Here is a 122,223-nt window from a genome sequence, read left to right on the forward strand (position 1 = left end):
GAGAGGTTGAGAGATACCGTCTAGATATAGTCGGGCTCACCTCCACACATAGCCTGGACTCTGAAACTCAGTCCTTAGAGAGGGGTTGGACTCTCTACCACTCTGAAGTTGCTCATGGTTGGTAGAAACATACTTTAGGATAATTTATTAGGTTCTTAAAATGTAAAAACTAGACAGTGGTTTCATAGATGATGTTTTGAAAACAAGACAAAAAGTTTTTCCTCTTTATTATTCTTATTGGATGTTTTTTTTCCTCGACATGATTGAAAACTTCCTCACAGCTTTGCTCTGAGGCAGACAGCCATCAGGTCAGGTGACGGTTTCTTCATCTACAGAATTGTCGGTGGTTAATGTTTTGAAAAATAACTTCATTTTGTTCAGATCTGATCCTGACCCACATTTCCTTTTGGGTGTCTTTGCATCAATGTAAATAAACAGAGGAGAGGTCGCTCAAATGTTAAGATTTCTCTTTTTATTGAGTCCCACACTGCAGCAGGAGTCGTCTAAGTATTTCTCATCAAACATTTTTCTGCCTTTTAAATGTTGGATTGTCTAAGTCTATAGATCCACTCACCACAACAAGACGCAGACCGAGAGAACACAGAGAACAAGACAATAAGAAAAAAATGAAAATAAGTTAAATTAAAATAAATGCTGTTGGAGTAGACTGAAGGTTTTCTGTAAGTCTACTTAAAGCATCTGGATCAGCTGAGTGACGTTTGTCACTTTATGAGATTCTGTGTTACTGTAGCTTTTCTGAATCCTGTCCTTATATAGTATGAACTCAACAAAAGAAAAGAACAAATTAAATACGGAAAAACGTCAATGTGTTAACATGAAAATAATAAAGATATTAATGTGAAGACATCTTGAAAACCTTTAAATCGAATTACTGGAAATAACAAATGACCACTGCATTTATTCATGGTTTATTTTATTTAAATATAAAGTCTCTTTAGTATTTACGGATAAAAACAGATAACAGGTTCTCCCAGTTTACAGCCCAACACAAATCAAATGAGTGTAGACGCTAAAGCCCACTATGAACTACATCAGCGGTCACTCCAACTGATCCAGAGACTGACGTGGAGCTGACATTTGCTATTGTTGTATTGTAAACGTGTTATGATAAATGTGGCGGTGGTGGTACCCCCCCCCCCCCCCCACATACACACACCACAAAGATGCACACTAGTCTTTGAATAGCTTTATTCTTTCCTAGTACATCTGTACAATCCACAAAGCAGCCGAGGACTAACAAAATCTCAACTGTACACAGCAGACGCCTTGGGGCACTCCTGCTTACAGCCACTTAAATAACCGGGCAGACGTCGTGGGGCCACACGACACCCGACAGCATCAGCTGGAGGACAGACATGGGGGCGGGGGGCTCAAGCCGAAGCAAAACTCAGTTCCCTTTAGAGCACTTTGTCATAGAAAAGTTCAGTCAGTGGTTTATTTACAAAGAAGGGGTAGGGCTTATCACAAGGTGGGTGTGGCTCTGGGTTTAGGGCTGGAGGTGAGACAAAAGACCCCAGTGGCGGTCAAAGCGAGGAGCTGATCTCCAATGTTTTTTCAGTAAAAGTTCAGCTGCCCTGAAACAGGTCCATGGATGCCCCTCCCCTAACCAGAGACGGGTCAGAAAGCTGCCCTCCTGCCCCCATCAGCAGGAACCATTTGAATGGGGGCATCAACGGTGTGATGAGTGTGAACTTCAACCCCACATGGAGGGCAAATAACTATCTGATGAGTTGGAAAGAAAATGAAGCACTGTAGAGAACGGAAGGCAAAGACACGCTGCAGAGACGGAGCGAGACAAGGACAGGATCGGGATTGATATGACAGATGAAAACTACAACTACTAGAATGCATTTATTGTGAGGAATGAAGACCTGACTAATGTGAAAAGTCCCAGATCCAGACGTCTGGATGAAAATGAGATTGTCATGTTTGCAGATGATGCCGTCTTCTGACTTTAAACATCCGTGTCTTGACTGAATGGATACAGATGCTGCCAACGGAGCTAAAACCAGAGGAACAACACTAAAGTGTGCAAACCAGAGTCAAAGCTGGGAAAGGATGGAGGGGCAGAAGGAAAGGACTCTGGGATATTTTGGTTCATGATTCCTTCTGCAGATCAAAAGCCACACTTCAATTCATACAAACTAGGTGCGGTTAGGTTCCTCTCGGATTCTGGTAAATGAAATGCCTCTGACAGACATGATCCCTTAAAGCTGTTTTCTTCTACTATCACCTGTGCAGGTGGCGTTTGTGGCCCCGCCCTCTGCTGGATACCCTGAGGTTGCACAATGTAGTAATGACTGAAGTCCTTCATCTGCCTAAAAGTCACAACAGCAGGTCATTGTGGTTCTGATCAGCCTGCTCATTGATGGGTCCAAGTGTGACACCCCCCCACCCCCAGGCCTGTCTGTGCTGTCCTTCCTCTGAAGATGTGCATCAGACCCGTTCAGGGCAGCAGAACTTCCACCCAACAGCCAAGTTTCAGCTCAGAACCAACCTGGCCCACTACAGCCAGTACAGTCAGGGCTGAGGGGGGAGGGTCACAGTGTGCAAAGGCCCAGAGCAAACATGAGCGCAGGACGGGGGCTAAAAAAATATTTGACCATCCTTTATTATGTTACAATAGAGTTTTTTGTAAAAACGACCTCGTCCCTTTTTCTTAGTGTTTGTGAACAACAAGGGAGAGCGGCCTCGGCAGGTTCTGCCCGAAAACAAAGTTTAATTTCTTTTCCAAAGAATAAGTGGGGAGGGGGGAGAAAACAAAAAAACAAAAAACAAAGAGACAATCCTCTCAGACCCAGTGGTAGTGGGGTCGGGTCCTCAGGACAGCCTGGACCCTCTCTGGTGACCACTGGAAGCAGCGGGAGGAGTGTGTGGAACTGGAACCACATCCCGGTTCAGAACCCGTCCACCCAAACAGCCAGGCCGCGCTCCGCCAACGTCCGGTTCACGGAGACCACCTGCAGGACACGCACAGCATCAGACGGGGGTCTGCATAAGACCTACACAACACAGAACCAGGGGAGCCGGGCTCATCCAGGAGTGTTCCTCCGTGTACCTGGACGAGCCAAAACTAGCTTTACCATGTCCGTCAGACGGCCTGCTGTGTGAGAAGAATGGCTCCTGTAATCCTCTGCATCCCAGAACCTCTGCCGAACGTCACAGACGGCAGGGTTCTGTCTCATTCTCCTTCTAAAGGAGGATCTTTCCTGTGTGACGTGACCCAGAAGTGTGTCCCTTTTGCTGACGCCATTACCTCCTTTAGAGCAAACGCCGTGCCCCTTCTCCAAAAGGAGAAAGTAAAGTCCGCTTCCAGGAGTCTTTCTGGTCACAACACTGAACACCGATGAGACAGAAGAATTGTAGACATGCAGACATACAAGCACACATGCTGTAGTCTTCATCGTATGTCTGGATGCAGTTAAGTGCTTCCTGGTCTAGAAGCTGTCAAAGAACCCCTTTACAATCAGGAGTCACTGATAACAGTTGTGTTCTGACTGTCTCACCTCCTGTACCTTACAGCCTGAAAACTATGGGAACTGTTACAGCTGGACTGAACTGACTGGTGAGGTTATTTTATACACTTTATATGGTCCAGGATGCCATATTTCCATGTTGCAGCTTTAAATAGTCCATCGGTCTCCATCGATAACGTATAGAGAGCTCATCTATCCACTGTCGCCCTGCATATAGCTGTGGGAAAGTCCCATTCTGCACACGGACCGGAAGACCTTCTTCAGGATCTCTGCTGACATTTACCGCTGGAGGCCAAAGGTCAGGAAACAGGACAATGTTTGCCTGACAATAAGTGGCAGCGGAGGGGATTTGGATGCAGCTGCTGCAAACTCTCCTCGTCAGACTGATGTCGCTTTTCTCCTCAACCTTAAAATATCTTCAGTCATTCAGACTCAAATTTAGCCTGGTGCTACAGGCCACCAGAGCATTGGTCCTGTGAGGACGGAGGCAGGAGCTAGGCGTGTGTGCACAGCCACACATGGCTCTCTGCCTCTATGGGAGGGCTCTCAGCATCACCTCAAGGAGCCATACCTCTTCTCCAAGCATGTTCCACAGGTGGACCAGCGGCAGCCCCGTGTTGTTGTCATAGTTGGATACCTTCACACAGAGCAGAGGATCGGGCCGTTACATGAAGCCGGTCTGGTGAGGCTTCAGTCGGGCGCTTGTCTCACCTGTGCCAGCAGGGCCACACCTCTGGTGATTTCCTCAAAGGCCGACGTGGCCTCTGAGGAGAAACGGTCCTCCCCTGATGGAGAAGATCACAAACGTTACACAGCTGGTGGTTCCACGAGAAAACAAGCTGCCTGCTGGGAAAACCACCAGCAGACGGCGAGGCTGAGGCAGCCAAAGAAAATGCCACCACTTCTTTGAAAAAGGATCGAATATGAACGTCCCGACTCCAATTCAGAGATTTGACTGAAGAAAAAAGTTAAAGTGACCAGCAAGGTACCTGGGAGAGGGGCGATGTTGTCCAGCAGCACCTCTGCACCTTGAAATGGTAGAGTCACAAAGTCGGATCTAAAGATAAGAAACACCACAGAGGTAGAGGTTAATGAGGGTCAGACTCTTTTGGACTTCACCTGCACACAATCACAAGAAGCAATGACACACTGAATGATGGAAGAACAAAAGGGGAACGTAATGCACAGTTCTGTCCCAAAACGCCATCCGTGCTGCTCTGTAGAGGACAGCTGAAGACCCAGTCCCATAACCTAACGTTGGCATTTTTCTCATTGATAAAGAAAATTCATCCTAAAAGTGCTTTTCTGACCATCTCTTCCGATGGTTGATGAAAAAGCCTTGTAGTAGAAAACATGCTCTCACAAAACTGAAGGGGGCGGGGTCGCTCTGTGCAAACCCAGAGGAATATCTAATGAACTCATACTGCTCTGCAGAAACTAAGTCCAAGAAAACGTTTATTATGGCTAAAAACGGCATAACCATAACTAAAGAGCACTATACGCTTTGAGATGGATTAAAGGTGAACGGAGTGGGATTCCTACAGCCTGTATATATGGCTGTTTTGGGAAACAGAACAGAATCATTTACCATAATTTAGGATTTTACCTTTACCTCATGTTTGCCTTTTTTAAAGGACATTTAAGGATTACACACATACACCCACAGTAGCACACTCTGTTTATGTCCATAAAGGTGCTCATGCATCCTGCTGACCACGTCTTAAAGTTGAGTCGGGGCAGCTGGACCTCAAGTCCAAGTGTGAACGGACCAGCCTCCTGGCCTGACAAAGGCCGGGGAACTGACCGCTTCACCTGCAGTCTGTCACTAGATGAACCTGAACCTGCTGACTCCATCAAGGTCCAGACCAGATGCTAGAGAGCAGAGGACCGCCCACAAACGGCCCGGTGGCACTCGCCTGATCTGCCGTAGAGCATCGATCTTGACTCGGTCGTAGCCTCCGTAGTCCACGTATCTGATCTCCACCTCGTTGGTCTCCTTGTAGAAGGTGATGACCTGAGCTCTCCACCAGGCTCCTTCGCCTGCAGGAGCTGCACAGATGACACCGACTGCAGGAGAGAGGAGAGCAGGTGAGCTGCCACAGGCACACTAGAGGAGGTCCGGATGCTGGGACAGGAACCCACCTTCAGCAGGGGACGGCAGCGCCGGCGTGCCGGGCTGCGAGTAGCACAGAAACATCTGCTGGTCCAGGCTCCTCAGGGCGTGGTAGGTGGGGTGGGTGTGCTGCTGGACAAAGATGTGGCCCGCTGACACGATGTTGACCACGATCACCTCCACCGTCACGCCGCTGGGCAGAAGCAGCTGTAGAGACGAGCACACAGGACAGGCCTCAACATCCCTCTTCAGCGTCCCAGACTGCCAGCGCAGAGCTCGTCCTTACCCAGGACGTCATGGGGAGCGAGGGCAGCGTGAGCGGTGGTGGAGGGGGCGCGTACAAGTTGGTCAGGTCCAGGTCTTTGAACTTTTTGCCGATAAGTGAGAGGGCTTTGTCCACCTGCTGCTGCTCACCTGGAGAGAAGTGAAGGGGTCAGAGGCTCATGGGGAGTCCAGGTGTGTCCCTGTAACACTGCCTCACCCTCAATGTGACAGATCTGGAAGTCTTGTGTGTACGGCAGGGTGGAGATGTAGATCTTTGCACCAGAGCTCTGCTTCAGGTAGCTTACGTATCTCCCCTGCTTTCCGATCAGCCGCCCCACAAAACGCTGGAAGAGAAAGTTGGCGAGGTCAGGACGCCGCTCCGTCTGCAGCCTTTAACGCCCGGAGGTTCTACTCACATTTGGCACTTCGATCTCCCAGATGACGAGTCCTGAGCTGGAGGAGGCGGCGCCGCTCGCCTGGCCCTCTGCAGCCCCCATGGTGCAGCCGCTGTCCACAGAGTCCATGCTGTTGACGTCAGAACCTGGACACAGAGACGCAGGAGAACATGCAGGCTGTCCTTCAGATCCCATCCTGAGTTTGTTTGAAACTTCAACTCTTAAGCTCTAGTTCTGCTGGTCTCATGAGTGGGAAGTTACAGGAGGACAGGTGAGACAAACGTGATCATCACCACGGCAACTGTCAGGGCAGCAGTTCCAGAGCCACAAACGCAGTCTGCTATTAGGAATCCAGGCAGAACTGGGCTCAAACGGAAGTTCTGAAGGGACGTTTCAGATCAAATGTCTGTCTCTTCATTGCCGACTCTGCAAATCGTTTGAAATCTCCCTTTTCTCCTGGACCCCACCCTTCTATGTCTTCTCTCAGACTGCATACCCCATCCCTTCTTTTGGGGTTTAACCCTGACCCGGGTCAGCACAGGTGAGCCTGGGTCATGCTGCTGTAACCTATTTGGTTACTACCTCTGGGGTAGTTTAGCCTCTGCTACCCCATGCACCACCTGCGCTACACCTGCCCTATGGATCCTCTGTTGCTCTCCCCAACATGACTTAAAATTACCCATCAGCCCCCAGCCACAGCAGGGCCGAGCCCTCCCCTCACCTCCGGACTGGTCCGTGTCTGCCTCACAGGTGATGTGTGCTCCGTTTTTGAGGCCGAGCCCATTCAGCCTCTTGATGGCGCTGTCCTCGGTGCTGCTGTCAGGCTGGGACGAGCCGCCGTCCTCTGACAGGTGGCTCACCTGGACGGCCTCGGCCGGTCTGTCGAAGGCGCTGCTCTGCAACTCCTCGCTGCTGACGCCGTCCTCAGAGTGGCATGTGCTGCAGGCGGAGTCCTCCGCCAGCGCCACTCCCTCTCCGCCTTTCTCTTTGGTGTTTAAAGGGGGAGGGGCTTGGTGGGAGGGTGAAGACCAGCCGTCGCTACGGACCTCATCTGTCCGAGGAATACTGGCCCCACCAGCGCCCCATCCTGCTGTTGAGGAGCAGCCATTGTGGAGCTGCTCCTCTGCTACGCCTCCTGGCGACGAGCTCGTCAGGACTTGACAGTGAAGTGACACCCCCGCCTCCTCCTCCTGTAGGCGTGGCTCCTCGCCGGTCCGGCCGCGGTCCGGCTCCCTGCAGCTGGAGACCCCGAGGACCTCCTGAGTGGCTGCAGAGATGACCTCGGTTATAAGTCCAGCTGCCAGGAGCTCCAGCTCCTCCGCGCCTCCCTGGAGGGCGTTTTCTGCTGAAAAGGTGGGGCACGTGGGCGTGCTGGTCAGGATGTGTTGATGTAAATTCTGCACAGATGGGGGGGGCGTCTCCAGAGGGTCAGCCTCTGACGGGGTGCCCCCGGAGCCTTTGGGGGGGGTGTGCGGGCAGATGAACTCGTGTTGCGAATGGACAAAACCCTGATGCTTCGCAACTTCACCCTCTGGCTCTGGTCGCTCCGCGTCAGTCAGAGGCGCCGCTGTGCACGAGATGCTGACATCACAAGCCTGGGGGGGCAGGTAGGCCCCCCCGGAGGCTCCTGAAGCGACTCCTGAGTCTTCATCTGGACGTCTCTCCAACGAAGCAAACAGGGAGCCCCCCTCTGGCTCCGTGTGCTCCTTCAACAGTCGCTCTGAGAACTCCTGATCTTCATGAGAAGCCAGAGGAGAGTCTGGGGCCTCAAACTCCCCCAGGCCTGTTCTGCAGGGGGGCGGCGAAGCATCTTCACAACCTAGGTCCAGTGAAGGTGCTGTTTTAGAGTCCTGGGAGCCCCCCTCATGCTGTGAGCTCAAGTCATTGACCCCTGCAGGTCTGAGGGTGGGGCAGTCTGCTTCCTGTGGGCAGTGCACAGTGCCTTTTTCAACCAAACCATTGCTGCCTTCAGCCTGACATGCTTTAAGGCTCACAGGGGTGGGAGGGGCCTCTGACGCGCCCTGGCCGACCAGCCGCTCTTTCTTCCGGGAGGTGAACCACCACCAGCCGATCAGAACCAGGACCCCAGGCAGCGTGTAGGGAACCACAGAGCGAAACCTCAGAGGCATTTCCTCGGTAGTCCGACAGCTGAAAGACAGAGAGACCCCCCCATCAGGAGAGCAAAGACACAAACGACCGCCATGCAGACGACGATCATGCAGACAACCACGCAGACGACCACCACGACAATCACAACCAAGCTGACGACAACCACGCAGAGGACAATCACGTAGCTAACAGACAATCAAGCTAACATTGGCAGTGCTGCAGTAAATGGAGATCTATCAGTTCTGATCCAAATTCCAGCTCAGACTAGAAAAACAAAGACGTTCATGGATCTATTGGTCTGCAGGTGGATGATCAGAATGGGGGAAGCCACAGAGAAGGTAGACTATGGCCCCGCCCACCGTATTTTCTACGTTACAAATACGCTTTTTTTTCTCAACTGCTCCCGATTATCAACAACTGGAATAGAAAAATACTAAGGAATGTCGTTTTTAATCTTTAATCATGTCCATCACGAGAAAAGGCTCCCAGAAGACGTTAAAAACACAGAAATGGTTTCCATCGGAGTCTGTAACAAGCTTCATTCTAACCGCTATCGGATGACAATTACGACTTTTGATTGACTTGTCCTCCCAGTGCGCTCTGGTCTCAGAGAGACTAGAGGGGAGGGGGCTTAGCTGGTCCAGTGGAGGCCCGTCCGGCCTCTGAGAAAGCCCACTCCGCCTGGAGGAGCTTCAGGGTGGAGCGGTTCAAGCCGGACTCGGACCCCCAAGGCCTTACATGAGTTCTGGGGCCTCACTAGACCACCACCCTGTGATCCAGTGTAGCTCGGTCCGGATCCGTCATGTTGGTTCAGTGACAGTCTGTAAGATCATGCAAAATCCTCCATCTGCTTTAAACTATCCAGTTCCAGGTTCTCCTCCGTGAACATCTACAGATGACCAAGTGAAGGAATCTGAATCCAGCCTCAACCTTCCAGCTGCGTTCAATGAGTGTTGTTTGCCCCCAAGTTAGCGCTGGACTGCAACAGGAGCTGCAGAAACATGGACAGCGCTCTAAAACCGGGTTAAGTTAGATTATTTATCCGTTTTACGACCAGCAGCCTTTGCAAGCCCATAAACATTCCCGATAAACTCCCACATCAGCTCCCTTCACCGTCAGCACGCTGGAAAAAGCACGGGGGCTGAACACCTCCTGCTGCGTTCAGGTGCAGCTCGGACAGAAGCGTAAAATGGTGGTGCGGCACAGGTTCACCTTGAACAAGGGTACGGCACACGACCGAAGCCCAGCCCGCCGTCACACCAACGTCTAGCTGCACTCCTCGTGACCTTCACACGAACACGCGCCGTGACTTCAGAGCCCCGCGTGGAGGCGTGGCCGAGCTCTGTCCTCGAACTACAATCTCATCATAGCGACCCGAACAGCCGAAGCGAAGGAGGCCGAGCCGTCCGTGAACGTTCCTCGTGCAGCAAATGCAGGTCACCAAGTGAGCAGCACGTGCAAATTAAAAAAAAAAAAAATACAAGCACGCGGGACTGTCCGTTTGACGGTCAGCTACTGAACTCGAACCACGAACCACACATCATCCTCTCACAGTTAAATCCCGCCGCCGCGCCAAGCTCGGCTGTCCGACACGGAGTCTAACTGCGGACACGGAGCCGCTGCTCGTGCTGCGTTCACGGACATGCGCGCCTGCTGGGTCAGTAGTCCTCCCTGCAGCTGCCAGTCGGGACAAAAATAAAACACTAGTGACCACATGTCCCGTCACTCGCCGTGCTGAACACCAGACCCACGGAGCCCGGGCCACAGCCGGCTCGCGACAGGCAGCCGGTGTCCGCCGCGGTGCACAGGCCCTGACCGGTTTAGCACTCACAGCTCGGCACCTGGTGAGAGGGGTTACCTGCTCGCTCCGGAGAACTAATATGACGTCACAGCGCACCTGAGAATTAAAATCTGCACGTGCTCTCAGCGGCATCCCCTCTGCACCGGGGTGACTGCTCCGTTACGTCATCGTGACCTCGTGTGGGGGCAGCTCCGACCCTCGCGGACCCCCGGGTCTGGAAGGAGCCCCTCACGGCCGGGAGCACGTGCGTGCGTCACGCACAGTCAGAGGACGTCTTCTGAGTGCGCCGCGCGGGCCTCAGTCCTTCAGGCTAGCATGCTAACGGTCCTAGCACCGAAGCCCCGAGCCTGCGCCCGCGCACCGAGACCGGACCGGGTTCGGTCCAGGTGCAAACGGGCTCAGTGCTCGATGGGTCCGAGCCGTAACGGGACTCGAAAAACAGCGCCTGCACTTTCAGTAACACAACAGGGACAAAGGCTAGCTCGCTGCAGCTCCGCCGGTGCAGCGAGCGGGCACGCGGGTCAATGACACGGGAGCGCCGCTGTCAAGCCGGAGTCCGCGCGCACTCCGGAGGGACGGACGGACGCCGGTGGTGCCCATGACCGCAGCACTGCCCCGCAGCCAGGACGCAAGCTGGAGCCGGACTCGGAGTGGACCAGAGTCCGACTCTGCGGATGATGAGAAGCTCTGGCCGCAGCTCCGCGCGCGTCCGTACTCACCGTTAGACAGGAGCGTCAGAGCCGCCACGGTGACGGCGGAGCGGATGGCAGAGCTATGTAGACGGTCCGAGTGCCGCTCTCCTCCCCACGTGCTGCACGACCTGCACCAGTCTGAAAACATCGACCAAACAGCTGGTTAAATCTCGCGATACTAGACAACGGAGTCTCACGAGAAGCGAGGGTACAGTCATTCGAGCCCGTGTCAAACACGCACGCGCATGTGTAAAGCTGCTCTTCCTGGGATTTCTGTCTATGGAAGCATTTCTGTAGCATAAATACAAATAAAAGTCAATGCCAGAAATACTTTTTCATTTTAACAATGTAACTGCATCAAATGACTCAAATGTAAAATTAAAGATCAATCCTTGAAACTTATTTTTCATTTTCTACTTCAACTGTGACAAAATTTAAGCGAAAATGCAAAGATGGGATTGCATTTTTGTTTTCACATCCAGCGTGCAAAAAGTGTAACATCATTCAATTGCAGTTAGCATTTCCATGAGGGAGGGAGACACAGACATGTCTCTGAGCGGAGCAGCCAGGCTTGTAGCTTCATGTTAGCGGCAGGGGAGGGTGCTTTGTTACTCTGTGCGCTCCTGATTGTTTACACTGTTTCTCAGTTCTGCGCAGCAGCATTTCTGCGTTCTGTGGCCCTGAGCTTCGGACCGCAGCTGGACGCCCCGTGGGTCAAAGCTTCCCCCGGACTAGCTTCATCTTTGGACGGCGATACCGTATCAAAGCACCCTTAAGCTAGTTCGAAGCTCCGGACCACAAAAGGGGAAATGCTGCTACGCAGACTGACAAACCATGCAAACAACCACATGAATTTGGTTTCCAGTGGTGTCCAGACAAAATAAAGGCTGATGTAATTCCCACATATTTACATCCAAGATGTTAATTGCTGCATTACCCGCATAGAGTTCAAGTTCATCCACGGCTAAATGTTGTTAGCGCGTATTAGCCTAATGCTAACCCGTCTTCTGGGTCCTTGCACCCAAGAATAAAGCACTGACCACATGGATTTAAAAATTATGAGTGAGAAGGTCCTTAATAATAATCATAACACCAATAAGAAGATCCTCTCCTGATATTTTCCGCTGATCTTGCTGTTTGAGGACAGCTGCAGCCCCATAAACAGCGCTAGCACATATTTCGCAATGCTGAACTTTTGCCGTTTGCTGGTTGGACCAACAACGCACTGACGTCATCGCCCCGCCTCCTTCCTGGAAATGCTGACTGGAAATTAATAATGCAACACTTTTTGCGTGGTGCATGTGAAAATGAAAACCCATCTTTGGATTTTTTCTTTAATTATGTCACAGAATCAGCAGTGTTAAAGAAAAAACTGAAAAAGTATTTTGGAGGATTTAATTTTCGTCTTAGTTTTGTGTCATTTGATGCAGTGACATTTTGAAAATGAAAAAGTATTTCTGGTATTAAATTTTATTTTTAATTATACTACAGAAATGCTTCTGCCTGGTTTCTATTGCTCTATTCTAACTGTCAGCTGTAACTGCCTGCTGTTGAAACTAGGGGTGTGAACTGGCAAGAATCTGATGATCCGATACGTATCACGATATTGCAGCGGAACACTTTTTCTTTCTTTTTTATAAAAAACATGACTTAGAAAAACTCTACCTGAATTTTAATACGTCTTCCATTGTAATAAAATTGTCAAATTCCGTTTATTTAATGATGTTAAGCACTGCAACTGTATCTCATTTAGAAGTTGGTTTTACCCAAACAAATTCATGGAGCTTTTATTTTCGGAACTTTAAATATAGAAAGGGAACAGTCAGCATTGTCTGATTTCCACAAGAAAATATTTTTCCACACCACTCGCAGGGCTAGCAGCGGTGGGGCTGACAGAGGCGGGGCTATCGGTACGGTCCCTCTGACCATTACCGGGACATTCATACACATTCACATACCAGTGGAGACACACTGGAGGCAGGGGAGGAGGAATTGTCTTGCCCAAGGACACAATGACAGAAGACTGGGGAGAGTGGGGATCGAACCACTGACCCTTTGATCATTGGACGACCTACTGAGACACTGCCTCCTATTATCTCACTGTGCCTGATAACGAACACAAAATTAACACTCAAAACATCTGTAACATCTGTATAGAATGCCTGACATTCTCCCAATACCATGAACTCACCATCAGTGCTGACAAATATTTAAAAAACTGGAGGCCTAATTGTTGAAGGGAAAAAATGCATTTGAATCAACGACTGAGCAGGTAAACCATCATTATTGTTCTTGAAAACAAGCATTTTGCTCAGAAGGTAAACATCCATTTTGTTATTTGTGGGTTACAAACTGAAAGTGATTTCAGTTTTTAGGCCAGAAAGCCAACCACAGATAAAATCTGGATTATACATGGGGAGATCCTGACAGATTATTGGGATGATCGGTGAGGAGACATGACGGTCTTTGGGACTCTAATCTTGGATGTATTCATGGCTCCCAGATCCACTGACAAGCTGCAAGAGTTTAAATCTGCAAAGAATACAACAGTACTGATAGTACAGAAAGTAAAGTAACTTTTGATCTCCAGGGGCCTCATTTATAAAACTTTGCGTAGGATTTGTGTCAGAAGTGGCGTACGGATGAAACATAGGATGTGCGTACGCACAGAAATATTCGGAGTTATAAAACCGTGCGCACGCACATCCTACGCATCTTTCTCTTAATAAATCACAACCAATTCTAAATGCAGTGCAGCTTTTGCGGCTTCATGACACGCCCATAGTTGCCCATAAATAGTCCGTGAAACGCCCACAAATTAATATTCATTGATTGGGAAACCATGGCAAACACAGAGAGGAAATCAAAAAAACTTCACTCAATGTGAAGTAGAAGTTATCGTTGGCGAGGTGGAAAAGAGGAGAAAAGTGTTGTTTGGAGGGCACAGCGTGGGCATTACTAATGCCAAAAAGGCACTTGAGTGGCAAACGGTGGCAGACGCCGTAAATGCTGTAGCCTCACAACCTCGGACCGTGAGTGCTCCGGTAACGCCGGGCCCAAAAGCCCGCAGAGGTCCAACAGGACGGCTCGAGGGAGTCGGAACCGGCTCATAAGGGACTACTTTCTATTCTTGTCCTGTTAGACCTCAGTGCAGCCTTTGACACTATCGACCACGGTATTTTACTCCATAGACTAGAGCAGGACATAGGGATCAGAGGATCTGCTCTCCAGTGGTTTAAATCCTATCTTTCCGATAGGTATCAGTTCGTTCATGTAAATGGCCATTCCTCTCGGTGCACTCGAGTCAACTATGGAGTCCCACAGGGCTCAGTCTTGGGACCGATCCTGTTTACGCTTTATATGCTACCCCTAGGAAACATAATCAGGAAACACAGCATTAATTTTCATTGTTATGCCGACGATACGCAGTTGTTTTTATCCATGAAGCCTGACCAGAATGACCAGATAGAGAAACTGAACGCCTGCATCAGTGACATCAAGACCTGGATGACAATTAATTACCTCCTCTTGAACCCAGAAAAAACTGAGGTCATTATACTTGGTCCTAAAAACCTGAGAGATGCTCTGTCTGCTCAGATAGTCTCCCTGGATGGCATAAGTATAGCCCCTAATTCCACAGTTAGAAACCTTGGGGTTTTATTTGACCAGGATTAATCATTTAAGGCTCACAAATCTCAGGCGTGTAGAACTGCCTTTTTTCACCTGCGGAATATTAATAAGATCAGAAATCTACTTTCTAAGAGTGATGCTGAAAAACTCATCCATGCATTTGTTACGTCGAGGCTGGATTACTGTAACTCCTTGTTAGCAGCGTGTCCTAAGAGTTCCTTAAGAAGTCTCCAGCTTGTTCAGAACGCAGCAGCTAGATTGTTAGCTGGAACTAGCAGAAGAGATCACATCACTCCTGTGTTAGTTTCGCTCCATTGGCTCCCAGTTGATTCTAGAATTAAGTTCAAGATCCTCCTGTTAACCTATAAGGCCTTACATGGAATGGCCCCGTCCTATGTTAAGGACCTCATAGTCCCTTACCATCCAATGAGAACACTTCGCTCGCAAAACGCAGGACTGCTTGTGGTTCCTAGAATTAGTAAAAGTACGGTTGGAGGTAGAGCGTTTAGCCACCAAGCCCCTGTCTTATGGAATAAACTCCCAGCTCATGTAAGAGAGGCCGACTCAGTTTCTACATTCAAAGCTAGACTTAAAACATTCCTCTTTGGACAGGCTTATTGTCAGACTAGTTAGTATTCAGAGATTATTTAACTTAATGTTAATTTGTTTAAATTAAACTTAATAATAACTATTTCTTTTAAAAGGCTGCTAGAAGTTGAAGCTGGGGTAACTATGGTGCACTGGGGTTCTGTCCTCTTTCCTTTTTTACTTCTACCCTTCCTCTCCTCTATTCTTGATCATAATTTATCATTTAGTTCTCCATGCCTCTGTCTGGTGCAGTGCGATTCATGTATTGTCCCTCTTTTCCTCTCCCCTCCTGGGGAGTGGGAGTGCTTCCAGACTCCTGTTGGTTCATCCGTGCTCCAGTTCCTGACCGTTTACCTCGCCTTTGCTCCTGCTCCTACACCTGGCTGTGGATCCTGCCTCTGGCTCATCTCTGGCTCGTCTCTGCTCTGTGCCTGACCGAGTACCTCGTCTCTGCTCCTGCTCCTACACCTGGCTGTGGTTCCTGTCTCCGGCTCGACTCGCGCCTTTGACTGTCCCCACAACCACGGCTGGATGAAGCTCGTCTGCTGGACTTTATATATGTAGCTGTAGTTTTCGATTAGTTAATTCTTCTCTAAGAGTTCTCATAAATTGCCTGTCCGTCCTGGGGGAGGATCCCTCATTCATGTGGGCACCCCTGAATTTTCTTCGTTTTTTCCGGAATCCGGTTTTTTGGAGTTTTTCCTTACCGCGAAGGGGGGTCTAAGGGCAGTGATGCCAGTATAGCTTAGTCAGTTTGTTAGTTCATTTTAGTATTTTCCTATTGAACTCTTTGTATTCATGATCCTTCTGAGTTCATGTTTCACTTCGAAGCCCATCGAGACGACTGTTGTGATTTTGGGCTATACAAATAAAATTGAATTGAATTGAATAAGCCACTCATAAGCAAGTCTTCTTGCTGTCTAAAGATGCGTTCACTCCGAATTCTTCCATTTGCCACATCTTCTAAGAGCGCAAGATCAGCCATTGTGCGTCATTACGCATTGTGATGGGGCATTTTATTTCCCTCCATTTAATTACATCTGACAAGCTACAGATGTCGGTAATAATCCACGTGGAAATGGGAAATTGTTCAGCGCAAATGTAATTTCTTGTTGCTTTCTGAATGGTTGAGACATACGCCATACATTGTTTTATCAAAAATAAAACAAACTAAAGGCATATGCATGAATACCATAATTCTGTAGCTTATGAAGAAATGTTTTAATATGAAAACAACTTTCCCCAGTGGACAATTAATGCATCTCTCTATCTATCCATCTGTCTGTCTGTCTGCACCTATATCTGCTCCGCCAGACGGACACATTGACGAGAATATCAGTTTTGTACATTATTTCGTTCTGTTAACTATATTATTTATGAGGATGAATTGCACAACATGCCAATACTGCAGAACATATTTCACTTTTCTTTTTCCAAATAAGTGTTCATTTGAATTTCTGTTGTAATTTTCGTTTGATTTTTTTTATTTGTTTCACTGCTGATCGATCAAACGGGTGTTCGTGTAGCTGTTAATTGTAAGACTTGCTTTGTGAAGTCTTCATGTTATTTCTGAGAGGCAGTATTGTCATTTTCACTTTCACGTGTTTCTTCCATCTGCTGACGGCGTCGCCGTTTCTCATTTCACCCGTTTTTGTGCGTACGCCTGGGTCAGAGCTTGCGTGAAGGACCGCACATTTTCCCGTCAAGTTAGCTTTTTATAAATCTCAACTACTGAGTAGAGAGTGGCGTACGCTTTTTTTTGTGCGTACGGAACCTTTATAAATGAGGCCCCAGGTAGTAGAAACAGCTGGGGGTGGAGGGTGGGTGCTTCCTGTCATGATAAAGACCCCTTAGAACAGTTTTTTTCAACCAATGTGCCGTGGGAAATTGCCCTCATTCACTGATCTAAAAACATTTCGCATCTCCAGGATATCAGATCTGTTCATCCAAACAGGCCCTGATAAAACACTGAGTAGTTAGGAATATGAAAGATCATAAAATACTTTTTACTTTGTGTTTATTTTATTCTATTAAAGACATTTTGATAAGAATGACGGTACCACGATTCAGCTGCAGCTTCAGCTCTTTTTTCAGAAAAGTCCCGCCCCCTTTAACTGTCTCCACCAATCATTCTTGGAGGTTTAATCACATGTCATCAGTCTGACCAATCAGAAGTGGTTAAAGTCTTCACTTCCTTGTTCCGATTCTACACATAAAGTCGTTCAGTTCCAACAAAAATACCAGCTACAGCTCGTCTATAGCGGTGCAGCTTTCCACAGAACCGGTATCAGACCGTGGAACAAGTGAACAAAACAATGAAGCTCCGAAAACCGATCTCCAGCCGTATTATGCACTACATCTCCCATGATGCATTGGGTTAAAGTGCGTCTTAGCACACAATGAGCCTTTCTTTCACGTCTTGAAACAACAACGAACACACATCAACCAGTTTTTAAATCTTCTAACTTATTTCATCTTTTAGAAAAAACAGCTGCAACTTCCAGCTTTTTCTGCCACAATTATCACAAAAATGTATGTGAGATTGTGGAGGGACTGTAGATCAATACAGACTATGAGTTTCTCCTTTTTTTAAATTTTGGATGCTGGTGTGCTGCTGGATTTTTGTCAAGATTAAAGTGTGCCGTAGCTTCAAAAAAAGGTTGAAAAAACTGCCTTAGAAGTCCACCACTACATGTTCTTAAGAGAAGCTCAGTGCTGGTTCTGGTTAAGGGGCAAACAACAGGAACATCTACAGGCCGGTTTTGACCATCTTGGTTCTGGTCGTCCGTCATGCAGGACCTCCCGCCTCCACACAGGTCAACACAGACTCAGGCCGAGGGGCAAAACATTTTATTACCAACACTGGAATAGTTCCATTTTGTGTATTATTATACAGAAACTAAGGGCTTTACAAAACCAAAATGATACAATATCACAGCTATGTACAGTGTAGTAAATATACCATCTCAAATTGTACACAAAGTATTTACAGTCGTCACACACGGCATTAAAAACAAAACGGACCAGAACTCTACAGACGTTAGATTTTGCATAACATCAAATAAAACATGCCACATTTTACAAACCAGACGGTTCTTAAATTAGTGCAAGTGGACCGCCTGTCTCCAGGCGTCCCGCTGTCCAACATGGCGAGCCTTCAGGCGCTGAACGTCAGTGAAGCCGCGGCGAGGAACCGACTTTCTACAAGCCCAAACTCAAATCTATCAGACCTGTAGATTTCCACAAGCCAATCCCCATGCAGCATCCCAGCTGAGTGGGCGGAGCTGTGGCCAGAACTGACTTCCACGTCTCTGAAGAGTCCTCCGTACGTGCTCTGACCTCCGACCTCCACGAGACATCCTCTCGGTCGGCATACTCCTCTCTGATTGGTCGAGAAGCAGGAAGTGCTCTGTAGACCAAACCCAGTCATAGGTCCAGAACGCCATCAGCTGTGCACACCTGTGGGAGGGCCGGCGCTGTCAGGTGAAGAATGGAAGATACCTGAAGACCGCAGACAGTGAGGCTCCTGAGGACGGAGGCCAAGGTTGTCCATGACGTGGTGACAGTTCTGGCTGCGGGGGTGGGGGCAGTCAGAGCAAATGAGAGACGTGAACACTCTTCTCGCCATCAGCAGCAGGCGTGTTTTACTGCAGCAGGAGTGATGAGCGCAACCGTGACGAGGTGTGATGATGTCAATACTTCAGTCACAGCATGTGGGTTGAGGAATAAAAAGGAAGTTACAACAGGAATTTACAGACAAATACTGCAGGGGGCGCTGCCGTGAGCAGGCGGGGGCGCTGCCGTGAGCAGGCGGGGGCGCTGCCGTGAGCAGGCGGGGGCGCCGCCGTGCTCCTGCCCGATCTTCCCATAAAATGCACACGTGGAAGCCCCGACACACCCACGGGGCGTGGACGTCCATCTATGTACACAGCCAGCTGCTCGTTGCTGCTTCCTGAGCTCCGCCCACATGTCAAAGGTCAGCCTCTGTCTGCTGTTGATTGGCCACCTCCTGGGTTCTCCCATCAGCAGAAACATTTACAGCGCGGCCTCTACACGCGCCGCACTGTCCCAAACTAAAGACAGGAAAGGAAAAATCCCCAGCAGAGCCACTCGACTTCGTCCTCTGCCACGTTCCTCGGCATAAAAGTCCCACCGCCGCCGCTTTTTCCAGAGCAACGACCACGAGGAACCAGAAGATGAAGAGCAGAGAGAGCCACGTCTGCTGCCCTTCACACCATCTTCTTGATACTGGGCCTCTTGAAGCTGCCGGCGCTGCGCTGCTTTTGCACCTGACTTGCTGAGCCGTGGCGAGTGCGGCCCCCGCTTGAAAGGGCGGAGCTGGGGGACAGCTGGACGTTTTCTTTGTCCACACCTGCAGAACAGCACAACAGCCAAATATTACTATGAGGCCCACCAGGACCGGACTGCTGGACAGAAAAAAGTCCCCCCCCAAACCAGAGTCTCTTTGGACCTGGACTGCAGGGTCTGGACGGGTTTCCCGATGATGAAGCTCTGCTCCGTGCATGAGACCCTCCTTTGATAAGATGTAGAGCATTTGCAGCAGAAACATATCACAGTTTAGCGGAAGAAGCTCTAGTCACACCTCCAAAGCAGTCAAGCAGGCGCTTCCAGCAAGAAGTCTGTGCTTATGCACAATTAGGGCTTTAGTTTTCAAAACTTTTGCATTTCTTACTGTGGAAAACACAAGTTTCTGCACCTGTTTTTGGGCTCTACATACACAGTTCGTTTTATTTTCAGGGTCAAGGGTCAGTGCCTGTTTTTGGGCAACATTGCTACTGAGAGATGCCGTCTGCTGCAGCAACAAACTAGACTGAGTTCATGTTGGCGCAGCAGAAAAGGGAGGGGCCGCCGTTCTTATTTTCTCATGATGGGGGGGGGGGGGGGGGGGGGTCCATCACATTTACGTTAACTGGTTAAAAGTGAGAGCCCTAGCTGCTACTAGTGTGACTAGCAGAGGACTGAAGCATGGTTTCAGACCCGCGGGACAGAGCGGCTGCACCTGAAACCAAAGCACAGTTTAGCATCAGCAGATAAAAATAACCACAGCCAACAGTCTGCCCCGACTGCCCCGACAGCCCTGATCAATACCCCTGTTCTGTAGGGGTCCCTCAGCATTTCGGTGCAGGAATGCACAAGCCCGCTCTCCTACTTTGACCTCTGCAGAAACGTTTCTGTGTAGGCCTCACAGACAGAACCAAGGGTCCCTCTGTTCTGGATCACTGAAACAAACACTTTAAGACTGAGGAAACACCTGGTGAGTGTTGGGACGTGGCCAGTGAGGTCATGGAGTTGGACAGGTTGAGGTTGGCAGTGATGCTCAGTTGGCTCTGGCTGGAGGGGGGGTAGGGAGAGGTGGGCGTCCTCAGTTGCTCCTCCCCTCGCTCCTCATCCGCTGCCGGCAGGTAGCTGTCGATCAGCGCCTCCAGGAACTTGACGATCAGCTCGGCGTAGTCTGGGATTTGGGTTTGCTGCATTGGAGGGGCAGAGCAGCCGTTTCAGAACACAAACGGGTCTGCGGAACCACGTCAGCAGGGAACAGCTCTCACCTTGGAGAAGGGTCCAGCAAACCTCCAGAGTCCGTTAAAGCCAAAGCCTGGGGACACAAACGGGTGGGTCAGAGCTGAGTCAGCAGAAACCCGAGTCCAAACGGGCTCAGCAGTACACTCACTCTGTAAGTAAGAAGGCTGGTACTGGGGGGGCGACTCTTCATGGTAGACCACGCTCTGGACGATGCCATGGACGGGGTTCAGGAGGTTGGTGTCCTGGCACATGGTCAGCACAGTGTTGATTTTGGAGTCCAGCAAGTTGTATCTGAAGAACAGACAGACGGATGCAGTCCTCACATCTGCACACAGCTGGTTCACACTCAGCAGCACGCCACAAAACCTCGCGTGAACTGGAAGTCATGGCTTCGGGTGCTCAGTCCTGACGGGTCACACGCCTTTGAACTTTGAGACAGTCAGGTGCACATCACCTGAAGCAGGTGATGTGCAAAGGCAGAGTGTGGAGTGATGAGTGCCACACCAGCAACACACAGGCGGCTGTGTGAATGCAGTGAACCGTGGAAGCAGAGGAATCAGGAAAGTGACTCAAAGATTCAGTGTTCAGAGCAGAATCTGCAGCATCTGTTCGTTTGTTTGCAGCTGGAGGACTTCCTCATGTCCGTTACAAGTCTTTGGGTTTGTCATAACAACAATAAACTATTACTAGATTTAACGATTTATCAATAATTCAACTTCAATTCCTACGATCCAACCAGATCGGTCCGTCTTTGGCCTATACCATGTGATCAAGTCATGTGACCAACCAGTGTGCTAGAATGTTCTAAGAATGTTCCCTTTGGATTCTTTGGATGTGGAAAAACTAACCATGACTTCAAAACGGCACAAACCGTACGCACAAACCCTTAAATAGAATGCACCAATCCTTAAATAGTACACACCAGTCCTTACATAGTACACACCAATCCCTAAATCTTCCTCTTCTTTCTCTTTCGGCTTTTCCCATCAGGGGTCGCCACAGCGAACGAGTCGCATGGTAAACTTGGCAATGTTTTACGCCAGATGCCCTTCCTGACGCAACCCTCTCAAAGCAACCGGGCTTGGGACCGGTGTAGAAGTAGAGAAGGGAACAGGGAGCAGCCCGGATTTGAACCCTGGTTTCACGGATTAAAGGCGCCGCAAACCAGCACGAGCTAAACCGGCTCCACACACCAATCCCTAAATAGTATGCATAAAACCCTTAAATAGTACACACCAACCCTTAAATAATACACACCATTCCATAAATAGTATGCATAAACCCTTAAATAGTATGCAGAAACCCTAAGATAGCACGCACAAGCCCTTAAATAGTACACACCAATCCTTAAATTGTATTCACTAATCCTTAAATAGTACGCAAAAACCCTTAAATAGTATGCACTAATCCTTAAATAGTACGTCTAATCCCTCAAATAGTACGTCTAATCCCTCAAATAGTACGTCTAATCCCTCAGATAGTAAGCACAAACCCTCAAATAGTATGCACAAACACTTAAATAGCATGCAGTAATACTTTAATAGTACGCACCAATCCTCAAATAATTCGCACCAATCCTTACATAGAACATACAAACCCCTAAATAGTACGCACAATATTTTACACAATATTATGTGACAATATTTCACAGACCAGGTTTTAAGACGTTTCAAATAAATACACCAAAATTAATTCATAGAATATTCACAACAGAAATATATTTCATAAATATCATAACAGAAATTGTTTCTCTTTTGGCTTTTTCCCCATCAGGGGTTGCCACAGCGAACAAGTCGCATGGAAAACTTGGCACTGTTTTACGCCGGATGCCCTTCCTGACGCAACCTTCTCAAACCGGGCTTGGGACCGGCACAGAGGTAGAGAAGGGAACAGGGAGCAGCCTGGATTCGAACCTGGGTTTCACGGATGGAAGGTGCCGCAAACCAGCACGAGCTAAACCGGCTCCCAAATATCATAACAGAAATTAAGTTTTATTAAGAGCGCCGGTGTGGTTCTGAAAAAGCCTCCTTGTTCCTTTACTGTCATTGACATAATGACAAGAGTCCACAACACTGATCTCTAGCTGGTTCAGACCACCACAGCTCTCCTCATGGGGGCCTTTTTCAGTAGTGCTGTGCTAAAGAGAAGAACAGTACAAGATGCTTCATAGACTATGTGAAAACACCAAGAGCAGAGAGCAAAGACGGAGAAGAAATCAATAAAGAAGTTAGAAACTTTGGCTGATAACAATTCTCTGCATGTCTAGTGTTTCTATCAATTCTCTTCATGTCTAGTGTTTCTAGCGTTTCTATATACAAATACAATTATTTGTAAGTTTTGTTAAAAAAGGAAAAGGGGGGAGAAAATATCAAGTTTGGTTTTAACAAATCTGAGATCTTATTTTGGGCCGTATCGCCCTGTCCTACTATTACACATTGGAAGCAACACTGTCCAGCCATACCTGCCAGAAGTGGCGTGTCAGAGCACACATAGGGTGCTCCAGCTATCATTTAAGCAAAACAGCTTTGGTAACATTTTTGTGAAGGTGAGGCCCCTGATCAGGATGAAGGAGCGGCACGACTCACACAACTGGAAAGACCTTCGGGAAGACGACGCTGGCTTCAGCCAAGTACTCGTACAGAATCCGCTGGTCAAAGTCGTCGGTGCTGTACTTCACCTGGGTGGCCTTAAAAACAGAGCAAAGCCTCGATCAACATTTGCACACGTGTCATTGCCTTGAAAAGCACAGAGGTTGGCGGGTTCCCACCAGCACAGTGAGCAGCAGAGCCTGAATCTTTGGGTCCGTGAGAACTTCCTCGTCCAGCAGGACATTGGACTCTGACACAGACACTTTGCGAAGGTGAGAGTTTCCGATTCGTTGGGTCTCTGGAAAAGTAGCGAGGACAGATTTCATAAACAAACCAAGCTGGCATTCAGGTCAGGACACCTGGACCGGGTCAGGTCGTCTCACCTATGGCAAAGTCGTTCTCTGCCACACGCCTCATCTTGGGAGGGGTGGTCATTCCAGACTCCATCTCTGGTCTCTTTGGTGCCTTGAGGTCAGACATAAGGTGATCGAAGCTCTTCCTGGTGCCTGTCCAACACACAAACCAGCAACCGGGTCATCTGGAAGTTCTCCTCAGCTGAGGCTACCTGATGAATGAGGGAGGCCCTTACCCAGCAGCTTCTTGGTGTTCGCCTGGGATGGCTGGCCCATGTCCAGGCTCATGGATTTGCGTGTTCGTGGACTGATTTGACCAACTGTTGAGTACTGATGGGCTGAAAGGTAGCAGCGATCTGACACCTGAGGCGACGGCCACGGCTGAGGCTCGTGTAGAGTCCTGCCAAGTCACAAAGTCAAAGGCTGTTGTTGATAGTGACCCAACGTGGCGTTTGTTCACAACCAGCAGTTTCCTTTTAGATATTCAGAACATGAGTGTTCAAAGGTCCAACAGCAGCTCCTTTGGCTTCGATCTGCATGCCGTTCCCCAGCTCACCTGCAGGTGGCATCTGGGATATGACTGGAGTACGTGTCCATTGGCACTGGATCCATGGAGAGGTCTGAGATGAGCAGGGACTTTCGGTGCTTGAGGCTGCAGCGGCTCCTCACCTCCTCTGACACAGTGAGGAGAGCTGCACACAGAGAAGGAGGATGTGAGAGAACCGGAACCACAAGAGGTTCGGACACCAAGTCTGCGCAGCTGAGGCTGTTGCTCTGACTTTAAACCGTCAGTCTTTTTGGGTGCAACGTCCGTGCTCCGCAAATCCATGAGACAAAAGTGTTCCCTCCATAGACATGCAGGGTAGCACTCCACCACATGCTGCAGGAAATACTGTGCTAAACAAGCTAGCTACAGAAGACGATGCATTAGCCACTAAACCTGCAATGGAAGTTGCGGAAAGGTTATTGAAATGACCCCAAAAAAGAAGCTGACAGTCATGGCGCCACTCGCAAAAGAAAAAACATTTGACCAAAATACAATCCTGAATGAATAAAGTTTACCGTATTTTCATGACCATAGGGCGCACCAGGTTATAGGGCCCGGTCTCAGTTACGGGGGATTTTTCAGTCTTTGACACAAACAAAAGGCGCAGTGGGCGTTAAGGCGTGGGCACGTCCTGTTCAGGGCCTCCAGAGTGGGTTAATAAAAGAACCAGTCTCAGTTGTTTTAGAAGAAACCTTTGTTTTTACTGTTCCCCCTAACTGAGTAGCACAAAGCTGATTGCGACTCACAGACTCAGTTGCGCTTAGTGCCTGACCCCCCTCCTTGTTCCTCAGGGGGGAGCGCGGGACGCCGCTCTGCTTTACACACACGCTGGCGGAAAGACAGCTTAAGCACACACACAAACACTCACTGTGTGCTTAAAAAATGCAGCAGGAGCAAATCTGAGTTAGTTTTAAATTATTTTTTTTTAGTCACAAAACAGCATCTAAAAATCCATCAATCCGCACAGCTGATAGCTGCAGTTGAAACAGGGCTTCAGCCATTTTGTTAACAATGCTGTGGGGACCCGGGACTTAGCCCCGCCCATGGTCACTAAGACTCATGGGAAGTGTTGATTCCCACACCATGAGTTAGGGAGCTGTGAAGAGAAGTGGGGCTGATGTTGTTACGGATTTATTTATTGTGTGTTCAATGGAAATGGACTGTACTTCTGTAAACAAATGTGAGCAAATTACTCCTCTGGTTTTCCAGAAAGCCTGCCTCATCTCCTGCTGATCACCTGGATCAGGTGCGTTTAGCCAATAAGGAGCTTCAATGGCCGGTTGGTTGGAAAACATGCTGGACACCAGACTCTGGAATCTGACGCCCCTGGGCTAAAAATCCAGGAAAAGACCAATTGCGTCTCCTATCAGTAACTCTAAATGCGCTTTAAAAACCAGCAGACAGAGGAAGAAAGCATTCCCAAAAGTCGAGGGAGTGTTGCAGTTTTGGAAACGAGATAATCGGAGAAGCTACTGCCCAAAAGCTGCAGACTCTTCCTCCGTCGATGACATTGCAAGTCAGCGTATCGCCGACCCGGCAGCAGCCACTCAGCAGCAGCTGTGCTCTGCAGTGTGATGAATCCACTGATGTCAAAAATGCTGCTGGTCTATTGATGGAACAGCAGTTTGACCGTAGACATTCTATTTTGTGGAACGCTACCACCATGAACTACAACCCAGGACTTTTTCCACCGCTTACACAAAAGCCTTGCTGCCGTGGCAACGATCAACACAGTTTTAGCTCCTTCAACTGTACAGAGAGCTTTCAAGACAGGAGTGATCAAACAAACTGGTGAAGTGGGTCATGGATCAGTAAAGTTGGGTCATGAGGTCAAAGGGTTAGGAACTACATCTGCTGGACTGAAAGGTAACGCAGCTGCATACCGGCGAGGTAAGCCACGCTCTGGGTGTTGACCTCAAACTTGTCACACTTCAAGTGTTTGCTGATCAGAGACAACAGCGTGTGCAGGATCCGCACAGTCCTCGCCACGGTGGTGGGGGATGGGTGTCTGTAGCCTGCAGAGACCAGAAAAGAGAGGAAACAGCAGTGAAGGGCTGGAGCACTGCTCCCACCTGGAGACCACCACGCAGCCTTACCTTTGAGCAGGTGGCCCACCAGAGCAAAGTTGAAGTTGGCTCCAAAGTTAAGGCCCACAAAATGATCCATTTGCTTGCAGTGCCATTCCAGGGGGCACCGGATCTCCATGAACACCTCCTCTGGACTCTGAAGGAGCAAAGGAGAGCATGTTGGTGTGAAGCTCCTGTGTGTGCAGAGGCTGAACATGGAGTCCCACCTCTGCAGGAGCTCAGGGTCCTCTGAGAAACTCTGAACGGACCCAATGTTGACCCCGAACTAGGAGTGTGACGATAACCACATGTATTCATTTCCATTACAAGTTGCGTGCGTTCTTGAGTGCGGCACGCGGCCGCTTGGGTGTGTGTGTGTGTTAACTACGACATCGCGCCTCCTGCTGCTTTATTACCGCGGTGATCAAAAATGTACGGGGAGAAACTTTCCAAAAGCTTTGATAACCCAACACTCCAGAGTAATCACATGAGAGGCACTAGGCAGCAGTGGCGCTGATCTTCAAAGGGTCAGCGGTTCCATCCCCGCTCCCCCCAGCCAACCGTCGTTATGTCCTTGGGAAAGACACTTCCTCCTCCTGCCTCCGGTGCGGCTCCACTGGTGTGTGAATGTGCATGAATGTCCGGTGATGATCAGAGGGACCATAGGCAGCCACGCCTCTGTCAGTCTGCCCCAGGGCAGCTGTGCTACATCAGTGGTTACAAAGGTTGCACGATAATATCGGATACCGATAATTATCGGCCGATAGTGTACAGTAGGACGTCTTGCCGATAATTCCAATAAGAAAGTAATTTGCCGATAAAATGGACATAACTAAAAGCTTAACTGACGTCTCTTCCTCACTCACCACTCTGTATTTAGTTGTGCCAGCACTGTGCCTGCTCACCCCTCATATTAGGGCTGGGAATCACTGGGTACCTCAGAATACGATACAATTTGCGATACATTGCTCACTTGATTGCTCACTCTGTTCACATTGATAACGATACTATCACGATATGGCGATAATGTGATAATCAATATATATCGTCTCTAACAACTCACGATATATCAAACGATATATCAAACTTTAAGAAAGAAAAACTTGGAAAACTGTTTTTTGGAAAATATTTCCCATTTTATATATTTCGTTTTTCAACACAATGATAATAAACAACTTGTGTCCTATTTGGTGTAATGAATAACAGACTTTTGTGTAATATTGCTGAAATCAGTTATACTCTGTCTTTGACAAAAAATGACAATTTTCCTTTGGAAATATCTATAAAATTCAGTGTAAACAATAGTGAACATGAACAGCAGCCATTATTTAGTACAACATTGCTGTAAACAGGATCAAAAATGAATAAGCCAAGTAGCTGCAGGCACATTGGTATTAACTTTTAAAAAACAAAGCCATAGCCATTGCTCAATTAGAAAAATAACTGTAAATCAGATAATTCTAGTGTCTTTGTTAAAAATAAATGAACCATTTAGTGCAAATGTGGTGGAAACAAAAATCAAGTAGCTAGGAACTTTCCTTTAAGTTATTTATGAAATAAACTACTTTATCTCCTGGATAAAGGTATCCATGCCGGGCTGTGTCGGATTCAGGCCAGCAACAACCACGGCTTTCTCACACAACTCCGTTGATGCAGCTTCAGTGCTGCTGGCACGTCTTTTAACTTGCTGCTCTCACTATTCTCCTTGTTTTTCCCCTCCGCCATCTTTGTTTGAATGTGTATTCTTCTTTGTCCACCTGCGACAGCCAATCTCACAACGAGCGCCCCCTCCTTACCAAAGGATGATTAATATAATGTTTTACGGGGTCTTCAAACGTAAATAAAAGGTAGATACTTGATGAAGACGCATCAAGAATCAATAACGGGACTAAATATCACGATATATCACCATATCGATATTTTGGCACACCCCTAACTCCCATCCTGCAAGCTTCTGTAGCGTGTTAGTGACATCACCTCTCAGCGCCTGCTCTGTCTGCAACATGGCGCAGCTCTCACCCATGTGGGCTTATTTTACCGTGTCTGAGACCAACGACTCACTCGCTGATTGGTAAATTTGTTCAACAGAAGTGTCACAAAGAGGGAAAAAAGGTAGAGCTTTAACACCACAAATCTCACAAGCTATTGAAAAATTCACCACCGCCATGTGTGGAAAGAATATGAAGCTGCTGTCTAAGCGCTAGCGCTCATTCTGGAAAAAAAAATGGGGGGCCTGCATGGAAATATCTGTCAGCGTCCTGCACTAGCATTGATAGTTTTTTTTTCTTCTGCTGCAAATGTTGGATGAAAAAAATCAACATCTAACCTGTCAGAAAGCAGGGATGCTACTTGCTGTCAGGATAAATGTCCCGTTGATCCAACCACAGTTAAAAACAAGAAATGAAATGTCATTGTGGTGGTTTATTTCATTTTGTCATTCTGGTTTGTAAAATGCTTTTGAAAAGTTTATTTTCTATGAGCAACCACTTATTTTGCACATCAGTTAAAAACTTTATAGTTATTATTCTGCACTTCAGTTTCAATCAAAACAATATTTTTTGCACTTTAAGATTAAACTATTTCTTTTGCAGGTTATTATATCAGGCATTATTTAAAAATGTACTTGTTACATTGCTATTTCAGTTAAAGTCTGAGTATTTGTTCTGACCATTGAAATGCACTTTCTCTGTTCACAGATGTATGACAGACGGAAAAGGCTAATAAAGTGTTTGTACAATCTGTTCTATTTCTTTGCAGGTAAAACTAGTTCTGCAAATTTGTTTAATACATAAGAGCCATTTGCTGTTACTTTGTACACACTAATATTTTTTCTTAAGTATTTAAAATTGGTATCGACTACAACACTAAAAAGGAAAAAGCTGATCCAACTTAATTGAATCACTTCAATTGGGAACACGTAATTGAATTAAGTTTATTCAATTCAATTTAATGTGTTGATCCAACTTAATTTTTTATTTTGTTTATACAACATCAGTTGACACATTTACCAAATTTCTACCAATGGGCCTTGTACTTTCCACATCAAAGACATGAATGACCCAGCAATGTCTCGCTTTACAAGGCAGGAGCTCACGTGTCGTTAATGTTGGGATATACGGTGCTTTTCCGCACAAGGGGGTTGGTCATCATCCTCTCCCAAACTAACTCATGGTGCAGAAATGAATAAACATAACTGTTGGAATTACTAGTTCAAACAGAGTAAACAGCTAGACAACAAAACACATGGATAAAAACTCACACTCAAACCCCAATCTGTCCAGACAGGCAAAGAAAATGGTATCCCATGATTCCTTGCGCCTCCTTACGTTATGACGTCATGACGCGTTAACAGCTTCACACCAAAGTTACACCAACTTAATTGAATTAAGTTGATTGAAAGTAAAATAACGCAGACAACTACGTGTTATTTTTTAGTCGAATGAACTAAAAAAAAAAAGATTAATTTTCACCAAACCATATAATTAAGTTAGATCAATGTAAAAAAGTTTATCTTTCCAACTACAGCCCAAATACTCTTTTTAGAGTGAAGAGCCAGGAAAATTAAGGTATTGGTATCTGTTGTAAACAGTCCTCATCGTGCAGCACTAGTAGTTACTATCACCAAGTATGAATGATTAATGGACACATCGGAAGAACTTTGAGAGAAATCCATTATTATTATTATTTAGATGCAGCGTGATAGAGTGCAGCGCTGCTCTCTTCCTGCAGGGGACGCTGTTGCCCTGCTTCAAAGCTGATCTCAGTCTAATGCACATGAGCACAGGTGAGTGTCGGTACCTTGTCATTGAAGACGCGCATGGTGTCCAGAGTGTGCAGGTTCTGCTCCAAAAGAGCAGTTCCAGCAGAGTACAGGTTCACCTCATCCAGCTGCAGGACGGCCACAGCCACCCAGAACAGAGCTTTGTGCATGGGGGAGTCCTGCAAACACAGGACACACATTCAGGAAGGCAAGGAGGCAAGCAGTCACTGCTGACAGACCCAGTCACATCGGAACCAAACCCCGGCAGAACGCCTCACCCACTTCCCATGATCCTCCTCAACAACTGCAGTAGCCTGTTTTGACCAGGAGGTGGTGCTAGAGCACACAGGGCTTGTCCCATCCCAGTGTTAGGCAGTTTTATGAAAACCTGCAGCCTTTAGGAACTCTGTTTGCTGCTTCACTGCTCAGATATCCTGAAATCTGTTACAGTGCCTAGTGTTCTAACCGAAACCCTTCAAAATACACACACGCTGTCTTTTCTGTAGGAATATAAACACAGAAACCTAGAGTCCTAAAACACGTCTGCAGATGAACAGGAAGACGCCGCCACGTATTCTAAAACAACCACACCTTGTCTGCCTGGTTTTGGGTTTGGAATTGGACCAGCAAATCAGCATTTACTGGAATATGGGGATTAGAATCATGGATTAGAACAGAACCTATGTTGGCAGTAACCGTCCCGGTACAGCAGACTGACGTTTGGTGTGAAAGCTGAGTGACAGGAGAACTTTTGCATGTTAGGAGCAGCGTCTGATGGGTGCAGGTCTCACTAGTTTGACTGTTTGGAAGCTGGAGCAGGAAGTCTGCAGGAAGGTTCTGCAGTGGTTCTGCAGCGGCTCTCACCTTGCTGAGGAGCGGCTGCAGCTTGGTCAGAGCGATGACGGTGGCCTCAATCAGAACCTGGCTGTTGTAGTTGTCTGGACCCTTCAGGCAGCTCTCCAGACCCTGAGGGGGGAGGACAGAGCAGATTTAGGCCGCTGTGCGTCTGACCTGAACTGGATGTGTTTAAAGAGTGGCTGCTGGTTTACCAGGGGGAGACCAACAGTAATTAAGGGACTAGGATGGTTTTCGTCCACACTGAAGGGGAGATCCAATCCTTTGACATATTTCACATCCAAAAAACCTTAGCTGGGTTTCTGAAAACAATCTGATCATTTTCACATGATTTCCTACTCCTTTGTTCATAACAGCCCAAGTTCCCTCTAAAGAGGAGCGACTTTTATTACAGTAAGAAGTTTAGGAACAGGAAAAGAGGGGAGGACTCCAAAGGGGCCCCTAAAGTGGCCCCTCACCTCACTCTACCTCAAAGTCCTCTTCCATTGGAGGACTAAGAGGTTAAAAAAAGAGAAAAAGAAGAAGAATGATTCATGACTTCTTCCTCTTCCTTCTCTCTGGTAAATCTAAAATGAGTGAACGGGGTTCAGGTCATTGAAGGGAGACGAACGTTTCCTGTTTTATGACACACAAACTTTAATGATCCTTAAAAAGTGAAATGCACCTTTATTTAGGATTCAAAGGTGCAAACATGCCTGAGTGAAACAGTAGCAATGATCCAAAACCTCAGAGAAAATGTCAATTTGGAATTGAGGATGGTTATTGCCTTGGGGAAGAAGCCGTTTTTGAGTCTGTTTGTTTTGCTTCTGATGCCTCTGGTAGAAAGGTGCTACACACCTATTAGTGCAAACCAATTACAAGAAAAACTGAAATCAGAACGGAATTGACTTTTTGGGATCAAGTAAGTGTGGTATTGACCGCAGTCAAATGCTGCTTTCCAAACAGGGCTCCAGACTAACTTTTTTCACTAGGAGCATAGTGGCCCCTAACTGAAAAATTTAGGGGCGCAACCAGAAAATTTAGGGGCGCATACCGTAAATCAACATGCTAACCAAATCTACTAATTTCCACTGTATTACTAATAAATACTTTAATAATAGATGCAGAAATTACAATGTGCTGTTTCAAATTCAGTGTCACATTTTATTCTGCACTTTTGAAAATGCAACAACAAGGTAAACTGACAGCACCATCGCTGTCATGACAGTACAAATAAGTAAAGAAAATGGATGGAAATTTATCTTTGTGACACCAAATAGGTGCAGCCAAGATGCACAATAAGCGTGTTTGAGATCACCCAGGTGAACTCAACGCTGCGCATTTCACCTGGTGTGTGACCTATATTTTTGTTTTTGCTCCAACATCACCTGTCAATCATCACAAAGATATAGCGAGAAAGGGGTGAGAGCAAGGGGCAAACCTACCCGGACACAGCTGGAAACTAGAGACTACAAAACAATGCATTATGGGACATGTGTCCTGATGGTTTTTGTAGTGGAGTGATTAATTAAAATAATTTAAAATACCAATTCATTAAAAAAGGCTACATACATCACAAAACATTAAAATAATCATAAAATATATAATAACACAGATCATACTAAGGGGGAGAAGAATATTAAAACTAAATTGAATGTTAAGGACAACTCCAATTTCCTGTTCTCCTTCAGTCTTGCTGCAGATTCGCTTTCATCTCTCAGCCCCCCCGCCTGGTGTCCCCAACGATCCAGGCGAGGTGCCGGTTCATCTCAAACACGTCTATCGTTGCATTTTCCCCACGTATTTTCAGTGTGTCTAAAACTAATGTTGTTTTTGCCCGCACGTGTTTAAAGTTCAAGCCCCGTTAGCTGTCACGCATGTAGGTGTGGGACATTTATTCTCCTCAGCTGACCCGACTCCCGCGGGACGGGAGCGGTGTGCTGCCGTAACCCGTTTGATGCGCCGCCGTAACCAAAACCTAAACCTTCCTCCGGGTCTGTGTGGCCCAGAGAAAAGTTCAGCACGGACTGCATGTATGTAGAAAATTACGAGCGAATAAATACGTTCTAAAGGAAAGTAAGGAACTTCTTAATGTGGCCCGGGGAGGGAGGGGGCTGTCAGGTTTCCTGCTTTCAAGCCCTGTCATTGTCCCGCCCCCAAGAGTCATTTACCCCACTGTGATTAGTTGGTCAGCTCCGTGCACGACAATGAAAAAGTGTCATTCATACAAACTGGCGGGTTGCAGTTACATTAAACCTTCATATTAAGGCGGGGACCGCAAAATATCATCTTGGGGGCAGCAAATAGCCCGCCGGCCGCGAGTTTGAGACCCCTGCTGTACACTCTGGCACTGGTACACTAGCCGCAGGTCGGAAGAACGAATCAATAGTTCGCTTACCCATAGCTCAGACGCACATATCAGGTTGTGATATTTGTCTCAGTTTCCTTCCCACAGATGTTTACGCGCGCTCGATTATCTCTAGGCCCCGCCCCCTCCACGCATTTTAGCCACTCACAGTGGCTTTCCCTATTCTTCTCACACGCAGTGGCCGCCTCACACACAGGTATCACGCGAGAGTGTACGTGCTCGCGTTTCATGAGTATGTGCGCGAGTGTGTGTGTCTGCCTGCGTCCGTGTGGCTTGCGTCTCATTGATTATTTCATTGATCATTGACGTGCCCCTTCCACGTTTAATGTATAAAAAATACGAAGGGTGGGGGAGGCAAATTTACTGGTCGCACATGTGCGACTGGATGTAAAATTCAGTCGCACACTCTCAAATTTTGGTCGCAAAATGCGACCAATTGCTCGCAGTCTGGAGCCCTGCCAAACGTTTTTTTCATATTTGGATGGATGTGGCGCAGATGGAGGAAGCCTTCGTTTAGTCTGGGAACAAACTCCTATGCAAAATAAACATCACATTGCAGGAGAATATGGGTCGCTTCAGACTGTTAATGAATCATGTGATGCGCTACTCTCTCATTGGTTCGAGACCACACAGAGCGTGTGCGTCACGGATGGCGTCATGGGTGAGAACAGAAGCGACTCACCCGGTCTATGCTGAGCAGCGGGCTGGCTTTACTCAGGATCCGGATGATCTGCTTGATCTGGCTGTGGGTCACCCTCTTGCTGATGCAGCCAAACACCACCAGCGCTCGGGGCTGCAGGGACGGGTTGTACTGGAAGGCAAACCTGCCGTCCAAACACACACATTTGTAGACCTTTGGCATATGCACTGCAGAAACAGAAGATGAGGGAGAGGTTCGTACTTCTGAGCCAACTCTGTCCACTGGTCCAACCACTTGCAGGAAGGGATGTCCCGCATACAGGCCTGGAAGACATGGACACATCAGAAACCAGAGCAGTGGACACAGGAGACCAGGAAATGTCGACGTTTGGACAAACGGGTCACAATCGGCTGTTCTCTGATGCTTCATTCCTGGAAGAGCTGCTGTGTCTCCGGCTCTCAAACCAACAAAACACGTCAAATCTGACACATTGACCTCTGGTATGACCGCCCACGCCAGTGACATCACAACATGAGGGAGGGGTTACAGACCTCCATGATCTCCAACAGGGCCTCGGTGACCGTCTCCAGTGAGGACAGAGCAAACGTCTCTCTCTCGTAGGACCCCGGGGAAAAGGAGCGGTCTCTGTAGCTGGAGCGGAAGGCGATGACGGCGGCCGACTTGACTTTGCTGATCCCAAAGAGCAGGTAGAACTTGGGCAGCGAGAACTCGGTCAGGCTGAGCCTCAGGACCTGCTTCGTCTCCTCTGTGACCATCACAAGAGCAGAAAGCATCGTCAGACAGAAAAGTCTCCAACAAAGAATTGTGTTTGATGCACGGACAGACTTGGACATGAGGACCTGCTGAACGTGGTGTTGTTGAGTTTTATTGAATGTGTGTCTGTGCATTTGAACACAGACCTGGACACAATGCCCTTTTGTGACTGTGCTGCTTGTCCTTCAGCTTAAACTGACTCATTCCACGGACTGGGTGAATACTTGATTCTGATTGGCTGCTGGGTGTGCATTAAAAAGTGATAATCCACAGTGATAACCGCATGTCTAAAAAAAGAAGTTCTGGTCACATATCTTAAATGTTCTGTATCACCGCTACGGCTTCTTTAGAACAACCTTTATCTTCATCATCTGGACAAAAACAAGTGGTAAGAGAAGAACTTTCTCTCTGAATGATGCTTTATTGAACCATCGTGACCGTCAGCATAGATATCGCGTTGCTTTGTTGCTGCAGTCCAGGTCCGTGCCGGCTCATTCGGCGCCTTGTAGTGTTAGCGTGACACTACGCCGCACCCCCTAACAAATAGTCCACTTTTTGTGAAAAAAAAGATCCAAACAAAAAAAATAAATAACAAGAATAAAGGACTAAAAACTGGCTAAATACTTTTCTCTTTTGTAAGTGATCATGGTATAAGTAGGTGTAACCCTGGTGCTATCCTAGGCACTTTAACATTGGGAGTTGGGTCATCTAGATCCACTAGACAGTGCTCTGAACCTTTTTTCTTCAATGATTGTGATCTTCACTGGTGTCCATGGATGTCATGGTAGGAATAACACGTCAATGTGAGCATCGGGTCATCTGGACCCCATAGAATAGCACAAGGGTTAATGGCTGACGAAGTGTGCATTATTAGAATGAATGCATGCTGTGGAAGCCTGAACCGTCCAACGTTAATTCCTCATAATGAGCACTTCGTGGCCATTGAGCATTACTTCAAGCTGTAAAAGGCTGCCTGGCTGAGTCCTTACCACTGAAGTTGAGCTGTGAGCACGTGCAGAGGGAGTGGATGATGTTTATGACTAGGCCGTGAGTGGACGCCCTCAGGGACAGCGGCCCTGTGGCTACGAGCAGGGTCACCACGTGGAACAGGTATGGCAGGTGTGCTGCCACATCCAGAGAGTTGTTGAAGGACAGCATGAGCATGTAGCGTGCAAGGATGGCGATGTCGTCCCACATTAGGTGCTGCTCCAGGGTTGGCGTTGGCGACAGGCAGGTCTTGTCGATGATCTTACACATGCGCCCGATAACCTGTCCCGGGCAAGAGCACAGGAGCACAGTTTTAGAGCCAAGCGCTTGGCCCTGAAACACTGAATGATGGGGCCGTATAAACGAATAAGACCTGCATCTGTAAAAAAGGAGCTAAGCAAGAATACAAGCAGGCTGCTGTAGTAGGTCTCACCAGTTTCTCAGTTCAATAAAAGCCTCCAATAAAGGAAGGAAAAGGGTTTGAATACAGTTTTGTACTATAACCTCTGTAACAGATTTCAGGATATCTGAACAAAGAGAAATAATGCATTTTCAGAAGTACACTCCAGTATGACAGGAATTCTGATGTGGCCAACTGATAAGAGCACCTCAAAAGCCAAGAACGGCTACCTTCTTTTATTTCCCTATATTCTCGTGAAAACGACATCTACAATGTCGTTATCAAAAGAAAACACGTCCTTTTCCCAAGGACACGCAGTCCTTCCAGCCAGATCCTTCTGTAACCGTGTAGACGGCCTGACCCCGTCATCTGGTCACTAATGGATTGACACCAACAGCAGGACTGAACTGCAGCCGTCTGCGCAGCTGCAGCTGGGCAAACCTCCTCAAATGACGATTCTTCTGTTATTCGACTCTTTCTCTGGCAAACTGCTTTGTTTTGCTGCAGATTGCAGGCAAAGCTGTGTGGCTGTTGGGGTTTGCTGATGTTTGTGGTTCTGGAGCTCAGTGGACGAATCAGGCAGAGATGCTTGGTGGGCCTGGACTCTGTCATTCAACCTGTGGTCAGGGGTTTGGGCTTATAGGGTCCAGTTATGGGCGGAATAAGGGAAATGGGCGGGACAAATTCAATTTTTTCGTAAAACAACATCCACCATCTCTTTATCATGAGAATAAAAAAGGAAGGAAGGCCATTCTCGGCTTCCTCAGAGCACAGAGGACGCGGTTTGAATTTGGCTCCTGTGTCCCAACATGAGCATGGGCAGACATGTAGTGGTCAAATCCATTGGGATACCTTTATCCCCTTTCAGGCCATAATTTATTTCCAGGTGTGCTAAAATCCATTTCATTTATGTTTTGGCTTTGACATGGATGTTAAATTAAGGCACATTGGTTGAAGAAGTGGTTTGATGCATATCTGCGTCAACATGGCAAACAGTTAAAAACTGTAGAAATTGACAGGAAACTCAGGAAACATGATGGACGTCATTTTGGGATCAGCAGCAGGTGAGAAATATAACCTGGAGTGGAAAGATGGCATCATTTGCCGTCTGTTTTGATGAAGACGTTTGACCTTAACGCCTCATTGGCTGCTCATCTGAAGCCCCACCCATGAGCAAGCAGACCCCAGCAGGTGTAGGGCTGCTTTAGGGCCAGCTGCTGCGTGCCGTCGCTGCCACACCTGGACTGCAGTGCAGATGTCTGGTCAGTGAGAGGAGCACCTCTGAGGCTGAAATGCTGCGCGTCAGCAGCCTCCACAAAGACCTGCATTCATTGGGAGCTGCCATAATCGGAGCCAGGCCCTGGCTATTCTATTGTGCCAGCCTGTCTGAGTTGTGTTTGTTTCTCTGAGCAGCGGCTGGACTGGGACCAGCGCCTCAGATGATGGATGGTGAGTGGATGAGTCCGTCTCTTCAGAGTCTCTACGTCAGCCGCGATTCGTAGCTTTGGAGTGTTTTCCTGCACTAACACGTAAGTAAAGTTGACCATTTGTGCAGATTTATTCACATTAGTTTTAATCCTACAAGCCAGCTGAACCTGAAGAAAAGCCATGTTTTCCTTTGGTATCCAGTGTGTTTGTCTTTGTGGCTTTTCGTAAGTTTTTCAGAGAGCCTCTTGAGAGTTTAGAAGACGGTGTTTTGCGTCCCAGCTGATCCCATTGATGGTGACTCTGACCAGTTAGACGTGTCTTGAAGGAGCGAGTCTTCAGCTAAGCAACCAGACAGTCATAACTCAACACTCCAGTCTCTTTAGGAGAGCTTCCAGCCACAAGACTGCTGCTGAGGATCTGGAGATGGTTCTCCAGCAAATGTACACAGTCCTGATCCTATTAGTACTCCAGAGTGTGATGGTCTTGGGGGAACCACAAAAATCAGAGGAATTGGACCTACACTCAAATGTTCTGTAAAATCAGGGCTAACAGAGGACTGCAACATGTTTCCTATAGAACTGCAAAGAGGAATGCTTCATCAGAGGGCTGATGGGTCCAACAGGCCACCGATGGAAATGTGTAATGTACAGAATTAAAGATTTGACTTAAAACCAACAGCAGCGGTACGGATGTTTGGAAAGTTCTAGAAGACCGGGATGTTTGTCTTTAGCCAGTTGCAGTTACTTATGGTGTTCACAAGTCTGAACGTTGGCCTGTGGTTTTATCTATGACTTGATGGTATTCAGCGCTGTTACCTTCTTTGTTAAACACGGAACCAAAGAAAACGGAACACGTGTGTGTTGTGACAGGGTCATGTGTAAGTATGTCAGAGACCAAAGCGTGGTTAGCGTCTTGTGAGGTTTTTCTTTTTACTGACTGATCAGACCTGAGTGTTTCCAAGCAAAACAAACATCCCTGAGGGAAAAAGGCAGAGGGATTCAACAGAAAAAGAGTTTTAAGAAAAACAAAAGAATGAAAGGCCTTCAGACGGTCTGACCCACAGATGACCTTCAGCTTGGTCTTCCACTGTGGACAGCCTTACCTTGTTGGAGACTAGTTTGACATTGCCTGAGGCCAAAGCCACAGCAGTGTCAGCCATGACTTCTGCTTTGATGGAGCCCAGACCTCCGGTGGCACTGGTCTTAATGAAGCTGTCCAACACCACATCCAGCAGGTCCGTTATCTGAGGACAAGAGCAGACGATTGCAGGTCACACAAGCCCCACTGGTCTTGGTTGCATGTGTGGGTCTGGAGGACTCACCTGGCCCAGGCTTCCCCAGATCTTGGCCTGAATGGAGGGATACATCTGTTTCTCATTGATTGTCATGGTAATGAGCTTGTCGAGGATGGCAGTGACACGTTGGCGCTTGGCGTCATCGTTATGTTTGCAGAAGCGGACGAGGTTTAGCAGCCAGGGTGTCATGTACTCAAGGCAGAGGTGCTTCAGTTCAATACCTGTAGGAGGAATACATCTGAGTGCACAGCTCCAATGGACTTTTGGCTACACAAGTGCTGCTCGCAGGAATTCTAGGATCCTTATTGACTCACAACAGTCTTTTAAATGGTTATGAGGACACTGAAAACCATTTATCTTCCTTTTATTACGTTTTTATCAAGCGTCTCTCCCCTGCCACCAGTGCAATGGAAGACTAGCGTCTTTGAGGTGGTGCAGAAAACTTACTGGACTTGCTGAAGCCGGAGATGCACTCCTCCAGAAACTCAAGCGTCAGATGGGGCTCATTGGCTGCCAGAGTCTTGCTGATGGAGACGATGAAGAGGGTGTTGTTGGCTGGGATGCACAGGCCGGACGTCTCCAACAGCTGGCCCTCAATCTTCAGGTTGAAGGTGCAAGTCAGAGCGCACAGCAGATTGTAAGCTGCAGATCTGAGTGTGGGACACGTGACAGGTCAGAGAAGTGAAAAAAAAACCCACCAGGTCCTCAGGTTCATCCAGACTAAACCAAAACAAAGCCCTTCAATTTGAAGAAATAGGTCAATCAAAGAACAGAGTTCATTCATGTGTTGAATCTCCACATGTTTTGGTCTTCAGAGAGAGATGCTACATGGACAAGAGCATTTTCCTTTTCTTGCACCCCCTTCCACCCCCCCACCAATGAACTGGAGCTTTTGCTGGTAAAAGACCAGTACCTGCCACCTTAAAGGACTGACCTGAGGCTGGGGTCAGAGCTGCCCAGGTTGAGTAAGGCGATGTTGAGCAGAGTCCCAGGTACATCTTTGGGTCGAATTTTCGTGTGCTGCGGGATTGAGTCGGGCTGAGACAACTCCCAGCGAGTCCGGATGTGAATTATGGACTGCACGATGGCATCGCACTCCTGATGCATGAAGGTGAGAGGCGTGCCCTGGTTGGCCATGGTGAGGGTAAACTGGCTCTCATCCACCAGACAGATTTCCTCGATCTCTGAGGCGTAGTAAACGTCGTTGAGGAAGACCGGTTGACCGAGTACCCGGGTCCGCTCAGCTGAGGTCACCTGAACTGCCGTGGAGCCCACCTGATCAGAGACAACCCCTCGGTTTATAAAAAACAACTACGCTCGCAGACCTCAACCATCTCTTTTGAGGAGAAACCCTTTCAGCTTCGTCCTCACCTTTATTGACACCTTGGTGTCTTTGTGAGCCAGCTTGAGAGCATTGTGGAACACTTTGAGGTCTTCTTCTAGGGTCAGCGTGGCTGCAGGTAGTTTCTGCTGCTCCGGCTCAATGTGCTCAGCCAGCTTTGCAGGGGAGTCAATAAACTGCAGCCGCTTGCTGCCTTTGAGCCCCGTCAGAAGACGTTCATGATACTTGGTGTATTCTCTCACCCAGGTGTTGCAGTTGTAGACATAAACAGCTGCCACATTCTCATATGCAAAGCCAGGAAACACCACAAACCATTTGGAAAGGAAATCAGTCTTGAAGCGATTGCTGGGCCCAACATGAGTCAAATCCACCACGATCTCATAGGGTTTGGCATAATAGGGTTTGAGGGTCAGGAGAACGTGGTAGATGAGAAGGTCCCCATTGATCTGGCCAGTCTTAAACCTATAGATAAGAGACATGCAAAGACAGAATGAATGAAAAATCGTGCTGTGGAAAACTTAAACTACCAGCATATTATCATCTGTTTTGAAACATTTCGTATCTGAGAAATGACGCCAGCTCACTTGTTTTTTCTGTTTCTCTTAGAGGTTCTCAGCCTCTCTGGTCGCAAAACCAAGCAGCTGGTTGAGAAAAACGTCCCAGAAAGGTGTCAGGACTGAGTTCAGAGCAAACCGTGTCCTTTCCCCCAGCTCTATCCCACCACAGGTCCAGGTGACTTCTTCTGGTAAGGCTTTTACATGATTTAGTCTCCCTCTTCTGTTCCTTTGGGTGTTTCCCTTCAGGGGCCGCCACAGCCAATCAGCTTCCTCCATCTAACCCTGTCTTCTGCATCCTCCAACGCCAGCGACCTTCATGTTTTCCTTCACTACATCCAGAAACCTCCTCTTTGGTCTTTTCCACAATTAAGTCTATTTAGGTTTTTCTATGACCAACCAACAGGTGTTTGGAGGAATGCAAAAATAAAAACTTGACTCTCTACAACTCAACTGCTAGCTGTAAATGTCCAAGCTGTACGTGATGTCTGGTGTATTTTTTATTCCAGACATGATGGACACCTCAGGAGTCCTCCTCCTGCTACTGCTTCTCGACCCTCTAACCCTCACTGTCATAGATGCAGACCATCAACCTTCTACCGAGCAGACCTACGCAGCCATGTCTGATGACCACGGTGTCCACACAACATCTGTAGAGTCCAGCCCAGCGACCACGGACCACCCAGACTCCATCAGCAGCACTGAACCCTATCGCGGTGACTGCTTGATTGACACCGAGATGGGTTTGATAGCTGTTGGGTCAGCGGGGGGGTTGATCTTCTGCCTGCTGGTGGCAGTTATGGTGCTGACATATCAGGTCTGCGTCCTTCAGCGCCGTGTTTACGTCCCCCGAACCTCGAGGTCCAACATGGACCTGGTGAGCTCTGCAGGGTACTGGGCCACAGATGGAAGAGGGGACGGAGGCATCGTTGGGCCGTGTGACACCAGCGTCATACTTGAGGAAGTCCGAGCTGACAGCAGCACTGAGGAAGAGCGGCAGGCGGATGTACAGGCGGCTGGACACAGCGGAGGCTCCACAACAAAGCCGCTCCTTCCAGAGGAGGAGGCCCTGCTGACGCCCACCTCCAGGGATTCCTGCTTGGAGATCCCCCGAGATTTGGAAGACACCCCCCTCGTTGTTTAACGGGGGAACTTCCTCCTGGGGAGACCTAACCGCCCTTCTGTTCTGATGCCCCTCTATGTTAACCTCGCATACCTCCCTTTCTGTTTCCAGCCGGTTCATCTCAGAGGATGGCTGAAGTGGAGCTACACACTAAACCAGTGTGCACACAGAAATGTATTCATCTACTGCGAACAGCATTCACACACCAGAAAGGCTGGATAGAATTGCACAGTTTAGATCAGCAAATGTTTGTCTGAGACAGCGATTAAATGACATTTCTGATGTAAGATGAGCAAAGACATGGTTTCAGACCTGGAAAAGTCCTGTTTACTCCTTGTTTACACAAGTTTCATTTAAAAACCAGATAAAAATCCATGTCTGTCACCACTGACTGAAGGTTTCTGCTGTGAATATGACATCTGCGTGTTTTGAATTGATAAAAGAACAAGAAGCACATTTCAGAAAGTGCAGTTTGATCAGGATGCAACAGAAAAACAGTGTTTTGCTTGTTGCACATTGTTGTTCCAGCACAGCTGAAGTGGCAGAAAACAACAGGGCCCTTATGAGCCACGGAGCTCCATTCACAGAGTGTCTTCACTGATGAGCTGAGAGCCAAAGCCTGCAGGAAAACAGACCTTCAACAAAGATCCTCTCCTTACCGCTGCCTTTTTTTAACATCTCTGCTCCTCATAACCTCACAAAGGGCCTGTTGCACCATCAGGTTTCAAATAAATGCATTTTTTTTAAAATGGTATCTATGCCTGCTGCTTTGAATCACCATCACACACAGTTTTCATGATTGATCTTTATAAAATGACAGCAAGCATGTTTGAAGACGAGAAATCCAAGCAACCAAAGCTGACTGAAGTAAAAAGCTAGACATTTCCAAAGGTTTCTTAGATCCGGCCTGCTAGCGCAGTCGTCACGACCTTAAAATAAATCTAAAAGCAGGAGACGGGTTGCTGAAAAAGGTTTGCTTGTGCCACAAAGCAGGGAGCACCGTTACCAGACAAACCCGAAGACGGGATTCTCCAGCCAAATGTTTCTACATGCAGATCAGGAAGGTTCGTTTCCACGTCCTCGTTTCACAGGCTGGAAATCTGCACCTTTAAAGCGGCGCTGGGACTTGGTTCGAGATCTCTCGACGGCCACTAAGGTTGTGAAATAATCTTAATCCCAAAGCAACGTTAAATAACCTGAACGGCTCACGGCCTTTGGGCTGTGGAGGTTCTTCCTAAAGTGCTACACTTTGATACTTCATCTGACACTAATTGTGAAATCCAGTCTGCACACGCATGACCTCTACTTCTTTTTACAGTTCATAGTTTTAAATTTAATGAATAAATTCAGCATTTTTAAGGCTTATTATTAATGTATCAAAAAACAAATGTAAGTTACGTTGAGATTCTTATAAGTTTCTTTTTGTCTCTGATGGCTACTTTTTTATTTTACATGATCTATGTATAAAAAATAAATTTAAATAGATTGCAATCCTTCATTTTAACAGCTGTTTATGCATGGCTTAATGATAACAGAAACAGGTCTCAAACACATTCCCTCCACCACACGGATCCCCTTTTGCCAACATTTGGACGTTTCATCAATGGTCCAAGCTGGTGGCTGAATCTTTTCACCATTTCAACCCCAAGAATAAATCAGAGGTCCAAATTAAATGGCAACATCAGCACTGTTTTGTGTTTGTACTGATGTTTGAGTGTGTGGTTGTGCACAAATATCCTCCCCTCTTTAAAGAGAAAAAAGCAAATAAAACTAGCCTCAAATACCAAAAAGGTGAATGCAATTATCTCCTCTTTCAGCCAAAGACAACGCACCCTCTTCTGTGTTTGGACAGACTATACATGGAGCAAAGATGTGTCGACCAGTCTGGATCAGTTGAGTCATTGACTTCACAGATTTGACTTCCTGTGAATAAGACGAGAGGCGGTTTCTGCGGCACTTCCTGCTTTCACTCCTTTGAGAGGAGAACTGCAGCAAACACACCCTGGAAGGTGGCAGCGCGACCACTCAGCCCTGGACCGCTACCAGTAAGTCTGTAGAGTTTGTTTAGACCTTTACTAATGCAATCCATTTGTTTAAGCGGAGAGGGGACGCTCACAAATGTCTAACACATTTCTAAAATATAGCCGCTGTCTTCTTTCTGAAAAGGTCGCTTTTAAAAGTAATCTGAAATAAAAGCACATTTAACAGACTTAATGTGCTTCTAGGCAAAATAAATGAATGAACGTTCCCTTTGTCAATGGATGTTACTTGGCTAAAAACCAGAACAACCAATATAGAAGGATGGAGTCATGTCTATTTGAAGGTGCGTTTTGAGGAAATGACCAAGCAGCAGAAAATATTTCACAAGTTTAGTTTTTTTTGTTTGAATTTGAGCGCGACACTTCCTCATCTGAGGCTTAAGTTTCAAGAGCATGGTTGGCATCTTTGCTAAAACAAATTTGAATTTTACAGCAACAACTAAAAAAAAAAAAAGCTGAAGGACAGAAGAGGATGAAGACGTTGGATTTCAACAGCCTGGTCTTCGTGTGGCTACTGCCTCTGGCAGCTAGCGATGCTCTGACAACTGGTTGGCACAACATGGTCACTGACTACTCAACCAATCAGAGCCAGCCGACCACCCACACGCCAGTCTCACTGACCCCCACAAACCCACTGGAGAAGAAAAGCCCTCCTTCACTGCAATCAGTGACAACCCCAGAGAGCACGAGACCCTCGGCCCCAGAGAGCTCCACGAGCCAAGAGTCCAGTGGCTCACTGAAGCCTGAGATAGCATCCACAGCAGCACCTTCAAGCAGCCAACCTCCAACTGCCCCACCAATGCAGAGCACGTCCACCAACACCCAAGACGCAGAGACGTCCCCCACCTCTCAGATCAGCACCTCTAACACGACCTCCTCACTGACGCCCCCATCAGAGATTTTCACCTCCCATCTAACCACATCAGTCAAGACAGAAGACAGCAATTCTACAAGTACACAAGCAACTGCGAGTACTAAGACGCTACTGCCCTACAGAACTTCCACTTTCAGATCAACCAGTCAAACCACCAAGAGGGCTAAACTACAAGAAAAGAAGGAGTCCAACTCTGGCCAAATCGTAGCAGGGTTGATCGGTGGGGCTCTGGCTCTGATGATGGCGGGCTTCTTGGCCATCTATATCACGAAACGGAGGATTCAGAAGCAGCAGATCATGGTGACAGACTGGGCTGGCCCTTCACCTTTTCTACAGGATGAAGGAGATGGTGGCCAGGTCACACAAAGGCCAGCCAACCGCATTTCCATCGCCAGCTTTCTGCCTCACAGACTGTCCAAAAGACTGTCCCTGCTTCATGACATGGACCAGGAGTTGAAGGACATGGCTCCCGCCGTCACATTTGGTCATGAAATGCAAGTAAAAGATGCAAAAGACAGCAATAGCTTATCTGCTTCAGACGCTAAAAGCCTGAGTGAAGCTGGAGCGCCTACAGAAAGCCCATCATCTGTTGTCTCTTCAAAAGCCGACAAAGCTGCACCTGAAGATCAGGCGGACGACCCTGCTACCTCTGCAAACGCTTGATCAGAAAAAAAAAACAGACTGAAAATGGATGGGAACACCTCGTGGCACCAGAACCGAGTGAATAAATGCCCATGTCGTCGTCGTGCTTCTCTGCTTCTCGCTGCCAGAAAACAGGAAGTGGACTCGTGGTTTTAATGAAGAAATGGTGATGAGACATTGTGACATTTCCCCTGGAGTCAACGGATACCATTTACAGGCAGAGCTAATATATTCTAAACGTGCTTTCTTCAGACCGGCACTTCCATACAGCTGCAGTTCAAGGGAAGCTAAAGCTCACGGCTTCATGCAGAAACTGCAGACTCCAAGGACTTTTTGAATGTTTGTTAATGTATTTTTGGATGGGAATCAGAGCTTGGTTTCAGGTTCATTTGGGTAATTTCAATAGAAAAAACCTCCGGATCCAAGGGCACGTGTCTTTATTCATTTAAGGTACCAGTTGTGGTTAAACCTAAAGCTTTAGGGTAGGTTTATGTTTGCCTGACATTGAACCTGCAATGGTTAAAGAGGGTAGCTCTGCTGCAGGATGTGAGGTTAACCACACGTGGCTCCCAGGGGCCACAGACAAATGAAGAACTTTACAAAGCTGCAATTTCAATATTCTGTGCCTCAGAAAAAGTACAACGGTCTCTGTGAAAACGGTCATTTAACCCTTGTCACGTGGTTTACTACAGAACTGTTCAAAAGTCTTAAGCGTGTCTCTGTTTAAACATCCCGTTGAAGTTTCTTGTAATCCCTAAAAGATTATCAGTTCTGCAGGTTTCTTTCAAAGTTGATCACAGATTTTTTTCACTCTTTTAGGCTGAGCATCTTCAGAAAGACTTAAGTCTCTTAGCTTAATGCTTCACGTGAAACAAGCAGACTAACAAAAGGGTCAAAACCTTGTTCTTGAGGAGAACTGAACCCAGTCTCAAAGGCTCTTTGGTGAGCCAGCTCTGAAACTGTAATCGTCTGGCAGCCATAGGTCCTGAACTAATCAGATCAATAAAAATGTAAAATATGACCAGAAAGTCTAAATGTTTCAATGACAACTACAATAACTATTTGAATGTGCTAAACTGTGACTGTGGCAGCAGCACTCTTCTCTGTGCTCATCGGTCATGGTGTCAGCGGTCCTTCACAGAGACTCAAACCTCTACGGTTGGAAGACTGGCTCACCTGTCTGCTGGTGGTCAGAGTGGGTTGCCATACGTGCAGAGATGGCCTGAACCAAAGCATGCATGCATCTCACTTCCTGTTTTCACCTCGAGACCTTTTATTACCACTGTAATAAAAGAGTCCTACTTTCTGATCTGCATACATGTGCAGAAAGGATTCTGTTAGTGCAGCTCGCACCATCTTTCAGCAGGACGGAGGATGTTTCTCCCATTTGTTTTAGCACATACGGTCAAGCTGTACAAGAAGGAAACCGCCAAAACAAAGCTTGGTTTTATCACACTATGTATCCGTCATCCTTCACAGAAAAAGGAAGAAACATGAAACACTTAGGAGTTTACGCTCAATTTTAACCAATCAGACTAATCTTTGATCATTTAATATTTTCTGAGGTAAAACGAGTAGTAGCAGTCTTCCTCAGTTGTTTTTATGAATGTCTATCGTACGGGGCAGTTGTGATGGGTAGAGCGGTCGACCTCTGAACGGAGAATACAGGTTCGGTTCCCGCCTTGCCCGCCCGGTGTTGAAGTGTGACACTGAGCCCCACGTTGCTCCTGGTGGTTACGGGTTGGCGCCAGTGTACAGTGCTTTGGGTCTTAAAGGAATGTAGTAACGTGCTACGTAAGTATACGCCATTGGTTAGCCCGATCCAGGGGGCTCATAGTTATTCTCTGAGAAAGTCGTGAGCTCCTCTTCCAGCATCTGTCCAGACTGAATTCTTCCAGCAGTTCTCCTCGTCTTTGGGCAGTGACAAAGGTGCACATCTGATTTAAAAGCATCATGTTCCTGTTCCCAACATGATTTGGTTCTGCTGTCAGATCGCCACCAAACACCTCTGTTATTTACAGACAGAAACTGACTTTTTCATGGGAACATCTACATTTGCATTACAATGTGCTTTAATCCAGGGTTGTGTGTTCTAGGAAGGGAAAGCTGCTTGTGCTGCATACACACACTAACAGAAAACGCACACACACGCAGCTCAGATCCTGCTTGCCTCATCAGAAGCTGCTCTCTGCTGCAATGCTCTCTCTCTCTGTTCATTCTGCCTCCCTTCACTGGGAGCTCCATCAGAAGCCTGCAGACCAGCAGCTGGTGGGGAGCATGCTCACACTCTCAACCGGACCACCAGACACCAGGAGATGCAGCGGCAGGGAGGAGGCGACCGCGGAGCACAGGGACGAACACAAACTCAGATCAGAATAAGGTGAGCCATTCAAAAGGGACAGTGTATACAAATATAAAAGGGAGAACAAAACTAACGCACAGGAACGTGCTGTAAACGGACCAGCTGAGCAGATTTTTCCATGGAGGAAACCAAAGCAGCCTTTAAACTATCCGAGCCAACAAAGGGGGCATCGCATTCCTTAGCTATGTTTATGTGAAGGGTGGCGCTTCTGGACATACTGAAGTCCCCGTGTTACACCTGCAGACTTCATCTGCAAATATCCATCAGTTCAAAGCCACATGTCCCATGTCAGGGCATGGAGTACAGCAGCTCATGATGGGGCCAGCAATCCAGCTGTTTGATCGCTTCATGGCACCCCTGACCACTGCACCAGCTGGCGCTTGGGGTCGGCATGCCACTCTAGAACTCCCCTCTTTTCTCATCAATAAATGAAGCTGCTCATTCACCATTGTAGTCTCCCTGCAGAGCCAGGACCATGCCTGTGAGTCCAGCCCCTCTGCTTGTCCTGCTGCTCTGTGACTTTCTGGGATGTGGGGTGCTGTCCGTCTGTCCATCGGTGTGCTCCTGCAGCAGCGGTCACCGAGTCGTGGACTGCTCCTCCAGAGGCTTAACTAAGCTCCCGCCTGGTCTGCAGCACAACATTCACTTCCTCAATCTGTCCTTCAACAGGTGAGCGGGTCGAACTGCAGCAGGATTTTCCAAAGGAACACTAAGTCTTGGTGTTGACACGCTGGGGCTGTAACACATGAGCTACAAAAAATGTATGATGAAAAGAACTCAAACTGAAACTCCATCCTCTTGGATTTCTCCATCCTCCAACACAAAGACCTTTTAGCTTCTGACATTGTCAAGTTTTTTTCTGTTAGCTGCAAATGTTGGCAGATAAATACTAACAGCCTCTTTTCCTCCACCAGCATGCAGAGCCTGGACAGCCATCTAAGCCGCTACGGGCACCTACGAACCCTGGATCTGTCCTTCAACCGGCTGGTGCGCCTACCGTCTGCCTTACCGCGGTCCCTTTGGGATGTCAGAGCAGTGGGGAACCACCTGCACTCGCTGGACAAGAATGACACGGCGTACCACTGGAACCTGAGAGAGCTGGATTTGTCTGACAATGAGTTGGAGAGAGTGGTCTTCATCAACAACACCCTACTGAACCTCAGAGGTCTGAACCTGAGTCACAACAGGTTTTGGACTGTGCCCACTAATATGCCACACAACCTGGAGGTGATTGATCTGTCCCATAATTATATGGTAAAGATCCTCCCAGGATCACTGGACAGGCTCCCCCGGTTGCTCCGCCTCTACATGCATGCTAACCGCTTCTCCTGGTTGCCTAAGGGCATTTTTGACAAGCTGAACAGGCTGGAGATCATAACGCTTGGAGATAACCCCTGGGCATGTGAAGAAGAAGAAAACATCACGGGACTGCTCAGATGGTCGGAGGAAACGCGAACGACCGTCTTTGGTTGCCCCTGTTATACCACAGCAATCTGTGGACGGACCCGCCTGGTACCAACAGGGAGGGAGCATTCCTCTGCTTTGCTGACAGAACCTCCACTTTGGGTTGGTAGGGCTGATGGGGGGTACGGTCAATCCCCAGCAAGGACTGCAGCCGTCACTTCAAAGTACCAGGCTAGACCTGCCCTGCATGACACTGCCATCTACCGGGACAAGGGGGGGGAGGCGACAGAGCCTGTCGACTGGGAATTGCTGCTTTGGACCTCGTCTCCAGGTTCCCACAGTCCAACTCCCCACACAAGCACAACTGCTCGCCTGCAGGCTTCCAGACAACCCAAGATGGATAGCTCCCAGAGCGACGGCTGTGCGGTCCAGACCCACACCGTTGTGCTAACGGCTGCTTTTATAACCACTTTCACCGTCTTCTGAGCCCCCCCAAAGCTGCATGGCTGCACTGTACTTACCACTGATGATGCTTCTAAAGTCTGGCTGCATGTTCAGAACCACAAATGCTGTACACACATAGAGAGGTGGGGGTGGGGAGGTGAGAAAGGTGCTGAACTGGGACCCCTGGAAAACCTGGACTCGGCAGAAACGGTAGGATTTTGCGTTTATTTCCCACTCCGGCAGGACAGTAGATGAGCAGTAGAATAACGTTTGACTGATTAGTAGAGCACATGGCTTCACTGTGGGCGTCAACAGCTTTGGCCGTTAATGACTTCAGCAAAGACAAAGACAGTAAACAAAGGACTATATCCAGAGATGATTTTCTACCAAATGTACATCAAAGCTGTGGTCACATCGCCGCCCTCCTCTGCACCACTAGATCCGGTCACCCGACGGAGAGGCGCCATAAACTGAGACTGAATGGGCGTGCTGCTTGGATGCCCTTTGACATTGTAAAGGAAAATGCTTCCGGTTCAAAGAAAACTGTAACCGTGAACCCCACAGAGCTGATGAAAGGCCCACAGCTTACACGGGAGGCAGGTATGGCTGATGTCCATTCAGACTTTCAAAAGGCCCAAGATTCAATCGTTCTGTTTGACCACCTGCTTCAGTATGACAGAAGAAGTCCTTCAGTCTCTGAGACCAGAATCTTTGGGCTCTGCAGACCGAACTCCACAGAGGAGTGACAGAAGACCTCTGAGTTGTTGTGCTGCCGGTCTGTATGGAGGAACTTTACTGCCTTAAGAGGGAGGATGGTTCAGACTTGACTGTGTAATTTTAATTCTTACCTGACTCAGACTGTTCACAAAGTAAAAGTCAATAAACATATTGATGCTGAATGCTTGTAAAGGGTGTAGACATGACTTCCAGGACAATCACAGACATTTTTCTGGTAAAACAAAAACATGCAGAGTTCATTTACACCCAAAATAGTTTAATCCTCATCACGCAAAACTTCAGGATTCCGACAGAGTCCTAGGCTTAATGCAGGCACAGACAGGAAGGAGCCTCGAGTCCTGAACCATGGGAGGATGTTTGACGCACACAAACGTGGACAAAAGCAAGCAGTTCAACAAACCTGGCTGGGTCTGAGCTGAGCTCTTATAGAGAACCCTCAAGCCCATTTTTAAAGCTGGAGATTTCATCCGACGGCTAATCAGGTGGACGATGATCTGTGCAAAGCATTAAAAACTACCTGAGAATGTCTGAAGTGTCAGTGAATTCATGTTGCCACGGTCCATTAAGGGATTTTTCAGACCGATCTGGTTACTGTTTGGTCAGAAATCGGACTCAGTACCGGTTTCAAGGATTTTCACTTCCACTGAATCCAAGCTCTTCAGAGTGTTTTTTAACCGGGACATCTCCATGCTAGGCCAGAATGGATGTTGGGGGCGTGGTTACATGGCCAAATACAGAGTGCTTCCAGTTCCTGTCGGAGCACTTTCCATTCGTTGTTGTTGTTGGTGGTGGCTGTCAAACTGATCAGAGGTGGTGAACTGCCACCTTTGATACGCCGGCTCCAGGGTGGTACTGCATTTGCTTTTCAAAGTGTGTTTGGTTTGACATGAGATGAGGCATTTTCTGCTGCATCTCTGGTTTCAAATCAGAACAGATCACCTAAGAAGGGGTTTTCTTTAGAACCAGTGCAGGACTACAGGGTCTCCTGGGACTCAAAGTCTTTGTCCCTGGTTCTTCAGTCAGATGTCATTGTTTCCATGTGTCCACCCCCCTCTAAAACATGACCACAAATCAGTTCTCATTACACGCTGCAGACAGCTTTCCTATCAAACAAGGGCAGGCAGTCCCTGCAGACTGCAGCCACCTGCAATGCAGAGCAGGTCCTTCTCAGGAAGGACAGTAGCTCCTCCCATCATGCTTTTCTCAGGAGCTACTATTCTACCCTGTGCATGATCTGTGGAAGCACAGCTTTGTCTAAAGCAGGGGTGTCCAATGTCTTAGAAACCAGTTTAATTTAAATAAGAGTCAAAATACGTTAAATTATAGTCCCAATGACCCTAGACAACATAGTAGGCGAGCATCTGACATAAAAGGGCTCCATCTGATTAGTCCAGTGGGCAGGAGTGGTCTTCTACCGGGGACTTGACGTGCTGTGGGGCAGGTAGCGACTTTCTGATGACAGAATTGGCGCTCAGTGTATTTAAACACGCATGTGCAGTGACGTATGAATAAAGGATGTTCGATTGGCCGTTCTGCATGTCAATCAAGTCACGTACTTCTTGGTGAGGATTTTGATTTGCTGACGGATCTTTTAGAAGTACATTTTTATTTTTTTTGGTTATTTGATTGATTTGCTTTATTGTCATTGTCCGTTGAACAATGAAATTGAAGCATCACCATTTCAGTGCAAGAATAGCAAGGAATAACGATATATATACAAGTGTTCAAATATAAACTGTAATAAAGAATGTGCAAAATGTGTGTGCAAAATTGCGTATAAAAATTGTGTGTAAACATGTCAAGACATGTCAGATGTGCCAGATTATTTATCTTTGCTGGCCTGCGATCTACCCTCATGTCCTTGAAGATCGACCGGTGGATCGCGATCGATGTAACGAGCACCCCTGCTCTAAAGGAAAAGGCCTCGCACACATGCGCAACTTTCAGCCCCGTACCTGCGAGCTACGTAGTAGAAGACCGGGTTCCCATTCTTGGAGGTTCCCGCCTGGTAGAAAATATTGAGCGTCTTTAACGCCTTGAACTCCTCCTTCTCATGGACCTGGTGCCTGTCGGACAAAAACATGGAAAGCTCGTTGAGAACCTAGTGCTTGGAAAACAGCAGCCTTGTTTCCACAGAGCGGTCCGGTCCAGTCCAGTTTAGAACCGTCCAGACAATTCAGGTGAGCGTTTGCACTCAAAGATGGACTGTCGTGGTGCATGCTGGGTGAAGCTAACAACAACGGAGGTTGTCCAGCAGCTCGTTTCCTTCCGGCTTTTGGTCTCCTGACCAAAGCATTTCATGTTGTTTGAGAGAAGACTGCAGGCGGAGAAGAGGAAAACAGACGCTTTCTTTTGTGGTAATGACCTTCAGCCAATCAACGGGTTTCAACAGTAGCTCCGCCCTACAGTCAGCTAAAAGCTCTCCTTACTTCTTCTATGCCTGAGTGTGTCTTAGTGGGTTTTACCTGGGTTAGACACCTTGTGCCATGTTATTTCTCTGATTTTAGATTGTTTTAAGAATGTGAAGCACTTTGTGAGTTCTCTGAGAAAAGTGCTATGTAAATACAGATTTACTTACTTCCATTTTTCTATGGACCTACAAAAAACGAGGACCCAGACGTTGAACGGTTTGGTCCGGCCTGATGGGTCCATTTAATAATGCTCAAAATACCGGACAGGTAATAGATCAGACTGCTCAGTGGAGAGCATCAACTTTCCTCCTACAGCTGTTTCAACTAAACATCCAGTCCCACATGGACGACCCTCTCCCGGTCAGAAAGTCTGCCTAACTTTGGTCAAACTAGCAAAGCAGGTAAGTCAGTTAAATCTGCGACTTGGGATGCAATCTTAATCCTCTCAGAATGAAGTGTTTCTCAGCCACTGCAATATTTGTCAGACCCAAACTGTTCCTAAAACAAATTCAGTGTCAGTGGGAAAAGTCATTCTCTTCATTAAATGGATGTTTTCACAGACACACACCAGTCTGGCCCTTCAGCAGACCAGCAACTTTCTTACCTGGTCATGAACTCCTCAAACTTAGAGCTGGTCAAATTGAGACTGGACCAGTGAGTGTCTGCCACCGGTTTGTGCTCTGGGGGCCCCAGATAGGCCAGCAGGGTCGCCATCTTGTCAAAAGGTCGCCTGCCGACAGCCTTGTGGTCTCTGCAACAACATAAGGGTTAGTTCCCTCAGAGAATGGTTGGGGCAGGAACGCTAACGGGACCACTCTGACCTGTTACTGGAGAGGTACTGGCCAATCCTCTCCTGGTTGTTCCACAGCAGCCGGTGGAGGGCCAGCACGTTCCCGTCGCTGATGAAGGACAGGCTGTGGTTGACCGAGTCGCTGGGTGGAGAGTCCGAAGCTATGTCTAGGAAGAACCTGCAGACAGAGGAGCGCGGTCACTCCACCTGGCCGCAGCAGCCTCAGGCACGTGCCCGCTCTGAAACAGCCAGAGCTCGCCGTTACCTCCTTGCTGAATCAAAGTTGCTCTTCACAAAGTCATTGAAAGGCCTCATGTGCTCCTCCTTCGTGAACAACACGTGGTTGGCAATGCTCTGCAGAATCTGGAGGACACAGACACTTTTACTGATCATCAGCTCTACACCTGACTGTTCATCCTAACAGCTGGCAAGATGGAAATCGCTGTGGAATTCCAAGATTCACAGCAAGAGGAAGGTTTGGTTTAACAGCAAGTCAGCTGTAAATGTTGGGGGGGCTAACAGCGAGGAGCTGATCTGCCTCAGTGCAGCCCTCAGATCGACACATCCTAATGTAACCTGCAGTCTTTCCAGGAGAAATCAACCCTCTGAGATAGTTCCTGAAGTCCACTGGACTCACTTCTCTGATCTGTAACATTTACAATGAATCCACGTTCTTTGTAACTTTATCCTAAAAGGCTAAATGTTCATTTCTCTAAGAAAACAATTGAAAAAAACCTTTAAAAGTGCAGTTGAGTCTTGAAACTTTGTACACTTACATTACCTTTCAGGTCTACTCTAACATTTGTGTTTGAGTGAAAAGCACAAATGTCCAAACATGAGGCAAACAGGAGGTGAATGTTAAGAAACAGAAGCTGTGAGGAAAGTTTGCTTTAAAAAGCCCTCAGGTCTCAGCAGGGGGGGGGGTGCAGGTCAAACCTTGGACATGAGCTTCAGGCCTCGCTCTATTCTGGGGGGGGGCTTCTTGTCCAGGATGCCGGCCTCATAAGGAGAAACGATGGCGGGGTTGACAAAACGCAGGAACATGGCGCTTCCCACGGCGCCGATGCTGTTCTGAGGAAAACGCTGACTCACCACCTGTGAGAAAGGGTGGGGTGGGGTGGGGCCAGAACAGGGGGGGTGACGAACATTTTGAAGAAGAGGAGGTGAGAGGAAGACCAAGTTTGAGAGCAGGAATGTTGAAAGTGAATTTGAGCACACAGCAGAGCAAAGGAAGGATGAGGACAAAACAAATGTGCCAGGATGAGGAGCAGAGTGGTGGGCGGAGTCATGGTCAGTCAGAGACGGCGTTCAGGAGGAGCAACAGCAGAGGAGAGCTCAGGAAGAGACCTGCACACAATGCCAGGTAATTCTTGGCTGTAGGAAGAGCCTAACTCTGCTTACAGCCTCAGAAAGAGGGGGAGCAACCCGCAGAGCCAAATGACACCTTCCTGCTGGTCCGAGATGTTTCGGAGGATTTCTGATCCAAAAGAATGCAAATGATGGATGCTGAGGTCAACTATGTGCCACATCATCTTGCTCCATAGCAAAGCATTATGGGGATCAGGCCTGTTGTCACACTGCTCGTCTGCTCAGAAGATCAAGCACAATGCCAAAGCTGATGTCTGGTTAACATGTTCCTGTGTTTGTTCATTTGAAGGGTTGTGTTTTTGCAGCAGCATGAATCATCACCACCACTCACTGACATAACAAGCTAAGGCCATTCATGCATTGGAAACCCCAATGAGGGTTTTAGGCAAACAGGTGCTGCTCTGCAGAAGGAGAAAGAACAAACACTCATGTAGGGACTGTGTAGCCTCACATCTACTGACCCAGGAGGACTCTGTTGTGTGGAAACGCCAGTGGTCACAATCTAGTCCCGCCTGCTCTGCTCAGGTGAGTCTGAAGCAGGTAGGTGATCACAGCCCTGAATCTGCTCGCTCTAATGCATTGTGGGAAAGTGGCCGTGCTCACTGAGCTGATTCTCTCTCCTTGAAACCTGAATGTCTTCATCCTAAATCTATGAACTTCTACAGCTCTTCCCTGCAAGCCTCAGTAGGAGTTTCTAGAAAACGTCCCCTAAATTCTTCCTGTGATCTTCTCAGGAGGACGCGGGTTTCATCCCTTCAGAGTGGACCATAAGACGTGGCTGATGGTTAACTCGTCCGTCCATCTTTGTGTTGTCGTCCTGACCAACATGCGCGCGCACACACACACACACACACACACCACTCCGAGAAGATGTGGCTTCCATTGTCTGATTCTAGAGGAATTTTCCTTTTTGTTTGTAAGCCAAAAAAACCTTTTTCTATTAGTTTTTAGCTAGTTTTGATTTTGATAAGAAAGCCTTCCAGCTTTTTTTGTTAAGGTCTGAATGTTTAAGAATGGTTTTTAACATCTAAACTCTTTTTAAAGTTCTTCCACTTTAACTAGCGTGTGGATCTACTCAGATGCTGAGACCCGGTCCTACTCTGTCCCTCTACACGTCTAACCAGAAAAAAGCCTGCCTGTTTCAATTATGAGGGAAACTGAGGACGCCTGTAGAGAGCAGTTTGAACAGAGTTTCAAGAAGTGAAACCAAACACAATAAGGCCTCTACTCTACATTCCAATGAGGCAGGAATAGAAATAGAAAGACAAAGGTTTCTCTGCTCACTAAGTACGGTCAAAACTGTTAAATGATGTTCTTCAGAGTTTTAGTCTTTTGCTTGATTTAAGCTCTTGCTGCTTCAGAGTCTTCGTAGAGGTCCATATTTAAACTGAAGGTAGCAGAACATGCTGCCGTCAGTCATTATGACAACTGATGGGAAACAGAAGGAGCCTTTTCTTTCTAGTAGACAGATGTGATGATAAACTGAGGAGGTGCTGCCGCTGATCTAACCACAGCAGCAATCCCTAACCGGCATTGGCCTGAAGTCAACAACAAAGCAGCGCCTCTGAAGAAGCAGACTGCAGGGCCTCTCCTACCACCATCTGTTCTGGACAGAGCTGCTGCTGCTGCTGCGTTGGACATTCCTTCATGAAGAACCGAGTCATGGCAGAGTGAGGCAAGATTAACCAGAAAATGTCCTCCGAGCTGCAGACGTGTGAGCAGGCCAGACATGCGGCTGCGTGAGGTTAACCCGATGGTGGAGCACATGGAAACTGATGGGATGTTCTGTGAAGAGTCTCCTGTGGGACAACATGGTCCAGAGAGGAGAGAGAGGCTGCTGTCCCCCCCAGAAAACCCGGCGTGAAGCCCAGATTAGTACAGTGATCCCAGACAGAGTATGGAGGACAGAATGAGACATTTCACCATGTACAAAAAACATTGATCAATTATGGAAAATAAAAAAGAAAATCAAATGGATTAAATGCAAAAAAAAAAGCTTTTTTTTTTGCTTCAGGGGGAAAGTGTCTGTATGAAAGGAGATTCTCCAAACTTACGGATTTTTTGTTTTCCTTTTTTTCTTTTACTGTTGCTTTATTCAGTAGAGAGTGGCAAGTAGCCTACAGAACAGAGATGAGCACAATCATGGTCACAGCACCGGCCGCACACACACAAATACACATGCACACACACACGCACACACCAGGGTATAACAAGCGCACACATTGAGACACGATAAGCGCACAAAAACAAATGCAATCATTGATCGGGGCCTCACAGGGAGCTGATGAAACAGTTGCAGCTCCAAAAGGGACATGAACCCGACATCAGATGAACAACACTGGACTGCCTCTCATTACCCAGAAGCACCAGCTGGAGTCTAGACCCGGTCCAGGCCGCCTGCAGAGCTCATCATAGCTCTGACGTTCTCTTCTAGTCGCTGTGCAGGCATTAAACAGTAGAGGAGTAGGTGGAGACAGAGGACAGGGACAGAAGGTCCCAGCAGCTGAGGGAAGGACACTGGGCAGGAGGCCGTCCACGTGAACGCCAAAAACCATGACTGAAAACTGATCAATAAGAGCACCAAGTAGAGGAGGCCATTTCTTTAAGTTATGACATTTTACCAAAAACATTTACTTGATCAAGACGGGTGACTCCTGAATTCTCACACAGAGCAAATGTTAATTCCTTTAACCTAAAGCAGTGCAGTCGCTTATTCACATAACTGGGCAAGAATGAATGAATGATGGTCTGGAAAAGCAGATCAATCTGATCCATTATTGTTAGGAACCAAAGCGACTCTGCTGAAGGCAGAAAGAGGCCATTTATTCAATAGCCCCCTTAGGGAGGCATTGTTCCAGACCCACATTCCCCTGCAACACCCCTTTGTTTCCTGGTAAAACTCAAATCCAACCTCTGTAGGCTGGAGAGGGATTCATCCTTTAGAGCAGTGCTCCTCAAACTGTGTGTGTGTGTGTGGGGGGGGGACCAACGTGTTTCATGAAAAACGTGTGTGCATGTGTGCGTGTGTGAGACCGTGTGTGTGTGTGTGTGTGTGCACATGTGTGTGTGTGTGGGGGGGGGACCAACGTGTTTTATGAAAAACGTGTGTGTATGTGTGCGTGTGTGAGACCGTGTGTGTGTGTGTGTGTGTGCACATGTGTGTGTGTGTGAGAGACAGTGTGTGTGTGTTTGCACATGTGTGTGTGTGTGTGAGACCGTGTGTGCGCATGTGTGTGAGAGAGAGAGTGGGTGTGTGCACAGGTGTGTGTGTGTGGGTGTGTGTGAGTGTGTGTGACCGTGTGTGTGTGTGTGCATAAGTGCGGATGTTTGTGGGTGTGTGTACACATGTGTGTGTGTGAGAGAGAGTTCTTGCACTTACTACTTACTGAGGACCAGCGAGAGTTTTTAACCAACAAAGTGAGGTCAATTTCTGGAAGTGAGGACATTTGCCGGTTCTCACTTTTTTTTTGATTGAAAACTGCTCTACTTTGCCCATAGATGCTTCCCTCTCATTTTCCCAGAAGTCCCCACTTTTGGCCAAAAGTGCATTTTTTTCACCTGAATTTTCACACAGACTTTGCTCATGATCTCCCCCTACAGTTTTTTTAGGCACTGCGTCTAAAAGCGTACTTTGGGGCCAACTACAGGTCTAATCGGGAATTACATCAAGATGGTCAATTAACTGAAAAAGGCATCTCTAGAAAAGCATGCTTTGCATAATATTTAATAGTTTAAAAATATATGTAAGTTTAATGCTTTTATATAAATCAAATTTTGACTACATTTATTTAAAATGTTACTTAATGTAACTCAGTTTTAAAATTAAAATCTAAAGATTTATTAAATATCGCTAATTTTTTTAATTAAATCGCTAATGTAATGTATCCTCTTTACACTTCTTGCATGGGGTTTCACATTTATTATTATTATTATTATTATTGGTATTTATACTGTAGAATTTAAGAAATTTTGTAGGCATCTTTTAGACATTGTATATTCAAAGAGGAGGTGCAGGACTGCATTTTGCACTATTAACAAAAAAGACTTAGTGGCCCAGCCAGTGCTAAAAGAAGCCAGTGGTCAAATTGGTTGAGACTTCTGAAACAGGTCATTTGTTGTAAATATCTGTTGTCATATTCTTCAAGAGTGCTTTTTGATCAAATCAAAACCATTTCACATATTTTGATTTAGTTCCTCAGTAAATACTCTTCTATACATAGCATTGATTCATAAATTGGTTGATGTGAAATGATTAAAGTTTACAACTATTTTCATTATTAGAGCTGATTGTGGGAAAGAGGATGGATACACCATAATAGGGAGATAATCCATAACAGAGCATTATCTTTACAACTAAGTGGTTTAGAAACAGTGTCATCAGTCAGAAGCTTCAACAGATTTCCTGCAATGGGGATCAGTGTTTCCTTCAGACCCGACCAGAAGAGTCTCCACAAGTCTACAATAGATCTTTTCTGTTCAGAGCAATCAACTGTTAGAATAAATCAAATTACTGAAGCAAATCATTTTCTATAAGGAATTAAAAATAATTTTTACATTTTTTTTTTAATCTGAATTGACCACTGACCAAATAGTCTGGACGCTTTTAACAATTGTAAGTATTAAGTATTAATAAATGCATGATAAATGCATAATTTTTTAATAATAATAATATATTTTATTTATCAGGTGCCTTTCTTCAAACTGATGAAGAGAGAGTGAGTCCATTATCCGGAGGTCAGGGAGGAGGGGGTTTTAGAGTTATGGGGCAGAGCAACTAAATGCCCATCTCCCCATGGGCGGGAGTGGGATCTTGAGGGAGATCTGAGAGCTATGGGGGGGGGGGGGGGGGGTATGAATGGCTTTGTAGGTTAGAAGTAGGGTTTTGTAGGTGATCCAATTGGAGACATGTAGCCAGTGAAGCTGCTTGAGTATGGGTGTGATATGATGGAAGGGGGAACACTGAATGATGATGCAGGCGGCAGAGTTTTGAACCAGTGGAAGTTTGTGGGGAGTTTTTTGCATTAGTCTTTACCTAAGTGAATTACATGAGATGTAATGAAGCTGTGAGCCAGTACGGCAGTGGAATGAGGGCTGAGGGTAGGGCAACAATGGTGGGTGTTCCAGAAGTAGAAGTGAGGAGTCCGAGTGACCTTAATTTGAAAAGTGAAGCAAAGAGGACTGTCCAGGATGACACCCAGGGACTTAACTTGAGGGGAGGAGAAAAGATTTTGCCTTTTTAGAAGATTAAGGATGTGATTATTGTAGTATGAAATAAGTTCATAAAGTGTATGAAGACTGGCATGAGCCATCATGTAAAATCCCTTGAGGTGGGGTTTGAACCTGGGTATCCCCAAACAAGGTCAGTAATATCTGCAACTGAACTTTTATTAAGAATATGGAGAGGATTAAGGGGAACTCTACTATAGTGGTACAAAATGGGTCAAAATGTTTTCAACTTTTGATCATTCAAAAGGAAATAAAATAAACTAGTGCATATAAACAAATGCATATTGTAACAATTTCCGCCACACTCCAGCAGAAAAACACACATAAGTAATTCAATACTAAGTTGATTAAATGTGCGAGTAACACGTTTAAACCTAATGGTTAAAAAAATCAGCTGCCTCAAATATAATAACAATAATAATCCCACCCTCCACCCCTCAAGCAGTTCATCAAGCAAAATATACTACACCATATATACACAACCAATAACATCTTAAATTTGGATATTTACAAAGCTCTGTCGAGTTAATATCTTGGTACCAGCATTGTACCGCTCATAAATAAACAAAATAAACAGGCTTGATCTCACCGTCTTTTTTCCAAGTCTGTGACGTTTATATCCAATGGAAAGGCAAAAAGTGAAGGGAAAAAAAACATGCAATAACCCATTCACTGAGAGAACTACAAAAAAGTAATCCAGTAGTGTAACGCTTGTATTGGAGTGGCCCTGGGACGTCTAGCATAATCCTAAAACATGGCTAACCCTTGCTATCTCAGCCAAACATTTTTAATTTGCCCAGGCTTCCTGTTTCTGGTCATCTGGTCTGTGAAGCTCCGCCCCCTTGATGATCCATAGAATGCTTCTTAAAGGTGTAGCTGATCTTGTGGCATATATGTCCACAGGATCAAAACCATAATACCCTGTTATACTTATTGTGGTTGTATTTCTTTAACTTGTCAAAAACATGTTTGATATGGTGACAAATTTACTAGATAATCAACATATTTTCCCCTTGTAAGGTTGTACAAAAGAAAATGTTTATTTATTTTAAACCCACCCCCTACATTTTCAGAGTGATTTCTGAAACCTCATATTTGACTTATGAAAATGTAAAATAGGGTAATTGTTGTAAATTCCCACCTGTTCAGTATAATTTGTTCAGGCACTGTTGTGAATTACTCTCTGTTTAGTACATTCTGTTCAGGCATGGATGTGGACGAGCGTGGTCCTAAGGAAAAAACAGAGGGAGGGAGGGGAGCAGACAGGCTACATGTAGCCAGGCTGTGAGTTCTGTAAAAACTGAAGAAAACTGAAGATAAAAGTTTAAACCGCTCATCTTGTTCTGTGCTCTGATCGGAGTCCTGATGCGGATGTAGAAGTGACAGTCTGAGGAATATAGTGCCTCCTTTATTCAACATTATTTATATATCACATTTTTTACACTCAGACCATCTACGACCAGGTCCAGTCAAAAACTGCAGGAACTGAATTGTTCCAACCCTTTATTAAATTGTGTCTAAGATAGTAAATAACCTATAAAACGCAAAAAAAAGCAAGTGTCTTAGAGATACATATTTTTATTTTAGTCTAATAGTTTGCACCACAACTCATTATTCCTTTGTTTAGAGTTTAAATTTGCCAAAAAAATAAATAAAATAAACCCCTTTGAAAATATCTGGAGACTTGATAAGGAATTTTAGGTTTCATGACTTGGGAGAAAAACCTGCTGATCCTCCCCCTCCCCCACCATTCAATTAATGGTTGCCCAAAAATCAGCAAAAGTGCTGCAGGGAACAGTGAGGTCAGGAGTTCAAGTAGTTTGCCACAAATTGGAGAGTACAACCTTTACAGAGAAGATGGACCAAATCCATCTATCGATCGATAAATAGATAGCAATTAATTGAACGGTGGGGAGGGATTTGGCCCAGCAGGTTGTTCTGCAAATTCAAGAATGTTGAAAACTCTCTCATGAATCAACACCTGATCACAATAAAAATGTGTAAATAAGCTGTTCGGAATACTCTGACCTGATCAGACTCATTCGGATCAAAATTTCCTCAAGATAGGTGGGTTATGCCAATTGTTTTTCTGAACGTTGTTTATATAAACAATTAATTACGACTGTGGGTCACTTCTGCGTTCGCTTGTACATCGTGCATAGACGTTGTGGCGCTCCAGAGGAGGCTTTGGAGGCAAACAGGACCGACTGGTTGCTCTGAGCTTGCAAACCATGTCTCTGAGCAGAGCAGACAGACTAGTAGCTTCATAAGTGTGGGCAGGGAAAAGTGTGTGAACTGCACTCTGTAACGCTCTGCATGAGCGAGCTGCCAGACTCAGGAAAACTGTATCTCCCGGGGGAACTGTGTCTCAGAGCAGAGGAGCGGCTTTGACATGGTTTCTGAGCTGGTGGAAGTGGCACTTGAATTTAGATATTTCGCTACGCACAGTCCTGAGAAACTGTGCTAATAATCATGTGGATTTGTGTTACCATTCGTGTCCAGACAAAATAATGGCTGATGTTACTCCCACATAATTAAGTGCAGCCAAGAAGCACATTGTGCCACTGACCGTATAGGTTTGCAGTACATCCGAGGCTAAATGTTGTTAGCACGTACTAACCTAATCCTATCCCTTCTTCTGGGTCCGTGCGGCCAAGAAAAAAGCACTGGCTGCACATAATGAAATGGCACTAAATTAAAAACACAAAAATGATAAAAGAATGTTTAGAAGATCATCTCGCTCTATTCTGCAGATTTGTTTGTTTACATTGTAACTCCAATTTCTTCTTCTATATTTGTTTACGTTATTACGGTATTTGACAGTAGAAAATGATTTATTCCGATCGAAAATGTGGCATATGTATACCATTGTTATTATCAGATAAAGTTTTTCTGGGTCAATGTACACAATTCAATTGTAATACGATCTTTGATCCGATAAAAAGACGTTTTGCACATGTAACCCCAGCTAGTATTGGACTGAGAGTGACTCAGAAGTTGCCCCTTCACCCTTACTCTATATATATATTCATACTTACTTAGGCCTACTTTATTTACTGTCTGTCTGTCTTTCTCTCTATCTATCTGTCTGTCTATTTATCTGCTCATTACGTCGATCGCGAACAACCGGTCGATCTTCAAGGACATGAGGGTAGATTGCAAGCCAGCAAAGGTAAATAACAAATAAAAATAAAAAATATATATTTATAAAAATTCAGTCAGCGAATCAAAATCCTCCAAGAAGTACAGGACTTGATTGACATGCAGAACGGCCAATCGAACATCCTCTGAAACATACGTCACTGCGTCCTGATGGACCCGAGCTCACAGAGGAAGCATTGTTATCCATGGCACGCACTTCCAACGGTGCCAACAGTCCTTTAGAAATGGCATACTCCCCCCAAAACAGTTTTCAGCAGAGGATGAAATATGATAGTCGCTGCTTTCTGTTATTGTACTAAAATGCCTCATCTGTTAATACTAAAAGTATCTCCTCACATAGATATGTGTACTTTACTGTTTTTGAATGATCAATGTTATGTACTAATATTTCATAGTACTATATTTCTTAAACAGTGTTTTAGTCTTAAAATACAAATATATATATATATATATATATATATATATATATATATATATATATATATATATATATATATATATATATATATATATATATATATATATATATATATATACACACACACACATAAAAAACGATCTGGTGCTCTGTGCAGCTGTTCCTGGCACTGCGCTTTTCTGTACTGAGAGGTCTGAGGTCTTGCCAGGGATCTGCTGTAGCCACTCCTCCAGCTTGGGGGTTACTGCCCCGAGTGCTCCAATTACCACAGGGACCAATGTCACCTTCACTTTCCAGGCTTTTCTCCAGTTCTTCTCTGAGTCCCTGGTATTTCTCCGGTTTCTCATGTTCCTTCTTCCTGATGTTCCCATCGCTTGGCACTGCCACATCCACCACAACGGCTTTCATCTGTTCTTTATCCACCACTACAATGTCTGGTTGGTTCGCCATTACCATCCTGTCATGTATGCTTTCCCTGCCAACATCTTACACACTGCAGTTATGTACTGAATTGTTTCCGGGGCCTCTTTGTACAGCCTACACCTTGGGTCTAGTCTGGTGTTGTAGATCTGAGCCTCTATTGCTCTGGTGCTCAGGGCTTGTTCCTGAGCTGCCAGCATGAGTGCTTCAGTGCTGTCCTGTAGGCCAGCCCTTTATAGCCATTGGTAGGACTTCTTGATATCAGCAACTTCAGTTATGGTCCGATGGTTCATCCATGCAGGGGTTTGTCCTCCCATGAAGATCTGTCCTCCAGCACTATATCCTCTGCTCTCCATTGTCTGAGACATTCACTAAGCATACTGTCAGTTGGGGCCTTGAGCTTGATTTACTCATGCTTCTTGGATATTTCATACTGGATAGTGGCTATCTAATAACTGGCAGTGTGTAGCTGTTTATTGCCCGGGTCTTGTTCTTGGCATTGAGCTGGCTTCTCAGGACTTGCCTTACTCGTTGGAGGTATTTAGCTGTTACTACTTTACCTGTTTCCTGCTCCAGGTTGCCATTTGCCTACAGAATTCCAAGGTACTTGTAACTGTCCTCAATGTCTGCTATTTTCCTTCTGGGAGTGAGACCCCTCCTGTGTGGACTACCTTGCCTCTCTTTGTCGCCATCCGGCTGCATTTCTCAAGCCCGAATGACATCCCAATGTCAATACTGTAGATCCTGGTGGTGTGGATCAGGTAGTCAATGTCATGCTTGTTCTTAGCATATAGCTTGATGTCATCCATGTAGAGGAGGTGACTGATGTTAGCGCCATTTCTGAGTCGCTGTCCATAGCCAGTCTTGATTATTTGGCTGAGGGGGTTTAGACCTGTACAGAACAGCAGTGGGGACATCACCTTAGTATATACCACATTTGATGGACACTTGTGCAAGTTTCCATTGGCTTCAAGGGTGGTTTTCCACAGCTTCATGGAGTTTCTTATGAAGGCTCTTAGAGTCCTGTTAATGTTGTACAGCTCCAAGCATTCAATGATCCATGCTTGTGGCATTGAGTCATGGCCTTTCTTGTAATCAATCCAGGCTGTGCACAGGTTTGGATGTTGTGACCTGCAGTCATTAGCGACTGTTCTGTCAACCAGGAGTTGGTGTTTGGCTCCTCTGGAGTCTCTACCAATGCCCTTCTGTGTGTTGCTCATGTATTGATCAATGTGCCTATTTATCTTGGTTGCAATGATGCCTGACATGAGCTTCCATGTTGTGGAGAGACAGGTTTATGGCCGGTAGTTGGATGGGACTGCACCCTTTGAGGGATCCTTCTGGATCAGGATCATTCGCCCTTCCGTTAGCCATTCGGGGCAAGTCCCATCTCTTAGCAGTTAGTTCATTTGTGCTGCCAGGCGCTCGTGGAGTGTGATGAGTTTCTTTAGCCAGTAGCCATGTATCATGTTAGGGCCCGGTGCTGTCCAGTTCTTCATACCTGAGACCTTATCTTGGATGTCTGCCACTGTGACGGTTACTGGATTCTGTTCAGGGAGGTTGCTATGTTCTTTTCTCAGAGAGACTGGGCATTGCTGTTATGTGCTGTCTCTTTCTCCCATATAATTTTCCAGTACTGTTCAGTTTCTAGCCTTGGTGGGTCTGCTCGGCTGTTTGACCCTGCCACTGAGCGTACACTTTTGCAGGTTGAGTTGCAAAGAGCCTGTTTATACGTCAGGCTTCATTGTCTCTGTCTCAAGGCTAGGAGCCTTTGTTTGGCAGTTTCCAGTGGTTCAGGTATGGGCATCTGGCTGTATCTCTTAGGTACTTGCTTTCTTATTGTACCTCTTTGAGCCTCTGTGAGCTTACTCACATCCTTCCGAGTTGCCTTGATTTTGGCCTCTAGCCGCTTCCATGGTGGGTACTGTTTTCTTCCATGGTGGCTCTTATAGCCAAGCATCTCAAGGATCACTGCTGCTTAAGTGTAAACCAGTTCATTGGTTTCTGTGATGGTTGTGGTAGGAATTGCCCTCAATGCTTTATTCACAGTTTCCAGTAGTCTTTCGACCTCAGACCTCTCAGTCCAGAAAAGCGCAGTGCTAGGAACAGCTAAGATACTCCGCAAAACCCTCAAGCTCCCAGGCCTCTGGTAGAGAAGCCGAGCTTGAGTGAGAAACCACCCACGGAAGGGTGAAAGGGACAAGTTTTTTTTGTTTTTTTTTAATATATTAGCTCACATGCTAAAAAAGTATGAGCAACCGTGATCATTTATTTTGAAAAGAAAAATAAGGCCAACAATATCTAGAGCAGGGGTCTCAAACTCGCGGCCCGCGGGCTATTTGCGGCCCCCGAGATGATATTTTGTGGCCCCCACCTTAATATGAAAGTTTAATGTTAATGCGGCCCGCCAGTTTGTATGAATGACACCTTTTCAGTTTTGTGCGCGGAGCTGAAGAACCAACCAATCACATTGGAGTATATGACTCTTGGGGGCGGGACATTGACCGGGCTTGAAAGCAGGAGAACATTTAATTCAGGTAACCTGTCAGCCCCCTCCCTGGACCACATTAAGGAGTTCCTTACTTTACTTTTTAGAATGTATCTAAATCCATGCAGTCAGTGCTTAACCTTTCTTTGGGCCGCACAGACCCGGAGGAGGGCTGAGGTTATGGTTACGGTTAAGCGCGCGCGGCGTATAAATGTCCCACACCTACATGCGTGACAGCTAAAGGGGCTTTAGCATTAAACACGTGCGCACGACAACTTGATGTAGTCTTAGACACACTGAAAATACGTGGGGAAAATGCAATGATAGACGTCTTTAAGATGAACCAGCGGCTCGCCTGGATCTGCAGGGGGGAGGGGGGGATGAAATGGAGGCGAAGCTGCAGAGACACCGAAGGAGAACAGGAAGTTGGAGTTGTCTTTAACATTCAATTTAGTTTTAATCTGCCTCTCCCCCTCAGTATGATCTGTGTTGTTATATCTTTTATATTTATTTGAATGTTTTGTAATGAATGTAGCCTCTTTTAATCAATAGGTATTTTGAATTATTTTAATTGATCACTCGACTACAAAAACTGTCAAGAGATATTTCCCATAATGCATTGTTTTGTAGTCATTTGCGGGTTGCGGTCAGTTCAGTACTAAGTTTCCAGCTGTGTTCGCTCAGGTTGGGGCCTTGCTCCCGCCCCTTTCTCCTGATATTTTTGTGATGATTGACAGGTGATGTTGGAGCAAAAACAAAAACATACGTCACACACCAGGTGATCTGCGCAGCGTTGTGTCCATCTGGGTGATCTCAAACATCTTTTTGTGCATCTTGGCTGCACCCATTTGGTCTCCAACATGAATTTCCATCCGTTTTTTATGAAAATATAGGAGTGGCTGACCGGCTGCACTACAATAACTTGTGACCGGGATTTAAATGTGCAAAAAGTCATAAGAAAGAAAATCCAACAATGGTTACTGAATTTTGCTTCGCCTTTACTAATTTGTGTTTTAAAAAATAGCTTAAAAAAAAGAATTCAACACAGATTCAAAATGGGGAGCAGATCCTCTCTGACTTCTCAACCTTAAACTTCTATCAGTCCAAGTCCAGTCCAGATTTACAGACAATCATCTTTAAGCCACACTGAGGGTCTCAGCTCTTTGGGAGGAAGTGCTGCCAAGTGTCCAGCAGTGAGAAGAAGACAAAAGAAGAACCATTGATGGATTTACAGAACTGTAGAATCTGAGTCTTCTTTTGTGTTTAGTTAAAATTCAACTGTGTTAATAAGGAGGTTTAAATTAGAAAACAGCAGATAAAGAAGACTAAATGCACAGAAATGTATTATGATTTATTTACTTATTTACTTTTTTATTTATGTATCTTATTTGATTTTTATAATAATAATAATAATAACAATATTTTTATAATAATAATAATAATAGAGTATAGTTAATAGTATAATACAGTACATTGTCCGTACAAATTTACTGGCTCTCAGACACTCACTGGTTGCGTGTGTGCGTTGAAGTTGCGGCCCTCCCTCAGCTAGTGTCCGCCTTCAGTGGCCCCCAGGTAAATTGAGTTTGAGACCCCTGATCTAGAGAGTCAGTGAGGTATTATCAAATAATGTTATGTATTAATATTCCATAATACATTTTATTATTTATTATTATTTTATTATTATTCTATATTTATTAAACAGTAATTTTTTATCAAAATACTGATATATATAGATATATATCTATATATATATATATATCTATATATCTATCTATATATATATATATATATTAGCTCACATGCCAAAAAAGTGTAAGCACCCCTGATGTATTTAATTTGAAAAGAAAAAAAAGGCCAACAATATCTGGGGACTCAGTGAGGAGTTTTAGGCTTCATGAAGTAGCAGGGTGTCACCCCTCCTCCACTGTTCAATTAATGGGCCCATCAGAATCAGCCAATCAGAGCGCTGTGGCAGAGAGCAGTGAGGGCAAAAGTCCACACCTGCATGGAGCTGCTTAGTGACAAGATGGAGCATTTTCAAAGGAGGATAAAGAAGTTGCGGGCTCACCATGAAAAGTGTGAGAAGAGGCATGAAAAGGCACAGGTAAGAAAACAGTTTATTTCATGTTTTTATATTTGTAAAGAGTTTGTTCTTGTTAATGTATATTTTAATGTTAAGTGAAACCCAACAAGCTAGGAAGAAAAACCAGTGCATGTAGATTATTGAATCTTTTGAACAGTTCATTTATGTAAGAAATTTGACTCTTTATGCTGGGAATCTTTATTTTGTTCCTTATTCTCCCACTGAGAGTTTTATAGTTCACAAAAATGCTAAAACAAGCTCATCCAGTGGGGGAGGAGAAGTAAGCCTGCACGGCAACAGCCAGGTGCAGGGTGGGGGTGGGGGTAGGGGTGGGGTGCTCAATCATCTTTCTGGAGTTATAGTCATGAATTTAAGTTGTTCTATTTGTTATAAATGTTCTTTCGTTAAAATGTTTCACCGGAATCTTTTGCATGGAGCTTCAAAGTAGGCTAATATGTTTCTTATTGAGTATAAATAATGGGTTTCTTGGTTACATTTTGTTACTGTATTAGAGTTTTTTGATTATCTCATACTAGTTTAATAAACTTATTTTTAATCACTTCTGACATGACACTACATTTAAGAGGCCTTATGTGTTTTCTCCATTTTCCAAAATGCACTGGTCAGATGATTAATGATGATTAAATCTATTATCAGAATTGTTTATATTTAGATTAGGTTTAAAGGACACATTTTTATTGTATGCTGCACAGCAAAACCTGCAGTTTCTGTTCTAAGAAAAGTTCTTAATTGAGAGGATCGCATTATAACAACTGACAATGAATGTACTGCTCTAGAAGGATCATTTTTGACAATTTTATTTTGAAAGGAACATGAATGTGCTCCTATCAGATTAGAATATCTAAAAATTGTTATATGGCCTTTTTTTTATTTTTTTAGATTTTTCAGACCCCTGGTTTAGCTGTTGTAGATTTGACTCCATAAGAAAAGCCATAAATCCTACACACAGCCAAATCACCATACCTTTATGTACAATGAATGTTAATTCATATCTTTATTTCATATAGGCCTATGACTAATACATGACTATTGGAGCTGACAGTCATTAAATGTGTAATACTCGTACAGTTACTGTAATCACGATCTATTTGTACTATTTATTTATTTTTACTGTAGAGAGCTTTCGTCACTTTATTATATATTAGTTTATTGGCTTTGCAGCAGTTTCATCAGAATATGAAAAATATCTTTTGTGTATGTATATAAATTGTTTGTTAATTTTTAAGTTAATTTGTGTAGTTGTCAACCTAATTAAGCTTTGAGATCCTCAGAATTCATAAAGGTCCACCTTTATGTACTGCTATTGACTCTGTTTTCATGTGTTAAATATACCAAATATAAACCTCAGAATGGGAGTTAAGTGGTGAACTGAAAGTAGTTCATCACTTCATGGAGTTCATGGTCTAAACTGTATTTTTTTATTTGCAGCCTATATTAATTTAGGCTGCCAATAACAATTTAATGTAGTATTTTTTTTTCTGTCCTCCAGTTGGAAGCTGCTACAGCAGATCTGGATCGAACTGAAAATCGAACAGCAGCTGAAGGATGTGTCTCAACAGGTAAGACTGATGTTTGGAGTTTTTTTTTGTTTGCTTTTTTACATTCACTTCCTTCTATAGATTTGATGCAGATAACCACTGGTCTTCATGTAATGATATGGCAGTATTAAAGGGCCTATACGGTGGTAGACAAAATTGTTGGTACCCCTCAGTTAAAGAAAGAAAATCCATAATGCTCACTGAAATGACTTGAGACGTAACAATAAATTAAAATTTAATGAAAATTAAGCAATCAAAATCAGCCATTACTTTTGAGTTGTTGATTAACAGAATTATTTAAAAAAAAACTAATGAAATAGGGCTGGACAAAAATGATGGTAAACCTTCATATTTTGTTGCACAACCTTTTGAGGCAATCACTGCAATGAAACGGTTTCTGTATTTGTCAATGAGCCTTCTGCACCTGTCCACAGGTATTCTGGCCCACTCCTCATGAGCAAACTGCTCCAGTTGTCTCAGGTTTGACGGGTGTCTTCTCCAAATGGCATGTTTCAGCTCCTTCCACAGATGTTCAATGGGATTCAGGTCTGGGCTCATAGAAGGCCACTTCAGAATAGTCCAACACTTTTCTCCCCCAGCCATTCTTGGGGTTTTTGGCTGGGTGTTTTGGATGGTTGTCCTGTTGGAAGACCCATGACCTGCGACTGAGACCAAGCTTTCTGACACTAGGCAGCACATTTCTATCCAGAATGCCTTGATAGTCTTGAGATTACATTTGACCTTGCACAACTTTAAGACACCCTGTGGCAGATGCAGCAAATTAGCCCCAAACCAGAACTGAGCCTCCTCCATGTTTCACAGTAGGGACAGTGTTCTTTTGGTTGGATGCTTCATTTTTGAGTCTACCAACATGGAGCTGATGTGCCTTACCAAAAAGCTCCAGTTTGGTCTCATCATTTTCCCACAAGCTTTGTGGCTTGTCAACATGCATTTTTGCAAATTCCAGTCTGGTTTTTTAAAGATTTCCTTCCAACAGTGGTGTCCTCCTTAGTCGTCTCCCATGAAGTCCACTCTGGCTCAAACAAGCACGAAAGGTGCGATCTGACACTGATGTACCTTGATCTAGGAATTCACCTTTAATGTCTTTGGAGGTTGTTCTGGGCTCTTTGGATACAGTTCCAACTATCCGTCTCCTCAATTTGTCATCAATTTTCCTCTTCCGGCCACGTCCAGGGAGGTTGGCTACTGTTCCGTGGGTCTTGAACTTCTGAATAATATGTTCCACTGTGGTCACAGGAACTTCAAGCTGCTTAGAGATGGTTTTAAAGCCTTTACCTTAACAATGTTTGTCTATCATTTTGTTCTGGGACAATTCTCTCCTTCCCTTTCTGTGAATGTGGTTCACACCTTTTCACCAAACAGCAACGTGACTATTTGTCTCCCTTTAAATAGGCAGACTGACTGATTATGGGTTTGACCACAGCTGTGATGTCAATCAAAGGACATACCTGAGTTCATCATGACCCCCTGGGCAATTAGTTCTCAGTCTTTTATGGAGGTCCCATCATTTTTGTCCAGCCCTATTTCATTAGTTTCTTTTTTTAAATAGTTCTGTTAATCAATAACTCAAAAGTTATGGCTGATTTGGATTATTTAATTTTCTATAAATTTTTATTTATTGTTACTTTTGAACGTTTCAAGTCACTTCAGTGAGCATTGTGGACTTTCTTTCTTTAACCAACAATTTTGTCCACCACTGTAAGTGGGTATGTGTTAGCCTGGGCAGGAGGGTTGCTGGAAGCTCAGATTCTTACTGGAAGGGGCTGTTCTCACTGGTCTATGTCAGTTCGTGAGAACCTGCTCATTTTTGTGGGTAAGGAGGGGCTGATGCTCAGAGCGCTGGTTTTTAGAGGAATACTCAGAATTATGTGAATGGATCAAAATGCTATTTTGGAGATGTTTATAGTGAGGAAATAACATTATAAAACATTTAAATGCTCTAAAAATAGAATCTGAATGGTATAGGCCTTTCAACTTTAACAAATATTTGAAATAAAACAAGATTAATATCTATTCAGGTCATAATGATGACTTACAAGAGACAGTCAGGTGGTGAATCTGATCCAGAATACCAGCCGTCATCTTTCCCATCATCATTGTCATATAAATATGAGGTCATCTTATTGAGGACATATAGTACCACAGAACCAGTAGTGGTGACTTGCCGCTCAACAAAAAAGATCAGAAGAGACAGGCAGGCCTCAAGCTCTGGTAAAAGAAAGCAAAAGGACGCATCGAAACATCATGGTGGCGATGGTGATGACAATGATGTTGCGTTAAGCTTTGAAAACCTCAGTTATTAACTGTAGTTTAAGACCTGTATTAATTACATCTCTCTCAGATGGAGACGGGCAGGTCTCAAACTCTGGTGGACGAAAGAAAAAAGGACGCACCAAAAAGGATGCACCGAAACATCGTGGTGGCGATGATGATGACAATGATGGAGGTTTGTCAGCTTTGAAAACCTGTTATTAGCTGTAGTTTAAGACCTGTATTAATTACATCTCTCTCAGATGGAGACGGGAAGGCCTCAAACTCTGGTGGACGAAAGAAAAAGAAGTTAATTTCAAAGAAAAGAGGTAAGATTGGAGATCTTAACTCTTAAATAAGATCTTCAGAGGAGAGATGCGGGTAGTCAAAAATCCAGGCAAGGGTCGGGCAGGCGGAAGGCAAACAGAGTCAAGGTCAGGAGACAGAAGATGAGGTCCAGTATGTCTATATAAACATATTTGTAATTGCTCTGAAAAGGATAAGTTTAAGAGAACATTTTACATCTAAAATTTTAAATTTAAAGTTTAAATTTAAGTATTCTCAAATTTTACAGTAAGTCATCAGTTAAGTGCGAGAGGTCCTGCAGATTTAAGCGTCGGCCACAGCGCGTTAGTCTGACAGCAGCATATTTTTGAGCGTGGCTTCCTCCAGAAGAGGCCAGGTTCATCCACCATTCATCCTGATGATAATTATTCTCCACGATTATCTTCCTCATCCATCAGGATATTTTCTGACCGCTTCTGAGTCAGCTGATACCATTTCTCCATGCAGGGTCACAAAGTTCGGCTATAGCGACTCAGGAACCAGTGGAACTAGCTGTTGCTCGCTATGAAATATTTTTTAGCAGTCGGAGGGGAAGCCGAAGGGCCGTAGTGCTCTTAATCACCGTGCCCCTTCCTCAGAAATTCCCGCAGCACCTTCCTTGGACACAAAAGAATACGAATACATGAAACTGCAAATATTGGTTTGCTGTCTAACCGAAAATGCTTCTATTTCTGAAGAAAGGGAGAACTGCTTAGCCGGGCTGCTTATGCCAGGGCTCTAGACTGCGACCAAATGGTTGCATTTTGTGACCAAAATTTGAGAGTGTGCTAGCCGGAAATTTGCCTCCCCCACCCTCCATATTTTTTATACATTAAATGTGGAAGGGGCACGTCAATTATCAATGAAATGAAATAATCGCATTTGACTGAGTGATGCCTGTCTGTGAGGCGGCCAATGCGTGTGAGAAAAATAGGGAAAGCCACTGAAAGTGGCTAAAATGCGTGGAGGGGGAGGGGCCTAGTGATAATCGGGCGCGCGTAAACATCTGTGGGAAGGAAACAAAGATAAACATCGTCACAACCTGACATGTGCGTCTATGAGCAACTGAACGATTGATTTGTTCTTCCGACGTGCGGCTAGTGTACCAGTGCCAGAGTCTACAGCAGGGGTCTCAAACTCTTGGCCCACGGGCTATTTGCGGCCTCCAAGAGGATATTTGGCGGCCCCTGCCTTAATATAAAAGTTTAATGTTAATGCGGCCCGCCATTCTGTGGGAATGACACCTATTTATTGTCTTGGGTGGAGCTAACGAACCAGCCAATCACAGTGGAGTAAATGACTCCTAGGGGTGTGACAATGACAGGCCTTGAAAGCAGGAAACCTCACAGCCCCCTCCCTCCCCGGACCACATTGAGGAGTTCATTACTTTCCTTTTTAGAACGTATTAATTCACTCGTAATTTTCTACATAAATGCAGTACGTGCTGAAGTTTTCTCTGGGTCGCACAGACCCGGAGCAGGGTTAAGGTTATGGTTACGGTTAAGCGCGCGGCGTCGCATCAACCCCGACCAAACTCATGCACGGCTGTTACGGCAGCACACCGGTCCCGCGGGAGGTGGTCAGCTAAGGAGAATAAATGTCCCACACGTACATGCGTGACAGCTAACGGGGCTAAACATGTGCGAGCGGCAACAAGATTTAGTCTTAGACGCACTTAAAACATGTGGGGAAAATCCAACGATAGACATGTTTAAGATAAACCAGCGCAGGGCCTGGATCGTTGGGGAGACCATGGCGAGGGGGGGTGGGGGGTGAAGGTGAGTCTGCAGAGTGACTGAAGGACAACAGAAAGTTAGAGTTGTCCTTAACATTCAATTTAGTTTTAATATTCCATTCCCCCTTAGTATGATCTGTTATTATATATTTTATATTTATTTGAATGTTTTGTAATGGATGTAGCCTTTTTTTAATCAGTTGGTATTTTAAATCATTTAAATTAATCACTGAAATACAAAAACCCATCAGGACACATTCCCCACGATGCATTCTTTTGTAGTCATCAGGGCAGCTTTCAGTCAGTGCAGTATTAAATTTCCAGCTGTGTTCGGGTAGGTTTCCCCCTTGATCCCACCCCTTTCTCATGATATTTTTGTGATGATTGACATTTGATGTTGGAGCAAAAACAAAAATATATGTCTCACACCAGGTGATCTGTGCAGCGTTGAGTCCACCTGGGTGATCTCAAACACGCTTATTGTGCATCTTGGCTGCACTTATTTGGTGTCACCAAGATAAATTTCCATCTGTTTTGTTTCTTATTTGTACTGTCATGACAGCGATGCTGCTGTCAGTTTACCTTGTTGTTGCATCTTCAAAAGTGCAGAATAAAATGTGACACTGAATTTGAAACAGCACATTGTAATTTCTGCATCTATTATTAAAGTATTTATTAGTAAAACAGTGGAAGTTAGTAGATTTGGGATTTACGGTATGCGCCCCTACATTTTCTGGTTGTGCCCCTAAAATTTTCACTTGGGGGCCACAGTGCTCCTAGTGAAAAAAGTTAGTTATGCTTAATGTTAAGTTAAGTTTGCTTAAAGAATGTGGTGAAGGTATTTTAAGACGTGAAGTATTTTAAAAAAATGTTTTCTATATACTGTCACTACTTCACAGATTTTCACCTAATTCAGGAACTCCAGGAGCATAACTACCACCGTAGACAGTGTTACAAACAGGCAGGCAGTCCGATGAATCCAAATGCAGCAGGTTTATTAACTGGAAGTTTTTACAGCAGTGAATCACAGGTAAGTCCATGAAGCTAAGTCAGGGTCAGGCAAGCAGAAGTCAAACACAAGCATTGGAATTTCCAAGATCAAACGTTGGGTACATAACAATTTAGGCATAGGTCATTTTCAACGACCGTCAGTTGAGTGACATCGGGGACTGTGCGTTGGGGTGGCTGGAAGATGTAGTGTGTTAGTAAAGCGGCGATGGTTCCCGCCAGTGACCAGAGAGGAAAACAGAGGTCTAAGTCCTTACAGACAGGGGTTTAACTGTATTCAGACAAGGATAAAGGTCAGGAAGAAAAGGAACATGTAGACGGCAAGAAACTAGACAAGGAAACAAGGAGATGCAAAGAAAGAGGAAGTTAACATAAAATAAATGTCTGAGTTGGTTTTTATTACATGAAAGAAGATGAAATCTGCTGAATGTTGGGTTCTTAAGACTCAATCATTAGTTTTGTTTGATTTTTTGTTTTTGAAAAAATGTTATCAACATATTTTGTCACCTACTGTAGTCATGTATTTACACAATATATTTTGAGAATAATAGAGATTTGAGAAAAAAAGAAAATGTGACCTTTCAAACTATAAATTTGTTTACAAATTTTGCAAGTTTTTTTCTTCAATTCTTTTGCTTTTTGTTTTATTTGTAGACTTGCCAAAAGCAATCATCAAGAAGCCATGGAGCCAAGAAGAGAGAACTGCAGTCAAACAAAAGATGGCCGGCTTTAATGGACTTAGAAGGGTACCAGGTAAAACAGACTACAGCATTTACATCGAGGAGTCTCCCAAACTAAAAAAAAAAGGTCATGGAAAGATATAAAATACTTTGTCTACAATAAAAGCATTAAAGTGTAAAAGAGAAAAATGATTTAGGGTTAATCTGTTTTGCTCTTTTAATTTAATGTTATTTAATTCAATGCACAATTCTGATTACTTTTAAGTGCAATATATGTTTCTGGATTTTTTTTGTTAAAAGGTTTCTGTTTATTTCTAAAAGATTTTTTTTCTAAAGGTTTTATATTGTTCTAAAAAATGTATGTTTTTCTAAAGTATTTAAGTTTTTCTACTATGAGCAGATTTGTTGTTCAAAGGTGTTCAATAAAGAAAAAGCCTGAAAATACTGTAATTGAATTTTATTTTTCTTTGAAAGCATGCACAGTCCGTTTTACAATCAATTGTTGCAAAATCAATTACTTAAAACAATTGTAGAATTGATTAGAAAGAATTTTTGTAACATAACTTTCTCCTGGAATTAAGTTTTAACATCAATATTTCATCCACAGGAAAACTAAAAACTTTGAGTGTGTTTTCCATGCTGGTCCTCACTTGCACAGTTGAAAACTTTTATCAAAAACTTAATGTTACCCAGAATCTAACCTCATATTGTTAAAAAAGGCGACCTCTGGTGTCCAAAAGGGCGTTTTACACTCATGTAAGTGAACCAGAAAGGCTGGTCCTCACTTCTCTGGCGATTTCCCTGGACCTCACTATGTAGTATGTGCAAGAATGTGTGTGTGTGTGTGTGTGTGTGTGTGTGTGACCGGTGTGTCTGATCGTGCGCTGCAGGAAGGGAGGGGGAACAGCGTGTGGTGTGAGGAGGACATCCACGCGCTGTCAGTCGCCGTGTCTGGAGTTGATCAAAACAGTGATGCAGAAAGTTCCTCCTGAAGAACTGAGACCGGTTCTTTGGGTCAAGCCGCTCTGGCGGCTCCGAACGGGGAAGTGGACCCTGAAGGAAGATCAGGCTTCGGCCCTGGAGAGGATCTTTGTGTCTTCCGACCACGGTCAGAGAGCAAAGCAGCAAAGGCTCCACACATGTATGATGAGTGTAATGCTCCAAAGGGGTCTTTCTGAACACCAGCAGTAGCTGTTAAAACGGAAGGCAGATCCACAATGATATCCCATAATAGCTCTGCCATAAGACATTCCTTCAGAACATTCCTTCAGTCTGTGTCTGCAGCCCACCGCTCCCCCATGGGATGGGTCAAATGCAGAGAACAAATGTCACACACCTAGGTGTGTGACAGACAGTGGGTCTTAACAAGAGGACTATTTTAGCTTATACTGGTGGACCACCAGGAGAAACTGAATTCCATCACCGCAACAAGGCAACAAATAAATCGTGTTCACCTGGTTAACCTGTGGCACTCATCTGTCATGATAATAGCTAAGGACTAAGACGTTCTATCTGCTTCTTTGTGTTTTAAAAGGCACTGAAACAACACCTATGACAAACGTCTTTGACATTCACCCTGGAGATGAAAGCTTCACAATTATGATGCATGAAATGGGAAGGCTAGAACAAAGGGCTCAACAAAACAGTCTGAATAGGAAATCATGCAGTCATGTGTTTAAAAAGGTTTGCAAGCAGACCAACCACGTCCGGCTTCATCTCATTGGCTAAGCCTTTTGCTAAGAGGTACCGCAAAGCTCGACTTAAAAAGGACAATGGCTTGATCTTCAGTGAGGAGTTGCCTTTGCTGTAAACGGCTCTCAAGTCAAGTTTGATCGAAACCAAGCCAAGTCCAAGTCAGGGTAGTGAGACGCTTACACCCTTCCTGACATCGAGGCTGAAGTTCAAAGTCAACTTGGCAACACTGGCCCACATCATCAACCCTCCCCTGTCGTGCCCTGTGGGATGTTCTGCTGACAGAGTCTGAACTAGCTGGTCCTTCATCAAGCTTGGGGTAGAGTGGAGGTCAGGTCCAGAAGACCATCAACAGGTGCTGCTGTTCTGGTTTCTGAGTGTATCTTGCTGACAGCAGCTACCCAAAAAAAACAAAGAGACTTTTTTGACATGGATGGTTTGGTTTAGCGTTGTTCATCTGATGTTGTTCCTGCATCATTTAAGGCCAAAGGGAAGAAGTTACAGCATCCGTTAGAGTGCAGCCGTCTGCTCCTCAGGTGTTTGTGTCTGCGTGTGAGCCAAAGGAACATGGAGGAGCTTCAGCAATAACACAACCCATGTGTGAGTCTGTGCTCAGCTCTTAGGTGTTATCACACCTGAACCTGAAACCACACACCTGTAGAGCAGAAGATGCTCTTGTGCCAAATCACTCAAAGGCAGGAAACCATTTATCCACAAAAATAAGTTCAAAAACATTCAGAAGTTTAAATGACCACAAAAAGGTAACCAATCCTCCAAGTGGGTTTCTTCTAAGCTCAATTGTGAAAAAACAACAACTAGAAGCCATGAGAAAACCTAAAGATGGTGTAAACCTGGAGAACAAGCAGAAAGTCTCCTCATTTGAAGCTCCCTGCCACTTTGAGGCTTCCTTAACACCTCATCACACCGCCCACAGAGGACAGGGTGGACCTGCAGCTCTGCAGGCGCAGACGGCTGCTGCTGAGCACAGCTTCGCCTGAACCTGATGCAGAGCAGGCCGCTCCCAGCAGCCCACACCTGAGAGGGAGAAGACCTGAACCCTGGCATCAGGCAGAGCTGACAGAAGCTTCCAGACCATAAGCTTCATGAAGACCAGCTCTGAGCATGTGCAGACTTCACCTTAGCCAACATCTGCTTTGACGTTTAGCAGGTCAACGGGAAGATGAGAGCTGGCTGAACCTCTGCAGACTGTAACTTCTGATGATCATCGTCCCGCTGATGCTGCTTTCTCTCTGTTTGCTAAAAGAGGACGGCTGAACTGTGAGGATGACAACACGTCCTCTTCATCTGAAGCCTCACAGTAATGAGTGCTTTCAGGGGTGAGTGTTGGACCCTTGACCTGTGGACGCGCCGCAGGGGGGGCCCGTGTGATGTCAACCCTCTGCTGTTGGATACAGCCGGATGCAGACGTTCACTCGGCTCAGGCCTGTTCAACTTCACCAGCAGTTCCTGCAACCACAATGGCTCCTGCTGTCGGTGAGACCAGGGAGCAGCAGCAGATGATTATCCACCGTCTCTGACTCAGAAATGCAAAGAGGCATTGAAATCTAAAGCTCCGCCTTCTTTTGTTGTTGTACCACCATAGCGACCTTCAGCACCCTCCTTCCGGTTTGTTCCTCACTGAGCTGCAGGTCAGAGGATGTAGGCCGAAAGCTGCAGAAGCTACAGCACAGATTGGTCCCATGACCTCCGTGTCCTCACAAAAACAGATGCGGGGTCTCCTGCCATGGACCAACGCTGCAAATGAACAGAGGCAGCAGTGGAGGCTGTCTGTGGAGATGTTGAGAGAACACCTGAAGAGCCCCGCCCCCTTACAGAGATAATGCCCAGAAGACTCCCAGTCGTGTCTGATGAAAGCTCAACCCATCACTTTGATGGGAATTTGGAAAGCTGAAGAACAAAACGTGACAAACATGACCAGTGAGCGTGGAGTAAAACTGCAGCCTGTATGTTTCTGAGTGAGGAACTGTGCAGAATAAGTAAGGGTTAATGGCCGACAAAGTGTGCATTATCACTTTTTAACACGCCGTGGAAGCCGTCGGACGGTTGCTTCTGCGAGCTTTGTTCACCGCTGGACTCAACACGAACATGGAAGAAATCGTCAGCAATATCAACAGAATTTACCAGCTGCCACAGTGATGACTCAAAACATCCGATCATCACCATATTTCATCATTCCAGTGTTCAGGAAGGTTTCTGGTGCAAATCTGTGTGTGGGAGCAGCTCCACCTGTCAGCTCATGAGCAGCTTCCCCATCAAGCTCCCATCTTTTGTTGCGGTGATGGCAGAAGCAGGTGAAGCCAGGTGACCTGCAGGCTTCACCGCTCAGCACTGACTGAGGAGAAGCAGGGGATGCTTGTCTGGCAGCTCACACACACACACACACACACACAAACACGGACAGGTGAGGGCAGCAGCTGGAGGCGCCATGGGGGGCGCCATGGCGGTCCCTACCTGATACAGGCAGTGGCAGACGCTGCGCAGCTGAGGGGGAAACTCGTTGGATGAGCCGATGATGGCCTGGAAGAAGCGCTCTGTGATCTGCAGCAGGTTCCCCTGGTTCTCCTTCAGGTTCTCTTCAGGTTCCAGCCTACAGAGACAGCAGCAGCTCAGCCCCCCCCCTCGGTTCTCGCTGGGGTCCAACAGCCCGCATGCATGAAACACAGCTGCTCACCTCTAAACCACATTTGCTAGATCAGATCAATAAAGCAATTCTGAAAGTTTAAATGCTCCAATTTATGGTGTAAAAGCCCCCAGTCTGTAGGGGGCACTGTAAACACAGTCAAGTCTAAAACTCTGCATTTTAGCACCAGAAAAAAGATTTGATCCAAAACAAGAAGGACCATCTCGAGGCTCTTGTTCCAAATCCTTCCACTCGGGAGAAGAATGACAAATCCTCAAACCCTCCGAGCACCTTCATGCTAACGGATGTTCCTCCAGGCCGTCGACGCAGTGCTGACTGAAAAGTTCTTACCTGGTGGGGTCCACCTCAAAGCTGATGTGTTCTGGGGTGGTGATGACTCCTCTCAGCAGAGGCTCCAGGAGCTTCTGAAGGTACGCAGCGCCGTACACCTGAAGAGATGTGGAGGACAGGGTCAGGCAAAGGCAGCGGGTCCGCAGACTCGCCTGATACGGACGCCGTCTGCCTCACCTTGAAGCAGAAGGTCATGATCTTGCTGGCCAGGCTGTTCCCTCTGAACAGAGTCTGCATGGAGTCGGCCAGCTCCACCTCCTTGGAGAACATGTTCCACAGAAGCTGATAGAGCAGGTGGCGCGAGTCAAAGAGTGTCACCAGAACTCTGGCCAGCTCGTCCTGCAGGTCAGAGGGACATGAGTGACAGCGCAGACCCAGAACCAGAGCAGGAGTGGAGATTCTTCTGCCACAAAGGCCTTTTAACCCTTGACCCACTCCCATGAAAACTGTGTTTTAACATGTTCTTGTAGCATTTTCTATTGATGGGGGCATCTATAAGAAAAGTAAGACGTTTCTAAGTATTTATTTCTTCAAATCACGGTGACTCTGGAGCAGATGACAAACATGAAACAGCTTGTAGCTGCAATAAAGAACCTACGTGGATCTTACTGACTCTATCCGGAATTGAATGCAGAAGGAGCCCCGGCGGGTCAGTTGGGTCCTGACCCGAGTGACTTACCCACTGGGAGCCAGGAACCACGTTGGCCAGCGCCATGGCAATGGGCAGCTCTCCCTGGTCCCCCATCATGGTGACCAGCTCCACCAGCCTCTCAAAGCGGTCTGCCAGCACCGTCTCTGCCAAAGTGTCAAACTCCGTGCCTTGCTGCAGGATCTTGGTCAGCACCTCCATGAATGTGGCTCGGGTCTGCAGGTCTTTGTGGTAACCCAAACCTGCAGAAGCAGAACTTCAGACCACTGCTCCAAAAGTTCCTTCCATACAAAGCCCTCAGGTGCAGCAGTGGCTCACTGACCAATGGAGTGCATGAGGCCGCTATCCACGTTAGCGTTGAGCAGGTTGGACATGGCTAACACAGTGCAGTGACGGAGAGATGCTAGGCGTCGGGACATGCCCCTCTTGCGTCCTCCAGCTGTCTGGCCTTCATCCTCCACCTCGCTGCAGTCGTTCAGCAGGTTCATGAACAAGGTGAAGTACCTGAGGGAGCAGGGAAACCTCTGAGCAAAGGAAGCCAAGATTAACCTCCTAATGACAAACATCCCAGTCAACAGAAAAGGCCAAGAGCACCACTGCAGTTAAGGGACTCCGACCTAACTAAAGGAGATTGACAGATGCAGCCCTTCAGAAAAAAACAAGAAGATCTTTGGCCATAACGCTTACTTCAGGAAGAGCTGAGACTTGGCCTCCATGAGCTCCACGCCGTCGCCTTCCTCTGGCTGCAGAGGCAGACCAGCTAACAGCGACACTACTGCCTCCATGCTAGCCTGGTCCAGGTCTCTGCGGATCAGAACCACAACTGGATAAGGCAAACTCAGGCACTTCCTGAGGAGACTCCAACAGTAGAAAGACGAGAGCCTCACCTGGTCAAACACTTGATGTCATCGTCAGCAGCTTGGTTGGAGGTTCCCATCACCCAGTCTGTCAGGTACTCCACCATTTTGTTCCTGCAAGGAAAGGGGAGAAAAGCCTTCAAGACTACCACGGTTGCTTCCGCGAAGTGCGTTAATGCTGATAATGCACACTTCATCGGCCATTAACCTGCTTGGTCACTTACAAAAGAAATAAATATTCAACCAGTTTTCAGTACTTTATTCTTGTTATTTGTTTCCAGTTTGGATCACTTTTTTCACTAAAAGTAATGCCCAGTTACGAATGAGTCATCGCCGACCTGGACTGCAGGGGCAAAGGTAAGTGATATCCATGCTGATGGTCACGATGGTTCAATAAAGCCTCATTCAGAGAGAAAGTTCTCCTCTAACTGCTTGTTTTTCTCCAGATGATGAATATAAAGGTTGTTTTAAAGAAGCCAGCGCAGTGATAGAAAGCATTTAAGGTAGGTGACCGGAACTTCTTTTTTAGTCGTGCGTTATCACTGTGGTTTATAACTTTTTAATGCGCACCCAGCAGCCAATCAGAATTGAGGATTCACCATGGTGTAAGTCAGTGATGTGCATTTGGATTGACATAAAAACTGAAAACAATGTGACGGCGTGGAAAAAGGTGACTCTGAATGCGATTGGTGTGTCAGAGGCGTCCAGTTTCAATGTTAAGTCAATGTTCAGATGTGGTCAGAGGTCCTGCACCACGATTTGGGCATCACCAATCTGAACTTTGCCTCATCCAATCAGACACTCCGCTTTGGAATGTGACATGTAGATAAGATGATCAGTGGGTGGAGTCCAAAACCAACATGAAGGAAAGTCTGATCATTCTCCTCCTGAACTTCATTGTATTTTTTTTTTCATGGGGAACACAAAAAAATCATCATCAGGTGTGATGACACCATCATCATCTAATTTCATTCCTTCTTTTACTTTTCCCCCCTCAGACTATTAAGAGACGATAGCAGGTTGTCAAACTGAGAGACACAGAAGTACCGCTGAAAGCGCCATCATTCAGGTGTGAACGCAGCATAAGGATGTCCGTCTGCTGGGTACAGATGCAGGTCTGACAGCTTTCCTCTAGCATCTCTTTTCTCACTAGCCAGAACAATAGCATCCCCAACAGAGCAGCTGCTGGAATTGCAGGATTTCTCCACACATTTTAGTCTGCTTCAGACTTTGCTTCTGAATATTTTTTATCGACATTCCCACCCCCTCCAACTTAGACCTGAGCTATGGAAATGTCCCACAAAGGAAGTGGTCCAAGCGGCGGATGACTCACCTGAACTTCATCTCTTGGCAGAACGACAGGTCGTCCCGTCTCTCCATCATCACTTCCACAAGCTGGCAGAGCTTGGTTTTGATCTGGATGGCATGGACCACGTTACCCAGGATACGCACATACCTGAGGACCGGCACACTGATCAGGCTAGTTCTGTGTAGGTGTGTCTCCCTCCTCCCCCCTGATGGGAATACCTGCGCGGCACGGAATGCTTCACAGCAGGAAACTACATTCTGTGGGACCTGGAGTCCAGGGCTCACCTGGAGTCCAGGGCTCACCTGGAGTCCAGGGCTCACCTGGAGTCCAGGGCTCACCTGGAGTCCAGGGCTCACCTGGAGTCCAGGGCTCACCTGGAGTCCAGGGCTCACCTGGAGTCCAGGGCTCACCTGTGTGTTTGCAAGTTCTGTTTTAAATGCCGCTGAGCACATTTAATCTTTGCTAATGTTTTGCGTTTGCAGTGTTATGAAGAAATGCTGCAGCCTTTTGTTGGAACCAGCTGCTCAACAGTCAGGAATCGTGTCTACTTTCTGATCAACATTAATCAGCCACACAAACACCAGCCGTGTACTCAGCTGCTCCAATGTCTTTCATTGTTTGGGGCTTAGCTCAGACATTTTTCTGAACTAGAGAGCCAAAGCCTACAACGGCCTTTCAGTGAGACAGCAGCTGCTATGACGTCCTGCCAAACAAAAAGATGACCTTACTGTTCTTCTTTTATTTAAAAATGATGTTACGCAACAGTTTGAACATAAAGTATTATTTCTTGACCTGGTCTTAGGTCCAACTGGAAAATGATAAAATGATTCTTTAAATCCACAGTTTTGAGGTGCAGTAGTTGAGTTTGTGTCGTACCTGACCAGGTTCAGCATCATGGTCTCAATACTGGCCTGCCCCAGGTGCTCAGAGCTACCCTCTGTGTGGCTGTCCAGCAGGTTCTTCATGATGGCAATGGTCTGCTCCACAAACTGGGTGTTGGTGTCATTGATGGGAACCTGGACCCAGGAGAGCAGAGTCCAGCTCAGGAAACGCCCATTTGACTACTTCACCTCAGATGGATGGAGCCGAAGAGCAGCGCCTGCAGACGGTACTCACCGGTCCCTGAGTGTCAAAGAACTTCCCGATGCTGTTCTTTAACTTGTTGAACAGCATGGGGTAGAGGGCAGGGCTCAGCTCCAGGCCCAAGAAATCTTTAACGTTGGTTCGGACGTGAAGGCCCACCCTGTCATGGCCACACACCAGCAGGGCAAGCAGCCGGTCCAGGAAGCGGCTGACCGGCGTCTCGCTGGAAGCCGACGATGAGCAGGAGGCGGCTGCGGCGCCGGACATGTCACAGGGTGTTACGGAGATCATGGAGGGCTTCCTCTCATTCAGCGGGCCCATGGGCGGGCTGTAGGTGGCGGGACCGGGGGTGCTGCGCTGCTGCAGGCAGACCCCACCCAGAGCACACAGGAAGCCTGTCATGTTGATCCACTCCTGCTGTAGGGGACGCACATGAACAGCAGCATCAACTCACACTGAACCTCCGTCATACACCGACTGTCAGTGCTGCTGGGAACAGCCATGATGCTCTAGCTGGCAGAAGTCAGAGCCTCTTCAGATGTGAGCCCAGATCCGCCAAGTTTAGATAATCACTAGAGTGAACGAGGGCTGAAACATTTACCAACTTTCTGACGACAGAATGAAACATTTAGGATTCTTAGCATGTTACATTATAAACCCGCTCTGTGAACATACTGTAAAAGAAGAAATTATTCTGCTAGCAAGCTTGGTACTAAGCTTTCACACAGAGAAGAGGAACAGAACTGGACTGTAAAAGAAGGTTCAACACCAACAACAGATCAATAAATGTTCTATTAAATTGATGTCGTTAGAAAAAAACACCAATTTAGAGGAGCTCTTCTTTCTAAAGAAGCTGAATTCAGGCACAGTGTAAATTCACCCATAGGATAAATTCACACAGAAGATAAATTCACACACTGTAAATTCACACATGTGGTAAATTCACACAGAGGCTAAATTCACACATGTGGTAAATTCACACATGTGGTAAATTCACACAGAGGCTAAATTCACACATGTGGTAAATTCACACATAGGGTAAATTCACACACAGTGTAAATTCACACATGTGGTAAATTCACAAATGTGGTAAATTCACACAGAGGCTAAATTCACACATGTGGTAAATTCACACATAAGGTAAATTCACACATAAGGTAAATTCACACACAGTGTAAATTCACACATGTGGTAAATTCACAAATGTGGTAAATTCACAAATGTGGTAAATTCACAAATGTGGTAAATTCACAAATGTGGTAAATTCACACACAGGGTAAATTCCCACACAGGGTAAATTCACACAGAGCGTAAATTCACACATGTGGTAAATTCACACAGAAGGTGAATTCTGACCTCCCAGTTTTTAAAAAAATCACTTAAAACTCGTATTTTTAAAATAGCTTTTAATCTTTAATCTGTCTTCTATTTCTATTGTATTAGCTCTTTTTCTTATTAACCGTTTCTCACGTGTTGTAAAGCGTCTTTGTGTGCCATTTAAAGCGCTATTCAAATAAAATGTATTATTATTATTATTAATTCACACAGAGGGTAAATTGAAACAGAGGGTGAATTCCCACACGTGGTAAATTCACAAGCGATAAATTCACACATGTGGTAACTTCTCACAGTGGGTAAATTCACACATGTGGTAAATTCACAAGTGATAAATTCACACATGTGGTAACTTCACACAGAGGGTAAATTCACACATGTGGTAAATTCACAGAGGGTAAATTCACACGTGGTAAATTCACACATGTGGTAATATCACACAAAGGGTAAATTCACACATGTGGTAATATCACACAAAGGGTAAATTCAAACAGAGGGTGAATTCACACACGTGGTAAATTCACACGTGGTAAATTCACACGTTATAAATTCACTGGTGGTAAATTTATACACGTGGTAAATTCACACGTGGTAAATTCACACAGGTGGTTAATTCACACAGGTGGTAAATTCACATACATTGGTAAATTCACACACAGGGTAAATTCTAGGGGTGTAACATTTCGGTGGGTGTAACCGGTACATTTCGGTTCGGTACTGCTGTTAAACAAATCTGCCTGATATGAACTGCTATTTTCTGAACTTTTATTTTATGTTATTGATTCATTCATCCTTTTTCATTCATTCATTTTATTGAGTCTTTTTGTGTTTGTTTTGCTGTCTGCTTCATTCTGATCATGCACTGTCAGACACACAGATCCGTGAACGTCTTTGTTTTCCTGGTCTGAGGTGGAATCTGGATCAGAACTGGACAGATGGATGAATCTGATGTTGATCACCATTTCTGTTGCACTAGTTATGTCAGGTTGGGGCTGTGAGGGGCAGTAAACTAGCAGGAGAAAGTGAAAACAAAGGAATGATGGGAAATGAGTGATGGCTTACTCCATGTCAACGGTTCCACTAACAATTCAGAGGCGATTTTAATTTTAAACTCCTGCTGCTCTGCAGAAACTATGTCCTAGAAAACGACACTGCATTTTTGGGCTTTGGCTAAAAATGCCCTAACCACAATTAAAAGACCACTGGAAATGCTTTGAACATAGGTCAAAAGGTTGGGTGGGACCAATGATTTCTATCGCTAGAGGAGACATCACGTGATTCCTCATGGGAGGAGAGCACCGCCATCTTGGTGAGGTCAAGTTACTGTTGCAGGAAATGCATGTCAACACATTTTTTGCCAAATTCCAGTTCATTGTGTGGGTTTCAACTGCCAAAATCAGAGATGTGAGTCCACGAAGGAGGAAGGCAGTACATTTCACAGGTTAGTACTATAATTTTTTTTCTTTTAATGCTGCAGGGCCTTCATTAATACTGTAGTATACATGTTGACATGTATGATGCTGCAGGGCTATTATCAACATGCTGCATGATGTACGTATAATTTGCTGTCGACATAAATGTAAGCTTTATTTTGTTAAACCTGTATACAGTATACTAGGACTAGGCTGTTATAGTAATATAGATTTACACATTTCTGACTCAGTGACTGAACTTTTCTTGCAGGTTTCCAATGGATTCAGACTTAAGGAAAAAGTGGGCCTTAGCAATAAAAAGAGCTAACCCAGATGGATCAATGTGGTACCAACTAGTAATACAGTCTGGATATGTTCAAAACATTTTGAAACCCGGCACCAGACCATCTGTGTTACACAAATTAATCACTCACATGAACCAGTAGTGTAGATCTATTGTTTTTCTTTGTTTTTTGTTTTTTTAAAGGAGAAAATCTGTTGTTGACTTTTGGACTTATTGTTGACTTATTATTGATTTATTATCATCATTTATTATTATTATTGACTTACTATTGATTTATTATTATTATTATGTATTATTGATTCATTATTATTATTATTGACTTATTTATATATTGTTATTAATTATTATTATTATTGACTTATTGTTGGGCTTTTCTAAATAATTTAAATTATATGTCAAAGAGGTCTAAAACTTCGAGATGTTTAAAAATTATTCTTAAAAATTATTTGTAATATTTTGTTTATTTATAAGAAGTCCTGCAACTATGCATGTTTCATTAAAGTTTGAGCTTATAAGGTTGACTGTTTCTCTTATTTGACAGCAACAAATGATTTATATATATGTATAAATTATATACATATATTATATATTTATTTATATGTATAAATAAATAAAAATATGAATAAATATAAATTATATAAAAGCTACTTAGATTCCACCAAAGTCTATAGAAATCATTGTCATGTGGGCGTTGTCGACCTCACCAAGATGGCGTCGCGCTCCGCCACCGTCAGCGATATAACTCATTGGGTGGGACTTAAGTTATATGGTGTATGGTGTATAAGCCCCATGGTATGGTGGCTAGGTATAGTCGCTGATGTTTAAAGACAAGTCAACCACTTGGCTCAGAGTTGGAACAGCGTTTGGCTTCCATGCTTCTGGAACAGCTAGGACTTGCAGCTGCATGCCTTGTCCGCTCTGAGGAGCTGTTAGACTGAGAAGAGAGGTCATTTCTGACTGCGATACTAGAAGGTCTACACCGCCATCTGCCTGATGACCAACACTGACACAGTGGGAGAAAGCTTCAGTGGACAGCAAACACGCGCACGCCTGTCTTACTGGTTCCAGCATGTGTGGTAAGACACCAAAATGAACGCTGAAAGAGAACACGGGGAAGCACATACAGACACATAGACGCAGCTTACCTGTCCATCATCAGCTTTGTTTTTGGGGAAGTTGAGTATCTGTTTGGTGGCCTGGTCCCACTTTGCATACGTGTCCTCCCACGCCTGGCAAAAGAAGCAGAGTCCAAAGTGAGAACCAGTCAGCTCAGCATGAGGCTGTGCTGCTTCTGATTGGTCCACAGTGCACCACTGAGTACAGACTAAAAGAGGGTCTCCAACAAAGGCAAGGCAGCTGAACCGTACCTCCATGTTCCCCGGTGTGGGATGCTCGATTCTTCTCAATAAGGCCATCACTCTTTTCTGCAGGGTGGAGCGACCTGTGGAAACAAGCAGGGCTGTTTAGACGAACTGCAGCATCACTGAGTGCAAAACAAACACAAGTCAACAGGACTGGAAACGGTTTCGTTCCTACTCGTATGTAAACACAGTGACGGCAGCAGAGAGCCCTGTTTTTTCAACTACAGTCTTTGCTCAGGGCTAACACTATGGAAACTGTTTCTACACAAATCAAAGTAAAAAAATGGGGGGGGGGGGGGGGGTGTCATAGTATTGTTCTGATGTTGGTGACGTAGATGTATACCTTGGAGAACTTAGTTTTTCTAAACCTTTTTAAACTCAAACTATGATAATTTTATGTCATGTCATTTCCTGTTAAGAATGTACTTTTTTATGTATTTTATCTACAGTCTTTTGGTGGCCGGCCATGGTCAGTAGTGGACAGAGAAGTTTTAGCTAAGGCGACAATCCTGCAGATTTACAGTGTTTGTCTTTTTTAGAGCACTTCTGTTTTTGTCGGTGTTGTCCCTTTATTAAAGAAACACAAAAGCTTAGGACAAAGGGAATAGGGGTCTCATTTAGAAGCAGTAAAGCTGCAATCCATTAAAGATGACGTAGTAATGTTGTTGTTTGGGATACTTGATCACAAATTTGTGATGAGCTACAGGCCTTTTAGGTTCCTTCCTTGGTAACACCTGCAGAAGTCGAACATCAAATCCACAGAACGTTTGGTTTCACCATGACTAATGGGGTTTATGATTAGTCAATTGAAAAAAGCCAAAAGAACATGTGGGACCAACACTTGTCTTTAGGTTTTTAAATATGTATATTTGTATGAATTGAAAATGTAGGGGAGCTGCACAGTGGAGTATCAGTGGTTAGCACTCTTGCCTCACAGCAAGAAGGCCCCTGGTTCAAGTCCCGGCTGGGGGACCTGAACTAAATTACCAATGGGGGGCCTTTCTGTGTGGAGTTAGCGTGTTCTCCCGTGCATGCGTGGGTTTTCTCCAGGGACTTTGGCTAATTAATCACTCTATATTGTCCATAGGTGTGAATGTGAGTGTGCATGGGTGTATGACTGTGGCCCTGTGACGGATCGGTAACCTGTCCAGGATGACCCCTGCCTTTACCCACGAGTGGCCGGGATAGGCTCCAGCAGCCCCGTGACCCCAAAAGGGACAAGACGGGTTTAGAAGATGAATGAATGAATAAAAATATAGATTTTTATTCTTATACTGACTGAAAGCAGATAAAAAGAAAGGAAGTCATCGTTTGTGGCTTTTCAAACAGGACAAAGTAGTTACATTAACCAGGTGTAAAAGTGCAAATGCAGTCATTTGTCAGGTATTTTTGTCAAGATGTGCTCCTTTGCACATATTTTGCTAGAGCCGTGTCTGAAGGGGTTAAATTAAAAAAATGACTAAATATTTGTCCAGAAATTTTGATCCAATAGTTTGGAGGATCATGTCAAATCCTTAGTGTTTCTGTTTCTATGCCAACTGTGTCGCTCTCTTCATTCCTGGAGCTGCAAACAAAATCCTTCCCCATATTTGTGCCCCCCCCATCGCTCTGTACAGGGATCCACTCTTTAAATGTCTGAGCACATGTCCAAACATCTTCTGAAATTCAGGCAGGTTTCACGTCTTAATAGAGGAGGAGTCATTCTAAACTCATAGAAAGGCATCCAGTGTGAGTCCACCTCTACAAAAAAACATATCGGCGTTCCAGACAAGCAGTAATAGATTACATGCTCCCTATTGGTTCCTCTCGTGGTCCCGTCACAATTGTAATCAAATGAGCCCTACAGGCCATGACCGATGGCTGAGGAACATCTGACCTGTTCCCATCATGGTGCTGACAGAGGCCAGCTCACTGAAGGTGGCGAAGTTGGGCAGGATGTTCTGGACGGCCACCTCGTCCGCGGCGCTGCGGATGTCCGCCTCCTCACAGAGGTGGCGGAAACAGGACATGGCCACCAGCACGGCCTCGGTGTCCGGGCTCCACAGGAACATGTAGAGACAAACCTCTAGCTTGGTCTGCGCCTGCCGGCAGATGGGAATGCCACCTCCCATGGTGGCACACTCCTGGAGGAACAGAGAGGGAGCTCAGCACAGACTCACTGGTCTCTGCTGGCCTGAATCACGACACCATCCAGACCCTGACCGTGCAGGAGGGTGGAGGGTATACCTTGTTTTTGAGCAGAAACTTGTTCCTGCAGATGAGGATTTCCCTCAGCCACTTCAGCACCTCGGTCCCGTTCGCCATCTGCTGGTCGATGAGTTTGCGACAGATCTTAAAGAGCACCTGTGAGCTGAAGAGCAGAAGCAGACAGATTTCTGTGAACTTCTGCATTTGGACCCGTCTCAGTCTGGTCCTACTACAAACAATCGGAGAAGTTAACCTGATCCAAATGTCTTACATTGTGCATACACAGAGGCACCCTTTCTCAATTTCTTTGTGGAGGAAAAACGCTGAATAGAGAAGTATAAAGAGGAAAGACATCTACTAAAATATTCAGACTCAAGATAGGCAAGAGAACTGTTCTGCAGTCAAAACAAAGATCCCACTCCACCAAACCAAGCAGACTCCCTGCCATCCCGGCGTGTCTATTGTAAGCTTCATGATGTCATACCTTATGTCCCAGAAAGTCTCCATTGGGGCATCAGGGTTCCACAGCTCAATGGCCTCTGGCTGATGTAAAACCAGCAGAGCCTAGAACCAGCAGGACAGGAGGAACCAGACAAGAGAAGAAAAAGAACGTTTTGTGTGAATTTCATATTATTATCATCTTGACGAATGTTAGATAACTTCCTATACTTTATTCAATTTATCTGCACTTTAAAGAAAAATAAGCACAATTTTAATAGATCACTGCTGATGAAACCACAAAGTATGAAGTCTTTCCAATTGAAAAGCCTCAACTCTGAGTTTGATAAATCAGAAGCCTGTTGACTACCTGATAGTTCTATACAAACTAGGAAAACAGATAAGGAGCTTTGGACACTGGAGTCAGTCCAGCAGACGCCGCGGTCAGTCCTGCAGATGCCGCAGTCAGTCCTGCAGTCACCGCAGTCAGTCCTGCAGACGCCGCAGTCAGCCCTGCAGATGTCGCAGTCAGCTCTGCAGACCCTGCAGTCAGCCCAGCAGACCCTGCAGTCAGCCCTGCAGACGCCGCAGTCAGCCCTGCAGACGCCGCAGTCAGCCCTGCAGACGCCGCAGTCAGCCCAGCAGACGCCGCAGTCAGCCCTGCAGACGCCGCAGTCAGCCCTGCAGACGCCGCAGTCAGTCCTGCAGACATTTCTGCAGATATTCCTGCAGATGCTGTAGTTAGTCACTCCCGCAAGCGGAAAGGGCTCCCACCTCCATGGCTTCCTGTGACAGCTGTGTGGTGCTGTTGAGTGGGACGAGTTGCACCAGGCCTATGATGAGCTCTGCCGTGCTGCTCTGAGTCTCTGGAGTCTGTCTCACCACTGGGTTCTAGAACACAAACAGCAAACAAAGGGGGTCGCATGTTCAGACAGACTTGGGACATGGAAAACAGCAACAGTGCTTGTGGGTGTAATGGACTACAGGGACTCACATGCAGCAGGAGTTTGGGGTCTGCATGGATGAGCTTGACCAGTGCGAGGAGGAGGCACTTGTTAGTGTCGAGGTCCGTGGCTTTGTCCTTACTTTTGAGGCTGGGGGTCTTCTTCCCTATGAAGGTCAGACTCTGCAGGAGACCACACATGGCCATCACTTTTCTGACTTTGTCTCTAGGTAGCCATCAATTACACAAATAGACGAGGAGTTGCTGCAGCGCTTTGGATCGCTCTGACAAACACCCACACTTGTTTGAGACATTCCTGGAGGCTTGCTGCCCTGAGCCCTCCCATCAGCAGGGCCCTTCTCTGGGCCAGTGCCTGCAGCTCTGAGCTGTTCCAAGTCTGGTTCTGCTGGAGGTTTCTTCCTAATCTTCAGTTTATTAAAGGTGGGGTTTCTCTCCACTGTTCCTGTTTCCTTTGCTCAGAAAGGGATAACCCTGAAACGCCAATGATGTCCTCCTTTTTTCTAAAAAACAGAAACCCCAACCATGTAGCCCGTGGGAATAAACATCTGAGCGTGGATGGACCCACAGCTCTGAAGCTGCAGAGCTAAAATAAAGAAACAATCCAATCCTGCAGATGATCAACACAGCTGAAATCTCTACAGAAAACATTTTGGAGAATGTAATAAACTCAAGTTTCATTTTTAAATGTTTGAAAAGAATGAGTGTGGGGGTTTTGTGCTGGAACCTGGACTAACATGGTTGACTTGTTCCAGTAAAGACGTAGCCAGAGCTGGACCTGAGTGTTGTTCATCACAGCCATAACATCATCTGTGCTTTTTAAAATGATCAGCTGTTCAGGAAAATATCTGCCTCAAATATAGCGTCTTGGCGTATTAGCAGGTCACAGGTTCAGAGAAGAGAGGCGGCAAACTGGCAGCCTTCAGAAAGAGTCTGACCCCTGACAGGACCGGCTCTGACCATGCGGTGCTCATGCGTGTCATACAGCAGCGCCTCACCGGGGTGATGCGCACAGGCGGGTGCGCTCCGGCGGCTTGGATCACCCGGGACTTGGTGTCTGAGAACATGAAGCGAAGCTCTGCAGAGTAGCAGTACACCGTGTCGATCTTCGGCCACCAGTCCAGATGAGACTGAAAGCGCACAGTTAGGTCAGAATCAGAGAAAAGACCCAAACAAGATCAAGACCAGGGGCAGACTTACGTTGGTTATTATTCTGTGCAGCGAGTTGACCAGGACAAAGTGAAAGGTCGACGGAGAGGACGAGGCCAAGCAGACCTGAGGGACACAACCAGGTCAGAACCAGAGAAGTCAGAGAAAGTCGGATGAACCCGCCCAGCTGCCTGACCACCACTCACTGCTGAGGGAATGCTCGCCTCATCAAGAGTCGGCACAAACAAAAGAGAAGGAAAACACCTTAAAGTGCTGGTTGTTGTGAGGGTTGATGCGGAAACAGGAGACGAAGCAGTCGGTCATCAGCTCCACGTCGGCGTTCTGGCTGCCCGTCCCCCTGAAGAAGGGCTTGGCCGGGTTGAACAGCATTGCCTGGAGAACCAAGAACAGATTTACACTTTCATCTGTCTCCTCAGAGATCAACATGGGTTCAATTTGAAATATATACTCAACCGGGTAAAAATCATTTTCTAGGAAATGATCTGCTTCTCCAACAGTACATTAGCATGAAAAACGTCAGCAGAAACCTAAACTTTCCAAAGGCAGCTGGATGCAGTGGTATCCCAGTGAGACCCAGTTATACAGGCTAGCGTCGCTCGCTAGCTCGCTGCTTATATACGCTGGACGCCATACTGGATAGGTCCAGATGCCGGCTCACTGCTGTGCTACAAACAGAGCTGGAAAACAAGAATGTGACTTTCCACCAGTAAATGATTCCTGTCAGCTAATAAAGGAGAACGTCTAGAAAACGTTTAGGAAGATCTGAGTGAGTTTACTGTCAGAACAGTGAACGTTTAGGCTGATCTTGTAGTCCATTCAAAGTAAATTGGTAGCACGAGACATCACACTATCTCCACGTTTTCTGGCAGGACCACCGATCTTTTTATGCCTTTTGGAAGATGATCGGGGGATTCGTATGAGGTCGACCTCAGCTTAAATCACATTTGCTTAATGAAATACAGTGATCATTAACTAAAGGAGTGGGAAGAAGTGACCTTATATAACCCCCCCCCACTGATTTCAATCATTTGATAGTTTTACATAATTTGTATAATCCGGTTCCGATTTGATAGATTCTTTACAGGTCACAAAATCCAGTGTCTAGTGATGATTGATTATCTTCAGAAAACATTCATTCATGATTTCAGTAAAATAACAGTAACTATTATGTAATAATAATTGATTATCATTAGGACACATGATCACAATAAACCAGTAACTATTGCTACAAATTGCAGATCAAGTAAAGAAAATCAATAGTTTAATGATTGTAATTTAAACATGTCAGTAATCATTATTGCACATTACAATGTAAAACTCATTGGTTGTAATAGATAGATAGATGATAGATGATATCTTTATTAATCCCACAATGGGGAAATTTCATATATCTGTGGCAATTAAAAAGAGCTTTGATTATTTCACCACAAATCAAGTTCACACATTTTTGAAAATCATTTGGAATTATTTAAACATCCGTTGATCCTTAACTCTTATCTTCACATCATGAAGTCAGAGTTTCTTTTATAATTTTTCTTTAATTGTTGGATATTTGAACATTGTTTGAGCTCATTACTTAAACCGTTCTAAAGTTTAGTTTCACACACCGACACAGAATCTTTTCCTTGTGGTTCTTATCAATTTGATCTTGAAATTCCTACATCCCCTCAATTTGTTCTTCCTTCATTTTCTAAGAATTGTTTCTGGATGTTGAATGGTAACGATTTCCCACTGACTCTGTATAGAAGTTGTTGGTGTAAAAATCAACAAGGTCATAAAGTTTTAAAAGTCTAGATTGATAAAATAAATTGTTTTTACGATCAAGATATCCGGCTTTATGTCCAATTCTGACGGCTGGTTTTTGAAGTAAAAAGAGAGAACACTGACTTTGAGGGGATTTCTTCATTATTCTCAGGTGCAGAGGAACAAGTCAGAGTCAGAATCGGTTCGATTTTTCTTCGTCCAAGGACACTTGCATACATATAATTTTGGGTGTTTTTAACATGTTCTAGGAGCATTTTTCTGAGGATGGAGGACATGTATAAAGAATTTAAGATTAAAACTGCCTTTCTAAATATTTCTTTATTCAAAGTGTTGTAAATCAGGAGCAGATGAAGAAAAAAAACAGTCTTCCTGCTCTGCTCCTTTCTGATCATCCACTGTCAGACAACAGATCCATGAACGTCTTTGTTTTCCTGGTCTGAGCTGGAATCTGGATCAGAACTGGACGGATGGATAGCTACGATATCGCTGCACCGCTAATGTTAGGTTGGGGGGGTGAAGGGCTGTAAGCCAGCAGGAGAGAGTGCAGACAAAGGGATGATGGGAAAGCTTACTCTGCACCAACAACTCAGAGGTGAATTTCTAATGAACTCCTGCCGCTCTGCAGAAACTAGGTCCTAGAAAATGACACAGGCATTTTGATTTTGGCTAAAAACATTGCAATCATAATTACAAGACCACTCAGAAAGCTTTGAAAATGGATAAAAAAAAATGATTAGAGTGGGACTTCAAGACCCCAAAAACCTCCTTAACAACATGTAAACCTATATTCTCTCAGAGGTGCAAACATTCCTGCAGTGTGATTTGCCTAAGTTTCATGACAAAGCAAAGTCAACACTTCCTCAGGTTTCAACAGAAAGTCTCAGAGAGACTGGGCTTACCTTAAGATCCATTACAATGGACTGGACCAGGAGGAAAATGGTGGAGTGGTCTTCCCAGTTGATATAGGTGGAGGCCTTGCAGAGCTTCACGCAAGCGACAGCGGCGCTCTCCATCAGCTGCTTGTTCCCGCCTTGACCCGCCAGCGCCTTCCTCATGTTATCCAGAAACTGTTTCTGCAGAAGAGCAGCCCATGTGAGTGACCCGCCCTCTGCTGGGAGCGTGCTGGTGGCCTCACCCCCCACTTTTGACTGCACCACACTCTATACCCCACAACAATATAAACTCTCACACACACACACATTACACAAGGAAGGTGAGACCTCTGATTTTCTGTCCCTTAACCCATCCCTGGTGGGGGGGGGTAGCTGGCCCTCAACTACGGCGGCCGTGTCCCTTGGGTGCAGGGTCCCTGGGCCTGGTGGCCCTCTCTCCATGCAGGGAGAGGGATCCCTGAGCTGGGGATCGCATTACATCTGAGCCTGGGGGTGTCCGTGTCCCGTAATGGGGGTCTGGTCCTAGCCCTCTTGCGTCGGCCTTCTCCAAAATTCCAACTGTGGGTGAGCCCGATCGGGCCATGTTTACAACGCTCCTTGTGGACCCCCACCTCTCTTGGGCGTCCTCCTCCTGGGCGGGAGTGTGCAGCCCCTCCTTTGCTCTCTTCTGCCCCATCGTGGGCTGCGTGGACTGCCTGGAGTGCGGGGCGGGTCTCCCTTGGGGGGCCCTGGCTCGTGCCTGGAGTTGGGGTGGGGGAATGCTCAGAACTGGGGGGTTGTTTGGGGTTGGGCTTGCTGTGGCGGGGCCCCGCGTTGGGTTTTACCGGCAGGGCGGGAGGGGCTGCTCTCCTGGTTGGGTTGGACCGGCACTCTCTGTCCCCCGGTGCCTCCCCACTCTCTGGCTTTGGGGGCCCCTGTGGCGGTCCTGCTGGCCTGGGTGGCGGATGTGATCGCCCGGGGGGCGGTTGTTCTCTGTTTGCTACCGTGCAGCGGGTGTTGGGGGTGTCCTGGTGTGGGGATGACTGGACACTCCCCCTCCTTCTTTTTACATTCCATCATCCACCGTAGAAGAACATAAAGATCCACCTGAGCACAGGTGCTATCTCACCTTTGCACAAGTTTGAGTGACTAAATGAAATATTTCACGTTTGTCCGAATGCATAAGTTTGTGTGCAAACATTAGTCGCACTATGTAAATATTTAGTCAACAGGTATGTTTGAAACATTTGAGTGTGTGTGTGTGTGTGGACAGGCCCCACCCCTTTTACACCAACATTTGCACCTAACAGGAATGATTATTATTATTATGATTATTATTTTTTTGTGCCCTTACCCCCACCCCCAACATCCCTCCTCTTCTTTTCCGTTTAGTCCAACATAAATAATTACAAATATATTTAATACAAAGATAAATCTAGTTTAGCCTAAATTTTAAAAAGGGTTTATTCAAATATACCTCTCATGTGTCAGAAGATTCATAACCCCTATTGTAACCCCTATTGTGTGTGTATTGTGAACAGTAAAATTTGTCAAACACAAGAGGCCTTCAGCTCTCATCTGTCTGCTCATCTGTTGGACGAGTAAAAACAAAAACGCTATGTCCAGCCACCTTGTTGGCTTTGCTGTCCTCCACTGTGTCTTTGGAGATGGTGTGGGTGATCTCTGGACAGAGGACGAGGAGAATGATCTGCAGGGGCCACACCGCCGCCTTCCTCTTGGCGCTCTCAGCAAAACTGTCCACCAGGTCGAACAGCTTCTCTGCAGCTTCTGTGAAGACACAGACTCACATCAGTAAAAACATTTGGAAAAGCTCAGGAAGAACCCGTCCTGAGGGAGCCCCAACACTGCACTTGCTGTTCTTTACAAATATAAAACAATGTTTGACACCCAAGAGCTGGTTCTAAGCTTAGCTTCAGCTAGTTTAAAGGGCCTATATCACACACAATCAACTTCTTCAGCTATAGTGGTATAATAAGGCTGATTCGTCACAGAAACAACCCCAAAGTGGTACTTTGATCCGTTCAAGCATTCCTCTAAAAACCTGCTCTCTGAACACCAGCCCCTCCCAACCCATGAAAACCAGTTGCCCCTGCCAGGAAGAGTCTGCGCTGCCAGCCCCGCCCCCAGGCTATCACACACACGCCCACTTTCTCGTGGAGCTAGCGGTGACCGGCTAAACACTTTCATTTATTATATTATATTATATTGATAAATCATGTAATAAAATGGTTACAGTATAATCGGGGTGGGATTATATAAGTTCGCTTCCTCCCACTCCCTTTCAAGCAATATTTATTAATATGTCTAATTATCCTAAGTTTGATTAGTTACTGTATGAATGTATAACTGATGTTTATATTGCTGTTGTGTATTATTTCTACTTAATTGCTTGAAATAAACCATTTCAAAATCAAAATCAAAAATTTATATGAACACTATGAACATCCATCATTGCATTGCAGCCGAGGCTGGCTCTAGGATGACGTCATAAAAAGGGCGGAGCGAAAGGCGGGGCCTCAAAGATCGAGTCGTCTGACATCCAGGTAGGAAAATGAGCTGTAAAAAGAACTCATATTTTATTCAAAAAATAGTTCTTTAGTGTGCCAAAGGTAATATATGATCATATATGGATATAGTTTACTATAAAAGGCTTAAGAATAGCAGGATACAGAACCTTAAGCTGGTCAAGCCTTTACATTGAGAATCACTGTTGTTTAACAACATGTACGTATTTCTTTTTTGTTTGTTTTAGCTGGAGCTGCTGCAACTTCTCATACTGAGGAATGACAGGTGGAAGTGAAGCGGAGTTGATTCCTCTGTCCGTCTAGACCGTTTGGTGAACTTCAGCACACACCGACTAAAAGTCTCATCTTGAGATGGATCCTATCAAATCAGAACTGTTAGCTTTGCACAATAGGCCGTGGTGGTGAAGGAAAAGGCCGGTGAGAGGAACCCAACACAGTCATCGGAGTCATCTCAGAGGTCTGTGTGCATACCTGCCATGTCTGCCTGTGGACGCTGGTACAGCATGGTGAACTCATCTGGATAGTTCTCCACCCAGTTCCAGAAGGCCTGCAGGGACAGAGCATCATGTCAGCACAGCATCTTCTTTGGGAACATTTCCACAGAAAAGTGCAACTCATTCCAGTCAACAGCAGAGATCTGCTTAAAGGCTGGACAGAATAGATTTACCTTCTCCAAACTGTTGATGACAGTGAGCTGGGCAGGCTTCTTCAGAGCCCGAAACTTCAACGCCGTTTCTGGGACGAATAAAAAACAAAACCCATCATAAAACCGAGTTTCTGAGTGTTCGTCCAAGACGGGAAGAGTCGCTTCTACGTGGAAGCAGTGGGTGGAGGAACGTGGAATAACAAAGCAGCGTAGAAACTAAGAATCCTCAACAGGGTCCACATCTGGAGGTTAGACTGTGAAGGATTCATGGGCAAAGGACTAAAAAGGTCCTGCTCCAAAGAATCAAACTAACCAATGACTGTCTCCAGAAATCAGGTAAAGCATCAGCTGGGACAGACCTGCAGCGGGGGGGCAGGTCTCTTAGCCTCTGAACAGAGACCCTGTGGCTGGAGTAGGGTGCTTTGATTCCCTGAGAGTAGCTCTCCTGATTGTTTTCAAGCTAACCCTGCCTTTGCAGCTTCACCAGATCCAGGTTGTTAGCAGCTGGCAGGGGAGGAATTTCTGGAAAACAAGGACCCTGGAGTGCGACTGCCCTTTGCTTCAGCATTTAACGCTACCCAGAAGCCAAAATGTCATGGCTGAAGCCCCACAGTAGAAACGTGGTTTCCTCACTGCTCTGAGGGCGCCATCATCAACCTGCTGCAGAGATTCAGGTTCCAGACCGCCTGCTCTTTCAGAAACTCCAGAAAATGTTGGAAGGATACCGAGTGCCCCAACATCTGCCTGGATTGTAAAAAAGTGGACACCCAGTTCAGTGTTTGAGGAGGCAGCAACTCAGTGAACCGTCCCGTCACAGCGTCTCTTCCTCCTGTGCATCTCAGACCCAGAGTCCATTGGTCGTGCTGTTAGCGGGAGGAGATGAGGGCGAGTGGAAACAATCATCTCTGGAACGCACCTTGCAGCAGCTTCTTCAGCTTGGAGCAGTCCACATTAATGTACTGCATCAGCTCGATGTCATGAACGTCCACGTTGTCCTCCGAGCACACGGTCAGCTCCTGCAGCCTGCACAGACGCCACAGGAAGTCAGCTCCTGCAGACTCAGAAAACGGATGAGCAGGAGGCGGATCTGTACCCAGCAGCCCCTCCCAACCAGACCCTCCCAACCAGACAACATCCTTCACTTCACCTTTAAAGACTACACATTTAGGAAAATGTCTGATCAAAGCTGTGTGGACGTCACAGTTTCCTAACAGTGGCGTCCGTTAAACCTGCTTTATTTGGCTCTATGTTCCATCTCTAAGGGCGTCGTCTCTCCTCGTTTCATGGGATTCTTTGTCAGCAGACGTTTAGGTCTGCGCTTCAGCCAGAGTCAGCAGATTCCTGAGGATCCTGACACAGAGGTCATTCAGAGGAAGACGGTGTGACAGGATCCTCAGACACCTTTCACTGCTGTTCAGCTTCCATGCCATTGCCATGAACACCAGGACGTTTCTGGGTGGAGATCCCCAAAGCGGGTTACCTGGTGGCGATGCGGCTGAAGACGGCGTTGAAGTTGTTGCAGCTCAGAGAGAAGAGGACGGCGGAGGCGGAGGCCCGCAGCTCGGCGGCGTGCTGGTGGCCCTCTCGGTATGTGTGGATGAAGTGGCAGATCTCGGGCAGTAGCTGCTTGACCAGCATGGTCTCATCCAGACGCAGGCAGTCCTTGGGTTGCTGAAGAAGAGGAGGGTCAAATGGAGGAATGCTGCAGGATCAACAAGCTAAACAAAAGTCCAACTGTGGTGACTAATATGCTCCTGATGGATGCTGCTCAGCAAACGTCAGCGTGACCAACCCCGATGCCGGTTGTTCTGCCCGACTGAGAGCAGAATTCTAACTGAGGGCCCAGATGGAACCTGCAGACATTAACAAGCTGAAGCGAGAGGAAGAAACTTCCAAACGACAAAAGATGCAGTAGGCATTCAGCTACAAACGCGCTCGATGTGTAGACCGCTCAAGAACGCGCTGAACGTACATTTTGTCAGCCCTGGTGGTCACAGGTCTGTCGCTACCCAATTCTACCCCATGGACTCACGGTTGGAAGAGTCTTGGTGTAAATGTCATTGTGGTGTAAATCTGGTGAATCTGGCTCCAGGCTTTTTCGGTCACAGCTCTATTCCGATGCATGAAAGACTTGGGGCCCTCCTAAAATCAATTTTTAAACAAATCAGAGTCCCTGATTGGTCAAAGTTTAATTGGTTTAACTTTTAACGCCTGTTCAATGGCCACAGAGCCTGAAAACAGACTAAAAACTTGTGTGGCGACGTGTGAATGTGAGAGCCCAAGAGGCTAAAGAGGTCACTGCCCGCTGTGAATGTAGCTCACGGTGGACCTCAACAACCTTTGACAGAAAGACACAAAAGGACTTTGGCGTAGAATCCGACAGAGTAAAAGGAAGTTAGATTCAGTTAGATGTGGTCAAAGACTCCACATGACTGGATGATGGCGACCTTCAGAGGTCAATCTACAGTGAAAAAGAAGAAATCCTGTGGAACTTTACTGAGATCAAACTCAGAAAGAGAAACGTAGAGGAGCTGGTTGATGAAGTCTTCGGAGCATCCCGATTAAAGCTGAGGGTGATCCGTGACACGAGAGCCAGCAGAGGCCTCTGGCTGCTCACGCGTGAAGACGGTCAACCTGAATGCTCTGAATCTTTCCATACTGATTTATTTAAAGTTGTAGTTCAGTATTTTAAAGTAAAGCCAAAAAGAATATAACTCAAACATTTAGCTTACTAACCCACAATCCTGAATTTTAGATCCCTCTGTATTTAAATCTGCTTTTTCCAGGACTTTTCTGGCGACATGTTTCACTAACGTTACTCAGAGCTCTTTTTCGCTCCAGGAAAGGCCGTAAGCAGACCAGCTGTTATTTGGATTTACATGGCTCACTTCACCTGGAAGTCAAACTCCAAGCACAAATCCAGCATGTTCCTGCCGTGGAGCTGCTCCTGCAGATGTCATCAGGAGCAGCTCCACGGGGAAAGCCGTCAGGCAGGAAGCTGGAGCTAAGCGCTTCACCAGAAGCTGCTTTTAGGCCTGCCTCAAAGCCACACTGACTCAGGAATCTGCTCAAAAGCTTCTCATGAAGACCAGTCGAGATGAAGAGCTTGTGTGTAAATCATAGTCCATATAAGTCCTAGAAGTACACTCACCCCGGCCAGGCACTTGTCTAGGGTGTCCAGGATGATGAGCTGCGACAGGTACAGGTTCTTCTCGGAGGCTTCTCCAAAGATCCGCTGGAGACAACATCATCAAAGCATTACTACCAGATCAGATCAGGTCAGAAACCTCCTGATGTCCCTGAACCTCTTCAAGTGACTGGTTCTTCTAAACCAACATGCACATCTTATTTTCACAGCTCTATGACGACTAGATCCACGAACGTCTTTGTTTTCCTGGTTGAGCTGGAATCTGGATCAGAACTGGACGGCTGGATGGATCTGATATTGATCAACATTTTTGTAGCACCGCTAATGCTAGCTTGGGATCTTATGGGGCTGTAAGCTAGTGGTAGAGAGCGTAACCAAAATAATGATGGGATATCAGCGTGGGGTTCCTTCCACGCCATCTGTCACGCCCACAACCCAGAGGGAAATTTCTAATGAAGTCCTGCCGCGCTGCAGAAACTATGTCCTAGAAAACGACACAGGATTTTGGCCCCTGAAAACACATTACAATAGATCAGAAGATGATGGGGGAGGGACTTTAAGACTCCATGCGTTTCCTGTTTTTATTTGGTTAACGTCCTTTTCTATCACATAAAGGTGACAAGAGTGCTCGTTTAAATTCTGCTCTTTTATCCACTTGGTGAAATGTTCCGGTACCAGAACCATCGCGGACCTCCACCCAAAAGCATGCAGCTCCCGTACGGGTCCGCCCCCATCCTCGTGCATGTGCCTAAGGCTCGGCTGACCCGTTTCCTCTGATGAGGCCGTGCCATCATCAGGCGCTTCCACCTACGTTGCAAATCTTTGTTCTTCATTTTGGTGGACCTCTCAGGCCGTCTGGGCTCAAACAGCTGACTGTCAATATGAGCCCACTCACCATGTTGTTGACATTTTTGAGGATGGAGGTGAGCCCACTGATGACCAGGGAGAACTTGTACTTGGAGATGTTGATCAGACACTCCTTGTTGTGCTCGGTGCTCACTTTACTGTGGGTGTTCTGATGGCCCACTTTGATGGGAAGCTGCAGGAAGAGGAAACAGACCGGTGTCAAAGCGCAGACAGACTTACTGATGTGGACCTGCAGTCCAAACATCCAACTCTGTGCAGCACATGCATAACATGCTCCTTTTGTGTCAATCAAACGTCTAGCTTTGTTTGATTTCACAGCTCCAGAAAACTCCTGAGTGTGAGGAAGGAGTTGAACCAACACCTCCTGTCTGCTGCAGGAATGGAGTTCTCAGCAGAAAACAAAGCTGCAAGCGATGCGCGTGAGGGCGGAGTCTGCAGCTCCGTGAAGGCAGGCGGAGGTTTCACGCTTCTCCTGGCTTTCTGTCGCTAAGGTCTGCATGAAGGTCAGAGGGGAGGAGCTTCACGTCCTCAGTCGCCCCTCCCCCTGAAGCTTTTCCCAGCTGTGAGGAAGAAATGTGCTGGGAAAACTGGACCTTAACTTTGGATGTCACAAATAAGATGTTTGCTGTTTCTGGTCACGTTTCCAAGCTTAAAACACCAACGCTGGCTGGCCGTCTCCACCTAAAGCATCAGGGTCAGCAGCACGTCCCGCTGAAGGCGAGACTTTGGTGGTTTCTCACATCTCAACTACCGCCAAGCAGCCGTCTGCTGCGTTTGCCTCCCCTTGTTTTGGCCTGGCTTAGTCTGTCGCCATCTTGACCAGATGTGAAATCACCTTTGACCCTTTTGCCAATCTGCCATTTGCCAGATTGGTTGTTGGGGCACGCCCAGTTTTTTCCACCAAAAATGAACACTCCCTCCCTCCATCCATCTTATCCATTTTTTCCCTTATGGGGTCACGGGGCTGCTGGAGCCTATCCCTCCTCAGAGACTGAATCTAAAGGATTTTTGGACCCAAACTGCCGGCGCCTTCCCCTCTGACCCCTGGTGGTTCCCCTTTGAACCCTTCTGGCTCCTTGGCTTCGCACTGCTTTACTTAGAGAGCCACAAGAGTCCCGTCTAGTCTGACTTTACAGCAGCTGAAAGCCTTTGACAAATGTGTGAGTGAGGAAGAGGAGGGAGACTTAGGTCAATGAGGAACAGGGAAGGTGTGACTTGCTGGTGAAGATGTCTGGAGCAGCAGCTCTACCCCTCAACAAGTCTCCTGTCGTCATAGTAACTAGTTGGAACAAGGGGTGTGACGATAACCGCATCACCGGAGTTTTTTATTATTTTTTTGAAAGTTTTTTTTTTCAAGTTCTGCATATGGTGGGTTGGAACTATAATAAACACATGAAACACATTCACCTTTGCTGATAATTTACTTTTTCTGCTAGTCCTGTGTTCAGACTTCAAGGGTTTCTGGGAGAAACCTTTTATTACTGTTCTCCTTCACTCTCTGCACCGTGCCTCTCTCTCCCTTGTGCTGGCCGTGTGGTTAACCGCGACACCACGCCCCCTGCTGGTTCATCACCGCAGTGGTCAAAAATCCCACACCGTCACAGCTCTAGTTGGAACAGATGTTGGGACAGCCCAACCTGTGGAAAACACGCATCATCGATAAAGACATCCGATGAGTCTGGCATGAGGGGTTTCTGTTGAGGGCCAACGACTGGAGCTTCACAGCTTCACCGTTTGACACAACAAGTACACATGCATGGATGGATCACCGCAACATCAGCCGTGCAAACTGTATCGCAAAATTCTGTGTCAACTTCACGTGACCAATCAATTAAACCCCTGGGTGTAGAGCTGTGACAGTTTTTGATCACCGCGGTGATGAACCAGCAGGGGGTGCGGTGTCACGGTTAAACACGATCCCCCCCCCCAACACAAAATCCCCCGGCGGCCACGTCGCAAATGAATACAATTACAAGGCAGTTATCTTTTTTAACAAATAACAGTAACTACTACCTATCTAACTAATTAACTATATAGGTGTTGTAGAATGACTGTGTGTATGTGTGTGTGTCAGTGCTGCGTGTGTAGGAGGAAGGAACGCACACAAGTGTGTTGTGGGTGCGGTACAGACATCTTCTCGGAATATTATATATTATTGCGCAGTAATAAACAGACTGCAAACACTTTGTCACCTTTCCGTTAGCCATGAAGCCCGACACCTATGAAGAACACGGGGCAGGAGGCTCCGCCTTTATTTATACAGACACGTAACTCTGCGCTGCACAAAATAGTTCCCAAACAAAACATGTAGTGATATTCATCGCACTCTAACAGTGTGTGTTCACGTTTGGTGTTACTAGTGAAGGAGAACAGTAATTCCCCCCCCCCCCCCCCCCCCCAACACAAAATCCTCCGGCAGGCGGCGGTGTCGTTCACTCAAGAACGCACGCAGCTTGTAATGGGAATGAATGATTAGAACGCAGTAAATTTGTCGTATTTCCTCGCGAGACGGAAACGTCTGTTGTAGAAAGAGGATGTGTGTGTGTGCTGCTGAAACGACACAAGTGTGTGTGAGTAGAGGGAGTGAAGGAGAACAGTAATAAAAGGTGTTCCCCAGAAGCCCTTGAAGTCTGAACACAGGACTAGCAGAAAAAGTAAATTATCAGCAAAGATGAATGTATTTAATGTGTTTATTATAGTTCCAATCATGCACCATATGCAGAACTTGAAAAAAAAAATTAAAAAAAAAAAAAGTGCAGTGATGCGGTCATCGTCACACCTCTACCTGAACGCCATCGACCAATCAGATGGAGCCTTTTTAATGTTCCATGCCCGCCTCCCACAGAGATGTGTCCAGTTATGTTGATTTTCTTCAAGCAAAACTGTTGCAGTGCAGTGAAAAGGATGTGTTGGTTGTTCTGTGCTCATTTTTCCTCATACTGTGGATTTTAGGGTCAATGGTGAGATTAAACAGTCTGTTAAAGACAAACGGTTTCAAAGAACTACTAACTCAGATCGAATTTAGGATTTTACCATAAAACCATCAACCTGATTCCTTTACTTAAAAAACACACGAAACAGCTTTTGAAAGAAAACAATTTCAAGGACACGATGCATCGTTATTTCTCCCTAAAATCACTGAGTTTTATGAATTCTTTTTTCAAACCCGGCCCAAACGCTGATTCTCATGGTTCTGGTTCTGATCAGAAAGAAGATGCAATAAGGTCCAACTACAAACGCTGTGTGACGTTTGCATGGTCTCCCGTGCACGTTTCTCCGGCTTCCTCCCACCATCCAAAAACATGCTTCATAGGTTCATTGGTAACTCCGAATGGTCCCTAGGTATGAGGGTGTGTATGTTTGTGGGGGGGGGCTGTCCAGGGCGTCCCCTGCCTTCTGGCGGGATAGGCTCCAGCAGCCCCGTGACCCCGATCGACACAAAAAGGATTGGAAGATGAATGAATGAATGAATCTGCATTGGCTCTGATGAGGTCACAGGGTTTTACAACCTTGGAGTCACAGTTTCTGTGACATCTCCACCTTAAACAGGCCCTTAATGGAGGAGGGGGGTCACTGTGGGGGCCTCATCAAGTCTGCTCCAGAAAGATAACAACCTAGAAAGGAATCCAGGAATCAATGAATCCATGTTGAGTTTTTATGGCTTTTCATTCATTCCGTGTCAGAGAATGGATGGTTTGAAACCCGCCCTCAAGTGCCATGTATACATGCACACCGCATGACGTGTTATAGCCCATCAGCTGTCCATGATTCTGACATCAGTCCGACTTGAAGGATGAGGATGGCTTCCACTGCGGGGTACTTTTATGATCACATGGTTTCACTGATGCCCCTCCCTCAGGTCAGGGGCAGGACGCCCAGCACAGTTTGAAAAAAGGTTGTAACAGGGCCAAGACAGGGCTTTCCCGATGTGTGTTGTGTTTGTGTGCTCCGAGTAAATATCACATCCTCCACTGGTCTCATCCTGAATATGGATTACTGACCCCGTTGTGACGAAAACGCCGCTGTTTTATTAAGAAGAGCTCATAGTGGACGATCAGAGCAGAACACGAGAACACAGCCGGACGCTGAGCACCACAGAGAAGGCAGAGCGTGTGCCCACATGAACCTGTGATTGGTCACACGTGTTCATGAAGTCCACACCATGATGGACTGAGATCCATGTGGTGTTGGAGCAGACGGAAAACCTTCAGTCTCCACCTTTGGAGTTGATTTGAATGGACGCTCTGCATGAAACCACATCGGATTTCTGAGAATCAAGCAAAGTTTACCAGGACTAAGAAAGATTCTGAGGCTTGGGCGGAAACGGAAAAACCCAACGCTTTACCCCTGCACCTGTGCACACGCCTGCTTTTCTAATGAGAACATGACGGCGCTCCCATCCAGACCTGCTGCTGCTGGCGCTGACCCATTCTAACACGGCCTCACACCTGTCTGTCCAGCACAGGTGTGACGTCTGTGTGATCAACACTCTTCATCCTGAAGCTGCTCCGTACCTGCAGCCATGTGGAGACAAGTCCTACAAGCACTACAGGTCCGGTTTTCACCATGAAGCTTCAAGCAAAACCTTGTGGCAGTGCGTGCTTTGGAAGCACACGCCAACATCTGTGCAGACGCTCAGGTGCTGCTCACCTGACCGGCAGAGTCTGGTCTGCTCTCAACTTCATCACCATCACAGGCTGGAAGCTTTGCCTGCAGCTTAAGGTCACAAAAACCATCAAGTGGATAAAACTCCTAAAGCCACTTTCCTGCAGCTGCAGTAATCCAGGCTGAGCTGCTGAAAGCAGCAATGAGCCCCAATCTGTGCCAAAAAGCTACAGAGAGCGGGAGCAGGACGGACCTGCAGATCCAGGAGCTCCAGATGAGGACCTGTCGGGTGGGACCGGCCCGCCTCCACCTGCAGCCCGGACCTCACCTGCGCTCTGTAGACACGGAGCAGAGGGCTACGTAGCCGGGCTAGCAGGCTCGTCCACGCGGGTGTTTTCCGCGCGAGCGTGGCTCAGCTGACTAATGCGTGGAGTGTCCTCGCGGACGGGATGTGGATTCCAGCCGAGATGCGGGACGGTCAGGATCGGTACAGCTGAGGACGGCGCGGGCTCGAGAGCCGAACCCAGGTTCTGGATGAGCCCCGAACCTGACGATTCCGCTTGCAGTTACTTCCGCTGACCGAGCGGCCGGAGCTCCGGAACTCGCCCTGGCCGGACCCCGCACGAACCCATCTTACCTGCTCATCGAATCTGTTGATCACGGCCTGGACCCACTCCACGGGCTTGTGGGCCGCCATGGCCGGCCGGAGCGACGCGGGCGGCGGCGCTGCTGAGTCCTCGCGACGGAGCCGGAACCGAGCGGCTCGTTTCTACATGAAAATGGGTTGTGGGCGAAGCAGAGGTCGCGAGCGGGCCGTAAAATGTTGGCTTTCGGTGGGATTCACCATGCCACCGCCATGACACACCACCGGAAGTCTTCTTGGCTGGAGCCGATGGGAGGAGGCGGTCAAGTTAGACTGAGGCACGCGCCCGGGAAAACAGGAAAAACACGACTTCCAGCTGCGTGCTCCTCCACATTCACGAGCAGGAAAAACAGCCTTTCTCTATCAATCAGGGGGGATTATTTGCCTGCTGAATACAAATCCTCTCTGTTCTTTTCTTTTCTTTGTTTTGACTTTTGGAGCTTTGAGCAGCTTCAGAGAGGTCCCGACCTTCGACCAGAATCGGGTAGAAATCCTCCCACACGGCGGTAGTAGCCTTCATCAAGCCCCCACCGCCGCTTTCTTCTTTCGGTGCTGCCAGCAGCAGACACAAATCTCTTATTTTGAAAGGTTCTTGGAAGGTTTTCCGCCCTGAATCCCAACAGCCAGAATGTACTGATGCGCATGCGCGTGGCGTGGTCAAGCCCTTCAGCATGTTTTCAGTGGAAGAATGGATCCAGTTGTTTTTATGAACCACTCTCGGCTCACACGCACGCGCCGACTGAGAGGAAGCTGGGCAGGGCCACGGCCAAGCCCAGCGGCCGCACGCGGGACTCGAACCAGCCATTATTCTGGCCTGCTTACATCCGGTCAGCATAACAGGACAGTTTTTTTTTTTTTTTTTTTTTTTTTTAACAGGACAGTTTTAAAGGGAGTCTCGTTGATTTCCAACATGAAAGGGGGAGAAAGCAAAACAAACAAGCATGTCTGTGGAGCACATGCATGTTACACAAGCAGAAACTATCATGATTGGAATTGATTTATTATTCAAGCAATCAAACAAAATACTAAAAAAGAGAAAGCTACATCTATACATACATCATGTTTAAAGGAATTAGTCGTGATTTGATTCGCAGTAAAAATAATTAAAAGTAAAGGAAATCAATGTATGTACATCCACACATGTAAAGATGCCATTATAATGACTCTTACCAAGCATACTTGCTCATACACTATTCATGATGCATGGGATCCATGAGTTGTGAAATTTGTTGAAGAGGTTAATTGCTCGAAAATGAGTGGGAGGAAGCAAAGTACATAATAATCCCTCCCCTCTTATGCTTTAGTTAACTATTTTACTACTTTTTTCACATATATAAATATATTATTATTCTGTTTATAACTTCAATTAAAGATATTATCAGTATACTGTACATATCAAATGTCTACCATAAAAATAGTATTTAAAATTCTCTATGTTGGCCATAAGGCTCTTCATTAAAAATATATAAAGCACCAAACGGTTAGAAATATAAGTAAGATGAATAAAGTTTAGCCTAAACTTCAAAGGAGTTAATTCAAACATACAACTACTGTGTCTGAAGATTCATAACCCCTGTTATAAAAGTAACATATGTCCAACACAAGAGGCTTTCAACTCTCATCTATCTATCTATCCATCTATCTATCTAAACACCCCTCTCACCCTTCCACGAGTGGTCTCTCCTCCAAGCTCGAGTCCTCTACCAGAGGCCCAGGGAGCTTGAGGGTCCTGCAGTTTCTTAGCTGTTCCCGTTCTTTTCTGGACTGACAGGTCTGAGGCCTTCCAAGTATCTGTTGTAGCCACGGGTTACTGCCCCAAGTGCTCCAGTTATCAGAGGCACCACTGTCACCTTCACTTTCCAGGCTTTCTCCAGTTCTTCTCTGAGTCCCTGGTATTTCTCCAGTTTCTCATGTTCCTTCTTCCTGATGTTTCCATCGCTTGGCACTGCCACATCCACCACAACGGCTTTCCTCTGTTCTTTATCCACCACTACAATGTCTGGTTGGTTCGCCATTGCCATCCTATCGGTCTGGATCTGGAAGTCCCACAGGATCTTTGCCCTCTCATTCTCTACCACCTTCGGAGGTGTTTCCCATTTTGACCTTGGGGTTCACCAGTCCAGGCGCTCAGGGCTTGTTCCTGAGCTGCCAGGATGAGCGCTTCAGTGCTGTCCTGTAGGCCAGCCCTTTCTAGCCATTGGTAGGACTTCTTGATATCAGCCACTTCAGTTATGGTCCGGTGGTACATCCCATGCAGGGGTTTGTCCTCCCATGAGGATCTGTCCTCCAGCACTGTATCCTCTGCTCTCCATTGCCTGAGACATTCACTGAGCACACTGTCATTTGGGGCATTGAGCTTGGTGTAATCAGGCATCTTGGATGTTTCATCCTGGATAGTGGCTTCTACGCTCACTAGTCCTCGGCCTCCTTCCTTGCGGCTAGCATACAGTCTCAGGGTGCTGGATTTGGGATGGAACTCTCCATGCATGGTGAGGAGCTTTCGTGTTTTAACATCCGTGGTCTGTATCTCTTCCTTTGGCCATCTTATTATTCCTGCAGGGTATCTGATAACTGGCAGTGTGTAGCTGTTTATTGCCTGGGTCTTATTTTCGCCATTGAGCTGGCTTCTCAGGACTTGCCTAACTCGTTGGAGGTATTTAGAGTACCGTAAATTCCGGACTACAAAGCGCACCCGATTACAAGCCACCCTTTTTGACGTGTTTAATTAGTTTTATACATACACAAGCCGCGTCAGAGTACAAGCCGCGCATGTGATGGGCAATATTGTCATCCTGACAGATCACGGCCAGCATCCCAGAGTGAGTGCATTTCATTAGCACATTGTAGGTGGTGCCAGCTTTGCATCTGGCTCATGTATTTGAATGTATCGACATCTGTCAAACAGCATGGACCTCTATTCTGTTCACAAGTTCCTCAGTTATGGTGTTTTTATTTCATCAAGTGCGGCGCTTGCGTCAGAATTCAGAAGCCTCTGCGCTCCGCTCCCGCCCCGCGCGCTCCTTGTCTCCCCTTCCTATCTACTCCGACACCTCTGGCCAGGGCGGCTTCAAGGAGGAGCACTTCGTCCCCGTTGCGCCGGTGGATGGAGCAAATCGTTTCTGTGCAAAGCAATCGGACTTAATACTGTACGTTTTGTGTATGAGGGGCGGGTGCGTTGTTACGTGTGGGAGCCTTCAGACTGCCATCGGCCCCGCAGCGCAATCAGCAGGAGAAGATGTCTCCAGCTCACACGTAGGCTGTGAGTTTTTCAAAGCAAAATTCCGCTTTTACGGTTTCCTTAGAAACCGTAAATGGAGTGTAAATTCACTCCATGCGCTGTTCTCTCCGTCACGCAGCAAACCGGCTTTTCCAAACCCGTTGGTGGTGGACTTTTTTACGCTGCTTTTAACGATTGCTTTTAACTTGAAAGCTTCATCATATTGTAGCGGCGATCACGTGCACGTTGGGTCTAATGGCACCAAAGGATTCTGGGATGCGGCCGGGCATGCGTGTTTCATTTTGTTGAACCATGACTGAAGTGTCTAAGACCTGAAGTCATGTCCATGCTGTTTGGCTGCTTAGAGGTGTGTTGAATATAAATGCCTTGTGCTTGGTGTTAGATAAAGAATTCAAACTATTCACTGAGTTCGAAAGTACGTACATGGCGGCCGCTAATTAATTCCATAAATTAGCCGCGTCTCTGAATAAGCCGCAGGGCTGTAAGCGCAGGAAAAAAGAAGCGGCTTGTAGTCCGGAAATTACGGTATATACATGTATATATATATATAGAGAGAGAGAGAGAGAGAGAGAGAGAGAGAGAGAGACTATTTAAAATTTAGTTAAAAAAAAAGAAAGTTTGTGCTATTTGCGACATCTTTCTACAGTTGACAGCGTTTAATGACTAAACTAGCTAATTATTTAATGTACACAGATAACAGCTGAAAGGAACAACTTTGAATTGAAGTGAGCTTTTCGATTGTTTTTTACATTGATGTTTCAGGACCAGTGACGTGCGGTCAGATGAGACAAGGGAGGCTCGGCCTCACCTGTCATCATGATCAAATAGAAAAACGTACATTAAGTAAATATTATTTTCCACTGATCTGTGTTACAGATACATTTTCAGTTGACCTGCCACATTTTCCACAGTTTCTGAGGTTAAAATCGTTGAATTTGAGTGTTGCGCAATCACATACAGAGCGTAAACTCTGGGTGAGGCTCTGGAGCTATGCCTAATGTCCTACTGCAGGACTCAGTTTAAACAGAGACGAGCGGTCAGAGCGCTGCTGTAAGGGCGGAGAAAAGGCAGCTAGCAGGGGGCAGACGGGAGCTGACAGCTGCTTCGTAGCTACACTGGTGCAGTAGAAACAGAACAGAAAGAGGAGACGTCTCCATTGAGAGCAGAGACTTATTAAACTAAAGGAAAATAAGGAAAACTTTCCAACAGATCATAGAGCTTTTTGTGGAGAAGAATTGGCGCACAGACTCAAAAAGTAAGGCCAAACATGGTTTTCAATGTTTGTTTTTTAAAAATTAAATGAGAGTAAGTGGAAAAAATGTAAGTAAAATCATTTATTTTATTTTTCTGATCATTTTCACAGATAACATTTGATAACTGATTAAAACACCAGAACTTGAAGTTGGAAAACTACCAGAAATAGTTACTGAGGGTCAAATGTGTGCTGAACACATCTGTATACTTTAATTTGTTTTTTTAGTATAGATGAATAATTTATACACAAGAGTGTTCTATCCATGTCTATAAAAAAATATTCTCTGTAGGACAAATATGTTCTTGTGTGTATCTTCTATGCTGTTAGCTGCTGTTGGATGGATCCTGAAATATTTAGTTCTCTCATTGTGAATCTGACTCCAGAGGAGTCGGCGCCTCACCAGCCATCAACCTCACCGCACGTCACTCCTCAGACTGTTGAGACCCAAGGCCTGCACTTCCTCCATCTTCCTCTAGCTCTTTGACGTCCTCCAAGGGGGTATTCCAGAAAGCAGGTTTAAATTACCCTGACTTTAAGTCTGAACTCTGGCTGAAATCCGCTTGAACTTGCTTACTCTGGGTAAGTCGATTCCAAAAGACTGGAGTCACCATGGAAACGCGTGGGGAAAAAAAGAGAGCGCTATGCTTCAGTGAGACGGAGTCAGAGATTTTAATAACGGCGTATGTCAAAAAAATTAAACGGCTGCATCACCAAAAAAAAGAGTTTCTGCTTGGAGAAAAATAACGGACAAAGTAAACGCAGGAGTTTCTGTCTCATATCTATATATTTATATATATATTTATTTATATAAGCTGGTAAGGTGCAGGACTGTCATGCAGGAAACCAGGGTTCAATTCCCAGGGGCGGAATGAACAATTAATGGCAATGGAAATGGGGCAATTACCATTACAATGGGACAATTACCATAACAATTAACATCACCCAGTGAGGGTCCTTGGACAAGATGCCTGACATGCCTAATAAAATGACAGACAATGAACCACATGTCATACCGGCTCGGACGTCGCCTGGCCAAAGAAAGTCTGCGTCAGGTGCTTGGGGGACCACAGTACCCTGATGGAAAGTGGGCTACTGGAACAAGACGGAAATTGACCAGATGTGAGAACAAAGTTCCGTAAGAATGCTACTACTCAAGTAAGAGGGATTACATACAAGGATGCTTCGAAACCCACAATCAACGCTAACTGCCAAACAACTGGAAGCCTAATGCTCGAACATCCACAAATGGCAACTCCTATTACAACTTGAGATTGAAGCGATACAATACAATTGCAATACTACGGGAGAGCCAGAACAGCAGGTCAGAGAGGAAGCTATACTACACTCCCATCCTGAGCTTTGGTACACAGCCCCAACAACTACAGATATGCTGAGCGAGGCAGCAACTGACCTGAAAGACAAGAGGCAACCCCGATACCAGCCACAAAGATTATGGTTAAGTCTTCTGGAAACTGTGAATGAAGCATTGAGGGCAATTCCTACCACAACAATCACAGAAACCAATGAAGTGGTTTATACTTCAGCAGAAGTGATCCTTGAGATGCTTGGCTATAAGAGCAACCATAGAAGAAAACAATACCCACAATGGAAGCAACGATTAGAAGCCAAAATCAAGGCAACTCGGAAGGATGTGAGTAAGCTGACAGAGGCTCAAAGAGGTACAATGAGAAAGCAAGTACCTAAGAAATACAGCCAGATGCCCATACCTGAAGCACTGAAAACTGCCAAACAAAGGCTCTTAGCCTTGAGCAGCCGTCTATAGAGGTAGAGAGGCAAGGTAGTCCACACAGGAGGGGTCTCACTCCCAGAAGGAACAATAGCAGACATTGAGGACAGTTACAAGTACCTTGGAATTCCGCAGGCAAATGGCAACCTGGAGCAAGCAAAAAGTAAAGCAGCAACAGCTAAATACCTCCAACGAGTAAGGCAAGTCCTGAGAAGCCAGCTCAATGGCGAAAATAAGACCCGGGCAATAAACAGCTACGCACTGCCAGTTATCAGATACCCTACAGGAATAATAAGATGGCCAAAGGAAGAGATACAGACCACGGATGTTAAAACATGATAGCTCCTCACCATGCATGGAGGGTTCCATCCCAAATCCAGCATCCTGAGACTGTATGCTAGCTGCATGGAAGGAGGCCGAGGACTAGTGAGCGTAGAAGCCACTATCCAGGATGAAACATCCAAGATGCATGAGTACATCAAGCTCAAAGCCCCAACTGACAGTGTGCTTAGTGAATGTCTCAGGCAATGGAGAACAGAGGATACAGTGCTGAAGGACAGATCCTCATGGGAGGACAAACCCCTGCATGGGATGTACCACCGGACCATAACTGAAGTGGCTGATATCAAGAATTCCTACCAATGGCTAGAAAGAGCTGTGCCAAGTGCCAAGCGATGGGAAGATCAGGAAGAAGGAACATGAGAAACTGGAGAAATACCAGGGACTAAGAGAAGAACTGGAGAAAGCATGGAAAGTGAAGGTGACAGTGGTGCCTGTGGTAATTGGAGCACTCGGGGCAGTAACCCCCAAGCTGGAGGAGTGGCTACAACAGATACCTGGAAAGACCTCAGACCTCTCAGTCCAGAAAAGCACAGTGCTAGGAACAGCTAAGATACTGCAGGACCCTCAAGCTCCCAGGCCTCTGGTAGAGGACCCCATCTTGGAGGAAAACCACCCGCGGAGGGTGAGAGGGGCGTTTTAAAAAAAATATATATATATACATATAACTTATCCAACTTAAATGAATTACTTCAATTGGTAACAAGTAATTGAATTAAATTTATTCAACTTAATTTCTTATGTCTATCCAATAGAATAACTATTTTTACAACTCAAATTTACCTATTTATCTGTCATTTTACTCCAATTCAATAAAATGTTTTTCCATCTTAATTTATGGTATTATTTGAACTCTCATATGTCTAAGTTTAAGCCTGCAGATATTCTCCTTTTTACAACAATAAAATAAAAGTAACAATGTTGAGCCGCAACATGAAATCATTAACCTTTCTCCAACTTACACTTACACTACCAAGCACTAGTGGTGCTAAATAACCTCATCATCCTCTCCTTCCCTCTCACTCATAGTGCAGAAAGTATTAAACATACCAGGATAAAATAACTAGACAAAACACAGTAAAACAGCTAAACAACTAAACACATTTGGTCAAAAACCCACACTTAAACCCAAATCCGTCTAGACAGACAAAGGGAATGATGTCCCACAATTCCTTGTGGTCCCGATATTACAACAGCACCAAAGTTACACCTACTTAATTGACTTAATTTGAATGAAGTAAAATAAATGTCTGATAACTAAGTGTTATTTTAAAGCTGGCTTAACTAAAAAGAATTGCTTAACTAAAGCAAATAATTAAGTTAGATCAAAGTAAAATAGTTTATCTTTCCAACATCCATATGTGGTCTTATCACCCTCTTATGGTGGAAAAAGTATTATCTGAGGTTCTTCATCCACTAAATCATCTTCAAATGGACACGCCATGCTGCTTCACCTCTCTGAAAACAAACTAACCTTCAACTAAACCTGCTCCGGACCAGGTTATGTTCAGAGCATGAGTTGCTATGGCAACTTGACATAGCCTGAAACATACCTCCATTTCTGGAACCGAAAGCTGAGGTTATCCGCTTCCTTAGCCTCAAACTTACTGTGGTTACTCACGTAACCTGCTTTTTGGAATATCCCCTGGATGAGTCCTTGTTGTGATCCTGGCCTCGTTTTGGTAGATCGGACCCCCTGGGGAGCTTCTCCTCTGTGTGTCGAGCCTCTGGAAAATAGCTGAAACTGTGGTTCCCTGACGCCTAAGTACCTTAGAAATGTCTTAATGACCGTTTTTCAGACCATAACAGGACAAGGACTTGTTTATTGGTTCTACAAACGTTTTAGTTTAAGGTTTCTGAACTTATCTCTTACTGTGGTTCTCATTTTCCATGGTTAACAGGTCACCACCCAGTTTAGTAAAATTAAAACAAATAATTATGTTATATCTCGGAAATGCACCATTTATTTTCTAAACTTTTATTAACATGACAAAGAAACTGAGGACATTTATGACATCTGCATGTGCAAAAAAATTTCCCCTTGTGGGATTTATAAAGTTTATTGATTGAAAAAAGGATGAAACAATTATAAGAATACCCAAGTGTGAGGTGGATTTCCTAAAGCTTTGCCTCTGGAACAACAAGAGCAAACCTAGAGCATGCCCCAAAACATGCTTCCAAGTAACCAGATTGTGTGTTACATAAACACAATAGTTCAACCATTACATTGTGTGTTTGATGTAAATGCAGTGTGGGCCTTCCCGGAAAATTTATGGAGTTAGTTTGGTGCCATAAACATTCAAGGAGCGTTTGAGAGATTGGACATATATACATTCCAAAACGAAAAATATAGTTTTGCATAAATATGAGGAACACCAGGGGGGTATTCCAGAAGGCATGTTTAAACTACTCTGACTTTAACCCTGAACTCTGGCTGAAATCTGCCTGAACTTGTTTAATGTTAGCTGTTTTCTGCATTCTTGTTTGTTTTTATGAACAGCAACTTGAGCTGGTTTTTCTTTTTTAACATGAAAGGTGCTTTAGAAATAAAATTAATCTGAATTGGAATTTTGCTATGGCAACCTGACATACCCTGAAACATACCTCTGTTTTTGGAACCAAAAGCTGAGGTTATCCACTTCTTTAGCCTCAAACTTACCGTGGTAACTAGCATAACCTGCTTTCTGGAATACCTCCCAGAGAGTCTTTTTAGTGTAAACGCACAAACATCAGAGAGGTTGTTTGTGCGTTTACTTTGTTAAAATATAACGATGTCTGGTTTTTTGGGGTAGTTTACTTGTATTTTAAAGTTTTTTTATTTAAAGATGGGGACACTTGTTACAGTTACAGATATTTTTTGTTACGTTCTTTGCTGGTTGTTTGTTCATCCATTCATCAGTTCATCCATCCAATCCATCAATCTATCCACTCATACATCCATCTATCCGTGCATCAATGCATCCATCCATCAGACCATCATTCTCTCCATCCATCCATCCATCCGTTCACTTTGTTCATCTATTCATCCATCCATGCTTCTATCCGTCCCTCCTTCCAAAATCCATCCATCTCTCCCTCCTTCCATCCAAGCCATCAGTCCATCCATGCATCCTCCCTTGCTGCATCCCTTTCGGGGTCACAAGGTCACCCGAGCCTGTCCTGGCTACTGGTAGACCCTGGCACTCAGACCAGGTTTAGCAAACGCCAAACAGCTGCAGGCCCTGGTAAACACCAGATGGGAGGGGTACTGGGGTTTCCAGACTGACCACTCACAACGGAATCCACCGGATGACTGGAATGAGAGACGACCGCTGCAGGTGACTCCGCCCCCACCACGACAGCTGCCAGTCAGGAGAATCTTTGAAGTTCCTTTCACTGTCAGATTTTTTGAGTGCCGTCTTGGTTGAACAGGCGGGGAATGATACACTAAACTCTATCTAGAAAAGGAGATCAGTTCATGATGATGGAACATGACTTTTCAGATGAGCTTGTGCACATTCTGACAAAAAGCTCACTTTGAATGAATGCTTTGCAGTAATACTTCTGATAATTTGATGATTAGAATCACTATTATTTTACCTACATTTATTTAGTTGATTTTTCCTTTTTAAATGCTTCAAAAAATGAAAAAGATCAAGCAAAGGCAATGTTTTAGCTCCGAGGATCACGTCACACACACAGCTCCTAGAGCTGCATCATACTAGAGCAGCAGGCAGAGCCCCAGATCCCAGCTCCTAGAGCTGCATCATACTAGAGCAGCAGGCAGATCCCAGCTCCTAGAGCTGCATCATACTAGAGCAGCAGGCAGATCCCAGCTCCTAGAGCTGCATCATACTAGAGCAGCAGGCAGAGCCCCAGACTGCAGAAGAGAGGCCATCATAAAACAGAGTTCAGGAGAGGGAGGGCAAGGAAGTGTGCCTCAAATGTTCAAGCTTGATTCACACTCAAGGCCAACAGAGATGTTCACCCTGGATAAAGTAAATCCTCTGTCAGGGTAATTAGGTCTGAACATATTTCTGTGTGGTAGAATTAAGGGCCCTCCTAACTGTGGGCCCCAGCCTGAGGGGCTTTAGGGCCCTGCTGACATTACGACTTCTCCACTTGACTTTTATGGCTTCATCACATTCATTCCTTGTAGTCCTAACATTACTGTATTCAATTCTACCTCTAGGGGGCAGCATCCAGTGCTTTGGAGCTCTCAGGGTCGTGATCCAAAGAGAACCCGACATAAAACCAAAGCAAATTAAAAAATGCAAACCATGAACAGACGAGGCCCTGAAGTGACCCTGAAGAGAGCAGCCGAAGACAAAGAAGACTGTAAAATGTGGACCCCTCAGTGCTCCTGCAGGGACCCGCTGTCGGGTTCTGGAGGTAAGAGCAGGGACCCGCTGTCGGGTTCTGGAGGTTCTGGATCTTTCTCCAGAGTGACGGCAAACACACACACTTTGGCATAAAGCAGCTTTACTGATTGTTCAGAAGCGTTTGGACACATAAGGCACCAGGAACACGGCAGCTTCCTCCACCGTGGAGTCAGAGCTGATGCAGCAGCAGCTCCGTCTTTGGTTTTGGGGGGGGGGGGGGGGGGGGGGGGGGGTCCTCTATCAGTAGTTCACACTGACTGAAGTTAGATGGCTGTTTTCCTCTGGGGTAAGAAGGCACTAGAGTCCTGCCCCGGCCTCCAGGGGGCAGCAGTCACGTGACCAGGCTCATCCTTTGGTCATTGGACGGCATCGGGCCGGGTGGCCACGTAAACGAAGACGACGATGAGGAGCACCAGCACCAGCAGAGTGGGCAGCACCACCGTGGCGACCTGCTGGCGGGCCTCCTGCATGGCCTGCTTCCTCTCCTTCTTGTCTCTGGACGTCTCCTTCTTGGGTTTGCCCTTGAGCTGCCTCATGGCGCCGAGCCTGCGGGGAACACAAGCACGGACAGGTCAACCGCTCTGCTGCCGGTCCGACATCCAGACGCTTCCTCCGGCGGGCCCAGCACCTGAAGACCGCCGCTGCAGGAGACCCCCCAAGAAGCTCCTGGACCAGAACTACTGACAGCACGGCCCAATTCTGTGAGGCGGCATCAGGAAAGACGCTCCGGTTTCCCAGAACGCCGTGAAGTCGCGCTCCTCATCCTCACCGGCATGCAGGCGTTTGAAGATCTTCTGGATTCACTCACACCCCCCCAAAAAACGGATCATTGACAGATTTATGGCGTAATCGGACTATTGAAGGGATCCCAGACACTTAAACAGTAATCTGATTACCAGAACTACATTTATTTAGCAAGCATGGCTATACATCTGTTGGTTTTGGACTGTGACAGGAGATCCGTGACAGGAAGTGGAGGATGACGGAAGTTTCTACATTTGTGCACAGGAGGATTCTGGTGCTGGGCCCGAATTATTGGACCTCTAGCCAAGTGCCAGCTTTGCTAATAAAGACAGAAACCAGCAGAAGGGATTCTACAATGTGCTTCACTATCTATGTTTGTCTAACATTTTCATACTTGAGTGGAATTTGTCAAATAATGAATAGACTAGTTAAAATAATTGAAATGAGTTTGTAGTTTTTAAGAAATCCATGAAAAGGTTTAAGGAATTCAAATTCTGTTTTCTGCATAGAAAACGAGTTACTGTCGAGTTCTTAAACCAGAGCAAAAAAAGCATGAAAACATTCAAATCTGACCAGATTACTGCAGTAATCAGATTACTGAGATTATCCTCTCCGGGGAAAGCCGCACAGGCAGCACCAGCACCACCTTCTGCAGACTGCCCCTTTTTTTCGGCGTTATACTTTATTGGACTCTTCGGAACCGGTGCAGGCTCTTATTTTGAAAGCTGCTCCAACCCCGGTACCAAACCCAGCCTTCAGACCGTCCCTCTTAAATTCTGTTTAGAGGAGACCAGCTCGCTCCAGAACCAGAAAAGGTCCGTGAACGTGACGAACTAGCGTCCGACCGGATCAACTTCTCCCGAACACCAACGACGGTTCGATCCCGCTGACTGTCCCGACGGCGGCGCACAGTCCATAGTTCACGCGTTTGATCGTTTCCCGGCTCCCGCAAGACAGGACGGTTCTGGAAATACTACAGGAAACACAGCCACAAACCTGCTGATCCTCCTGGGACCCACGCGGCGGTCGGTGGTTCGGCAGAGTTTCTGCAGCAGAAGCACAAACTTCTGCTTCTTCTCTCTGCAGTCTGTCCTGCTGCCGGCCGTGCGGCTGCCCCCTGCTGGCGCCGAGGGGCACTGCAGGTTGACGAGCGGCACGCGCGCACGTTGCTGCCCCCTACCGGGCACAAACACAGAAAGGACCTGCACCTCGAAAAGCTGTTGTGCTATCTTAGATGACCCCACCCTTACATTGACGTGTTCTCCCTACCATGACAAAGGTGGATAAAGGTGGAAAGATTTCATGTAATCCATGGACACCAGTGAAGATCACAAATCATTGAAGAAAAAGGTTCAGAGCACTGTCTAGTGGGTCTAGATGACCCAACTCCCAATGTTAAAGTATCTAGGATAGCACAAGGGTAACGCCAGAGTAATAATGACTGGTATGGAAGCGATTCTGTAGCATAATTAAAAATAAAAGTCAAAACCAGAAATGCTTGTTCATTTTCAAACTATAACTGCATTTTTTGACTCAAAATTAAAATGAAAAAGCAATCCTA

At 45.9% G+C, this 122,223-nt stretch overlaps 6 protein-coding genes across 15 annotated transcripts; 4 read left to right on the forward strand and 2 right to left on the reverse strand.

Annotated features, from left to right (window-relative positions):
• Window positions 1-1,192: 1,192 nt before the first annotated feature.
• On the reverse strand, window positions 1,193-11,120 carry akap1b (A kinase (PRKA) anchor protein 1b). 5 transcript variants are annotated; one of them, XM_023961967.2, is made up of 11 exons: window positions 10,899-11,120; window positions 6,991-8,417; window positions 6,291-6,415; window positions 6,092-6,218; window positions 5,897-6,024; window positions 5,640-5,817; window positions 5,414-5,564; window positions 4,487-4,554; window positions 4,209-4,282; window positions 4,069-4,134; window positions 1,193-2,981 (listed from the first exon to the last, which is right to left on the reverse strand). In XM_023961967.2, exons 2-11 carry the CDS (start codon window positions 8,396-8,398, stop codon window positions 2,919-2,921), a joined length of 2,388 nt encoding a protein of 795 aa, XP_023817735.1. In that variant the 5' UTR covers window positions 8,399-8,417; window positions 10,899-11,120; the 3' UTR covers window positions 1,193-2,918. The 5 variants fall into 5 exon arrangements, with proteins under 5 accessions (XP_023817735.1, XP_023817738.1, XP_023817737.1 ...); XM_023961970.2 differs by lacking the exon at window positions 10,899-11,120 and adding an exon at window positions 10,276-10,702; XM_023961969.2 differs by lacking the exon at window positions 10,899-11,120 and adding an exon at window positions 10,237-10,441.
• Window positions 11,121-17,923: 6,803 nt separating this feature from the next.
• nf1a (neurofibromin 1a) lies at window positions 17,924-109,564 on the reverse strand. Of its 4 annotated transcripts, none has more exons than XM_078929600.1 (58): window positions 108,973-109,564; window positions 103,759-103,902; window positions 102,867-102,950; window positions 101,196-101,386; window positions 100,632-100,738; window positions 99,737-99,804; window positions 99,541-99,616; window positions 98,154-98,311; window positions 96,551-96,718; window positions 94,131-94,259; window positions 93,918-93,992; window positions 93,716-93,847; window positions 92,751-92,882; window positions 92,531-92,647; window positions 91,803-91,882; window positions 91,358-91,481; window positions 91,008-91,254; window positions 89,138-89,211; window positions 88,916-88,999; window positions 84,753-85,136; window positions 84,513-84,652; window positions 83,661-83,783; window positions 82,358-82,441; window positions 82,158-82,274; window positions 81,793-81,974; window positions 81,501-81,712; window positions 80,999-81,160; window positions 80,822-80,919; window positions 80,302-80,437; window positions 56,815-56,877; window positions 54,329-54,487; window positions 53,658-53,755; window positions 53,424-53,570; window positions 53,207-53,353; window positions 52,147-52,257; window positions 40,041-40,473; window positions 39,604-39,944; window positions 39,117-39,319; window positions 38,697-38,890; window positions 38,478-38,618; window positions 35,550-35,829; window positions 34,338-34,552; window positions 34,048-34,109; window positions 33,829-33,970; window positions 30,809-30,910; window positions 29,983-30,123; window positions 26,215-26,341; window positions 26,002-26,133; window positions 24,128-24,263; window positions 23,808-23,971; window positions 23,602-23,724; window positions 23,398-23,516; window positions 23,216-23,316; window positions 20,779-20,921; window positions 20,657-20,703; window positions 20,362-20,578; window positions 19,561-19,623; window positions 17,924-19,461 (listed from the first exon to the last, which is right to left on the reverse strand). In XM_078929600.1, the coding sequence occupies exons 1-58, from the start codon at window positions 109,030-109,032 to the stop codon at window positions 19,319-19,321; spliced, it is 8,382 nt and encodes a 2,793-aa protein (XP_078785726.1). In that variant the 5' UTR covers window positions 109,033-109,564; the 3' UTR covers window positions 17,924-19,318. The 4 variants fall into 4 exon arrangements, with proteins under 4 accessions (XP_078785726.1, XP_078785725.1, XP_023817732.1 ...); XM_078929599.1 differs by having other exon boundaries at window positions 84,753-85,133; window positions 96,551-96,724; XM_023961964.2 differs by having other exon boundaries at window positions 96,551-96,724.
• Window positions 37,336-42,440, forward strand: LOC144981511 (uncharacterized). Its single transcript, XM_078929605.1, has 3 exons — window positions 37,336-37,476; window positions 40,618-40,756; window positions 41,075-42,440. Exon 3 carries the CDS (start codon window positions 41,077-41,079, stop codon window positions 41,707-41,709), a length of 633 nt encoding a protein of 210 aa, XP_078785731.1. The 5' UTR covers window positions 37,336-37,476; window positions 40,618-40,756; window positions 41,075-41,076; the 3' UTR covers window positions 41,710-42,440.
• LOC144981512 (uncharacterized) lies at window positions 43,608-46,271 on the forward strand. Its single transcript, XM_078929606.1, has 2 exons — window positions 43,608-43,733; window positions 44,161-46,271. Exon 2 carries the CDS (start codon window positions 44,200-44,202, stop codon window positions 45,262-45,264), a length of 1,065 nt encoding a protein of 354 aa, XP_078785732.1. The 5' UTR covers window positions 43,608-43,733; window positions 44,161-44,199; the 3' UTR covers window positions 45,265-46,271.
• omg (oligodendrocyte myelin glycoprotein) lies at window positions 47,165-50,717 on the forward strand. Of its 2 annotated transcripts, none has more exons than XM_011483018.4 (3): window positions 47,165-47,623; window positions 48,060-48,274; window positions 48,520-49,629. In XM_011483018.4, exons 1-3 carry the CDS (start codon window positions 47,309-47,311, stop codon window positions 49,493-49,495), a joined length of 1,506 nt encoding a protein of 501 aa, XP_011481320.1. In that variant the 5' UTR covers window positions 47,165-47,308; the 3' UTR covers window positions 49,496-49,629. The 2 variants fall into 2 exon arrangements, with proteins under 2 accessions (XP_011481320.1, XP_011481322.1); XM_011483020.4 differs by having other exon boundaries at window positions 47,383-47,623; window positions 48,071-48,274; window positions 48,520-50,717.
• LOC105355528 (uncharacterized) lies at window positions 68,342-76,430 on the forward strand. Of its 2 annotated transcripts, XM_078929607.1 has the most exons (6): window positions 68,342-68,581; window positions 70,071-70,140; window positions 72,482-72,586; window positions 72,654-72,719; window positions 75,349-75,479; window positions 76,112-76,392. In XM_078929607.1, the coding sequence occupies exons 1-6, from the start codon at window positions 68,483-68,485 to the stop codon at window positions 76,253-76,255; spliced, it is 615 nt and encodes a 204-aa protein (XP_078785733.1). In that variant the 5' UTR covers window positions 68,342-68,482; the 3' UTR covers window positions 76,256-76,392. The 2 variants fall into 2 exon arrangements, with proteins under 2 accessions (XP_078785733.1, XP_078785734.1); XM_078929608.1 differs by lacking the exon at window positions 75,349-75,479 and having other exon boundaries at window positions 76,112-76,430.
• Window positions 109,565-122,223: the final 12,659 nt, after the last annotated feature.

The sequence above is a fragment of the Oryzias latipes genome, chromosome 13 (genome assembly GCF_053564925.1).
Source record: "Oryzias latipes strain Hd-rR chromosome 13, Olatipes_Hd-rR_3.1".
Classification (NCBI taxonomy): domain Eukaryota; kingdom Metazoa; phylum Chordata; class Actinopteri; order Beloniformes; family Adrianichthyidae; genus Oryzias; species Oryzias latipes.

Bases quoted from the DNA above. Each gene is read 5' to 3' on its own strand.
- LOC105355528 (XM_078929607.1), top strand. From the start codon at position 68,483: ATGGAGCTGCTTAGTGACAAGATGGAGCATTTTCAAAGGAGGATAAAG. The intron at 68,582-70,070 runs GTAAGAAAACAG...TCTGTCCTCCAG, and splicing joins AGAGGCATGAAAAGGCACAG to TTGGAAGCTGCTACAGCAGA. The intron at 72,720-75,348 runs GTAAGATTGGAG...ACTACTTCACAG, and splicing joins GTTAATTTCAAAGAAAAGAG to ATTTTCACCTAATTCAGGAA.
- LOC144981511 (XM_078929605.1), top strand. From the start codon at position 41,077: ATGATGGACACCTCAGGAGTCCTCCTCCTGCTACTGCTTCTCGACCCT.
- nf1a (XM_023961964.2), bottom strand. From the start codon at position 109,032: ATGGCGGCCCACAAGCCCGTGGAGTGGGTCCAGGCCGTGATCAACAGA. The intron at 39,945-40,040 runs GTGAGGACGAAG...GTCTCTGATCAG, and splicing joins ACACCAAGGTGTCAATAAAG to GTGGGCTCCACGGCAGTTCA. The intron at 34,110-34,337 runs GTCTGTAACCCC...CATGTCTTCCAG, and splicing joins CCCTGTTGGAGATCATGGAG to GCCTGTATGCGGGACATCCC.
- LOC144981512 (XM_078929606.1), top strand. From the start codon at position 44,200: ATGAAGACGTTGGATTTCAACAGCCTGGTCTTCGTGTGGCTACTGCCT.
- akap1b (XM_023961967.2), bottom strand. From the start codon at position 8,398: ATGCCTCTGAGGTTTCGCTCTGTGGTTCCCTACACGCTGCCTGGGGTC. The intron at 4,555-5,413 runs GCGAGTGCCACC...TCTTATCTTTAG, and splicing joins GATGCTCTACGGCAGATCAG to ATCCGACTTTGTGACTCTAC. The intron at 4,283-4,486 runs GTACCTTGCTGG...CTTCTCCATCAG, and splicing joins CAACATCGCCCCTCTCCCAG to GGGAGGACCGTTTCTCCTCA.
- omg (XM_011483018.4), top strand. From the start codon at position 47,309: ATGTGCTTTAATCCAGGGTTGTGTGTTCTAGGAAGGGAAAGCTGCTTG. The intron at 47,624-48,059 runs GTGAGCCATTCA...TCACCATTGTAG, and splicing joins CAAACTCAGATCAGAATAAG to TCTCCCTGCAGAGCCAGGAC. The intron at 48,275-48,519 runs GTGAGCGGGTCG...TTCCTCCACCAG, and splicing joins CTCAATCTGTCCTTCAACAG to CATGCAGAGCCTGGACAGCC.